General features: G+C 33.8%; 3 protein-coding genes across 5 annotated transcripts; 1 reads left to right on the forward strand and 2 right to left on the reverse strand.

The window, feature by feature from the left end:
- Nucleotides 1-3,988: 3,988 nt before the first annotated feature.
- Nucleotides 3,989-39,405, forward strand: LOC134854147 (uncharacterized). 3 transcript variants are annotated; one of them, XM_063870270.1, is made up of 2 exons: nt 3,989-4,080; nt 36,111-39,405. In XM_063870270.1, exon 2 carries the CDS (start codon nt 36,131-36,133, stop codon nt 38,336-38,338), a length of 2,208 nt encoding a protein of 735 aa, XP_063726340.1. In that variant the 5' UTR covers nt 3,989-4,080; nt 36,111-36,130; the 3' UTR covers nt 38,339-39,405. The 3 variants fall into 3 exon arrangements, with proteins under 3 accessions (XP_063726340.1, XP_063726341.1, XP_063726342.1); XM_063870271.1 differs by lacking the exon at nt 3,989-4,080 and adding an exon at nt 7,885-8,261; XM_063870272.1 differs by lacking the exon at nt 3,989-4,080 and adding an exon at nt 36,023-36,046.
- Nucleotides 39,406-56,022: 16,617 nt separating this feature from the next.
- Nucleotides 56,023-62,356, reverse strand: LOC134854016 (uncharacterized). Its single transcript, XM_063870079.1, has 4 exons — nt 62,139-62,356; nt 58,439-58,552; nt 57,960-58,068; nt 56,023-57,259 (listed from the first exon to the last, which is right to left on the reverse strand). The coding sequence occupies exons 1-4, from the start codon at nt 62,145-62,147 to the stop codon at nt 56,487-56,489; spliced, it is 1,005 nt and encodes a 334-aa protein (XP_063726149.1). The 5' UTR covers nt 62,148-62,356; the 3' UTR covers nt 56,023-56,486.
- Nucleotides 62,357-88,601: 26,245 nt separating this feature from the next.
- LOC134854881 (uncharacterized) lies at nt 88,602-92,602 on the reverse strand. The gene is made up of 2 exons (XM_063871239.1): nt 92,421-92,602; nt 88,602-88,945 (listed from the first exon to the last, which is right to left on the reverse strand). The coding sequence occupies exons 1-2, from the start codon at nt 92,600-92,602 to the stop codon at nt 88,732-88,734; spliced, it is 396 nt and encodes a 131-aa protein (XP_063727309.1). The 3' UTR covers nt 88,602-88,731.
- Between the last annotated feature and the right edge of the window lie 13,680 nt (nt 92,603-106,282).

Consider the following 106,282-nt stretch of genomic DNA (forward strand, 5'->3'; position numbering starts at 1 on the left):
GGACGATTTTTCGAATGGTTCAAAATTTCTAAAAACTTGGAAAAAAATGCAATATTAATAATTGTTTCAAAGTATTGTAACCGTAATTGCATATTAGCGGGAGTGTATTTTAGATTTGCCAACTTGGTCTTCCAGATGCTCTTATTTTAGGGGATACGGAAGATTTGAGGGTTTTTTCAAAAATTTTGAAAAACTTAAAAGGAAATTTAAAAAAATTTATAACTTAATTCATGCAGAGACTGAACGCGCGTTTTTGCTCAAAATGCAGTAGACTTTCGCTTCACGTTTTCATTTTTTAAAACCGCAACATTTGGAATTTTACTTGCTTATATGCGTATATTTTTTTTTAAATTCACATGATTGTTCAAAACTTTAAAATTTCCACGATATGCCGTTTGTATAGGATAATGTGAGTTCGAATTCCGATCCCGAGTCGGAGTCTTTGCCCCAGTTATATTTATATATATCAGCGAGATATATATCGGGATATCAGCCCTGCATTTGTTTGTTAAATCATTCATTTGTGAAAAAAGTTTTCTTTTTCATTTTTAATCTTTTAGAGGGTGGGGTGTTATTACCAAAAAGAGCCTATTTATAAGCAGAAAACGGGGAAAATGAAAAAAAAAAATGAGAAAAATATCAGTTTGAGGCTTAACTAAGTTAAAATGCTTCGTTTTTATCGGTCACATAAATCTATATTGCATTTTTCAGTTACTGTGCACCAATTTAAGATAAATTTTTTCCTTGGCACTTTTCATCATTCAGGGGGGGGTTGTAACCGAAAAAAAAAACATAATTTTCATTTAAAAGATTCCAAATCCGCTTCAACTGTTGTTTAATTTGCACTTTTTTTCAATTTTCTAGCTTGATTTACTGTTCGGGATATCAGACGTGCATTTGTAAGAATTTGTCTGCTTTCGGACGGTTATGAATACGCATTTGTCTAGATACTGCTAAGTAACCTTTTCACCCATTTCCACTTTAAGTGTTCGTTTACATTCACTTTCGTCTATTTGCTAAACTCCCTCGTGTCCATCAAATTTTATTCAATACGTGATATCACGAGCAGCACAAGTTGTAAATCTTTTCGACAGACAGTGTATGAAGCCGAGATTAAATTTAATTGTTGTTTACTGATAACTATTTTCTCATAGTTATCAGTAAATAGAACTCACTGAAATGATTGCACAATTGAAACCATTTTAGTTTACAGGAAATTGCGATTTGGTTCAATGGTGTCTGCCTGTTTTGTCTTCTGCTTAATGGTGGCAGTTGTCGAATTTGTTCACACAATGTAGGTAAAATGGACAACAGGCCGATCGGACTTCAAGCCGAAATAAAGACTACAAGCATACCTTCAGAACGCTAAATTTTCAGTAGTAAAATGTTTGTTTTCAAAAACTTAAGGCAAGGCAAGGTTAGTTCATAAAAAGCGTTCTTCATAATAATGCACCCATAAAGAGTGGTATCAGATAGTTACATCAACCAGATTAAACATATGTTACACAAATATTACACATGTAAAACAACTTCAGCAACGTTTTAGTTTTTAATATTCCTAAACATCAATTTGAGGCTCAGAAACTTTGAAAAAGCCTATAACTTGTTAAAAAACCTCATGAAATTGAGAAATTTCAAATAAGCCAACATTCATGACTTTTTGACAAAACATTCGGCTTGAAGCCCCACATTTTTCAATTCGGCTGCTTGAAGTCCTGTCGGCTTGCTGTTCGGTTCGCGGAGTAAACCAATTCTTTTACACGTACATTTGTTCAACGCACAGTATAACTTAATTCATGTAGAGAATGAACGCGCGTTTTTGCTCAACATGCAGTCAGTAGACTTTCGCTTCACGTTTTCATTTTTTAAAACCGCAGCATTTGGAATTTTACTTGCTTATATGCGCGTATTTTTTAACCTCATAAATTCTTACAGTTGTTGATTTGAATTCTTTTTAATCAAAAGAAAGACTACGTATAAAATTTAAGCATTGATTGATGTTGTTGCTCAATTGATAAACAAATTCCATCAATTGTTCTGTTAAATATTTATCTCGAAAATTATTCCCACTTTTATTAACCCAGATTCCCAATTTTGCCCGTAAACAAACATTTTATTTTTTCATTTATTTGGAAACTTGCGTTTTTTAAATCCTCAAACGGTGAAAATTCAGGCAATCAGGTAAGGTGACGTCCCATTTGTACCAACGGTCATTTGTACCAAAATGAAAAATCGATCCCATTTGTACCAAAACTATTCCACTAATTGGTCGAATTGTGAGCCAATGAATTGTTAAATTAATTTTCTTCTGTTCAAACAGAAGAAAACTAAGCAGCAGAATAGTGACCGTCGCAGTCGCGCCAACGTGTTGCGACCTTGCCAACAGAGGGTAGGACTCTATACGAAAATTAGAGCCGGTTATTGCCGCAAAGCGGCGACGCACGCATAGCGCGCCCACCGGCGACCTTAAACCAAGAGCTTGAAGTAGTCGGCTTAATAGTCTTAGGCCAATTGAATATTTTTTGGTACTAGCGCGATTGATTTTTTATTTTGGTACAATTGGGACTGATTTAACATTTTGGTACTTGTGAATACCCACCATCAGGTAAACATGACACTCAGTTAATTTTTGTTATTTGAGTTACAGCTATGAAGTTGAAGCTGAACTTTTCTGTATGCATCCACGTGTCAAGTCAGGCGAGCGGATTTTCAAAAAAATTGAACATTTTGAACGTTTTTAGCTTGATCAAATTGATTCTCAGACTTCTCCTAAAAAATAGACCTCTTGCAGAAATTTCTGGGGAACAACCACTCAACCGAAAGTCCACTAAACCGAAAAATCATTAGATACAAAAAAATGCCTTTAGCCGAAAACTCGCGTAGTATGCTAATGCGATCGTAGGTTAAGGTTGTGATTTTAATGTCCAATCTGAATTTTCCAGAAGCTCGTAATTATAGAGATTTGGACGATTTTTCGAATGGTTCAAAAATTCTAAAAACTTGGAAAAAAATGCAATATTAATATTTGTTTAAAATATTGTAACCGTACTTGCATGTTACCGAGAGTGTATTTTAGATTTGCCAATCTTGGTCTTCCAGATGCTCTTATTTTAGGGGATACGGAAGATTTGAGGGTTTTTTCAAAAATTTTGAAAAACTTAAAAGGAAATTTAAAAAAATTGTATGTTTTTAATACAAAAATTTAAACCAGTGGTTGCATGCTAACCAAAATATGTTCAAAGGTTGCAATTCTAGTGCCAAAACTTAAATTTCAGAAGCTGGTAGTTTCGAAGATATGGACATTTTTAGGAATCTTTCGAAAATTGTAAAAACTTGGATTTTAAACTCGAAACAAAACTTCAAATTCAAAGTATTGTACCCTTGGTTGTATGCTAATGCAAGCGTAGGTTAAGGTTGTGATTTCAATTTCGAAACAGACTTTTCCAGAAGCTCGTAGTTATAGAAATCTGGACGATTTCTCGAATGGTTCAAAATTTCTAAAAACTTGGAAAAAAATGCAATATTAATAATTGTTTCAAAGTATTGTAACCGTAATTGCATGTTAGCGGGAGTGTATTTTAGATTTGCCAACTTGGTCTTCCAGATGCTCTTATTTTAGGGGATACGGAAGATTTGAGGGTTTTTTCAAAAATTTTGAAAAACTTAAAAGGAAATTTAAAAAAATTTATAACTTAATTCATGCAGAGACTGAACGCGCGTTTTTGCTCAAAATGCAGTAGACTTTCGCTTCACGTTTTCATTTTTTAAAACCGCAGCATTTGGAATTTTACTTGCTTATATGCGCGTATTTTTTAGCCTCATAAATGTTTACAGTTGTTGATTTGAACTCTTTTTAATCAAAAGAAAGACTACGTGTAAAATTTAAGCATTGATTGATATTGTTGCTCAATTGACAAACAAATTCCATCAATTGTTCTGTTAAATATTTACCTCGAAAATTATTCCCACTTTTATTAACCCAGATTCCCAATTTTGCCCGTAAACAAACATTTTATTTTTTCAGTTATTTGGAAACTTGCGTTTTTTAAATCCTCAAACGGTGAAAATTCAGGCAATCAGGTAAGGTGACGTCCCATTTGTACCAACGGTCATTTGTACCAAAATGAAAAATCGATCCCATTTGTACCAAAACTATTCCACTAATTGGTCGAATTGTGAGCCAATGAATTGTTAAATTAATTTTCTTCTGTTCAAACAGAAGAAAACTAAGCAGCAGAATAGTGACCGTCGCAGTCGCGCCAACATGTTGCGACCTTGCCAACAGAGGGTAGGACTCTATACGAAAATTAGAGCCGGTTATTGCCGCAAAGCGGCGACGCACGCATAGCGCGCCCACCGAAGACCTTAAACCAAGAGCTTGAAGTAGTCGGCTTAATAGTCTTAGGCCAATTGAATATTTTTTGGTACTAGCGCGATTGATTTTTTATTTTGGTACAATTGGGACTGATTTAACATTTTGGTACTTGTGAATACCCACCATCAGGTAAACATGACACTCAGTTAATTTTTGTTATTTGAGTTACAGCTATGAAGTTGAAGCTGAACTTTTCTGTATGCATCCACGTGTCAAGTCAGGCGAGCGGATTTTCAAAAAAATTGAACATTTTGAACGTTTTTAGCTTGATCAAATTGATTCTCAGACTTCTCCTAAAAAATAGACCTCTTGCAGAAATTTCTAAGGGAACAACCACTCAACCGAAAGTCCACTAAACCGAAAAATCATTGAATACAAAAAAATGCCTTTAGCCGAAAACTCGCGTAGTATGCTAATGCGATCGTAGGTTAAGGTTGTGATTTTAATGTCCAATCTGAATTTTCCAGAAGCTCGTAATTATAGAGATTTGAACGATTTTTCGAATGGTTCAAAAATTCTAAAAACTTGGAAAAAAATGCAATATTAATATTTGTTTAAAATATTGTAACCGTACTTGCATGTTACCGAGAGTGTATTTTAGATTTGCCAATCTTGGTCTTCCAGATGCTCTTATTTTAGGGGATACGGAAGATTTGAGGGTTTTTTCAAAAATTTTGAAAAACTTAAAAGAAAATTTAAAAAAATTTATTTTAAAATCAAACTTTTGTACGCGGACTTGCGTGCATTGCGGAAGTAGCTTGGGGTTGTGCTTGTAATCATGAAGTTTTATTTCCCAGAAAATCGTAACTTAGGAGATATGGAAAGTTATACAATTGGATCAAAAATTGTGAAAAGTTAAGTTTTTCAAAAATTCTGAAAGATTATTTTTGTTTCAAACGTTTTTAACCGTACTTGCATGCTAGCGGGAGTGTAAAGTGGGGTTGCATATCTTATGCAAAACTTGTTCTTGCAAAAGTTCCTAGTTTGGGAGATAAGACGATATTACGCATCTGTCAAAAAGATTTAAATTTGAAATTTTGAAATTTAAATTGAAATTTTTTTTTTCAAATTTAAAATTTTGTTTCAGTATTTGCATGTTTTTGGGGGAGCAGTGTAGGTTGTGATTCTAATGCCAAAACTTCACCTTCCCATAGCTTTTCGTTTGAGAGATTTTTTTAAGATTTTTTTGTTTTTTTTTGCCGCACTTTCATGTTAACGGGGATGTAATTTGTATGCCTGTATTTGGCTTTTCTGAAGTGCAATCCAAAATCTGAAAAAATTTCAACTAAGGTGTCAGGGTTATCGTACAAGTTTCAATTCTTGCCTCTAAATATCACTGCTCAAATCCTTTTAGCTTCCGAGCAAGCCTTTTTGCTGATTTTTTAAAACAGTTTTCACAAAAATTGTTTAGAAAAATCACAAAATATGAAGTTCCCAATCTTATAGTGGGGCCCTGTCTGGGTACTCTTAGGGAGGTCAAGTCTTGCCTCCAAACATGATTGTTCAAAACTTTAAAATTTCCACGATATGCCGTTTGTATATGATAATGTGGGTTCGAATTCCGATCCCGAGTCGGAGTCTTTGCCCCAGTTATATTTATATATATCAGCGAGATGTATATCGGGATATCAGCCCTGCATTTGTTAGTTAAATCATTCATTTGTGAAAAAGTTTTTTTTTTCATTTTTAATCATTCAGAGGGTGGGGGGTTATTACCAAAAAGAGCCTATTTATGTGCAGAAAACGGGGAAAATGAAAAAAAATTGAGAAAAAAATCAATTTGAGGCTTAATTTATATTGCATTTTTCAGTAACTGTGCACCAATTTGTGATAAATTTTTTCCTTGGCACTTTTCATCATTCAGGGGGGGGGGGTTGTAACCAAAAAAAAACATAATTTTCATTTAAAAGACGCCAAATCCGCTTCAACTGTTGTTTAATTTGCACTTTTTTCAATTTTCTAGCTTGATTTACTGTTCGGGATATCAGACGTGCATTTGTAAGAATTTGTCTGCTTTCTGACGATTATGATAAAAAAATCGTCAGTTTTTTTTTAAATTCACATGATTGTTCAAAACTTTAAAATTTCCACGATATGCCGTTTGTATAGGATAATGTGAGTTCGAATTCCGATCCCGAGTCGGAGTCTTTGCCCCAGTTATATTTATATATATCAGCGAGATATATATCGGGATATCAGCCCTGCATTTGTTTGTTAAATCATTCATTTGTGAAAAAAGTTTTCTTTTTCATTTTTAATCTTTTAGAGGGTGGGGTGTTATTACCAAAAAGAGCCTATTTATAAGCAGAAAACGGGGAAAATGAAAAAAAAAAATGAGAAAAATATCAGTTTGAGGCTTAACTAAGTTAAAATGCTTCGTTTTTATCGGTCACATAAATCTATATTGCATTTTTCAGTTACTGTGCACCAATTTAAGATAAATTTTTTCCTTGGCACTTTTCATCATTCAGGGGGGGGGTTGTAACCGAAAAAAAAAACATAATTTTCATTTAAAAGATTCCAAATCCGCTTCAACTTGTTTAATTTGCACTTTTTTTCAATTTTCTAGCTTGATTTACTGTTCGGGATATCAGACGTGCATTTGTAAGAATTTGTCTGCTTTCGGACGGTTATGAATACGCATTTGTCTAGATACTGCTAAGTAACCTTTTCACCCATTTCCACTTTAAGTGTTCGTTTACATTCACTTTCGTCTATTTGCTAAACTCCCTCGTGTCCATCAAATTTTATTCAATACGTGATATCACGAGCAGCACAAGTTGTAAATCTTTTCGACAGACAGTGTATGAAGCCGAGATTAAATTTAATTGTTGTTTACTGATAACTATTTTCTCATAGTTATCAGTAAATAGAACTCACTGAAATGATTGCACAATTGAAACCATTTTAGTTTACAGGAAATTGCGATTTGGTTCAATGGTGTCTGCCTGTTTTGTCTTCTGCTTAATGGTGGCAGTTGTCGAATTTGTTCACACAATGTAGGTAAAATGGACAACAGGCCGATCGGACTTCAAGCCGAAATAAAGACTACAAGCATACCTTCAGAACGCTAAATTTTCAGTAGTAAAATGTTTGTTTTCAAAAACTTAAGGCAAGGCAAGGTTAGTTCATAAAAAGCGTTCTTCATAATAATGCACCCATAAAGAGTGGTATCAGATAGTTACATCAACCAGATTAAACATATGTTACACAAATATTACACATGTAAAACAACTTCAGCAACGTTTTAGTTTTTAATATTCCTAAACATCAATTTGAGGCTCAGAAACTTTGAAAAAGCCTATAACTTGTTAAAAAACCTCATGAAATTGAGAAATTTCAAATAAGCCAACATTCATGACTTTTTGACAAAACATTCGGCTTGAAGCCCCACATTTTTCAATTCGGCTGCTTGAAGTCCTGTCGGCTTGCTGTTCGGTTCGCGGAGTAAACCAATTCTTTTACACGTACATTTGTTCAACGCACAGTATAACTTAATTCATGTAGAGAATGAACGCGCGTTTTTGCTCAACATGCAGTCAGTAGACTTTCGCTTCACGTTTTCATTTTTTAAAACCGCAGCATTTGGAATTTTACTTGCTTATATGCGCGTATTTTTTAACCTCATAAATTCTTACAGTTGTTGATTTGAATTCTTTTTAATCAAAAGAAAGACTACGTATAAAATTTAAGCATTGATTGATGTTGTTGCTCAATTGATAAACAAATTCCATCAATTGTTCTGTTAAATATTTATCTCGAAAATTATTCCCACTGTTATTAACCCAGATTCCGAATTTTGCCCGTAATCAAACATTTTATATCTTCAGTTATTTGGAAATTTGCGTTTTTTAAATCCTCAAACGGTTAAAGTTCAGACAATCAGGTAAACATGAGACTCATTTACATTGTAGGATTCTTGTCATTAGATTTACAGCTATGAAATTGAAGCTGAAGTTTCCTGAATGAATCCACGTGTCAAGTCAGGCGAGCGGATTTTCAAAAAAGTTGAACATTTTGAACGTTTTTAGCTTCATTAAATTGATTCTCAGACTTCTCCTAAAGAATAGACCTCTTGCAGAAATTTCTGGGGAACAACCTCTCAACCGAAAGTCCACTAAACCGAAAAATCATTCGATACAAAAAAATGCCTTTAGCCGAAAACTCAGCCGAACCCATAATAAGAAGTCCTTTCACTCACTCTATAATTGTTCACCCGAAAATTATCGATATCTCGGTTCAAGGATGCCGGTTGGCGTGCGTCGCCGCTTTGCGGTGAAAACTGGCTCTTCTTTTCGTATACGCACTATTAAATCGGTGGCATGTCACGTAATCGAATACCCTGATAGCAGAAAAAATATTCGTTCCCGGATAGTCGAAAAATAAATTCGTTCCCGGATAGCCGATTTTTTTGTTCCCGGATAGCCGAATGTTTTTTGTTCCCGATAGCCAAAAAATTTGATTCGATCCACATGGGGGCTTTCAACAGTGCCGAAGTACAACAGTGCTGAAAAGGGGCAGTACAACAGTGCCGAAGTACAACAGTGCCGAAAATGAAAAAGTGTTCAACAGTGCCGAAAATTGATGATTTTCGGCACTGTTGAACTAAAATTTTGTTTTAGGCACTCTTGTACTTCGGCACTGTTGAACGCCCCTCTAAGGGCAGCACAACAGTGCCGAAGTACAACAGTGCCGAAAATAATTTTATTGTTCAACAGTGCCGAAAATCATCAATTTTCGGCACTGTTGAACACTTTTTCATTTTCAGCACTGTTGTACTTCGACACTGTTGATCGCCCACTGCTGAAAATGAAAGTGTTCAACAGTGCCGAAAATTGATGATTTTTGGCACTGTTGAACAATAAGTTTATTTTCGGCACTCATGTACTTCGGCATTGTTGAACACCCCTCTAAGGGCATCACAACAATGCCGAAATACAACAGTGCCAAAAATAAATTAATTGTTCAACAGTGCCGAAAATCATCAAATTTTGGCACACTTGAACACCTTTTCATTTTCAGCACTGTTGTACTTCGTCCTGTCGTCCTGTCGACTATGAACCAATCAGAACCGAGATGAGAAAGAGAACTTTCAAAATATATAATAATGATTTATTTTTTTTCTTCATTGTCTTGAATCTGATTGGTTAATACAGTGTTTTTCTGGTTATTGACAAGTGGAAATACGCGGTTTTCTAAAGGCTGCTACGTATCGCTTTTTCAAATCTGAAGTCTGCATGAATTTCATTTTAGGGTCTTTTTTTAGGTCAATGTCAAATGTCTGCACAGATTATCTTGAAGATTTAAACATCGTTTACATTTTTAAATGAACAGTTTAATATAAACATTTGAACCAGTGGTTGCATGCTAACGAAAATATGTTTAAAGGTTGCGATTCTAGTGTCAAAACCTAAATTTCAGAAGCTGGTAGTTTAGGACGCTTTTACGAATCTTTCGATAATTGTAAAAACTTGAATTTTAAACTCGAAACAAAACTTCAAATTCGAAATGTTGTACCATTGGTTGCATGCTAATGCGAGCGTAGGTTAAGGTTGTGATTTCAATGTCCAAATTGCCTTTTCCAGAAGCTCGTAGTTTTAGAGATGTGGACAATTTTTCAAATGGTTCAAAAATAGGAAAAAAATGCAATATTATTTTTTGTTTCAAAATGTTTTAACCGTACTTGCAAGCTAGTGGGAGCGTATTTTAGGTTTGCCGATACTTGGTCTTCCAGATGCTCTTATTTTAGGAGATATGGACGATTTGAGGGATTTTTTAAAAAGTTTTAAAAACTTAAAAGAAAATTTTGAAAAATTTGTTTCAAAATCAAAATTTTGTACGTGGACTTGCATGCATTTGCTGAAGAAGCTTGGGGTTGTTCATGTAATGACGAAAGTTTACCTTCCAGAAAATTGTACTTAAGGAGATATGGGAAGTTTGACAATTGGATCAAAAGTTCTGAAAAATTAAGTTTTTCATTAATTTGAATAATTATTTTATTTCAAAATTTATAACCGTACTTGCATGCTAGCGGGAGGGTAATTTGGGTTCGAGTTTCTTATGCAAAACCTGGTCTTGCCAAAGCTCCTAGTTTGGGAGATAAGACGATTTTACGCATCTGTCAAAAAGATCTAGAAACTTACAAGAAAAAATTGAAAAAAATTATTTCAAATTTAAAAATTTGTTTCCTTACTTGCATGTTTTTGGGGGTGAATTGTAGGTTGTGATTCTAATACCAAAACATTACCTTCCAATAGTTTTTTGTTCTAGAGAATTTTTAGATTTTTCAAAAAAAAAAACGAAAAGCATTCAAAAATTCTAAGTTTTTTTTTTAGCCGCACTTGCATGCTAACGGTGATGTAATTTCTGGTTGCATTTTTATGCCTGAATGTGGCTTTTCTGAAGCTCAATCCGAAATGTGGGAATATTTGAACTAAGGTGTCAGGGTTATCTTACAAGTTACAAATCTTGCCTCTAAATATCACTGCTCTAATCCTTTAAGCTTCCGAGACAAGCCTTTTTTTTCTGATTTGTTTTCAACAGATTTCATAAAAATTGTTTAAAAAAATCACAAAATATGAAGTTCCCAACCTTATAGTGGGGCCCTGTCAGGGCACTCTTAGGGGTGTTAAGTCTTGCCTCGAAACATGATTGCTCAAAACTTTAAAATTTCCACGATATGCCGTTTGTATTTTTTTTTTCAAAAACTTGAAGTTCCCAACCCTGTAGTTCGTTGCTGTCGGAGTACTCTAAGGAGTTACAAATCTTGCCTCCAAATATGATTGTTCAAATCTTTGTAGTTTTCGAGATATGAAGCTTTTTGTGATTTTTTCAAAAAATTTTCAGAAAACGTATATTAATTTTTTTCGCAAAATCTGAAATTTCCAACCCTGTATTTGGGTACTGTCAGAGTAATCTCAAAGGTTGCGAAGCTTGCATCCAAATATGACTGCTCAAGTGTAGTTTTCGAGATATGACGTTTTTTGTGATTTTTTTCAAAATTTTTCTGAAAACTTAAATTATTATTAGTTTTTAAAAATCTGATATTCCCAACCCTGTAGTTAGGTCCTGTCGGAGTATTCTAAGGAGTTACAAATCTTGCCTCCAAATATGACTGTTCAAATCCTTGTAGTTTTCGAGATATGACGTTTTTTGCAATTTTCAAAATTTTTCAGAAAACTTGAATTATTTTTTTTCTTCTAAAATCTGAAATTCCCAACCCTGTAGTTAGGTCCTGTCAGAGTACTCTCAAGGATTGCAAATCTTGCCTCCAAATATGACTGCTCAATTCTTTGTAGTTTTCGAGATATGACGTTTTTTGTGATTTTTTCAAAATTTTCAGAAAACTTAATTTATTATTAGTTTTTAAAAATCTGAAATTCCCAACCTGTAGTTAGGTCCTGTCGGAAAACTCTAAAATATTGCGAACCTTGCCTCCAAGTATGACTGCTCATTTTTTTGTATCTTTTGAGATATGACGTTTTTTGCGATTTTTTCAAAATTTTTCAGAAAACTTGAATTATTTCTATTCTTTAAAAATCTGAAATTCCCAACCCTGTAGTTAGGTCCTGTCAAAGTACGCTCAAGAACTGCGAATCTTGCCTCCAATTATCACTGCTCAAGTCTTTGTAGTTTTCGAGATATGACGTTTTTTGCGATTTTTTCAAAATTTTTCAGAAAACTTGAATTATTTCTATTCTTTAAAAATCTGAACTTCCCAACCCTGTAGTTAGGTCTTGTCAAAGTACTATCAAGGATTGCGAATCTTGCCTCCAAATTTCACTGCTCAATTCTTTGTAGTTTTCGAGATGTGACGTTTTTTGTGATTTTTTCAAAATTTTCAGAAAGTTTAAATTAATTAATTTTCAAAATTTGAAATTCCCAACTCTATAGTTCGGCGTTGTCAGGGTACTCTAAAGAGTTGCAAATCTTGCCACATGCGACTGCTAAACGCGACTGCTCAAATGCTTTTAGTTTCCGAGATGTGACGTTTTTCGATTTTTTTAAAATTTCTCAAAGAACTTATCTACAAAGAAATTCAAAAAATTTGAAACTACTAACTTGATGAAGATACAACCTTATTGTCAGCGCGTACACCCAGGCGTATCAAATCTTGCCTCTTAATATGAATGCTCAAATTCTTTTAGTTTCGGAGAAAAGACGTTTTTTTTTTCAATTTTTTTTTCGGGAATCTTAGGTTTAAAAAATTCACAAAATTTTGGATTCCTAGCCCTATAGTAGGGTGCTCTCAGGGAGTCTCAGTGGTTGCAAATCTGGCTTCCAAATTTCTCCAGAGGCCCATTAAGTTTTCAAGATGACGCTTTTAAAATGGGAATTTAAAAAAAATTTAAAAGTTCGAAATTACCAAACCTGGGTGCAGTCAGAGTACACTAAAAGTTTGCAGATGTTGTTTCCAATATATGCGGTTTTTTTCATGAGTTGTCGAAAAATTTCGAAGCACCGAAGGTGCGTTAATTGCTAGTTTAGGTTGAAAACACCTCATAAAATTTGAACCCTATAGTGGGGCGATGTCAAGAATTTAACAAGAAATAAGGGATAAAACTGCTTGTTCATGATTAAAATCATCTTCTCCATAAAAAAGTTGATTAAAGTCAACTTTAATTTGGAGAAAAAAGTTGAGGTTAATCATGAACAAGCAGTTTTATCCCTTATTTCTTGTTAAAGTGTTATCCTGCTCAAAAATCTTCAGCTGTCAAGTATGTTTCAAGTCTTGCCGGATTGGCTCCCAAATGTGGTTGCTCAATTCTTTTTAGTTTCCGAGATATCACGTTTTTATTGTTTTCCAGACCCCAAAAACATGCAAGTACGTTTTTAACAATTTGGGGGTTAATGCAAAGTTCCATAGATTGAAAAGCTTGCCTAGAAAAATTTAAAGTTTTCACGAACCGATTCGGTCTATGAAATAAGTAGAAATTTCATTGCTTCATAGCTTGAATAGCTTCAACGCTTGAAAACGTCAACGCTAGAATGGCTTCAATAGTAAACTTGAGCTTTTAGCCATCCGATACGCCGGATAAAATAACTTGAATTATTTTAACGCTTCATAGCTCGAATAGTAGGCTTAGAAAAACTTATACTTTTGGCGAAGTGATTCGGTCGTTGAAGTTTCTCAAACCGATTCACGACCTGGCTTAACTTGAAATTGTCGGAAATTTTGTTGCATCAGCAGCTTGATCAAATTAACACTTCAACTTTTGCGAGCCGTTGGATTAAGGGTAACGGTCCTACTAGTCTATTTTGAATCGATTTAAGCAAAAATATTTATAACAAATCAAAAAAATAAACAATATAAATCAGATTGCAACTTAAATCATTCCAATTTGGAATGAAGTAGATTTTTTTTATTATGCTACCAGACGCTATGGATAAAAAATTTAAAATGATTGTCATTGAGTAAATGCAACACAAACTTAAAACTAATGAATTAAAGATTTCGAAGTTTTTCAAACCGATTCACGACCTGGCTTAACTTGAAATTGTCGGAAATTTTGTTGCATCAGCAGCTTAATCAGATTAACAATTTAGCTTTTGCGAGCCGTTGGATTATGGGAAATGGTCCTACTAGTCTATTTCAAATCGATTTAAGCAAAATAATCTATAACAAATCTAGAAAGTAATTAATATAAATCAGATTGCAACTCAAATCATTCCAAACTGGAATTAATTTGAGTTTTTCTTAATATGCTACCAGACGCTTAGTTATTTGTCATCAAAACTCAGTTTTGGCGGTTTATTTAAGTTTTTCATATTAAAGTTGTGAGGAGAAGTTTTACAAGGTAACAAAACATTAAATTTGTTTGTAAATATACTGGGACTTTTTTCTGAATGACGAAATTGTCTTCTATCATCTTCTATTATTCAAATGCAATGCCAAAAACTATGGATCCAATGCTTAAGCAATTTTTATTGGGGATAATGGTTAACACAAGGCGTCACTGACAATTTTTAAGCAGCGCTTTTCTGGAGTGCGGTCTGTATTTAGGCAACCGCGTATTCCTACTCGTCAGTTAGCAAACAAGTACTGTATGAACCAATCAGAACCGAGATGAGAAAGCGAACTTTCAAAATATATAATAATTATTTTTTTTTCATTGTCTTGAATCTGATTGGTTAATACAGTATTTTTCTGGTTATTGACGAGTGGAAATACGCGGTATTCTAAAGGCTGCTACGTATCGCTTTTTCAAATCTAAAGTCTGCATGAATTTCATTTTAGGGTCTTTTTTTAGGTCAATGTCAAATGTCTGGACAGATTATCTTGAAGATTTAAACATCGTTTACATTTTTAAATGAACAGTTTAATACAAACATTTGAACCAGTGGTTGCATGCTAACGAAAATATGTTTAAAGGTTGCGATTCTAGTGTCAAAACCTAAATTTCAGAAGCTGGTAGTTTAGGACGCTTTTACGAATCTTTCGATAGTTGTAAAAACTTGAATTTTAAACTCGAAACAAAACTTCAAATTCGAAAAGTTATACCATTGGTTGCATGCTAATGCGAGCGTAGGTCAAGGTTGTGATTTCAATGTCCAAATTGCTTTTTCCAGAAGCTTGTAGTTATGGAGATGTGGACGATTTTTCAAATGGTTCAAAAATGGGAAAAAAATGCAATATTATTTTTTGTTTCAAAATGTTTTAACCGTACTTGCAAGCTAGTGGGAGCGTATTTTAGGTTTGTCGATACTTGGTCTTCCAGATGCTCTTATTTTAGGAGATATGGACGATTTGAGGGATTTTTTAAAAAGTTTTAAAAACTTAAAAGAAAATTTTGAAAAATTTGTTTCAAAATCAAAATTTTGTACGTGGACTTGCATGCATTTGCTGAAGAAGCTTGGGGTTGTTCATGTAATGACGAAAGTTTACCTTCCAGAAAATTGTACTTAAGGAGATATGGGAAGTTTGACAATTGGATCAAAAGTTCTGAAAAATTAAGTTTTTCATTAATTTGAATAATTATTTTATTTCAAAATTTATAACCGTACTTGCATGCTAGCGGGAGGGTAATTTGGGTTCGAGTTTCTTATGCAAAACCTGGTCTTGCCAAAGCTCCTAGTTTGGGAGATAAGACGATTTTACGCATCTGTCAAAAAGATCTAGAAACTTACAAGAAAAAATTGAAAAAAATTATTTCAAATTTAAAAATTTGTTTCCTTACTTGCATGTTTTTGGGGGTGAATTGTAGGTTGTGATTCTAATACCAAAACATTACCTTCCAATAGTTTTTTGTTCTAGAGAATTTTTAGATTTTTAAAAAAAAAAACGAAAAGCTTTCAAAAATTCTAAGTTTTTTTTTTTAGCCGCACTTGCATGCTAACGGGGATGTAATTTCTGGTTGCATTTTTATGCCTGAATGTGGCTTTTCTGAAGCTCAATCCGAAATGTGGGAATATTTGAACTAAGGTGTCAGGGTTATCTTACAAGTTACAAATCTTGCCTCTAAATATCACTGCTCTAATCCTTTAAGCTTCCGAGACAAGCCTTTTTTTTCTGATTTTTTTTCAACAGCTTTCATAAAAATTGTTTAAAAAAATCACAAAATATGAAGTTCCCAACCTTATAGTGGGGCCCTGTCAGGGCACTCTTAGGGGTGTTAAGTCTTGCCTCGAAACATGATTGCTCAAAACTTTAAAATTTCCACGATATGCCGTTTGTATTTTTTTTTTCAAAAAACTTGGATTGAAAAAATTCCAACCGAACTTGAAATTCTCAACTCTATGGTGGTGTGGTGTCAGGGTTCGTAATCAGATTGTACCCCCTGCGTTTCAAATATGACTGCTCAATTCTTTTTGGTCTTCGATATATGGGGTTTTTTATGATTGTTTCGCAAAATCTATTAAATATTTAAATGCGGGCTTCACTATCTCGCCATGTTTAAGCTTTTTCAACGTATTATTTTTGCATGTTTAAGCTATATCGTATAATGCAATGGTTAAGAATTTTTTTCGATTTTCCAATTTGATTTTAGTGGTTATTTTACCGAGTTTAAATTAAGCAGCCCAATATCGAATTAGGGGTTGCGAATTTGGCATCCAATTTTGAATGCCCGAATCATTTTAGTTAACGAGATCAGACGATTTTTGAGATTTTTCAAAAATTTTCAGAAATTTCAAATAACAAAATTATTTACAAAACTTGAAGTTCCCAACCCTGTAGTTCTTTGCTGTCGGAGTGCTCTAAGGAGTTACAAATCTTGCCTCCAAATATCACTGCTCAATTCTTTGTAGTTTTCGAGATATGACGCTTTTTGTGATTTTTTCAAAAAATTTTCAGAAAACTTATATTAATTTTTTTTCGCAAAATCTGAAATTTCCAACCCTGTAGTTGGGTACTGTCAGAGTAATCTCAAAGGTTGCGAATCTTGCATCCAAATATGACTGCTCAAGTGTAGTTTTCGAGATATGACGTTTTTTGTGATTTTTTTCAAAATTTTTCTGAAAACTTAAATTATTTTTAGTTTTTAAAAATCTGATATTCCCAACCCTGTAGTTAGGTCCTGTCGGAGTACTCTAGGGAGTTACAAATCTTGCCTCCAAATATGACTGTTCAAATCCTTGTAGTTTTCGAGATATGACGTTTTTTGCAATTTTCAAAATTTTTCAGAAAACTTGAATTATTTTTTTTCTTTTAAAATCTGAATTTCCCAACCCTGTAGTTAGGTCCTGTCAGAGTACTCTCAAGGATTGCAAATCTTGCCTCCAAATATGACTGCTCAATTCTTTGTAGTTTTCGAGATATGACGTTTTTTGTGATTTTTTCAAAAATTTTCAGAAAACTTAAATTATTATTAGTTTTTAAAAATCAGAAATTCCCAACCTGTAGTTAGGTCCTGTCGGAAAACTCTAAAATATTGCGAATCTTGCCTCCAACTTTGACTGCTCAATTTTTTGTAGTTTTTGAGATATGACGTTTTTTGCGATTTTTTCAAAATTTTTCAGAAAACTTGAATTATTTCTATTCTTTAAAAATCTGAAATTCCCAACCCTGTAGTTAGGTCCTGTCAAAGTACGCTCAAGAACTGCGAATCTTGCCTCCAAATATCACTGCTCAATTCTTTGTAGTTTTCGAGATATGACGCTTTTTGTGATTTTTTCAAAAAATTTTCAGAAAACTTATATTAATTTTTTTTCGCAAAATCTGAAATTTCCAACCCTGTAGTTGGGTACTGTCAGAGTAATCTCAAAGGTTGCGAATCTTGCATCCAAATATGACTGCTCAAGTGTAGTTTTCGAGATATGACGTTTTTTGTGATTTTTTTCAAAATTTTTCTGAAAACTTAAATTATTATTAAGTTTTAAAAATCTGATATTCCCAACCCTGTAGTTAGGTCCTGTCGGAGTACTCTAAGGAGTTACAAATCTTGCCTCCAAATATGACTGTTCAAATCCTTGTAGTTTTCGAGATATGACGTTTTTTGCAATTTTCAAAATTTTTCAGAAAACTTGAATTATTTTTTTTCTTTTAAAATCTGAATTTCCCAACCCTGTAGTTAGGTCCTGTCAGAGTACTCTCAAGGATTGCAAATCTTGCCTCCAAATATGACTGCTCAATTCTTTGTAGTTTTCGAGATATGACGTTTTTTGTGATTTTTTCAAAAATTTTCAGAAAACTTAAATTATTATTAGTTTTTAAAAATCTGAAATTCCCAACCTGTAGTTAGGTCCTGTCGGAAAACTCTAAAATATTGCGAATCTTGCCTCCAAGTATGACTGCTCAATTTTTTGTAGTTTTTGAGAAATGACGTTTTTTGCGATTTTTTCAAAATTTTTCAGAAAACTTGAATTATTTCTATTTAAAAATCTGAAATTCCCAACCCTGTAGTTAGGTCCTGTCAAAGTACGCTCAAGAACTGCGAATCTTGCCTCCAAATATCACTGCTCAAGTCTTTGTAGTTTTCGAGATATGACGTTTTTTGCGATTTTTTCAAAATTTTTCAGAAAACTTGAATTAATTCTATTCTTTAAAAATCTGAAATTCCCAACCCTGTAGTTAGGTCTTGTCAAAGTACTCTCAAGGATTGCGAATCTTGCCTCCAAATATCACTGCTCAATTCTTTGTAGTTTTCGAGATATGACGTTTTTTGTGATTTTTTCAAAAAATTTTCAGAAAACTTCTATTAATTTTTTTTCGCAAAATCTGAAATTTCCAACCCTGTATTTGGGTACTGTCAGAGTAATCTCAAAGGTTGCGAAGCTTGCATCCAAATATGACTGCTCAAGTGTAGTTTTCGAGATATGACGTTTTTTGTGATTTTTTTCAAAATTTTTCTGAAAACTTAAATTATTATTAGTTTTTAAAAATCTGAAATTCCCAACCCTGTAGTTAGGTCCTGTCGGAATACTGTAAGGAGTTACAAATCTTGCCTCCAAATATGACTGTTCAAATCCTTGTAGTTTTCGAGATATGACGTTTTTTGCGATTTTTTCAAAATTTTTCAGAAAACTTGAATTATTTCTATTCTTTAAAAATCTGAAATTCCCAACCCTGTAGTTAGGTCCTGTCAAAGTACGCTCAAGGACTGCGAATCTTGCCTCCAAATATCACTGCTCAAGTCTTTGTAGTTTTCGAGATATGACGTTTTTTGCGATTTTTTCAAAATTTTTCAGAAAACTTGAATTATTTCTATTCTTTAAAAATCTGAAATTTCCAACCCTGTAGTTAGGTCTTGTCAAAGTACTCTCAAGGATTGCGAATATTGCCTCCAAATACCACTGCTCAATTCTTTGTAGTTTTCGAGATGTGACGTTTTTTGTGATTTTTTCAAAATTTTCAGAAAGTTTAAATTAATTAATTTTCAAAATTTGAAATTCCCAACTCTATAGTTCGGTGTTGTCAGGGTACTCTAAAGAGTTGCAAATCTTGCCACATGCGACTGCTAAACGCGACTGCTCAAATGCTTTTAGTTTCCGAGATGTGACGTTTTTCGATTTTTTAAAAATTTCTCAAAGAACTTATCTACAAAGAAATTCAAAAAATTTGAAACTACTAACTTGATGAAGATGCAACCTTATTGTCAGCGTACACCCAGGCGTCTCAAATCTTACCTCTTAATATGAATGCTCAAATCCTTTTAGTTTCGGAGAAAAGACGTTTTTTTTTCAATTTTTTTTTTCGGGAATCTTAGGTTTAAAACACTCACAAAATTTTGGATTCCTAGCCCTATAGTAGGGTGCTCTCAGGGAGTCTCTGTGGTTGCAAATCTGGCTTCCAAATTTCTCCAGAGGCCCATTAAGTTTTCGAGATGACGCTTTTAAAATGGGAATTTAAAAAAAATTTAAAAGTTCGAAATTACCAAACCTGGGTGCAGTCAGAGTACACTAAAAGTTTGCAGATGTTGTTTCCAATATATGCGGTTTTTTTCATGAGTTGTCGAAAAATTTCGAAGCACCGAAGGTGCGTTAATTGCTAGTTTAGGTTGAAAACACCTCATAAAATTTGAACCCTATAGTGGGGCGATGTCAAGAATTTAACAAGAAATAAGGGATAAAACTGCTTGTTCATGATTAAAATCATCTTCTCCATAAAAAAGTTGATTAAAGTACTGTATAGTTAGCAAACAAGTACTGTATGAACCAATCAGAACCGAGATGAGAAAGCGAACTTTCAAAATATATAATAATTATTTTTTTTTCATTGTCTTGAATCTGATTGGTTAATACAGTATTTTTCTGGTTATTGACGAGTGGAAATACGCGGTATTCTAAAGGCTGCTACGTATCGCTTTTTCAAATCTAAAGTCTGCATGAATTTCATTTTAGGGTCTTTTTTTAGGTCAATGTCAAATGTCTGGACAGATTATCTTGAAGATTTAAACATCGTTTACATTTTTAAATGAACAGTTTAATACAAACATTTGAACCAGTGGTTGCATGCTAACGAAAATATGTTTAAAGGTTGCGATTCTAGTGTCAAAACCTAAATTTCAGAAGCTGGTAGTTTAGGACGCTTTTACGAATCTTTCGATAGTTGTAAAAACTTGAATTTTAAACTCGAAACAAAACTTCAAATTCGAAAAGTTATACCATTGGTTGCATGCTAATGCGAGCGTAGGTCAAGGTTGTGATTTCAATGTCCAAATTGCTTTTTCCAGAAGCTTGTAGTTATGGAGATGTGGACGATTTTTCAAATGGTTCAAAAATGGGAAAAAAATGCAATATTATTTTTTGTTTCAAAATGTTTTAACCGTACTTGCAAGCTAGTGGGAGCGTATTTTAGGTTTGTCGATACTTGGTCTTCCAGATGCTCTTATTTTAGGAGATATGGACGATTTGAGGGATTTTTTAAAAAGTTTTAAAAACTTAAAAGAAAATTTTGAAAAATTTGTTTCAAAATCAAAATTTTGTACGTGGACTTGCATGCATTTGCTGAAGAAGCTTGGGGTTGTTCATGTAATGACGAAAGTTTACCTTCCAGAAAATTGTACTTAAGGAGATATGGGAAGTTTGACAATTGGATCAAAAGTTCTGAAAAATTAAGTTTTTCATTAATTTGAATAATTATTTTATTTCAAAATTTATAACCGTACTTGCATGCTAGCGGGAGGGTAATTTGGGTTCGAGTTTCTTATGCAAAACCTGGTCTTGCCAAAGCTCCTAGTTTGGGAGATAAGACGATTTTACGCATCTGTCAAAAAGATCTAGAAACTTACAAGAAAAAATTGAAAAAAATTATTTCAAATTTAAAAATTTGTTTCCTTACTTGCATGTTTTTGGGGGTGAATTGTAGGTTGTGATTCTAATACCAAAACATTACCTTCCAATAGTTTTTTGTTCTAGAGAATTTTTAGATTTTTTAAAAAAAAAAACGAAAAGCTTTCAAAAATTCTAAGTTTTTTTTTTTAGCCGCACTTGCATGCTAACGGGGATGTAATTTCTGGTTGCATTTTTATGCCTGAATGTGGCTTTTCTGAAGCTCAATCCGAAATGTGGGAATATTTGAACTAAGGTGTCAGGGTTATCTTACAAGTTACAAATCTTGCCTCTAAATATCACTGCTCTAATCCTTTAAGCTTCCGAGACAAGCCTTTTTTTTCTGATTTTTTTTCAACAGCTTTCATAAAAATTGTTTAAAAAAATCACAAAATATGAAGTTCCCAACCTTATAGTGGGGCCCTGTCAGGGCACTCTTAGGGGTGTTAAGTCTTGCCTCGAAACATGATTGCTCAAAACTTTAAAATTTCCACGATATGCCGTTTGTATTTTTTTTTTCAAAAAACTTGGATTGAAAAAATTCCAACCGAACTTGAAATTCTCAACTCTATGGTGGTGTGGTGTCAGGGTTCGTAATCAGATTGTACCCCCTGCGTTTCAAATATGACTGCTCAATTCTTTTTGGTCTTCGATATATGGGGTTTTTTATGATTGTTTCGCAAAATCTATTAAATATTTAAATGCGGGCTTCACTATCTCGCCATGTTTAAGCTTTTTCAACGTATTATTTTTGCATGTTTAAGCTATATCGTATAATGCAATGGTTAAGAATTTTTTTCGATTTTCCAATTTGATTTTAGTGGTTATTTTACCGAGTTTAAATTAAGCAGCCCAATATCGAATTAGGGGTTGCGAATTTGGCATCCAATTTTGAATGCCCGAATCATTTTAGTTAACGAGATCAGACGATTTTTGAGATTTTTCAAAAATTTTCAGAAATTTCAAATAACAAAATTATTTACAAAACTTGAAGTTCCCAACCCTGTAGTTCTTTGCTGTCGGAGTGCTCTAAGGAGTTACAAATCTTGCCTCCAAATATCACTGCTCAATTCTTTGTAGTTTTCGAGATATGACGCTTTTTGTGATTTTTTCAAAAAATTTTCAGAAAACTTATATTAATTTTTTTTCGCAAAATCTGAAATTTCCAACCCTGTAGTTGGGTACTGTCAGAGTAATCTCAAAGGTTGCGAATCTTGCATCCAAATATGACTGCTCAAGTGTAGTTTTCGAGATATGACGTTTTTTGTGATTTTTTTCAAAATTTTTCTGAAAACTTAAATTATTATTAGTTTTTAAAAATCTGATATTCCCAACCCTGTAGTTAGGTCCTGTCGGAGTACTCTAGGGAGTTACAAATCTTGCCTCCAAATATGACTGTTCAAATCCTTGTAGTTTTCGAGATATGACGTTTTTTGCAATTTTCAAAATTTTTCAGAAAACTTGAATTATTTTTTTTCTTTTAAAATCTGAATTTCCCAACCCTGTAGTTAGGTCCTGTCAGAGTACTCTCAAGGATTGCAAATCTTGCCTCCAAATATGACTGCTCAATTCTTTGTAGTTTTCGAGATATGACGTTTTTTGTGATTTTTTCAAAAATTTTCAGAAAACTTAAATTATTATTAGTTTTTAAAAATCTGAAATTCCCAACCTGTAGTTAGGTCCTGTCGGAAAACTCTAAAATATTGCGAATCTTGCCTCCAACTTTGACTGCTCAATTTTTTGTAGTTTTTGAGATATGACGTTTTTTGCGATTTTTTCAAAATTTTTCAGAAAACTTGAATTATTTCTATTCTTTAAAAATCTGAAATTCCCAACCCTGTAGTTAGGTCCTGTCAAAGTACGCTCAAGAACTGCGAATCTTGTCTCCAAATATCACTGCTCAATTCTTTGTAGTTTTCGAGATATGACGCTTTTTGTGATTTTTTCAAAAAATTTTCAGAAAACTTATATTAATTTTTTTTCGCAAAATCTGAAATTTCCAACCCTGTAGTTGGGTACTGTCAGAGTAATCTCAAAGGTTGCGAATCTTGCATCCAAATATGACTGCTCAAGTGTAGTTTTCGAGATATGACGTTTTTTGTGATTTTTTTCAAAATTTTTCTGAAAACTTAAATTATTATTAAGTTTTAAAAATCTGATATTCCCAACCCTGTAGTTAGGTCCTGTCGGAGTACTCTAAGGAGTTACAAATCTTGCCTCCAAATATGACTGTTCAAATCCTTGTAGTTTTCGAGATATGACGTTTTTTGCAATTTTCAAAATTTTTCAGAAAACTTGAATTATTTTTTTTCTTTTAAAATCTGAATTTCCCAACCCTGTAGTTAGGTCCTGTCAGAGTACTCTCAAGGATTGCAAATCTTGCCTCCAAATATGACTGCTCAATTCTTTGTAGTTTTCGAGATATGACGTTTTTTGTGATTTTTTCAAAAATTTTCAGAAAACTTAAATTATTATTAGTTTTTAAAAATCTGAAATTCCCAACCTGTAGTTAGGTCCTGTCGGAAAACTCTAAAATATTGCGAATCTTGCCTCCAAGTATGACTGCTCAATTTTTTGTAGTTTTTGAGAAATGACGTTTTTTGCGATTTTTTCAAAATTTTTCAGAAAACTTGAATTATTTCTATTTAAAAATCTGAAATTCCCAACCCTGTAGTTAGGTCCTGTCAAAGTACGCTCAAGAACTGCGAATCTTGCCTCCAAATATCACTGCTCAAGTCTTTGTAGTTTTCGAGATATGACGTTTTTTGCGATTTTTTCAAAATTTTTCAGAAAACTTGAATTAATTCTATTCTTTAAAAATCTGAAATTCCCAACCCTGTAGTTAGGTCTTGTCAAAGTACTCTCAAGGATTGCGAATCTTGCCTCCAAATATCACTGCTCAATTCTTTGTAGTTTTCGAGATATGACGTTTTTTGTGATTTTTTCAAAAAATTTTCAGAAAACTTCTATTAATTTTTTTTCGCAAAATCTGAAATTTCCAACCCTGTATTTGGGTACTGTCAGAGTAATCTCAAAGGTTGCGAAGCTTGCATCCAAATTTGACTGCTCAAGTGTAGTTTTCGAGATATGACGTTTTTTGTGATTTTTTTCAAAATTTTTCTGAAAACTTAAATTATTATTAGTTTTTAAAAATCTGAAATTCCCAACCCTGTAGTTAGGTCCTGTCGGAATACTGTAAGGAGTTACAAATCTTGCCTCCAAATATGACTGTTCAAATCCTTGTAGTTTTCGAGATATGACGTTTTTTGCAATTTTCAAAATTTTTTCAGAAAACTTCTATTATTTTTTTTCTTTTAAAATCTGAAATTCCCAACCCTGTAGTTAGGTGCTGTCAGAGTACTCTCAAGGATGGCAAATCTTGCCTCCAAATATGACTGCTCAATTCTTTGTAGTTTCCGAGATATGACGTTTTTTGTGATTTTTTCAAAATTTTTCAGAAAACTTAAATTATTATTAGTTTTTAAAAATCTGAAATTCCCAACCTGTAGTTAGGTCCTGTCGGAAAACTCTAAAATATTGCGAACCTTGCCTCCAAGTATGACTGCTCAATTTTTTGTAGTTTTTGAGATATGACGTTTTTTGCGATTTTTTCAAAATTTTTCAGAAAACTTGAATTATTTCTATTCTTTAAAAATCTGAAATTCCCAACCCTGTAGTTAGGTCCTGTCAAAGTACGCTCAAGGACTGCGAATCTTGCCTCCAAATATCACTGCTCAAGTCTTTGTAGTTTTCGAGATATGACGTTTTTTGCGATTTTTTCAAAATTTTTCAGAAAACTTGAATTATTTCTATTCTTTAAAAATCTGAAATTTCCAACCCTGTAGTTAGGTCTTGTCAAAGTACTCTCAAGGATTGCGAATATTGCCTCCAAATACCACTGCTCAATTCTTTGTAGTTTTCGAGATGTGACGTTTTTTGTGATTTTTTCAAAATTTTCAGAAAGTTTAAATTAATTAATTTTCAAAATTTGAAATTCCCAACTCTATAGTTCGGTGTTATCAGGGTACTCTAAAGAGTTGCAAATCTTGCCACATGCGACTGCTAAACGCGACTGCTCAAATGCTTTTAGTTTCCGAGATGTGACGTTTTTCGATTTTTTAAAAATTTCTCAAAGAACTTATCTACAAAGAAATTCAAAAAATTTGAAACTACTAACTTGATGAAGATGCAACCTTATTGTCAGCGTACACCCAGGCGTCTCAAATCTTACCTCTTAATATGAATGCTCAAATCCTTTTAGTTTCGGAGAAAAGACGTTTTTTTTTCAATTTTTTTTTTCGGGAATCTTAGGTTTAAAACACTCACAAAATTTTGGATTCCTAGCCCTATAGTAGGGTGCTCTCAGGGAGTCTCTGTGGTTGCAAATCTGGCTTCCAAATTTCTCCAGAGGCCCATTAAGTTTTCGAGATGACGCTTTTAAAATGGGAATTTAAAAAAAATTTAAAAGTTCGAAATTACCAAACCTGGGTGCAGTCAGAGTACACTAAAAGTTTGCAGATGTTGTTTCCAATATATGCGGTTTTTTTCATGAGTTGTCGAAAAATTTCGAAGCACCGAAGGTGCGTTAATTGCTAGTTTAGGTTGAAAACACCTCAAAATTTGAACCCTATAGTGGGGCGATGTCAAGAATTTAACAAGAAATAAGGGATAAAACTGCTTGTTCATGATTAAAATCATCTTCTCCATAAAAAAGTTGATTAAAATCAACTTTAATTTGGAGAAAAAAGTTGAGGTTAATCATGAACAAGCAGTTTTATCCCTTATTTCTTGTTAAAGTGTTATCCGGCTCAAAAATATTCAGCTGTCAAGTATGTTTCAAGTCTTGCCGGATTGGCTCCCAAATGTGGTTGCTCAATTCTTTTTAGTTTCCGAGATATCACGTTTTTTTTGTTTTCCAGACCCCAAAAATATGCAAGTACGTTTTTAACAATTTGGGGGTTAATGCAAAGTTCTATAGATTGAATAGCTTGCCTAGAAAAATTTAAAGTTTTCACGAACCGATTCGGTCTATGAAATAAGTAGAAATTTCATTGCTTCATAGCTTGAATAGCTTCAACGCTTGAAAACGTCAACGCTAGAATGGCTTCAATAGTAAACTTGAGCTTTTAGCCATCCGATTCGCCGGATAAAATAACTTGAATTATTTTAACGCTTCATAGCTCGAATAGTTGGCTTAGAAAAACTTATACTTTTCGCGAAGTGATTCGGTCTTTGAAGTTTGAAGTTTCTCAAACCGATTCACGACCTGGCTCAACTTGAAATTGTCGGAAATTTTGTTGCATCAGCAGCTTGATCAGATTAACACTTCAACTTTTGCGAGCCGTTGGATTATGGGAACCGGTCCTACTAGTCAATTTCAAATCGATTTAAGCAAAATAATCTATAACAAATCAAGAAAGTAATTAATATAAATCAGATTGCAACTCAAATCATTCCAAACTGGAATTAATTTGATTTTTTCTTAATATGCTACCAGACGCTATGAATAAAAAATTAAAAATGATTGTCATTGAGTAAATGCAACACAAACTTAAAACTAATGAATTAAAAATTTCGAAAAAAAAATGTTTTAAATTGATTTAAATCCGCTTTTATCCCCCTATAAACAAAAACAACTAAAAACTCGATTTGAGTTGATTTGGACTGATTTTTTTAAGCTGGGACTTCAGATCAATTTAAATCGATTTTAAATTGATCCAAATCAATCTTAATCTTTTTAATTTTTAGTCTTACATTCTTCAAATAAAATCTATCTTAACCCATTTTGTCAGTGCGAGTAAGCTCGAGCGCTATTTAGCAGCTTAAATAGACAATAAAAAGTCCTATTGTGTTGGAATTGGTTATTGGACATGTATCAAAACTTCCATTCAGGAGTTGTTTCAGAGCATTTGGTATAATAATTTGTAAAATCATTTTCGGTTTTTTACGCGATACTTTTGAAATTCCTTAAAAATAAATTGGCAAGAAATTTTATGTTATTATTTTATTCTTTATTAATTCATTTCTTAGGTTTTGTAATGAAATAACATCATTTTTTTCTACTCGAAAGTTGGTTCTATCCCTCTTCCAATATTTGGTATTTAGAATTACTTTAAAGCTTCTTTCTTTTAATTCCTGACTAAATTTTTCATATTAGTACTGATATTTTGGCAAGCGCAGATAATTTTTAAAAATTTTATTCACTCATTGGAACCTGTAAGAAGGTACTAATTGATTAAACGGCTCGGTTTCGTTCCTATTAAAGCGCTAATTTAACGGTTAATGATGTGCAAATTTTGTGCCTAAAAACAAGTTTGTCCTTCTCTGCGCCTCTAAGCACTGTTATACATATTCAATGGTACCATTTTGAAGCTTTTAAAGACAACTAGATTTAAGAGGTGATTTATAAGAATGACATAAAACTTTCGATAATCAATGTTTTTGGACGTATCCCAGAGAATCCCAAACGCATAATGTCTTACCAGTTTTAATATCAGAAAAATGATATATTTCACCATGGAGATACCAAAAAATCAAAAGAAGCCTTTCTGTCACCTTGAGGCCTTAGATTATATATTATTTTTTATATGAACATCGGGTAAAACTCTACACGAAATTAAAAGACGGTTTTTACCGCGGAGCGGCAACTGGCGTTTATCGTCGACCTCAAGCCGGCAATAAAATCCAGTTTCGATTTTTTCTTTCAAATCTAGAGTTTTGAAAAACTAGCTGAATTCTCTGTATACTTATAACTGAATTGTCTGAATTTCAAAATGGCAGAATTGAGTTTGACCGAATTGTCTGAAAACTTTTGGCTGAATTGTCTGAATTTCAACTTGGCTGAATTGTATTTGAAAGAAATGCCTGTGCGCCGTTAAAACATCCTCAAAAACAGCACAAGATGATTGAAATTCATCACTAAAAAGTCTTTAGGAAGTTCATGACCCAATATGCCGCCCTCAAAAGCACCAAAATCACAGACAAATGAGTTTCGTGAAACCACTACGAATCGTCAAAACTACAACTGTCAAACGTCAATACTATGAATGAAATGAGTAGATTATTCGTAAATTGACCAATTTCATCAAGTTTTTATTGAGTTAAAAAAACTTGATAAAATTACTCAATTTATATTCTAATAATTGTTTTACCGATCAACCATTCAATGTCAATATTTTTCTATTTTTCTGCTCCTAGACGTTTTCTGCTCTTGACAATTCTTCTTCGCCTCTCTATTTGTCGACGGTGAGAACACAAAGAAAAAATCAGATAGCAGGAAACGAACCGTAACTGTAATAACTTGGCTTCCTTCTGACTTTGTAATGGAAGCAGGGTGACCAACTCCGTGACTCTAAAAAAGAGACCTAGTGCAGTCATCCCAAAAAGGGAACAAAAAGTAAACGTCACTAGTGTTCTAGTAAAACCTCAAGATAAAAAGCAGGATTTGTTTAAATTCCAGTTTAACCAAAAATAAGGTCATACAAAAAAATTATCATCTATAGCAGAAGACTCGACGTCATTAAGGAGAGCCTGAGCGTCTTTTTCTTCTTGTAATTTGATTTTTTTCTGCTTGACCTCATCGAGCTGCGCCTCCATGAAAGCGATATCGTTCTCGGCCTCGAAAACCCGCGACCGAATTTAAAAAGAGACCAGTACTCCAAAAATTGAAAAAAGAGACCGGTCCCTTAAAAGGACCAGTTGGTCACCCTGAATGGAACGAATTTCTGGTTTCCCTGAGATGTAAAGCAAAAAAAGCGTGCGAGTTTTGTTCATACTTCTAATAATTGTTTACTTGAAAAACCTAGGACATAAACTTAAGGGACTAGTTTGGCTTGTTTTGATTGAAGATAAACAGTCAAACAAATTTTTTCGCTTTTCCTTGCTATTTCTTTCTTCATCTAGTACCTTGTTATGAAAACAACTTTCGTTACTCTTGAACACTTTTTTGGCACTCTTGTAATTCTGAACTTTTGTACGGAACCTCGCAGACGCCGAAATTCAAAAACGGAAATGAACCAGGATGTATCATCTCGACATGGATGTATCATCTCGACATGCCACCAGCTGAATACCCAAAAAATGGTTTGTTCCTGGAGAGTCGAAAAAAATGTTGGGGACTTTTTACTTATTCCGCCCAAAATCAATATTTCATGACTTGAATTGAAACTCGAATAGTTGGTCTGCTGCTCGAATCTGATTAGTCTATTTCGACCAATCAAATTGGAGCAGCAGTCAAAACTAGATCATTACTACAAAAATAAGCCGAAATAACCGAAAATATACGTTAGTCAAATATTCAAATTAATTTCAAATCACTTACTTTTCCGGATAAAAAAGTTCCGTTGAATGGCTTCCAGTTGAAAAAATGTTGGGTGACTCCTCGGATTTGTTCGATGGGATACGAAATGAAACTACCGCTTTCAGAGAAAATTTCTTGATGACGCTGTCGAAAAACGGTTGCAATGAGGCCCATGTCTTGCAAAACACGTTTCTGGAAAATACTTAGATACCGTTTGATGATATCATTTTTTAAAATCTATGCGTGGGCTTATGAACTCTCAGGTGTGAAAAACTAGCAATAAGGGGAAAATCATACGTCGATTGGAATTCATGTATAAATATGTACGATGGCTCTTTTAGAGCAACTTATCATTATTGGGGCAAGGGAAAAATTGTCGAAACTGATGAAAATTTATTTTCGCGGCGAAAAAGTAGAATTGGCCGGATTTACCCCCAAACAAGGAACGTTTTTTATGCTATTTCTGATCTCATCGCTGCGACTCTTATCCCCTTTATTCGTCAATAAATTTAATCGGACGAATGAAAAACTTATAATAGTATCATTAATGAAGGGTACCACCATGCAAAAATAAATTATAGCCAAAATTTGTTCGAACCATTTTTTATGGAACTCTATCGATCGATTCTTATTGGAGAACTCAAAATTGAGAAATCGGCAAGATCACAAATAATGGCCAGTCAATAAGCAGAATGGTATAAGAGCAAAATTGGTCCAAGAGCAGAAAAACAGAATAAGATAATTTTTTATAAGCTTATCACTAAATTAAAATTATTATTTGTCAATATTATCAAAAGGAACATATATGTTATGCATAATGTTTATATATATATATATATATATATATATATATATATATATATATATATATATATATGACAGAAAAAATCGAGTTTATTGTCGGTTTAAGGGCGCCAGTGGGCGCGCTACGTGCGCGTCGCCGGTTCGCGACGATAACCGGCTCTAATTTTTGTAAAAAGTTCCACCCTCTGTTGGCAAGCTCGCAACACATTGGCGCGACTGCGGCGGTAATCATATTTGGCTGAATTATCTCTTACTGTTTCTCTATAATCTTTTGTGCTGTTTTTCTCAATTGTCGAAATTGATGAAAATTTATTTTCGCGGCGAAAAAGTAGAATTGGCCGGATTTACCCCCGAACAAGGAACGTTTTTTATGCTATTTCTGATCTCATCGCTGCGACTCTTATCCCCTTTATTCGTCAATAAATTTAATCAGACGAATGAAAATTTTATAATAGTATCATTAATGAAGGGTACCGCCATGCAAAAATAAATCATAGCCAAAATTTGTTCGAACCATTTTTTATGGAACTCTATCGATCGATTCTTATTGGAGAACTCAAAATTGAGAAATCAGCAAGATCACAACTGATGGCCAGTCAATAAGCAGAATGGTATAAGAGCAAAATTGGTCCAAGAGCAGAAAAACAGAATAAGATCAATTTTTATAAGCTTATCACTAAATTAAAATTATTATTTGTCAATATTATCAAAAGGAACATATATGTTATGCATAATGTTTTTATATATATATATATATATGTACATATATATATATATATATATATATATATATATATATGACAGAAAAAATCGAGTTTATTGTCGGTTTAAGTGCGCCAGTGGGCGCGCTACGTGCGCGTCGCCGGTTCGCGACGATCACCGGCTCTAATTTTTGTAAAAAGCTCTACCCTCTGTTGGCAAGCTCGCAACACATTGGCGCGACTGCGGCGGTAATCATATTTGGCTGAATTATCTCTTACTGTTTCTCTATAATCTTTTGTGCTGTTTTTCTCAATTGTCGAAATTGATGAAAATTTATTTTCGCGGCGAAAAAGTAGAATTGGCCGGATTTACCCCCGAACAAGGAACGTTTTTTATGCTATTTCTGATCTCATCGCTGCGACTCTTATCCCCTTTATTCGTCAATAAATTTAATCAGACGAATGAAAAACTTATAATAGTATCATTAATGAAGGGTACCACCATGCAAAAATAAATCATAGCCAAAATTTGTTCGAACCATTTTTTATGGAACTCTATCGATCGATTTTTATTGGAGAACTCAAAATTGAGAATTCAGCGTGAATGCGAGACCGCAAGATCACAAATGATGGCCAGTCAATAAGCAGAATGGTGTAAGAGCAAAATTGGTCCAAGAGCAGAAAAACAGAATAAGATCATTTTTTATAAGCTTATCACTAAATTAAAATTATTATTTGTCAATATTATCAAAAGGAACATATATGTTATGCATAATGTTTTTATATATAATATATATGACAGAAAAAATCGAGTTTATTGTCGGTTTAAGGGCGCGCTACGTGCGCGTCGCCGGTTCGCGACGATAACCGGCTCTAATTTTTGTAAAAAGTTCCACCCTCTGTTGGCAAGCTCGCAACACATTGGCGCGACTGCGGCGGTAATCATATTTGGCTGAATTATCTCTTACTGTTTCTCTATAATCTTTTGTGCTGTTTTTCTCAATTGTCGAAATTGATGAAAATTTATTTTCGCGGCGAAGTAGAATTGGCCGGATTTACCCCCGAACAAGGAACGTTTTTTATGCTATTTCTGATCTCATCGCTGCGACTCTTATCCCCTTTATTCGTCAATAAATTTAATCAGACGAATGAAAAACTTATAATAGTATCATTAATGAAGGGTACCACCATGCAAAAATAAATCATAGCCAAAATTTGTTCGAACCATTTTTTATGGAACTCTATCGATCGATTTTTATTGGAGAACTCAAAATTGAGAATTCAGCGTGAATGCGAGACCGCAAGATCACAAATGATGGCCAGTCAATAAGCAGAATGGTGTAAGAGCAAAATTGGTCCAAGAGCAGAAAAACAGAATAAGATCATTTTTTATAAGCTTATCACTAAATTAAAATTATTATTTGTCAATATTATCAAAAGGAACATATATGTTATGCATAATGTTTTTATATATATATATATATATATATATATATATATATATGACAGAAAAAATCGAGTTTATTGTCGGTTTAAGGGCGCGCTACGTGCGCGTCGCCGGTTCGCGACGATAACCGGCTCTAATTTTTGTAAAAAGTTCCACCCTCTGTTGGCAAGCTCGCAACACATTGGCGCGACTGCGGCGGTAATCATATTTGGCTGAATTATCTCTTACTGTTTCTCTATAATCTTTTGTGCTGTTTTTCTCAATTGTCGAAATTGATGAAAATTTATTTTCGCGGCGAAAAAGTAGAATTGGCCGGATTTACCCCCGAACAAGGAACGTTTTTTATGCTATTTCTGATCTCATCGCTGCGACTCTTATCCCCTTTATTCGTCAATAAATTTAATCAGACGAATGAAAAACTTATAATAGTATCATTAATGAAGGGTACCACCATGCAAAAATAAATCATAGCCAAAATTTGTTCGAACCATTTTTTATGGAACTCTATCGATCGATTTTTATTGGAGAACTCAAAATTGAGAATTCAGCGTGAATGCGAGACCGCAAGATCACAAATGATGGCCAGTCAATAAGCAGAATGGTATAAGAGCAAAATTGGTCCAAGAGCAGAAAAACAGAATAAGATCATTTTTTATAAGCTTATCACTAAATTAAAAGTATTATTTGTCAATATTATCAAAAGGAACATATATGTTATGCATAATGTTTTTATATATATATATATATATATATATATATATATATATATATATATATATGACAGAAAAAATCGAGTTTATTGTCGGTTTAAGGGCGCCAGTGGGCGCGCTACGTGTGCGTCGCCGGTTCGCGACGATAACCGGCTCTAATTTTTTTTAAAAGTTCCACCCTCTGTTGGCAAGCTCGCAACACATTGGCGCGACTGCGGCGGTAATCATATTTGGCTGAATTATCTCTTACTGTTTCTCTATAATCTTTTGTGCTGTTTTTCTCAATTGCTTCATACTCGTGCCCATACACTCACCCAAAGGTCCATTCACACGAAAATTTGGAAGAAGGTCCGTTCACCCACAAACTACCATCTTCTCGGCTTAAGGTCGGCGATTTACGCCAGTTGCCGCTCCGCGGTGAAAACCGGCTTTTATTTTCGTGTAGAGTCTTACCCGATGTTCATATAAAAAAGAATATATAATTCAAGGCCTCAAGGTGACAAAAATGCTTCTTTCGTTTTTTTTTTGGTATCTCCATGGTGAAATATATCATTTTTTCTGTTATTAAAACTGGTAAGACACTATGCGTTTGAGTTTCTCTGGGATACGTCCAAAAACATTGATTTATCCAAAGTTTTTTGTCACTCTTAGAAATCACCTTTTAAGTCTAGTTGTCTTTAAAAGCTTCAAAATGGTGCTATTGAATGAGGTAGTAAAAGTTTAGAGTCAAACTTTTTACTTGACTTATAGACAATTTGAAATTTTGGCGAAGAGATTAAGAAGTGCTTACGACTCAAACGCGCTGTCTGAAAGCACTAAGCAGAAACTTTTGAAAAACTGATCCGTTAATTTTTACTCATAGTTAGCCCTCGCCACTCGTCAGAACTGTACGCTCGAAGTCTCTCGCACACCAATAAAAAAATTTGTCAAAAATGGCTGGTTAAAAAGTCGAATTTTGCCTGGAGAAAAAGAACCACCCGACCACAATTATTCCGTCACTTTCTTCTAAAGTCGAAACAAAAAACTAAATTACCAAAACATTATTATATTTGAGCAACAATAATTTCTTCATTGAAAATCTATCACGTGAGCTTAGCCCAAATTTATAATCAAGGCAGCACTACTGATACAGTCATGTTATGTAAAATATGTGCAAAGTAGACACTCACAGACAACTCAAAGGAATATGCATGGAAGAGAAAAACGAAAACAAAAAACATTACTTTTTCAAACTTTTTATAGCAGCGTTTTCTCGAAAAAACCAGAAGGTTTGAGAAAGTAATGTTTTCAGCGTGACTTGACAACGTTATTTTGCAAGCTTGGCAGCAGTCAACCAAGTTTTAGACACCGAAAACTTATATAACTTCGAAACAAATAGAGCGAGTTCAAACTTACCCAGAATCATATGTTCCAAAAAGTGCGTTTTACTCGTAAAAGCACGCTGAGATTTAAAACAAGAATAGCCGGCAACTGTGCAAGTAGCACATATTGCTTCAACCATAGTCTAAAAATATATATTTTTTTCAAATCTGTCGTTTTTTTTCTGCGTGGTGTGATAAAAGGGGTGGACGAAAAACTGAAACTTAGGAATTTTCGACAGTCATTGTAAAATAGGCAAATTGGACAACACTTTTGTAGTAGAAAATTGACTTAGAATACAAAATAATATTTTTAAAAAATGCAATAAAATTTTGATATTTTTTCAGATTTTTTTTTTGAGTTTTTTGATGTTTTTAATTCTCAAATGGCGCTAAAAACAGTCGCAAAACAGCTTTATTTGGGTAAAACTAAGTTTTCACGGCCAAAATTAAGCAAAAATCAGCAATTGTAAGCTTGCTCGCTCGCATCATTTGCTAAAAATTTGACTATAAAAATCAAAAATTTCAAAACCTGTTTTTCCCAATACTGGATCATTTTTCATAAAATTTTAAATGTCGTTCGAATAACGAATGAAAGGGCTTCAATATGATATATATCTCGACTCATTCACATAATTTTTTAGTTCATAATTTTGCGCAGAAAACAGACAGGAAAAGAAAACAAGGCTAGCTGGTTGCTGTGCAAGTAGCACAGAATGTTCCGACCATATTCATTAAAAAAAAACTAGAAAAAAAAGGTTTCTTCTTTTGTTTTCTTCAAATTAGTGTCGTTTTATTGAGTATTGTGATTCGAGATATATACTAACTCGTTATAGCTTAGCGAGTTAGGCAAGATTGACAACATTTTTCCTCAAAAAATGAATAACAAACCAAAAATGAAAAAAACTTGGAAAATTTTTCTAATTTTTTTCTTTTTTGAACAATATTTTTGAAATCTTTATTGATAAATAAACGCTGAATGAAACATCCAAAAATATTGTTAGCCTAAAGCTATAATAAAATTGGTAAATTTCCTTGTAACGAAGGTTACTCGATAGCGTTGCTCGCTCGAAGATGAACTAAAAATCAAAATTTTCAAACCAGTTTTTTTCTCGTCACGGGGACTTTTTGATTTTGTTGGCAATGTTTTGGACAATACTGGACAATTTTTTGTTATCTTCTTGATGTCGTTTGAATCAAGACTGATAGGGATTGAATTTGGTATATCACTCGAAATTTTCCGGTGATTGTTTGTGGTACATGATTTTGCGTGGAAAACAAAAAAAAAGAAAAAAATTAAACCACCCCCGAATACAAAGTTCTTCCCCTTTTTCAATGGTCGGAACAAAAAAAAAAGCATAAATAAAATTTAAAACACCCGAATACAAAGTTCCTCCCAATTTTTCAAATGGTCGGAACAAAAAGTGCTTGAGTTTAATTAATTAAGCTTCTCCACCGAAGCGAGATAAATTACTTTGCTGGTCGTGAATACGTTTATTTTTGGCATCATAGCGTTGATATTTCTGTGATAGTCATTGTTAGTTCATTGATACTTCAGAAACGTTCGTGCTCACTATAATTACCATAAATTTATGAAGCAAGAATAGATCTGTGACTTATTGGCTTTCTTTCTAATTTAATGCATGTAAGTTTGCACAAAACAGAATTTGTATTGACCATTAAAGCATAACGTCTGACATTTTATTCAGAGCGAAAGGGCAATCAAAAGATGATACGACTTCTGCTGTTAATTGCGGTAATCAGCAGCTGTTGTGTATGTGATATCTCGGAGATACTCCCGGTTTGCGACGCCGTTGGAAGTGAGCCCGCCGATTTAACTACTCTGATTCAGTCTCTTGACGAGGGCATTGGACTGCACATTGAAAGCTCGTGTGTTTTTGTCAAAGAGACTGATCGGTCGAATTTTTCAGTCGAAGAGTTTCTGTACAAAGAAAAACTTCATTACGACGCTGGATTCTCTTCAAGTTCTGAAGCTAAAAAGTACGTTATAGTTCTGGATGGATCGAAAGGTTTTGTTGCCAGTTTGAAGAAAAGAGGATCGAATTGTGAAAAGAAAACGAGTGTCAGCCAATGGGACAACAAATCAGCCAGTTTGCTCAATGATACGATCTCCGAAGAATACGTCTCTCTGGCTTGGATCTTTCAAAATGCAGATCAACGAACTTGGACCCGAACAGTCTCAGAAAAGGAAAGAATGGTCAAGTTCGTCTCGTGTTCCTCGGGTGGCTATCCGAGTATTCAGTTCAACTTCCTGAGAATGAACGAGGACAATTCGGTTACTTTGGGATCCCTGTTAGAAGTGATGGTCGCATTTAGCTCCAATGAGTACTCTTTGTTCAGTGTGTACGAAATGGACTATATCTTCAAAAATGAATCTTCATTGGAACAACTTGAGCAAAACTTTGGACTTTTCCAACCCCCAACAGGAGAAACTTGCGACAATTATTTAAAGGAAGGTGTCAACGAAGAGACTTTACCGACAGTTAAGAAGTTTCCCGACGCTGTGTCGTTGTCGTCAGAAATTGTCGATTTCGGCGCCAAGAAAATCTCATACACTCGCGAAGTGTATAGTTTCGCCCAGAATTTATCCCGAATCGAGCTTCATTCTGGGGGTCGGGCCGCGAATTTTGTCTCTCCTCGGTTCAACGAGCCAACTGCAAAGAATCATCCAGTCACTATGATACATGACTTCAAATCAGGCTTGGTTTTTGTGATTGACATGCAAAGTGATTTCTGTGAAATTCTGTCAATGGAAGATTACTACCGAAATAACGATGATATTCCTCCAGATATGAATCCGGGCTGCACAAGCGAATCGAGCAATGAGGACCATTGCATGGACATGTACCATCCGTACGAAATACACTCCTTCAAAGACTACAAATACGCGGGGAAATGTGTTTCTCAAGGTCAAATTCCAGGATTTAAGTTCATTATGGATAAGAGACCACTTGTCCATGAAGCCTGTTTTGCAGACGGGACTTGGTCCATTGGATATGTACAAAAGAGTTCGAATTTTTTCGACCAGTATTCGCTGCCGTTTTACATTAAGACTTATAACATGTCTGCCAACCGAACCAGTCCTGATTTTGAGCCACATCTTTTGAAAGTTGTTCATTTTTATGATGTAGATTTTACGCCTCCCGACGCTTCTTATTTCGACATATCCAAATGCTTCGGGGCTCCAGACGAATCAAAGCATTATCTTGTGCAAACAACAGGGCGGACTCAGCGTTGTGAGGATGAAGATTGCGATATCGAAGCCGATAGTTCCGAGTCACCGCTTTTCTATAAGATTTCACTATTTACGTCTAAGTTGCGATCTTCTCTTGCGGAGAAATTAAATGTTGCTCCGATTCGTATTTTTGACCTGTTCGTGGAAGAACCTGAGAGTTCGCTAGAATGGGCGGACCACGATTTGATAGTCGGATTTGGACTTCTTGATATAGATTATCAATACTTGACTTCGGAAGCAAATCAACTTTCGTTCAAACAGGCCAGGGATCAGTACCGACCCTTGAAAAAAGTAGAAGAAGACATAGCGAATCTTCTAGCATCCGACGATGGGTTCAAAATAGTCTTTCATTGGAATGATTCATACTTTTTCAAAGACGAATCAGTGGAGGGCAAACCAACAATAACAAAGGAAGCTGTTTTCCAGGAAACAATAACGGTCACAACCATGAAAAAGATTGACCAACAGAGCTTCAATGAAATGAGTAAGGCCGCGGACGAGGTCTTGGAAACTGAGAATGCGGCGAACGCGGCTGCAGCCGAGGGAGGAATCGGGGCGGGTGCTGTTGTCGCAGTGGCGTTTCTGATGGCGATTCTCGGCGTCGCCATTGGCATCGCTGTCGGCTATAAGCTGTGGAAAAGTGGAACTTCCTTCGGCTACACAATTCATACTAACATCTAGTTCTAGCTATGGCTTCACACGGATCCAGTTGAATATCAAAATTACTTAGCGATTTTTTTTGCATAAATACAAACTGGAAAAATGGCGTTTTTAGATGCAAAAATGACTGAGTTTTCCATTGAACTTGAGTTTACTTAAATTTAGATAGGAGCTAATATTTGCCATAATTGCGATTCAAAATTTAATGGCGATTTTTATTTATATTGAGCAGAAGTTAGTCTTATTTCAACCATACTAACTATAAATCGATAGTTTTTTTTGTATTCTTATTGAATTGATACGCGGCAAAAGATGTAAGGTTGGGAAAAAAATTCAATTTCCAAAAAGAAAACTTCTCGATCTTTCTTTTTCCAGTTTCTTTATTACATTTTATGGATCTACTTAACAATCTCCCCCCCCCCCCCCTATTGTACCTACTAAAGAATCTCCCCCCTTTCAAGAAAAGGGGGGATTGTTAAGTAGATCCCATTTTTGTTGTTTGCTACCCACTCCATCCCTGAAAACATAAAGTGAAAGATTCCAGAATAGCTCATTGAAATTTAACGTAAGACAACTATCCCATTAGTGCTTTTGAATATATCATTTTAATAGATGTGCTTGATATATTTGTTAATCAAATGTACATGAGAGCTTTATTTGAATTTCTCATGCAAATAATAGCTATTTTACCTCCCTCTATCTGCGACTTGTAAAATTGTGACTTAAAATGTCCGATTATAATAAAAATGCTCAATCATTTGCTGTTTGAAAAGTAAAATCCCGATAATAGTAAAAAATGAGATGTCTTGCTTGTTGCATATCAAATCACTCTGCGAAATTTAAAGCATGCGCATTTTCCTTTTGTCTCTGTTTCCCTGCTTACTTTCCGCGATGGTGCTGGCATATGTTTCAACCACACAAATCATCTACCAACTGATTTTTTTTCCAGAAACATCAATGATTGAAAATAGTTTCACGAGAATTGGTCCAAATTAGTTTGGAAAATTGTTCTTCGCAGATCTGCGCTATAACCTTGTGTTAATTTCTACTTGCTGTATAAATTGCTTAAATATTTTTTTATTCGACTGTTTTAGCTAAATTTTTTGAGTTGTGGCTCCGAAGCCAAGAGTAGGTTATTGGGCGTGTTTTTCTTTGAAAATTTTCATCGTTCTTCTTAAGACAGTTTGAATTAACACTAAAACTTCAAAAGATAAAGCGAGATTGGACAGGTCAAGGTCAAATGTCTTGACAAAGTAGACCAGCCGTACAATCCCCCCACCCAATCGATTTATGGGGGAGAAAATATGGATTTTTCATGAGCTAACTTGGAGTATTGCCTAGATTCTTTCAAAATTAACCGTATTACTGAAAAAATTGAACTAAAATTTTAATCTGGGCCAAGGCTGTCATATTGTTAACTAAAACGTTTTTAACACGTTAACATGTTATCTAAATAAAAAGAACACATTAAAAATCGAGCTGTTTAAAGAGAAAAGCCAGCTCTCCAGCCTTCTCGACGGCCAAAGAACTTCGGAGTTTTTCATAGGTGAGTCCGAGAGTTGAGAAACACCGTTCCAATCCTGCATTGGATGAGATAGCATTGGCCTAGTCGAGTAATTTTTTCAATGAAATATGAAAAAGGACTGCATTCGAAATGGAAGCTCAAAATGTTAAAAACACTGTGTTAATAGCATGTTAAGTATAGGTCTTTTAATAACACCTTGTTAATAACATGACAACCCTAATCTAGGTAACTAACACCAACCAAATGCAATCCCGCATAAAAAATGTAAAAACAATTTTCTTTGCGCGTTTGTATAAAATGATTATATTATACATAGTTTTTTTTCAAAATTAATACATGCGTGGGGAGTGCATTCTATGGTAGGTCACTTGGGTGTGTGGGTGGTGGGTAGAGGTTGCTCGGTTGATCCGACTAAATTTTCAAAATTTATAGTGCTGGTTTAAATCCGGACAAAACGCACAAAGTTTCGAAATTTCAAAGGCTTTGTTTTCATATTGGGTTAAGATTCGACAAAACGTGAAGTGAACAAAATTAGCTCAGAATTTAAAGATAATAATATGGTGAAATTAATTTTCCAAAATTCACTGCTGAATTTTTCCCCAAAAACTGGTTATTTTGTTTTTCTTTAGTTAATCAAGAATTACGCTGAAACTACTGTTAATTGATGAGAAATTGATATCGAAAGAAACCTCTTCCACTGCACGGATTCCAAAAAATGTAATAAAAGAATAAATTTTTGGTTGATAGCCAATAGAGGTCATTTTTTATGGAAAAATTAAAATCTTTGCCTAAAAACTAATTTAAAACGTTTTGCCGCCATTTTTCGGGAAATTTTACTTGCCAAAACCTTTGTCGGACTGTGTAACAAGCTTTTTTGTTATAATTTTCTCGTGTAACTCGGTGGTTTCAGTGTAATTCTTGATTATCTAAAAAAAAGTAAATAGACCCAATTTTTGGGGGAAAATTTGGCTGCCTAATTCGAAAAAAAAACTGGCGAAACTCCAAGCAACTTTTGTTCTCTTTTTTTGTACGATCTTGACTCAATTTGAGCAATTTTTGTTCGTTGTGTCCGGTAAAATTAAATCAATACTTCACTTTATTTGACGCTTCCTTTTTTGTGTCAGTAAAGAGTGTTTTGCTGTCATAAGTTGCTTGAAAATTTTTTTTTAACCCACAACCGATTCAAGTTACTGAAACAACTTGAAATATAATAAGTGGCTAGACAATCTACCTAGCATTAATAATTGAAAGAATCATTTGACCTACTTTAGACGGATTTGCGTTTGAAGATGTTTCCAAAATTACATGCAAACCTTGCTCACTTAGATTATTCTGCATATCCGAATGATTTGGTTTTCGCTATATCTCAAACTTTTTGCGATGCAATCAAGCTTTGAAAAGAAACATGAAATTATTCAAGTCTGATCGCTTGATGCTTGCTCGAAAGAACATTTTGTTTATGACACTGAAAATATTGCAAGAGAAAATTCAATTTGTAGCACAGCATTTCAAGCTATCAAAACAATTTCTAATGATTTAGTTTAGATTACTTGATACTTTGCTTTAAAAAATTTTGTTTGCAGACCAGTTTGTGCTCAAACGGCTTAAAATTTTTCAAAACTTCTTCAGTTTAGAGGCATTTAGCCAAATGGTAGGGCGTTTACTTCGAATTCATCAGATCGTGTAATCGCGCCCCTGACCAATTATGACTGCAATAGTGGCACCATGTGAAAATTCTGTACGCAAAAACGGCCTTGAGTCGCAAAAAAAGAGATTCGCTCAACAAAATAACTCAGTATGGAATGTGAGGAAATAATAAAACGGACAATGCGTAGATAAGCTGGATAGCTTTTCATAGATCCTCTGCGCCTAGCAGAAACCACAATTATTATTAGTTTGCTTTAGAGATCTAGTTTTTAGAGAACCAATTCCAACTATCAAAACGGAGATGAAATTATGGTGAAGAAAAACCTAAGGAAAGACAAATACTGCATTTCTCTCTAAAAAAAGTTTGTTTACCTTGAAGCGGATAGCATGCACCAAAAATTTTTTTTCACAGTCTTAGCAAACTGATTGGCTGACGTTTCATCTTTCAGCCTACTCACAAATTTTAGTTCCTCTGAAGATGCCTGTCAGTGTAAAACTTGGTCAATGCGTTAAGTCATTCCAATTGTCTTTCCTGAGTCTGTTAATTTGCAAAAACTAAGAACAACATTTTTCTACTTGGTTCTGATTGTCGATCCTGAAAACGTTTTTTAAGTATCTGTACAGTTCAGCGAATTCAAAATTAAACAAAATAGTTCAAAAGCAAATAACTCCAAACAATTGGTTTTTCAGTTTTACCTTAAAATTAATAGACGAAGTTTGTATTTTTTGATTTTCTAACCTGAAGGATGGTTTTTTATAACAAAACCACTCAATATTTTTTTTACCGGTAAGTAAAAATTAAATAAATTTTACTTTAAGTATTGATTGCTTTTAACTAATTTGAAAACACTTACGCTCAACGGTTAAAATGTAAATAGAAAATATATGTTTTCTTTTTTTGTGTGTTAAGATTTTGAAAAACGGTAGAAATCCATATACCTTCATAATGTTCTGTATTCCACATTCGGAAATACACAAACGAAAAACATTAAGGAAAACACTCAAAGTTAACATCAAACTTTGTACCTACACTAGTTTAAATTAAGGCGCAAATTCCAGATTTTACTCTCTAAAAGGCTGGTTTTCCAGTTTTGGACAACAGTTCTTTCGAAGTGCAGTAAAATTTTTACATTGACTTGGAGGTTACATTTTTTTTTCAACATGATCAGAGCTACCCCTCATGACATTACGAGGACAAACTGTGCACTGGATAGGAACAAAATTTGGTGTCTGTAGATTTCTGCAATCCGAGAAACAAGTTTTGTCGGAGTTTTTGTCGGAACAATCAAAGAAAACGAAAGAACAAAGGAAGAACAAAAAGAGCGTCCACTGAATCGTTGATAATGTAAAAACTTATCGAAATTTGCTTATAGTTCACAAAAAAAACACAATGTTTGGGCTCGTTTTGGAAACTATCAATATTTGATTTCAGTTACCTAGCATTGTAATCCAGGCCTGAAACTGGCAGTTTTCCTCATCTGCATTAAGTTGTGCATCGTAATGAGTTTTTCTTGACTAAGCGGAAAAAAGTGCTTCATGTAAAATAATTAATGTAAAAATCAATGTAAAATAATTACCAAATTTGACTGTTTCTTTTTTTTAGTCGAAGTGAAAATTTTAGCGCAATTAAAAAAAAACTGGTTTTATCAGTCCCGGATTACATTGTTAAGTCATTGAAACTAAGTTTTGATAGTTTCACAGAGGGTAGCTTAGATATTTCGTTTTTGGTTTTTGTAAAAATTTCACTGAATTTCGTATAAAATCTTGTCCACAATGGACAACGAGAACAAGCATTTTAGAGACTATAATCCTAAAGTGCGCTCATTTTTGTCCACTAGTGGAGCAACAACAGATTCAGATCTCTCAATTGATTTGTTCAATTTGCTTTGATGCCAAATTTGAAAAACTTGTGCGTTATTTGAAGCACTAAAGCAACATTTTCATTAGGCAATCAAGCAAAACAATTTAGGAAGGAAAAGTTGCATTTTACAGTTAAAAATGCTTAATGTTTTTTCAATTGTTTCACATCTGTTTCATACAAAACAAGCAAACACTTATTTTGCATCGCGAAAATTGTTCCAATCTCGACACTGCGTATCTCAATTTCAGACTCCACCTCTGAAATTTTTAATTGTATACCCCGTTATTGCAACCGAAAAGGGGTAGGAGTTTTGTCCTCCTGTGTTCACAACGGGTAGGGACAATGTTCCTATACGTTGTGAACACAGGGGGATGAAATTGATCCTACCCGTTGCCAACACGGGGACAAAATTATCATTGTCGCTACCGTCTTCGAAAAAAAAAAATTGGAAAGACGTAGAATTAGTTCAATTGATTTGGAAATCGTTCATGAAGTTTATTTGACTGTAAAAAAAACCTATCTGGAAAACTCTGACCGTCGAAATTATTTTCTAGTAGCCTGTTCTCTATTTTTCACTTCTTTAGTGAAAAAGATATTAATTATGACGTAGCCATCAAATTTAGACCATATGGAGGTCTTATTGGCATAGAAGATTCTTCACTGGACAAATGCTTGAAAAAAATCAAAATATTACGACTGCATGCAATTTTACATAATGCCGCAGAATTTGTTTAACGAATTTTCCAACACTGGTCCCAATTACTGCTATATGCTACCCTGAATGTGTAATAAACAGTCTGATTAGTGATTTGAGTGGTATTATTTTCTGCCTACTCATCAAACTAACCAGACCAGAACTCTATCAATTATTAGAATGTTGAGTGAACGATCAGTCGTGCTTGATTGGGAAGGATTTCGTAATAGAAAAATTTCTTTTATAGGTAAAGAAGTAGCCATCGCACTTTCTGATTATAGGGACTGTCTAAATTTTCAATCTCTAGTCCTTTTCAACTCACTTCCAAGACCTGAACAAAAAGCGTACATTTGCTTAACAAAAAATTTGCACGGAATCCACTGGGTAAGCGGTGATTATTTATATTCGAACCTCAATCAGATTATTCAAAGTTTTTTTTTGAGAAAGCTTAACGCCTCATTTTACGCCAAAAAGAAAAATAGGAGTGAACTTCTTTCAAAGTACCTGGGTCGAAAATTGAGAATCTTGATGAATTGGGTTGCCCGAAAATTGAAAACTTACATTTCAAGGTTTATTCAATTTGCAATTGACCTTTACATCATCACAACTCCAGGAATCGATGCGCCACGAAAAAAGTAAGGCTCTATGATTGGTTGGAAAATGATTAACAACGAGAGACTGGCAAAAGTTGAGACGTAACTATCGCCAAATTTGGTATTATGGGCTTGGATGACTTCAAAGAGTGACATCAAATTATCTTTGACCAGAACAGAAAGAATGGATAGCCGAGGTCAAATGGTGCAGCGGAAAGATTATATTATACTTTCAGGAGAAGAATTGTCTACTTGAAAAAGGCTTTTTCCCGGTGATTGACCAAATCATCCACTTTCAACGATACAAATTTATTCAAGAAGTTAGCCAGCAAACGAAGAGCTTATCTTCCCAGGCTAGTCTAGAAACCCAAACGTCAACCGAGAGTTCAAGTGAATCTCAGCAGCAGTGACCTACGTAATGATGTTCAGAAACTAGTGAGAAAAACTAGTGAGATACTATAAAATTGTATCTCATGCCAAAATTGATAATGTCCCAGCCAATTTTGTAGTTGAAATAAATAATAATGTCAATCAAATAACTAACGATTGTACATGTTATACTCGCTTCGAGATTTTTTGTTGTTCATAAGTATAAATAAGTCATTTTTATGACATCAAAATATTTTTATATATCTTCTTAAGAAACAGTTGATATAGATAAAGAGACGGAGATGGAAAGAGAGAAAGCTAATGAGGGAAATCAAATCGCGAAAATTGTTCGAATCTCGACACTGCGTATCTCAATTTCAGACTCCTCCTCGGAAATTTTTAATTGTATACCCCGTTATTGCAACGAAAAGGGGGTAGCAGTTTTGTCCTCCTGTGTTCACAACAGGTAGGGACAATGTTCCTACACGTTGTGAACACAGGGGGATGAAATTGATCCTACCCGTTGCCAACACGGGAAAAAATTATCATTGTCCCTACCCATTGCGAAAACAGGGGACAAAATTGTCCCTATCCGTTGCAAACACAGGGAGACAAATCCCCCCCCCCCCCTTATTGTCATGGCGGGGTATATTTCCTTTTATTCAACTTGGTAAATTAGCGCATAATATACACTGAGGCTTCAACTGAATATTTTGAACGAAGCTGAAAAGTATAAGATTCAGATAGCACTAACCAAAAATGGAATGTTGTCGTTCGTTGTCTTCTGTGTATTGACAAAAAAGAAATAACGATGGTAAAATGGTCCACTATTGAATTAAGCAAAACGACTCTAATGGTAAATTGGCACACTGAAGATATGCATAGTGAGAAGTTATAGTTCATCGTTTTTTCGATAGATGTCAGATCAAAAAACAAAAATAGCTCAGTGTCGTCAAATAGTTTTTATCTCCCAGGTGAGAAAAAATTGCAAATGAAGAATAAGGTCAAAATTGTGTAGAAAATTTTAATTTGAATGATTTCCCAAATAACATGGCGTATTTAAGCAAAACAGAAACATGGAAACGAGACTGATCTGACCATTGCTACTCAGAAAATACATCTGATTTCTTGTTCGATGTCAACACTATGCTGATGAAAAAAAGGGTGGAGCGTAAAATTAGGCATTGCAAAAACTGACGGTTGTTTATTTGAATATATATCAACGAGATATAGAAATCAGCAAGTGCTATCTACATGGTTATTTTTACATCCACTGGCTTGAAATTCAGTAGATTCAAATCGTCTTCAAAAAAAAGAAATTGGAAAGACGTAGAATTAGTTCAATTGACTTGGAAATCGTTCATGAAGTTTATTTGACTGTAAAAAAAACCTATCTGGAAAATTCTGACCGTCGAAATTATTTTCTAGCAGCCTGTTCTCTATTTATCTTCTGTAGTAAAAACGATATTTATTATGACGTAGCCATCAAATTTAGACCATATGGAGGTCTTATTGGATTAGAAGATTCTTCACTGGACAAATGCTTGAAAAAACCAAATTTTACGACTGCATGCAATTTTACATAATGCCGCAGATTTTGTTTAACGAATTTTATAACACTGGTCCTAATTATTGCTATATGCTACCCTGCATGTGTAATAAACAGTCTGATTAGTAATTTGAGTGGTATTACTTTCTGCCTACTCATCAAACTAACCAGATCAGAACTCTATCAATTATTAGAATGTTGAGTGAACGATCAGTCGTGCTTGATTGGGAAAGATTTCGCAATAGTAAACTACTTTTATAGGTAAAGAAGTAGCCATCGCACTTTCTGATTATAGTGATTGTCTAAATTTTCAATCTCTTGTCTTTTTCAACTCACTTCCAAGACCTGAATAAAAAGCGTACACTTGGTTAACAAAAAATTTGCACGGAATCCACTGGGTAAGCGGTGATTATTTATATTCGAACCTCAATCAGATTATTCAAAGTTTTTTTTGAGAAAGCTTAACGCCTCAATTTACGCCAAAAGAAAAATAAGACTGAACTTCTTTCAAAGTACCTGGGTCGAAAATTGAGAATCTTGATGAATTGGGTTGCCCGAAATTTGAAAACTTACATTTCAAGGTTTATTCAATTTGCAATTGACCTTTACATCATCACAACTGCAGGAATCGGTGCGCCCTGAAAAAAGTAAGGCAATTTTGATTGGTTGGAAAATGATTAACAACCAGAGACTGGCAAAAGTTGAGACGTAACTATCGCCAAAATTAGTATTATGGGCTTGGATGACTTCAAAGAGTGACATCAAATTATCTTTGACCGGAACAAAAAAATGGATAGCCGAGGTCAAATAGTGCAGCGGAAAGATTATATTATACTTTCAGGAGAAGAACTTTCTACTTCAAAAAGGCTTTTCCCGGTGATTGACCAAATCATCCACTTTCAACGATACAAATTTATTCAAGAAGTTGGCCAGCAAACGAAGAGCTTATCTTCCCAGGCTAGTCTAGAAACCCAAACGTCAACCGAGAATTCAAGTGAATCTCAGCAGCAGTGACCTACGTGATGATGTTCAGAAACTAGTGAGAAAAACTCTGTATATAATTGTATCTCATGCAAAAACTGATAATGTCCCAGCCAATTATGTAGTTGAAATAAATAATAATGTCAATCAAATAACTAACGAATGCACATGATATACTCGCTTCGAGATTTTTTGTTGTTCATTAGTATAAATATGTCATTTTTATGACATCAAATTATTTTTATGTATCTTCTTAAGAAACAGTTGATATAGATAAAGAAACGGAGTTGGAAAGAGAGAAATCAAATCGATAATCTGAAAACGTTTAAAAAAGCAATTGATGAGCCTGATGCGACTCTCGGTAGAGACTTCGTTTATGTACAAATTAGCAAGAACCAAAATCTTGGAATTTGTAATAATGTTTCTGTCCCCAGATCATGTCCTAAATGAGTTTAATTTTAGTTTTACTTAGTTTTTGTATCTACAAACTATCTTGGACGCAACTAAGCTGTGGAGAAACACCAATTTGCTTATCAATTTTTTCGGGTTTAGTTGGGTACGTGGTACCAAACCCAAGGCTATGGATAAATTTATTGATAAATCGACAAGAGGACGTAGGACCTTCGAGATCTGGAAAAACGAAGTTCATTTTGAAAAAATTGACAGGAAGAACTTTTACCCCAAACTTTTTTTGAGTTTTTACAAAGATATTCTACCTATAATTTACGAAAAATTAAACGCTTCCAGAATTCAAAAAGAACTTGCAAAATTTGATGGGTTTGATCGTTTTAAAAAAATTGAAAATATTCTCTCAATGTTTGATGACTCATGCGAAAAAATATACAAAATAAAAAAAATCGTTACACTAGCAACGGCTGGAAGATACAAAGGGTTAGATTTTGTTCATGTTAAACATAATTTCTACCTACAGAGCCGAGGGTCACGATTTATTGACTTGAACACATCTCACGATGTCACATAGTATTAGAATTAGATCCCCAAACAACAGACTGTCTCAGATACTGTTCAAAAATAATACCACCTCGACGGTCAATTTTTTAAACCAAAAAATAGCAGAAGTGAAAGTTATCACTAATGAACATGAAAAAGTTATCTATTCTGCAGCACATGATAAAGTTGAACCAAAGTCAATTCCGTGGCTTTATTAGAAAAAAAACATCAAATAGTCAAATAATCTCAGTTGTTTGTGGATGCTTGCTCAGTGTAGTCAACGGTAATGTGTCTGTCAGTGTTCCAAATCTCAATAATTTCGAAAAAGCATACAAATTTTCAACTAATTCGAAAATGATTCTTGAAAAGAAACAATCTATTACACTGAGCAAATAAAGAATTTATCTAAACAGACACATACTTTTTTTGACTTCAAGTATTTGAAAGCATAGAAATTTTAACAGAAGAATTTGTTCTAATTCCGAAGCATATGTACATCAGAGAACAACCACATGCAGCATATCTTTTTCTTGACAACTCCAACAAACATAAAAACCGCAACTATCAATCTTGCATCGCTTGAGACTCCTAAATACAACAACAACAACAAAAACAACAACAACAACTTATGATACTTCAGTCATACCAATCCCTGAAATACCTATCGTTTGCAAAGCAGAAAACAACTCCTAAAAACAAGCTCTTCTTCTCACTAAAGATAAAGTATTTGAGCTGCAAACAAGAGCTGAGCTTAATAGGGCATTAATTACTGAATGTATTATGGTACTATTATAACTCATGGACAAAACCAAACTTGAGCTAGCAGAAAAAATTTCTGGAAATTATTAAAAAATCAGAGCTAGTCATAATTATTAATCACAAAAAGTGAACAGCTCAACTTTGATAGAGTTCCAACCGGTCTTTAAGCATCAGTTTTTTTTGTATGATATACAACAACTAACTAAACAAATTGTACAACCCTGCTTTCATCCTAATTTTAAGGTCTCTCAAAATCGACAAAGAGTTGGTTATGAAAAAGTACGCCAAAGTCGCAGTTCAGTCAACGACAGCAAACTCAACAGAAGCAAAGAAGCAGAGGTTTTACAAAGTCCCCTTCAACATCTATAGTCATCCTTTCTCCCAAAAATTGTCAAAAAGTTTCGGCTCAAAAAGCATTAAAAAACGCAGAGCAAAAAGCCAAACGAGAAGAAGGACGAGAGGAAGAAGAAGACTCTGAAGCGTGCGGAACACCCGATAACATTTCAGAATCTGCAATGGCAGTAAAGACGAAGACGAAAACAAAAAATGTCAAGATTACAGCAGCAGAAAACATAGTTTACGAGTAAAAGTCTAGCATTGTTTGGTAGTGTACAGAATTCACACGAGGAATAAAAAAACTTACGAATTAAAGTGAAACAATTGTTATATACAGAGCCTGCATATACAAGTTATCGAACAGTTCGTCGGAAAACACCGCGTCTCAAAGTAATAGCTTTTGACATAAACAAAATATAATGCTCTTCTAATATAATTTTTTATTTTTGATTTTGCGCAGAAAAATTTTTGAATATATTTTTTTCACAACTGTGATTGGTAGAATGATTTCTATTTCAGGTGAGTACATTTTTCTTGAAGTAGATATGGTTGTACAAAATAGATATCTTTGTTTTTTTTTGGTTCAGATAGAATGTTTTAAAAGACGTAAATCAGCGAAAAATAAAACAGTAATTAAAGCATATATAAAGCAGATGTGCTTCACGTGTTTTGATTTTCAGCAAATTAAACTGGTTTGAAAGACTTGCCTGCAATTCTGCTCGCATGCAACTTCAACGTATGGGCAATGAAAATTGGGTTATGCAGTTATGTTACGAGAATCTATTTCTCAAATATTGATTGGGACAGAGAATAAAAAGCGCACAAATAAAGTATTCCACTAATTTCGTTAAAAATAGAACACAAATTGATTCACAAACTACAATTGGCACCAATCGCCATTCGATCATCACAATATTCAGGTACACCAAGCAAGAAAATTTATCATAAAAACCATAGACTAAACAAAAATTACATTTTGGCTTGTAGATTTTGTACTTTTAATTTTCTCCACTCTCAAGGGTAAACTTAGGGCTCTTTAGTTGATCATGTTATCTACCTTTTCACAGGGTTTCTTTCAAAACTTTCGTTTTGCGCAGTCTATATCTAATCAAAAAAACTTCGTCGATTACTTGTTTGAAAAAAATTGCTAAAATTGTAGAAAACGCTCGCTACTGGCCGGTTAGTTTTTCTGTGAGGGTGCACATGTAGTAGACTTTTTCAGAACACTCCCATTTTATGTTTTTCCAGTTATTTATAATATAAGTGGTTACTTTTAGACCTTTGCGTATTAAGTGTTTTTAGCTCGACCTCAACCGCATCGAAACTTCAACAAAACTGCTTGCATCAAAATAAAGCCTTGAACTTTTCGACTGCCTTTTAAAATCTAAATGTGTATTGTTTTGCTTCAAAAGAACTGAAAATTTTTTCAAAAATGAAAAAGTTTGAAACTTTGAGTTTTTTTATCCCCTCCACGCTTTGTTAAGTGAAAAGTGATGTTTTCCGTAAAATAAATTTGAAATGGATCAACTATTCAGCCTCAATTCAAGTTGAAACTATTTCTAAGACGGATGGAATATCTGCTTATTTATTATTAGCATGAATTTTATCGCATTATTCCCTAACGGCCAAATTATCAATCTTTTAACCCCATTTTCTTAGAAAAATTGATCGCTGGTGAAATATATTTTTTTAATTTGTGCTCAAGACAACAATATTTTTTTCGAAATATAAAAAAAGTGTAACAAAAGTTTCTGCGAAATGTAGAAATTTGTCGTGGGAAAAAACCACGTATAAGCGCAAACGATCAAATTCAACAATAGTTTCATCTGAAAAAACCACATTTAAAAAATGTGTTTTTTTTTAAACGTTTGGCACCATATTTTGCGGGTTTTCTGTTTATGTCTGTTTTTTTTGGCGCTGAGTCGGGCTGTAAGAGTTTTTTGACCAAAATTGATTGAATCTTTGCTGACTGATACCCATAAAGTTTGTTCATTTTGTTTGATGCTCTCGAAAAGTTGCAATCAAATAAGTTTAATTTTCGAATCTCCAGGTAATTGTTTTGAACGACCAACTTTTCTGGCCCCAACATTTTTCTGTTTTCTAACTCACGGCATTTGTCCGAAAAGTCACAAGCTGTAGTTCTAGGAACTTAAATTTTGTTGATATTCATGTCAGTAAAAATTTTTAAGAACAATTCCGAAACAGAATTTTTTACGCAGCAAAAAAACTTATGAAGATAAAGCATTTTTTTTTCTAATTTTTTGAAATTTTTGTATTGTTTTTTGAGACAAAAATCTGTAACGTTTGACTAATGATAGTGTTGTTTCAAAATTTTGACGCCTATTTCAATTTACTTTCCACACCACTAGTCCGCAAATACTAAATAGTTAGTTTTCTTTTGAGAAATTTAATTTTACTGCATTTTGATTGGGGAAATTTTACTAGTTAATCTACTGAACAATCTCTCCTCCCCTTTTTTGAAAGCGTTGTTAAATTGATCCTCTAAAGGTGTCAGCTAGTAACATTTATTGGTCAGAATACATTGAATTTGAACAACTCAAACAAACTTATAACTACAAACTAAGCACAAAGTCTAATCGCAGTTAGAAATAGATAGATAAACTAACTAACTAATCGACGAAAAATGGGGTTAAAAATATTTACACAATTTTTTTCAAAAACCTTGAACAAACTATCAAGTTTGGTCTAGTTATCGTAACTAGTCCAATTATGAAGGATTTGTACATCTGCTTCAAACTAGGGTTGAAATGTTCTCAGATTGTAACCAATTGAAAATTTTGGCCTTCTTGGCTCCATTATGACATCAAAAACAATAAAAGATAAAAGTTTTTTGCTTGTTTTTTTTTTTAATTTTTAGGGCCTGAAAATTCATTTTTGTTTTTTTTTGAACAAATAGTGCCTAAAAAATCGTTCAAACTTTTTAACATTTTTGGTTTGATTACAAAGTGAACAATTGTCCGATCATTCAGCGAACTGATTCGCCTCCGATTCGTTCGATTGTGTTCACTGGAATTGGTATTACATCATCAACATGTTCTTGAATCAACGACTGCTGCCAATCAAACAAGTTATCCCGCGCATTCTGCGACATCGTAAGGAAATTTTGAATTTTTTTATCCCCCTTCACGCTTTGTTAAGTGAAAAATGATGTTTTCCGTAAAATAAATTTGAAATGGATCAACTATTGAGCCTCAATTTAAGGTGAAACTATTTCTAAGACGGATGGAATATCTGCTTATTTGTTAATAGCATGAATTATATCGCATTATTCCCTAAGGGCTAAATTAGCAATATTTTAACCCCATTTTCTTAGAAAAATTGATCGCTGTTAAATATATTTTTTTAATTTGAGCTCAAAACAACAATATATTTTTTCGAAAGATATAAAAAGCTTAACAGAAGTTTAAGTTTTTTTGAAACGTAGGAAATTGTCGTGGGAAAAAACCACCCCTAGCGAAAATTTTCACGCACTTTTTCCCGCACAAAAAGTATACAAATTGGTGAACTGATCAAATTAAGCGTAAGGATATGTATAAGCGCAACTGATCAAATTAAACGTAATGCTAAGGTGTTAATATTTTTTCCAGGTTTTTCGTATGATTCAAAAATCCCTAATACTGATTTGCCTGTTCTTTAGTTTTCCTTTCTCATAATTGTTTGATTTTTACCTGTTCTTTAGTTTTCTGTTATATGCCATATTTATTTGCCTGACAGAGCTACTGTGAAACTATACAAAACAAGACTAATCGTATCAGGGCATAGTTCAATCAATTATTGATGCGCTGTTTACTTTTTTGCGAGAAAAAAGTAAGAATATCCTTTAAATCGGATCTACTTTAATCTTTCCTGTGTTACAGTGCTGATTTAAATTTTTCAACAAGTAATTATTTTAGATGCTAACTAAAAACTAATATTTTTCAAATTCAACTTGACCAATAAGGAATTTGCTGGTGTTATCGATGAATATTGTCCTTCGGCATTGACAAAAAAATGTCAAAGAACTTGACAAAGAAGTTTTTTATTGCTGTTGGCTGCCTTTCACGAATATTTTGTTTCATGTAATTCCTTAACTTTTAGATATATTCGAATCTAGAGACTGCTGGGTCAATTATCCAAATTTCAAAATGTTTTTTTTTGGAAAAGTTTGATGGAAATTTCGAAGGATGGCAACCAGCATTGTTTTGCTGGAAAATTTCGCTGAGATAAAAATTTTCCATCAAATGGTTTTGAGTGAATTGCAATGTTTGGCCGAAATAACGTACGCATCGATAACTACAATATCCCTTGCCTAATTAATTTTACGTGGCCTGAACACCCTTTTACACCAAATTTGCTGTTGGAGTGATGTACTTGGGATAATAAGGCATACTTGGTGGTCGTCTATTATATACATTGGCGCTGAAATCTAATTCAACAATAGTTTCATCTGAAAAAACCACATTTAAAAAATGTGTTGTTTTTTTAAAGCTTGACACCATGTTTTGCGTGTTTTCTGTTTACGTCTGTTTTTTTTTGCGCTGAGTCGGGCTGCAAGAGCTTTTTGGCCAAAATTGATTGAATCTTTGCTGACTGATACCCATAAAGTTAGTTCATTTTGTTTGATGCTCTCGAAAAGTTGCAAACGGAATTTTTGCAATCAAATAAATTTAATTTTCGAATCTTCAGGTAATTGTTTTGAATGACCAATTTTTTTGGCCCCAACACTTTTCCGTTTTCCAACTCACGGCTTTTGTCCGAAAATTCCAAAGCTGTAGTTCTAGGAACTTAAGTTTTGTTGATATTCATGTCAGTAAAAATTTTTAAGAACAAATTCCGAAACAGAATATATATATAAAATTTAAGAGAAGTTTAAGGTTTTTGAAACTTAGAAAATTGTTGGTGGAAAAAACCGACCCTAGCGCAACTTTTCACGCACTTTTTCTGGCAAAAAAATGAATTCAAAGTGGTGAACTGATCAAATTAAGCGTAAGGATACGTATAAGCGCAAATGATCAAATTAAACGTAATGCTAGGGCGCTATTACTTTTTCCAGGTTTTTCATATGATTCAAAAATTCATAATACTGATTTGCCTGTTCTTTAGTTTTCCTTTCCCATATTTGTTTGATTTTTTGCTTGTTGATTAATTTTCTGTTGTTTGCCATATTTGTTTGCCTGACTGAACTACTATGAAACTATACAAATCAAGCCTACTCGTATCAGGGCATAGTTCAATCAATTATTGATGCGCCGTTTACTTTTTTGCGAGAAAAAAGTAAGAATATCCTTTAAATCGGATCTACTTTAATCTTTCCTGTGTTACAGTGCTGATTTAAATTTTTCAAAAAGTAATAATTTCAGATGCTTACTAATATTTTTCAAACTCAACTTGACCAATAAGGAATTTGCTGGTGTTATCGATGAATATTGTCCTTCGGCATTGACAAAAAAATGTCAAAGAACTTGACAAAGAAGTTCTTTATTGCTGTTGGCTGCCTTTCACGAATATTTTGTTTCATGTAATTCCTTAACTTTTAGATATATTCGAATCTAGAGACTGCTGGGTCAATCATCCAAATTTCAAAATATTTTTTTTTGGAAAAGTTTGGTGGAAATTTCGAAGGATGGCAGCTAGCGTTGTTTTGCTGGAAAATTTCGCTGAGATAAAAATTCTCCATCAAATGGTTTTGAGTGAATTGCAATGTTTGGCCGAATAACGTACGCATCGATAACTACAATATCCCTTGCCTAATTATTTTACGTGGCCTGAACACCCTTTTACACCAAATTTGCTGTTGGAGTGATGTAATTGGGATAATAAGGCATACTTGGTGGTCTTCGATTATATACATTGGAGTTGAAATCTAATTCAACAATAGTTTCATCTGAAAAAACCACATTTAAAAAATGTGTTTTTTTTTGAAAAGTTTGGCACCATATTTTGCGGGTTTTCTGTTTATGTCTGTTTTTTTTAGCGCTGAGTCGGTCTGTAAGAGCTTTTTTGACCGAAATTGATTGAATTTTTGCTGACTGGTACTCATAAAGTTAGTTCATTTTGTTTGAAGCTCTCGAAAAATTGCAATCGGAAATTTTGCAATCAGATAAGTATAATTTTCGAATCTCTAGGTAGTTTTTTTGAACGTTTGACTAATGACAGTTTTGTTTAAAAATAGAAAACAGAATTTTTTACGCAGCAAAAAAACTTATAAAGATAAAGCATTTTTTTCAGTTTTTGAAAATTTATGTATTGTTTTTTGAGACAAATCTGTAACGTTTGACTAATGATAGTTTTGTTTAATAAAATTAACGCCTATTTCAGTTTTATTTCCACACCGTTGATTGGGGAAAGTTTTGATTGGGGAAAGTTTGATTAGTTAATCTACTGAACAATCTTTCCTCCCCTTTTTTGAAAGGGGTTGTTAAGTTGATCCCTTAAAACAGTCAGCTAGTAACATCTATTGGTGAAAAACTATTGAATTTGAACAACTCAAACAAACTTATAACTACAAACTAAGCGCAAAGTCTAATCGCAGTTAGAAATAGATAGATAAACTAACTAACTAATCGGCGAAAAATGGGGTTAAGAGTTCAGGATAAAAGATATTTACACAGTTTTGGTCAAAAAGCTTGAACAAACTATCAAGTTTGGCACTAGTTATCGTAACTAGTCCAATTATGAAGGGTTGGTACATCTGCTTCAAACTAGGGTTGAAATGTTCTCAGACTGTAATCAATTGAAACTTTTGGTCTTCGTGGCTCCTTTATGACATCAAAAAAATATATAAAAAATGTTTTGCTGGTTTCCTTTTTAAATTTTTAGGGGCTGAAAATTCATTTTTGTTTTTTATTGAACAAATAGTGCTCATCTAAAAAACCGTTCAAGATTTTTAACATTTATGAGTTGATTACGAAGTGAACAATTGTCCGATCATGCAGCGAACTGATCCGCCTCCGATTCGTTCGATTGTGTTCACTGGAATCGGTATTACATCATCAACATGTTCTTGAATCAACGATTGCTGCCAATCAAACAAGTTATCCCACGCATTCTGCGACATCGTAATGAAAAACATAGGCTCCCCATTTTTCTCGCCTCGCAACTCGAGCGCATTGCCGCAGAAGAAGCGGACTTGCAACAATGATATCGGAACCACAGTTCTTCCGGATGTCGCCAAACTATGTTGAACCATTTCGAGCTCGTCGCCACAAGCAAAACATTCGTCGCAGAGCATTGCAAATGTGTTACCGATGTTAAGCATCACGTTAGTATGGAAGATAGGCATGTCTGTTTCATCATGGGTCTTAAAAGTGATCAATTTGTACCCTATATGGTCACAGAGTTCTTGTGCGACTTCAGCATCAGCGCGCTTGGACAAGCCTACGTAGCATACTTTGTTGATTCGGTCGAAAACACAGGCTCCTGTTCCTTCGAGGAATTTGCCCTCTTCCTCATAGTGGCTGAGATCCAAAACTTGTGAGTCATCTACGACCCCGCAGTAGGCTTTGATTAAGTGAATTCGCTCGGCACTTCGTTCGGCTCTTCTGGACTCACATGTCATGGGGTAGAGGATGAGTCGGTATGGGTGACCCTCGTATGCCGAATGGGTCGAGAACCAGTTGTTGGGAAAAACAGCGTCGGGCGTGTTTTGCTCGCCTCGACTGACCACAACAGTTACTCCTAAAACATAATAAAATTCCTAAGAACATAATAAAATATAGTTCGTCCAATACTTATATTTACTTTTGTTGCCAAGATGCAATTCACAAAACATTGAAAAGAGGAAGAGAGAGCTGACCATTGTCAAATCTGATTAGTTGGAATCACAATGAAATGATTTGCCTCATTAGAAATTTGTGTTTATTATGTCAATTGAAGAAAATTTTATTTCATTTTAAGCCAAGTAGGTAAAAAACCCGATTTACTCTTGTAAAAACTAGTGGCCATCAACTAGAGACCATCGACTCTTGTAAAAACTAGAGTCAAAAGTGGCCATCAAAATAAAAAAGAGTGATAATAATATGCGACCTTAGCCGCGCGTTTATGTCTAGAAAAACACAGTCAAAATAAAATGTTCACAACCAAAATTTGATCTTTTTAAATTATTGCCACTCTGAAGAAATTTGGCCTAACTTTTGTAGCTGAAAATAATTGTACTGTGTGTTTGTGTTATAGAGAGTTGCAAAAAAATAGCAAATGCCCTATTTCCGACAACTTTTGCATGTAACAGTTTAATTTTCTATGTCTCAGTAAAAAACAATGTCTCATGGTCAACTGAAACTTCAACTTTGCATGCATAGATTCGGCAGAAATCGGCAGACTGCAACCATTTTTAATTAAAACTGTATGCTCCAATTTTTGCTACTTATTATATTCTGACCTGCATTTGAGAGTGTCTGGACAAAGGCGTCGCTTTCGTGGAGGGCATTGGCCTCTATGAACTGTGCATTGAGACACTCGGCCTCCTCTTCGCTCATGTAAGAGTTATCCTACAGCACACAGACACAAAGATGAACAGAAACCTTCTCGTATCTCTCACACATATACACATGCATACATACATACGCAACACACAGACATAAACTCACACACAGAAAGTTCAAGTAATTCAAAAAATGTAAATGTATAATAATTCAGTTTAAGATGGCAGTGGCAACACGAGGCGTGACGGGGATGGCGGGATAGGGTGTTCATAGCAAAACTGGGTTCACGATGTTTTAGAAGATCCAAAAATCAAGATCGTTTAATAAACGAGCAAGTTAGAGTAAAGTTTTACCAATTTTTCTCACACGTAAGAATTCCAAGACATGAAGTTAATTCAAATAATTTATCCGCATCTGGAGTGCATCCGACTCTCACCTGGGCGGTCTCGAAGTTGAATCCGAATCCCACTGGCTGCACGTGGAAGATGGTATCTGTAGTTTGGCACCCATCTTGCGACTCCAGATGGTCAAAAGTAACCAGGTCTGTGATCTGATAATAAATGAAACACTCAGTAATGAATAATTTTAGAGTGTCCAAAAACACAGAGGAACCTTAAATTTTTTTAATGTAACGTCGACAACGTCTGAAAACTAAAATATTAAAACCATCAGAAAATCTTGCTTCATATGTTTTGTAGTTTTTCATGCAAACACTTTCCTGACTTTTACACGTCTTCTAAAATTGTTGTCAATCAAACTGAAAATAAGACGGATATTTGCTTAAAAGGGGTTTTGATACTATGCAACTATGCATACACATTCAGTAATTTTGAAACTTAAACTTAATGGCTTGTATAAACAGACAACTAGAAAAACAATTTTACAAAAATACTTATTTGTAGCGTTATCCTTCACTTCGTCACTTCGTAATTTTAGAAGCATTTGTTTATAGGGGGGACCGACCTTTTACCAGACCGACCTTTTACCAGAAAACTTTTAACATGGACCTTTTACCAGACTCGATAAACAAATTTGATTGACAGATGTATTGGTGCCGTTTAGTCTGGTTAAAGACAATGATTTCACGGTTTCTCAACAAAGTTTTGTTTGTTCTAACCGCCTCCTTTTCAAACTTTCCACTAATTTTAATTTACAATAAATGAGTTATTGCATTGTGGTCTGGTAAAAGGTCGGTCTGATAAAAGACCTAGCCCCGTTTATAGGGGCTCAAACAAATAAAATGTTCGAACTGCTCGTAACAGATTGAAGCCCCGAATGCTCCGTTTGTCATTTAGATCATCTGAAGTAACTTATAAAATGTACATTACGAGGCCAAACTGTGCACTTTTGTAGGTGCACATTTTGGTGTTTGTCAGTCTCTTGTCGGATTGATCAAAGAAAAGTAAAAAGCAAAACACAAACAAAAAGAGCGTCCTTTTTGCGGAACCATGTTGCGGAATTATGAAAACTTTGCCTCATCAAAACTTTGTAGAGTACAAAATGATTTATTGTTCCGACTTTCAAGAAAACCGAATATTGATGCTTAGGGTGGTTTTTATTCAGTCAATTTTCGGCAATCGAAGTAATAATTTTTTAACAAATGATTTTTCACCCCAGTAAACATATCGACTTCAAAAATCAAATATAAAAAGATATTTTTCCCTCCGATCTTTTTTTGCAAAGTTCTCGGAGTTTGAAAATTACCAATTTGGTCATGCTCTGGAATATTTATGCGCGCTTTGATGTTTTATTCATAATGCTGGAGCGTAACACGAAGTGTTTATGCGTGATGAATTATCGCGCACAAACATTTTTTCCAAATTGAAATGAGGTTAGCTAAGCTTATCGGTCGTACTAATTTCGTATATTGAACTTTCACACTTGATCTTTGATATGGTCCGGAATTGATAGTTTTTCATTTTTTTTTCTCAAAAGCTTATCGGTATAAATTAAGGGGCAGTCGAAACATTCATGGCTTTGCCCTGATATACGAGCTGTCTTTTTTTTGCATCTACTAATACATTATTTGGATGAAGTGAAGTGGACAAATTACAATGTGAACCAACCATCGCCGCATATGGTAGCTTTTAATTCACTAAAATTCCGCGGAAGTTACAATTGATTTGACAAATTGGATCTCAGGATTGTGACATATGGTATGAAAACTTATATTAATTACGTTTAATTGAAGTTAGTCTAAGCACAAAAAATCAATCATAACTTCTCAGTCATTTTGTTTTAAAGTCAGATTAATAACTTCAGAACGAAACTGCAACGGAATTTTTCAAACAAAAAACTTGCAACGGAAGAAGATCATGGCAATTGTAAGCACAGTGATAAAATAGTTTTTTAGATACTTATTCAGGAATTGGATCATTTAACAATTTTTGCTCTGACCTATGAAAAATTTACCGAATATTGTTTTTTTTGTCTCCGTGTAAGTTCAAAAAGTCAAATTTTTACCTTCGTTTGGCAATTTACTCTTTAATAGCTCAAAGAAATTTTCATTCAGAGCTCCAAATAAAAATACACTTGATTTACACAGTGATTTTTTCACTGTGTTGCTCTAGCGTATTTTTGGATATATTGTGTTTTTCCAGCGTTTTATTTTTCAATATTGTGCTTTATGCCGTTTATCAAATTTTCAGGAAACGAAACTGCATTTAATGCTAAGCAAACGCAATACATGCATTGAAACTTTTCGGAATTTCTCTCAAGCAAAACAAAAAACTTCATATTCCTCTTGAATGAAGATAGTAATTCCGTAGAGCTTCATAGCTTGTATTGCTTTAAAAACTGTTTTCTAACGCACAATTTTGATAAAATGCAAACAATTAAATAATCAGAAAGCATTCCAACCTATTCAAAAATATCATCAAAACATACAATTTTGCTGCTTTTTTTTATAACGAACGGTATTCATATCTTGTTTAACAGTGAAATGTTTATGGGGGCTCAAACAAAACGTGAAATATTCAAACTGCTCGTAACAAAATGCTCCGTTTGTCTTTTAGATCATCAGAAGTAACTTATAAAAATCTTCACAAATAATCAAACTTTGCATGTACATTACGAGGCCAAACTGTGCACTGGATAGGCGCACAATTGGGGTTTGTCAGTCTCTTGTCGGATCGATAAAATTCAATTAATTTAGTGAGCAAAAAGCATTCCAACCACTTATTAAAAATATCATCTGAAAATATTTATTTTTGCTGCCTACTTTATAGAAAACGGTATTCATATCTTGATTTACAATGATATGGGGGAGGATTGGAATTTTTTCATAAGCAATCTATATAACGTTCAACGAGTAAGCGCGAAGTTTTTGAGTGTGGAGCTTAAGTGCACTCCGAAAGTATTCAAAAATGAATAAAGGTAGGCCTAGATTAAGAAAAAAATTACGTTTCTTTTTTGGAACTGGATTATGTTCGTGACAAGGGGGGAGGATTTAAAAAAAGGAAATGTTCACCATCGAAAAAGTCTTGAGCCAGAGTCAGGGACAGTCGTTCGGAACGTCCAGGGGTTTTGTAACCAGCTCTGTAACTATTTCTTATTGCTGGATTAGTGTGATGGCTGTTTTTTCAGCATCATTCGTTTAAAACACCCATCAAATATTAATAGGGATGGCGGGTGGTAATGTAGCACTTAATATTCCGACTACGAGAGGTCTAGAAAAGAATTTAAAGATAATATTTTCATCATTTTTCTAAAATTACTGCCCTTTTTTCTTGTGAAAAAAAACTAAAGAATTTCGAAGATATAATAGCTAAATTAATGGTGAAATTGTAGCCGAATTGAACTGGAATATCAGTCAATTTGGTCTAAATTCATCAAAGTTGGTCAAAATATTCAGTTTTCCTTGGGGAGCCAAAATTGTGATCGGACCAATAAGATCAAAGGCTCTATCACGAGGAAAGTTACCTATATAAGATTTTTTCATAGAGTTAAATAGATTTGTAAGATTTTCTTAAAATTGCCTCAATTTCAATCACATAAATTTGGCATTTTAACTTTTTGACCAAACTAAAGTTTAACTTCGGAGATCAAATTTTCACTTTTTTGACCCGCCTTGGTTAAAGAAGTAAGATTACAGAGCATCAAAATGTGCTTAGAACAGAGAAAAACTATTTACTTACCTTAGGCATATCGATCAGAAAATTATCGAAGAATTGCAGAAAATTTGAAAATAGTTAGAAAATTATGGGATTGAAAGTTTCACAGAGGTTATTGGGTGCTGATTTATATTTCGGTGTTGTCAATTTGAGTGCAACTAAGTTTGAGTGAGTTCAAAATTCAAATGAGTAACTTCGGACGATCAATCTACTCTTTGGACAAACAATCTACCAATCGTTATCTTGAATAAGGCGCGCCCTCAATTTACAAACATTTATAAACAGGTGTACGTTGTGCGCTTAAAGGCTATCTATATGCTATGCCTGCTTCATCAAAGTCGAATTGATAGCTTAGAAATCAGCAGATTAGTTTTATCTTGGTAAATCTTTATCAAGTGACCTTGACTTTTGCTTTGAAGACGAAAGCTATTTAAGAATAAAATGCCAACATTCCCCCTAGAAGCTCTTGAAGAATTTCAAAAATGTCCGGAAAGTTTGTGTAAGCAGGTCAAATATAATGAAAGAGATTTACATTTTTGGAAAAACTGAAAACAAAGTGTCTATAGCTTAGAGCCCTGCAGAAGATCAAAACGCCCTTTTGCAATTATACAACCGTCTTCCGAGTTCTGTCAGACATGGGGGACTGAAAATGCTCGAACTAGAAAAAGAATACAGGTTGCTGAAACAGAATCTGGGAGAAAAACTTGGACGAAGCTAACATCCCCCCAAAGCAATTGAAATTTTATGTCTGCTATGTCATTAGGCTGGGCTGACCATGCACTGCATGTAGTTTGCATTTGAGATTTCATTTTATATCCTTTATAAAGTTAGATAGAGAAAGAATAACTTTGACATAATGCGATATCCTGGGTTTCGGCTTGTTAACTATTTCGGGGTGCTGAACATTAATCGGAACAACCCCACGTGGTGTTTTACAACAACCAAACAATTACATAGTAGTAGTTAACCTAATACTTTGTTGTGGCATCCTTACGTAATCAGTATTGAAATCATACGATGATAGGGTCTCACACCATTTTTTCTGCCAATAAAATTCTACCCGTTATCTTTGTTTGAGTTATGCAGTCAATTAAAGACAGACAACGAAAGAAAGTCCGCAATTCAATTTTGACAGATGACCTTGATGCCAATGCACGACATGTCTTTTGTTAAAAGGTGCACGGACAACAGTATGTAAAGATAACATGTCTGGAAGCTGTTTTCTGTTACAGTCCAAAATTATGGTACTGGAACCTGATTTAAACTACATTTTATTATTGGATAAATTAGATATTTTACCACTGTAAAATATTTAATATTAACCAATCATAACCCATCCAACTAACAACCCTTTTATTTGTAAGTGCTGAAATTACTTGTAATTTCAGCACCAGAGAGATTTGAATTTAACTTAGAAATTAGTTGCCTCTCCAAGAGAACTTCAGCCGCCGCAATAAACCAGTATACTCTAGATCTATTGAGCCTAGCAGAGACTAGTTAAACACCCTGAGACTAGAAAGTATAAGAGTAAGATTAGGATCGGTATTAGACTAAGAAGTTGCACGAATCTATCCGGCCGAAAATAAGATAGCGTGACGAGCAGACGGTGTACCCTATCCGAAATTACTCTATCCATCTTAACTCAGTACCTTACTGGTATTTTGACAATGTGTCAATCTAGATAAGACTTGTGTAACCGATCTTCTTCTCTATGATATATCCAAAACTGATCGACGCACATGTATAACAAATCGCAATTGTGAATGTTTTTTATCTATAATAAAATTTCTTTTTTTGTCATTGAGGATGAACCGACCTTGAAACCAGGAAGTTTTTAGTAACCAAAACGCTTTTTGATTTTAGAGAAGAGTTTGAAGTGCACCCAGGCCCAACGAAATCTCGACACCTTTAAACTGTGGAAACATTGAGGGATCAAGTGAAAGCCAAAAAACGGCTGGAAATTTTCTTACAGAACGCCAGAAGCGTTAAAAACAAGTTTGATAAAATACAGTGACTTCTTGATATTTTGGGGAAAATATTTTTATAGTCACTGAAACTTGCGTAGATTTTTTTTCCAAACCAAATCAGACCAAGTTGAAGAATTTTGGAAAAATCTTGGACTCAAGTTTATCCATTTCGTATTCCACCAAAATGGGTATATCAATATTTAATTTTAGTCAAAATTCAATTTCGAAACAACAGATACCTGACTTTCAGCTGCTGCGAGTCTCCAGTAAAAAGTGACTGTTTTTGCTGTTACGAATCCAACCCAACTATCAAAAATGGCATTGAACGAAGTGTATTGTCTTTCGGAGGTCAGAACAACATTTCTAGGTCAAATTTCAGCAAATAATTGGCACGGCCCTAGTAGTTACAGATTATCAGCAAAAAATGCTCAAGAATGTTTTGCATTTTATCCATGTTTTGAAAAAATCTTCGACAAATAAAACCTTTATTAAGCAATAAAGGTGGTTTGGAAAAATTTGAAACAAAGAACAAAAAAATGTTACTTAAAATATAAACTTTTAACAAACGCTTTTTGTTCTTTGTTTCAGTAATTTTTTAACCGCGTTTTTTTGCATAATAAAGTGTTTTATCTAAAAATTTTTTTAGAAACATGGATAAAATGGAAAGCGTTTCTGTGTATAATTTATACTTTTGTTGATACGCTGTTTATTAACAAAAAATCGGTGTTTGAATGATTAGAATAGAGATCGACCATCTGCAAGAAAGCGTTGACAAAAAAATTAGGCACTCAAATTTGACAAATTTTGAAAAAAAAATCTGAAAAAAGAATTTCAGAAAATAAGAAAGAACAATGGAATTTTAATAATTAGAATTACTAAACACCCTCAAAAACTAGGCGCGTTTGTTTCATCTACAAGCAAACAATTTTTGAATCAAATATACACATACATACATATTATGTTAGACAGAGTTTTTGCTGAGCGAGTTAAAATCATAAAAGAATCAAAGCAAAGCTTGTGGAATGTTGAGTTCGCTGTTTTGCATATAAGTGCAAAATAAGTGCAAAAAAATTTCAGCCGACTTCTAAGGCGACATGCTTTACTGAGCTTTATAAACTAATCTTAATTTCATTATTAACTGAGTATGAAAACAAAGAAAACTTCAAACAAGGAGAACCGGTTGCTGTGCAAGTAGCACAAAATGTTCCGCCCATATTCATAAAAACTACAATTAAAAATTCTTCAAATTATAATTAAGCTCTACAAATTAGTGTCGCTTTTGGTACGAGGTGAGATGATATAACTATACACGCGCTAAAAAAGTTTGTAAGTTAGGCATAATTGGCCATAGTTGTCTTAAAAAAAGAGAATAACAAAATAGAAAAAAAATGAAAAAAAAAATATATTTTGTTCTATTTTTAAAAAGTATCTTATCAGGTAAAAACCAAATTTAGTTTTAAAATTATTTTCGCTTAGAAAAATTCATGGTTTTTAGCCTAAATTACCAATTTAACAAATTATCTTCAATTTAGTTGGTCGAAACTAGTTGAAAAACCAAAAATTTCAAACCGGTTTTTCTCGAAACATGGATTTTTTTGAAAATGATTTAACGTCGTTCGAATCATGACTGAAAGGGTTTAATATGATATATCACTGAACCCATTCCGATGATTATTTGAGGAACCTGATTTTGCGTGGAAAACAAAAAAAGGAAAAAACTAAAGCACACCCGAATACAAAGATTTTCTCCATTTTCAATTATTGGAACCACCAGCAGATATGGCATGGGGGGAGGGGTATTAGACCCCCTGCCGACCAAAGGGTCCTCCCTTTGTACTATTTTTAGGTATCCATTTCTGGTGACGGAACCTAAAATTTTTCTATTTTTCTATGCTTAAAAACGCTTCTGGCCTGTTTTTTCAAAATTTTGACTGCGGCGCAGAAAATTTTGTGAAAATGGTTTTTTTTAGTGATTTAGGAGAACTGGGAAAATCAATTTGGTCGAACTAAAGAAAAAAAAGTCGACAAAATTTTCCAAAATTTTTTTGAAATTCTGCCTACCTCGAGGAAATCCTAGATCCACCCCTAATTGGAACCAAAAATACGCTGCTTAGTTTTCATAAAGAGAGTGCTCCTTGGCCGCCGCAATGTCTATCTGAAACTAAGTTTCAATGGTCGTTACGGAGAAAGATTGGTTTTTTTTCTGGACAATAAACACATTTTTTAAAAACCGTTTCCATCAACTCTTTACCCAAATGTAGTCTCTTAGTCACTCATAGTGTACTTACAAAAATATATGAAAAATTCCACAAGGTAGTAAAACTGACACGTACAACATCAAATGGGAATTCTTGGCAACCACATTTCTCACACCACTTGTTTTCATCTTCTATAAAAGTTTTTTTTTTCATTCAGCTCTAAATAAATAAAACAATACAATTCAGATAAAATTTTCTGGATGATGCTGCAGCCAAAAATTTTGAAAATAACTAAAACAGAGCAATTTAAATTGCATATGTCACCAATTAGATAGCAAATCATATGTTTCTTTCTTGTTTACAAAAAGACACTAAAACTCGCTGGATATCGTCAAATTTTATTTAAAAAAAGCATCGTCTCATTTTGCATTTTGAACTTTTTTAAATTCGACGGAGAAATTTCTGATGATCCATTATTTCGAAAAAAAATTGAGAAAATCACGCAGATAATTTTTTTAGCAAGATTCAAAGATTTCAAACAAGTTATTAAAATTGTAGGCAAAACATTTCACGGAATCTTTTTATAAATTCTTGAGAGGAAAATAATACCCTTGAAGCACCAAATTCTTATTTCAAAGTTTTAGTTTTAGTTTTCTCTCACATTGAGTTTGTCGAAGTTTTAAATTTAATTTCACTTATTCATTTTCCAAATTAATGTCAAATCTGATCATTTTTTTTTGGATTCAATGATTGGGTTAGATCATAATAAAAGACAACTTTAAATATAAATACATCGCAAATTTATTCATACAACAAAAACAAACAATGAATGCATATGAGTGGTGTATGCATGTGTGTATGAGTGAGGGTGAGACCGCAATTTTTTTTTGGATAATGATTGTGCAGCTACCAATATGTGAAAAAGCCCATTGAGAACTATATGCTGTAGATAGTCACGATCTCCCAATTGGTATGCAAAAAAGGCAAGAATTTGTTGAAAAGCAAAGTTCTGCTGTGAGATCTCAATTTGCCTAGCATATTAATTCGTTTAGAAATTAAGAAGTAAGCAAAGTGAGTTAGGACCGAGTTGGTTAACTCATAGAGTAATTTCGGATAGGGTACACCGTCTGCTCGTCACGCTATCTTATTTTCGGCCGGATAGATTCGTGCAACTTCTTAGTCTAATACCGATCCTAATCTTACTCTTATACTATCTAGTCTCAGGTTGTTTAACTAGTCTCTGCTAGGCTCAATAGATCTAGGGTATACTGGTTTATTGCGGCTGCTGAAGTGCTCGGGAGAGTCCAACTAATTTCTAAGTTAAATTCAAATCTCTCTGGTGCTGAAATTACAAGTAACTTCAGCACTTACAAATAAGTGGGTTGTTAGTTAGATGGATCATGATTGGTTAATATTAAATACTTTACATTGGTAAAATATCTAAATTATCCAATCATAAAATGTAGTTTAGATCAGGTTCCACCCATCCGGGTTTTACAGAGTTTTTTAGAATAGTTCTTCTGCAATTCGAAGGATGGATGATGGACGTTGGTGTTTGGCGAACATCTTATTTCTTCTGTTTCCTCTTTGTTAAAGAAGTTCCAGGAAGCTGGAGTTAGAGACATAAGACGTTGTGTCTTCTAGTGACGACGACTAAGTCTTTGCAACAAACTCAAATCTGATTTCAGAATGGTTTGCTATGTCAGGTTTTTCTGTTCTGCGTGGAGAACTTCTTTTGTGTCTGATCTAGTTTGGGAATGGCGTGGAGATTGTGCGTGGAGGGGATGCCTGGTTACTCGGATCTGTACGTATACTTGAACATCGAGGTGGTCATTGGTCTAGTTCAAAGAAGTCCTTTTCTGCGAAGTCAAGTCGTACTCTAAATCCTTTGAGTTGTGATTGTGAGTGGCATATCGATTGTGGTTGGTCATTCTCTCTCGAGTGTAGTGGGGTCGTTTTGTCTTTAGATGTTCGTCCTTGGTGTTGTATTCTGATCTATGTATTGCACAATGTAATTTATATTTTATAAAACATTTATTAGTTTAATATTTTTTAATTATGATTTTTGTTAGTTGTTTTCACAAAAGCTTTTTGTTTTAGTTCGGTTATTTTGAAGAGTTACTCACACTTGAGTAGCTCTTATTAAAAATAGAGGTGTGGTCACAAAGCGTGGATGTAGCGCGGTGGGTTAGGCCGGCTATAGAGCATGCTCAGGACGTCCTTCCTGGTGGGTTAGGCCAGGAGTGGGAGTATGATTTCATGCGGTTTTTGTGAGGGGTCCTGTTATGTGACAACGTTTTATGTTGGGTTTGTTGTGGTTTTTCTTATGTTTTGTTGGTTGTGTCCTTTTTTCAAAAAGCAAATTGTTCGTGGTATGGGTTTGTCTTTCGACTTTTTTGTGTTTTATTATTTCTTTCTTAAACTTTATAATAGTCTTCAAAAGAATAAATTATCCAGTTTTAAACTGGGTTAATCCGGTTTGGGTACCGTTGGTTTCCTTTTCTTAGTCATGCTGTTATACTTTGTGTTGTGGTGTTTAGTAAGCTGCATTGGTTAGTTTTGTTTAGTATATAATTCCTTTCCAACCGGGTTAAAGGAAAGATTGAAACTTGTTATCGTGTGTTAGAGTTGTTGAGTGTGAAAACTTGAAACTGAAATTCATTATTTTAAACAATTCTTCGTGAGCGAGCTGTGCGAGTGTGGATAGAATTTCTGTGCGAATGAATGAGAATATCAAAAGGTTAGTACTGCATTTGCATTTTATTAAATTACTGCATAGAATTTGGAAATTTACTGCTAGGTATGGGGGAATTTTAAGTTACAAATTTTCATCATAATTAAATTTACTGCTTGTGGGGGAAATTTTAGAAATGAATTTACTGCATTGGTATTAAATTTATAAATTTATAAGTGTAACTGATTAATAGAATTTTTAAAATTGTTTGATGAAATTTGCGATTTTTTTTTTCTTTTGTGGTTTTTGTAGGTGATTGTCGGATGAAGGCTAAAAATCTAAAGAAAACATGGATAAAGTATGGTGAGTTTTTTAATATTTTAATTAGTTAGTAATATTCATTTAATTCATACTTACCTGTTAGTCGTCGGGGAAAAAACCGTGGGGGAAAATGTCGTGAATTAGTTCTGAAGTTGTTAGTAGTTTAGCTAAGATGCGGATGATATTTTTAGTCTGAAGCAGTGGCCAAAGCAATTGAAGTGCCTTAATAGTGGTTAGTTCTTCAGTGCCAACTGCAAACTCATAAGGTGTGTTTTGGATTAGATTATATAATTTGTGATTGAATTTAGTGTTGTGGATGAATTCTAAAATTGGGATTTCTATAGGTTGTACAAACTCGTGCGGGATAAGGAAGGGTCGGGATTCTTCGGCGTTGAAGGTCTTGGTGATGGGACAGAAGATGTACATTTGGGTTATGGGATCATAATTGCGAAGAATACCATGAAGGTTAGTATCTTTAATGCAATATGTGAAATTTAGGAAAAATGGTGAAGTGTATTTGGAATTAATGAATTGAAAACGATGGTGTGGTTGTCTAGAGGGTGTGTGTAGGTCAAAGTGATTTTGGATGAAGCGATAATAACTATATGTGTGGGTTTGTTTAGTGCGCAACATAATATCGTGTGAGCAGTGAAGATCTCTTTCGTGTGGTGCAAGAAAATGAAAGGTTAGTGAAAATATTTGGAAGCGTTCTTTAAAGCTTTCGTATGCTTGTGTGTCTGTTAGTGCTTCTGAAATAATGTGATCAAACTTTCGGTCGAAGATGTTTAGTGTAAATATATATGGTGTCTTGATGAAAAATTTCTCGGTAATTTGTGGATTAGCGAAGCGATCGTCGTCTAAGAATTGATCTTGGTTAGCTCTGATGATGTTGTGATCATAGTATTCGAGTGTATATTCGTTAGCTCTAGGTGCAGTGTGTGTTTTTAGTGATTTTTTAAATCCAACGTAAGAAAATTGTCTAGCGGTTAGTGGTGTAGTGAGTCGATATAGCATGTCCGTATTTCGCTCTATATCGATGTGAGTGTTAGATAAAGGTAAGCAAAGAGGGTTAGTAAAATGATAATATGATTTCCAAGAGAGAGTGGGCATTAAAACGTATTCATCTACAAAGTTGCGTGTTTCGTTAGTGTCGTGGGGGGTGTTTAAGGTGTATTGTGGGAATGAGGGTAAGGTGATGGCTAAAAATTCTTTTGTGTTAGTGTGCTTGGGGTGGTTGATGTATTCACGGGCTGTTCCTGGTTTTGCTGGGAAAGGATGGTTGGGGAACTTTCTTTTAAAAGTGCGGTAAGCTCTATTAGTGTTAAGTGAAGATTCAGTTGATGTGGATGATGGTGCTAATGATTCAGTATAATTTGAAGAGGGTGTAGGGGTAGGGGGGTTGGATGAATTTATAGTGGAGGAGATTTGGTTTATGGTTGGGGTATGGAGGTGGTAGGGTTGTTGTTGAAGGGTAATAAAATTATCTAGCTCTGGGGAGATTCGGGGGGTGTCTGGAGAATGAGATGATTGGTCAGAATGGTATGAGGAGTAGGTTGGGGTAACTTGGGAAGCATAAGAGGGTGTGGGAGTAATGGGGTCAGGGTTATTGGATAATATGGGTTGAAAAGGGGGTTGAGAAAAATTAGAAGAGTTATGAAAATTATTGGATGGGGATGGTTCTGAGTCGGCAAATTCATCGGGGGTTTCAATATTCGGGTTATTGAGTTGTGAGATGGAATATAAAACTGAGATGTGTGAATTAGTGTCGGAATTCATGCCTGATGTTACATTACTAGATGGAAAATCGGGTGGCGGAAAAGCAAAAAGTGGTATTATTGGGAATGTAGAGGTAAGATTGGTTGGGTGGGAATTTGATCGGTGTAGTGATCCAAGTTGGCGGCTCATCGTGGGCTAAAAAAATGATTATTTTGAGACTGAAAAGCGGTGGTATGGGGTTGTTCAATAATTTGTTCATAAGTATTATCATCTTGTGACTGGTGTGTCATTATATGTTGGATGGGACTTTGTGATGTGGTGAGTCGAAAATTTGGATTATGTGTGATGGCTAAATTTCGAAAATTCCGTGGGACTAGGGATAGTGGATGGTTATTTGGTAGGGGTGGTAATTGTGGTGCCGTTGGCGTTATGTCTACATTGTTATGTTCTTCGTCGTATGTATTTTGTCGTGTTGCTATTTTTGTGTTATATTCTTTTATTTGTGCGTCTAAAAGAATTTTGTTTATAGATGTAGAAAAGATTCCAAAAAATCCTGCAAAGAGTATGCGTGCTACGCTTGCTTGTCTGTTTACTTGTGTGTGTATAGCACATGTGTTGTAGATTCCTTTTAAAAGTGAGAAAAGAAATCCAATAAAGTTAAACATTGCGTATAAAATAGTCAATTTTTCTAAGATGTAGTAGGGCCATCCTAGAAAATCGAGGATCTCATTTTTGAGTGTAACAAAGCTAAAAATGTTAATTGGTGATATATCTTGGGGACGGTATTTTTCACCGTTTAGATATATATAATCTTTAATGTCTTTAAAATATCCGCTATAGTCTTGCGTGTAGATATCGGCAAATCCTGCGGTTTCTGCAAGTTTGCGTAAATTTTGGTCTATTGATTGTCTTTGTATAGTGTCCATTTGTGTTAATAATTCCTGGAATTGTTGTGTTCTAATGTGATGTTGAATATCTGATTTTGAATAGATTCCTATTGATTGTAAGTCTATATTTGGGTTTCGAGCAATAGCGCGAATGCTTTCTGGTGAAAATTTTTTGAGTGATTGCATTAATGTGGGATATGGAGTGAGAAGATAGTATTTTTCATCAGGGTTTAGTTGTACTACATTGTGGCTGTTTTCTGATCCACATGGGACTGCGGTATCCCAGAAATAGGTTCTTCGTGAAAGTGTATCCACGAAATGTACTTTATTCTTATAAAAGATAGGGATTCTTTTATAACATCGTTTATCTTCAAAAACGTATAGTGGTGATACTTTTTTAGTACAAGTATAAAACCATAAGATGTTTCCTTCATAGTCTAAAAAATTTGATCTATTTCCAGATAATAAGTATCCTGCATAGGGTATTTTTAATACTGCTAGTGCAAGTGATTGTAATATTTGTGTTCGTTCTAATTCGCATAGTTGGTGTAGTGTTTCTAATTCGGAGAGTGACATTTCTTGAAAAATTCGGCTGATTGTATAATCTAGTTTCATATCTAAATGAATATCATAGTAGATATTACCGAAATATGTAGTATTCATTAGTGATAATTCTTGTAAGCGTGTGCTTCTGGTGTCATGGGGTTTTAGATGTCCACCAGGTTGTCCGTTGCTTTTTTCAAAATTAACTGGTATATAGGATGTTCCTTCGTTTGGAGGATGACCTGTGGCATATGGGTCGATTTTTACTTTTCCAGTGGTCATGTCGAATCCTTTTTCGTATTCAACTAATATCTCGGAGTATTGTGTTTTGTGAAGTGGGTTTCTGTATTTACATGCAAGTTCTGTTTCTTGATATATTTGAAAACGTGTCAATTTATTTTCTATATTGTCTATGTTTCTAAAATTAGAACTTAGTTTTCGTGATGGATGGACTTGTTCATATGGAATTGATTGTATAAAATATTTTTCGTGAAATTTTATCATACGAGCGTGTATTTTTGCTACTTGAAATGTTGTACATGTGTCTTCGGGGAACCAAACAATTGTTGCTTGTGTTCTCGTTGTAGGGTCGCAATAACCTTGATCATTTTTACAAGGTAATCGGATTCCTTGATAGATCATTGTATTATCTGATAAATCTCGTGTTAGTTGTATTTTTTCGAGTTGTATTTTCCAATCGAAAAACATTATTTCTTGGTATCCTTTATTTTTTGTGTCTGCTTTGCAGTTTGATGGGTCATTTATACCAATGTGTGGTATCCAATGTTTATCGTGTAGGTCATAGGTTAATCGTCCGTGTGCGCCGTTATATGGGTATTTGTCGTCTAGTTTTATATGTCCTTGGTGTCTTTCAAGTTGTGATTGATGTACAGAGTCTGAAAAAACTTGAAAGTTAACTAACTTTCTTTCGGAGTTTTTATTTTGTGTGATGTTTAGTCTAAGTAATTCATTTTTACAATCGTCGGGATTGAGATGTAAAAGACGTTCTATATTACTCTGATAGAATGATTCATGGTCAAGTCGGTTTTTGTTTCCGTTCGAGACTTGTGAACAATGTACTTTCTTTTCGGAAAATGTTGCTGTGAATTTATAACCTGTAACTGTTGTTGCTCGGGCTTTTGAATAGAGTGTTGCTATTACATCTGTGGTTTCTATAGCTTGTGGTTCTGTTTCACATTGTGATACTTGATTTATTGCATATTTATGTAGTGTTTTTTGTTCATTTTCTTCACAATCGTAATGTGTTACTAATAAATCTTGTGGTCCTGTACGAGGGGAAGGGTTTATGTTTTGATTTGAGATTACTAGAAAAAGGAGTTGGAGAAAAATTAATAATTTTAAAATATACATGTGTATGATAATCCTGAGTATGGGTTATAAAATGTAATGTAGCCAATTGTGTTTTTTGTATATCTGTCGTATTTGTATATTACTTCAGTAGTTATAAACGGTGGTGGTAGTGATTGAGCTGTTATGTTAGGTGGGTTTAATGGGTAGGGATGTTGGGTAATATTATTTAACTTAACTGTGATTTCAAACTTTAATTGTAAACTGTTTTGTTGGAGTATTTGAATATTGTGATCACGGATATCGTTGTGAATATCTTGGCGATATTGTAATCTATTAAGTGCCCAGTTATGAAGGCGGTTACTTTCTTGATGTTGTCCAAATAATGGTGGAGGTGCTGTAAATGTATTCCAATCTAATCTTAAAGGAATATTTATTGATGATTGTTCTCGATATCTGGCGTCGAGATTATTTGGAAAATTTAAGTTAAAAGGTGGTGGTGAAATCTGGCTTATTGATGGTGTTGATGGTAGTGATAATGTTTCTGGTAGTGATGAGGATGTTGTTGTATCCGTAGAAATATCTATTGGGTCATTGACTAAATTTAATTCACCTTGTGTAAATGAATGTGTTGTCCAATATGGTAGTCGTGATGCTTGGTTTGGGGGGTTAAAGGGATTTTCACGTATTTGTTCAGATGTTGGTGTTGAACCTAAGTAATCTGATGGTAGGCTTGAGGTGCTACGTTGTGAAAGAAGCGTAGGGGTTTCTGGGAATATACCAATGGGGTTTTCTGGAGTGTTTTGTGATGGGGATTGAGGTATATCAAAATGAACTCGGGGAGTTTGAAAATTTCTGTTTCGTCGAGGATGTATAATTTGTCTATTTATTTCGACTGTATTTTGGTTTTGACTAGGATTTCTTATTCTACTTAGTTCTTGTGGTAGTGTTGGGTATAGGTTATATGTTGGTTCGCTTAGAGGTGCTTGTCGTTGAACTGGTTCTAGTGGTTCTGATAAACGAGCGTGTCGTTCTTCAAAAGTGTATGGATTGTCTTGAAAAGAAATTCGTGTAGATGTTTGAGGATTTTGAGTAATTGAAGATGGTGTTGGGTTATCTTGGGATGATGTCGGTGAAGACTGACTTTGTGACTGTTGGGTAGCAATTTTTGATGGTTTTTTGAATTATTACTTTAGTGAGAAATTTTGTGTTTATTATAATATTCTTCCAAAAAAAGAATTAGAAGGATTGTTGCTAGGGCAAATGTGAGGATTGCTTTCTTTATACATTTACAGATGGTCAAAATGAGGGATGATAAGAATGCTATGAAAATTACAAACAATAAAAAAATATCAGTTCTACTGAAAATTGTTCGTATCATTTAGACAAGTTATATGAATCGTACCTGTGGATATAATCAAGGGTTTTGGAAAGTTGGAGGAATAGTTCGAGTAGAGTGTAGAAAATTAAAAAAATGTTACAAAAAATGATTAGGATTATTAGAAAAGATTCAAGTATATCAAAAAGAAATATTATAAAGGTTTCAAGTATTGTAAAAAAATGTTTAAGATTTATGAGTATTTGAGTAACTGATTGAGAGAAGAGCATTTAAGAAATGATCTTTTGGTCGAATATTTTTTGCTGTTTGAGGCGATTTTCAAGTGTGGTCGGATTATTTATTAGTTTTTTGACAAGTGGGTTGAGTTTTGTAAAAAATTGTTGGGGGCAATTTTCATGGTGATCGGGAGGTCGTCTTTTTCTTTATTTTTGTTTGTCAAATGATCTGGGGTATGGTGAGATTTTTATACTTTAGGCTAAATAAAATGTTCATTTTGTTACTTTAGGCTAAGTTAACAAATTTGTTTTGGGGGTATTCGTGGTCTGAGTTGGGGAAATATTGTTGATCTTTGGGTTATTAGATAAGGGAGGGGTACGGTATTATGGTGATATTTATTTTAGTTGTCAAGTTGGAGTGGTTTGCTTATTTTTGACCTGGAGGTCGTAAAGTTATAGTTATAGATGTGCCTGGAGTTCTATATTATTCGTCTAATTGGTCTTAGTTTGAGTTAGAGAAAGTGACGGATTGGATGAATCCTATTGGTCTATTTTGAACTAGAATTATTGCGTACTTGTCAGCATGTTATTTTTGAAAAATGTAAATGAAAAATGTTTCGAAGGTTTCAAGATAGTGAAGTATAATGTTAAAATTACTTTTGAAATTCCACTTTCTTTAAAATTTTAGATTGGGGGATGAATATTTTATAGTTTTTACGTGGTTGATTTCGGAGTCTTGTTGTTTTTATATTTTCTGATTTGTCGATTTGTTCTTGGGGTATTATTTGTTCGGTCATTTTTCTATTTTTTCTTTGTTTTGGGGATTCTTTATGGTTTTGTGTATTGTTTTTGGTGGCGATTGGTTTTGTGTTTTGATTTTCGGTGGGGTTATCATTTTGTTCTGTGTTTTTCAGATGTGGTTCATTTTGAATGATTTTTAATCCTGTGAAAGAATATAATTGAGTTAATTCGCGGAGTGCGTATTCTTTTGGGTAATAAGGTAATAGGTTGTTTCGGTGTTGAACGATTTCTTTTTTGTTTGAGTCGATAATTTTATATGTGACATCAGTGGGTCTTGCAATTATTTGGTATGGTCCTTTTCGAAGGGGTTGTAATTTTTTAGAAATTCCTTTTTGAGTATTAAAATTAGGTATTAAAACAAATGTTCCAATTTTTAATACGGAGGCTGGTGTAAAACGTGAATTGATTTGTTCATTAATGTTTTGTCTTTGTAATAACTTTTTTGTTATTTTTTGATAAATTTCATTGTGTTTTTTATCTCTATTTAGAATCCATTCGGTGTGTGTACCGGAGGCTAGTTTAAGAATTTGTGGGTGATGAAAATGATCTTCATCGTGTGTATGTAAAGGTAGGTTATAACAAATTGAGTCTTTATTTGGTTGACAATAACCTTGTGCGTTTTTATGAGAATTTGCTGTAAACATTATTGGTTTGCGTGGTTTTTGGTTAAAAACCATTTCGTATGGTGACATTCCTAAAGTTGTCGTAATTTGTGAATTATACGCTAAGGGAAATAATTTTACATCTGCTGACCATTCGGTATATTTTGTATCATTTCCGTTGATGATACATCTAAGATATTCTTGTAATGAACGGTTCATACCTTCGACTAAGCCGTTTGTCCAAGGTGCATGAGATGTACGTGGTTTGTGTTGAATGTTGTATAAATGACATAGTGTGATAATTTCATTATTTATGAATTCTGTACCGTTGTCTGTGACTAAAATTTCTGGTAGTCCGAATTTTGCTATCCAGTGTTCATAGAGTGTTGTGTAAGCGTAATAAGCGTTACAATGTGGTACTGGGTTAAGTGCTACATAATGTGTAAATGCGTCAACAATTACCATAATGTAGGAGTTTCCTTCTGATGAGGGTGAAATTGGTCCTTTGGTATCAAATGAGATACGATGGTTGAAGTACAAGCTTTGTCCTTTAAAATCTTGTTTTTGTGCTATTTGTTTTTGATTTGGGTAAGGTTTATTTAGTTGACATACTATACAATCATTGCATAGTAATTTTATCCAAATTGGTGCATTTGGGAAGTAAAAATTTTGTATAAAGTTTGAATATGTTTTTTCTGATCCAGAGTGTCCTTTAATATTTTGTGTATGTGAAATATTAAAAGCTATAAGAATCATACTTAAAGGGAGACATGGAACTGTAGATTCATTCAGGTTATACTCTAAAAGGTCTGTATTTTCGTTAATTGTTGTGTTGTTAAATTTGCGAAAGTATCGGAGGAGTGTTTTGTTTCCTAGAATGGTTGAATCTGCTTTGATAGGTTTAGTTTTATATTTGTGCCATGATTTCAGTTGTCGAATTACTGGGTCAAGGTTTTGATATTGTTTCAGTGTTGAAATTGTAATTATTTCTGTTGGGGGGAGAAAAATGTTTTCGATTTCTAATTTAGATAAGGGTATTGTGTCAAGTGGGTCATGGAGGTCAAAAATTTGATTTATTGTGTATTTTGAATCATTTGTTTGTGGTCCTGATAAATTTATTTTATCAGTTAAATCTTCTTTTTCAATTAGTGGAAATTGGTCTTTCTTAGGCGGGTGTTGTTTTGTTCGTTTTTGTTGGGTGTTATTTTTTATCCATTGAGAATATGGGATTGGTTTGAAAGTTGATGTTCCAAGTAGATCAACTTCATAGTGATTATTTTGACAATCTAAATAAAGTGGGAAATGTTGTAAATTATTTATTTGTGATTGTTCAACGTCAGTTTTTACTGCATATTTGCATTCCAATCGGGGTGATGTTTCGTTTTCTGCAAGGTAGAATTTTATGTTTTTGGGTATTTCAACTGTTGTTTTTCGTGTAAGTAATTCAGGTGGTGTATTTCGACTTAAGGTGTCTGGTAATGCAAGATTTTTTCCTGCGGTCCAAACTATATGTAAGTTTGGAAATTTCATTAGAATTAGTTGAAATCTGTAAACTCGGTGGTTTGGGTTAGATTTTTGTGTAAAGAGAAAGATGATTGGTTTATGGTCTGTGAATAGAACTGTGGGATGTTTTGATCCAAGTATCAGAAATTCATATTCTGTTAGTGTATATATTATGGCTGTACATTCTCTCATTAGAGTTGAGAGTCGTAGCTCTGCTTGAGTGAATAATCGAGAATTTTCTGATATGAGGTTCATTTTATTTGTACCATTATGTGATTGCAATAGTGCTGCACCGATGCCAAAGTTCGAAGCATCGCACATTGCATAAAATGGTTGATTTGAATCTGGAATTGTGTTTGAAATTTGTTCAGTTAAAAGTTTCTTTATTTCTTTAAATCGTGTTTGATGTTCTGTGTTCCATTCAAAATTATTTTGTTGTCTAAGGATGTTATAAAATGGTCGTAGATATAATTGCATTTTATAAACATATTTACTTAAAAAGTTTAACATTCCAAGAAATTCTTGGATTTTCTTTTTATTTGTTGGTGGTTGAAGTTTTTGAATAGCGTCAATGCGTGATTTCAATGGAGTGATTGTTTTTCTTTCTATATTATGTCCTACGAATTTAACTCTTGTCAAAAAGAAGTGTGATTTATCGGGGGCGGCCTTCAGATTTTCGTTCTGAAGTATTTGGTGATATTTTTCTAAAACATTGAACATCTCGTCTTTTGTTTGTGATTGCATAAAAACATCGTCTAAATAGGTGATTGCGTTTTTCTTGAGTATTAGTGGTCTAAAAATTTTGCTCATAAAAGCTGAAAATGCTGCTGGTCCTATGGATATTCCATAGAATAAGCGGTTGAATTCATATTGTTGGTTTCCGATAACAAATTGTGTTAAACGTCGTGATTGTTCATCTAGTGGCATTTGATTGTATGCACTATTCATATCGGCGGTTGTAAAGTATTTGCCGTTTATTTTTGTTAAAATAACTTGTATTGGTTCAATGGGCCAATTACATTTTGATTCATCTATAAGTGAATTGAGGTATCTAGCATCGAGAACGATTTTTAATGATTCTCCTTTAGCTAGAATGATAACGGGGTTGATAAATGTGTTCCCTTTTGGTTGTTCTTCTTTATTAACTGGTGATATAATGTTGTATTGTTCTAAAATATCGAGTAATCTGTTCACTTTATCATGTAAGTGAATTGGTACTTTACTTGCTCTCTGTTTTTTGAAAACTGCGTCTGGTTTTAACGGGAGATGTAGTGATGAACTGATTTTTCCAACATCGAATTTTGATGTTGCATAGACTGATGAATATTTAATTAGCTGTTTGGCTAACTTTTCGAATTCGTCTTGTGTTATTTGTGAATGTTGGAAATTAAACATTGTTAAAAATTTCTGTTGGTCCTCTGTGTAGTTACTTATGTTGAATGTAGGTTTGAAATATGGAGTTTTTGTGAAATAATCTGTATTTCTGTTTTCGTTACTTATTATATTATTTATAGATAATTCTTCATTAAGAATTGTAGATTGGCAAATATCTAGTAATTGGAGTATATTATTTACGCGATAGGCTTTTTCGTGTATTGGTGATATTGTAGCGTTGGTTTCACAATATCCTAAAAGTCCTAAAGGTAATGTTACTTGGTAAGGTGTGTTGTTATAGACATGTAAGGAAATGATATCTGAATTCGAATTTTTCAAATATTTTATGGATGAGATTGTGATTTTGAAAAATTTGTGAATAGGTTTGAATTCAAATTCTGACATATAAAATTTTTGTTTGTTTTGTTCTTTATCATATTGGTGAACTTGTTTGATTGAAAAATTATAGATATTTCCTGATAGTGGTTTTAGGTGTTTTCTTTGTTGGTTAAATATCGGGTAGAATTTTGAAAAGAATGGTGGTTGTTTATTTAATCTTTGAAAAAATGTTAAGGATGTTTCTTTTGTTTTTGTATATTTATCTTTGATTAATATTTTACTATTTAGTATGTTAATTGTTGGTATATACTTCGAAATAAATGGTATTCCAATGATATTATATTTAATGTCAGTGATATGGAATATTTGTTTAAATGGCTTATTTAAAGTTTTGCTTTGCTCCATTGTTCTGGTGGGAAGGAGAAGTAATTGGATTTTTCCGTAGTTTATCAATGTTGATCCTTGTGCTGTTGCTAACTTACTGGAGGTTTCAAGAGGTGTTAGTTTTGGGTGTAAAGTTTTTATTTCATTCCATGTGGGGATGTTTATTATGTTTGATTCTGCTCCTGAATCAATTAAAAAATCTATTTCAAGGTCTGGTGGTTGAAATTCTTTATTTCTTGGGCTTTCTAAGAGAAATGGTATTGTCCAAATTTTTTCTTTGGGTTGTTCTTTTTGTATATTTTGATAAATGTGGTTTGTATTCAAGCATGTTGTTTTGGTATTTTTATTGGTTTGATTTGTAGTGTTAATCTCATTTGTTTCTTGCGTCGTTGGTGTGGAATTTATAGGTGTAGTGTAATAATTTTGAAGAAATTCTGATTGATTTTCATATATGTGTGATGAAAAGGGTTGTTCATATATGACAGATTCATAGTCATTTTCGACTTTTATCATATTGATAGAAAGAGTGTTTTCTGTATCACTTTCTGAATCTGATGATGTACAGTTTATTTGATTGAGTTGTAACGTATCAGTTACTGTGTCATCAATACCTGGAGGGTCTGATGTTGTTTCTGGATTAGATTGTACTTGATTGATTTGTCTTTGGTGTTTAGGTGTACTACTTCTGTGGCGATTATTAGAATTATTATAGTTATTATTATTCCGGTGTGGTGATTGGGAATAATTTCTATAACGATTATTATAACTTGAGTGTCGATTTTGTGAATTATTTCGCGATCTGTTTTGGTAATTATTGTTTGGTCTGTTATAGTTCGATCTATTATATGAGTTATTCCTTGATCGATTGTTCGGGTAATTCTGGTTTCGGTTGTTTGAATAACTTCTATTTCGATTATAGGAGTAGTTTCTATTCCTATTGTATGATGAATTTCGTGATTGGTTGTTTGGATAGTAGTTATTTCTTGATTGAGAATTAGATCTAGAAACAAATCGTTGTGTATTTTAATTTGATCTGGAGTAGTTATTTTGACTATTTGGTCTATTGTAGTGATTTTGTGATGAATTATACGTGTTTCTTCGTTCTGGTGATCTTCCTCTATAACTTGAGTTATATGGTGATTGATTTCTTGTATAGTTTGTATTGTTCGGGAGTGGTTTTCCTGAACTGTTGTTGCTGTGGACTGTTTTGTTCGGTAGATTTTGATCTTTTTTCATGTATTGATAGAATGATTTATTTGGTTCTTTATATTTTTGAGGTTTATTTTGATTGTCTTGCTGTTTTTGTCTACATTCAGAAATACTGTGTCCGTATCGTCGGCAATAATTACACCATTTTTTGAAAGATGGTTTGCCTTTGAAGTTTGGGTTCTTTTCGTAAATATTGAGTATTTCAGTGATTTTTTCAACGAGGTCTGTTTCTGATTCCTGTATATTATTAATATTAGTGGGAGTCGTTTCAATTCTGTTAACGTATTGTAATTTCAGATTTTCCGTTTCTTCTAGTTTCATCGTGATTTCTGCTTGTTCTAATTTGTCTACTAGTTTTCGAAAATCTAAATCGGGTTCTCGAATTGAAGAAGGATGGGATGCTCTCTTTTTTATTGCTATTTTCCTTAATTGTGGTGTTAAGGTCATCATTAAGATTTCTGTCATCTTTGTGTTTTTATAGTCGTGCGTATTTAGTGAATATGCTTTTCGAACTAGTGTTTCGATTCGTACTGCTATTTGCTTGATGGTTTCGTTTGGTAATCTGCGAATTTCATTACATAAAACTCTTTGTTGTTGTTTGTTTCTTTCGGAGTCAAACATTTTTGAAAATTCTTGTGTAAACCTTTTCCAGTTTGATTTTATTTCTAGAGGTAGTACTGAAAACCATTTTTGGGCTGCGCCATCTAAGGTTGTTTGTATTAACGCTGTGCGTCGATGTATCCAGTTTTGATGTAGTGGCGTATTAATTGGTTCAGGTCCAATGTTTAAAATCAGGTTTGCTGTTACTGCATTTAAATAATCTTCTACAGAGTATTCAGGATCTGTTCCTGTGAAAACCATTAAAGGTTTGTTTGATGTTATTGATGATCCACCCATAAGGTATGGATTCATTGTCATTTGTAATGATTCTGCTGCATTTGGCATTTGAGAAAAATTTGAAAGTTGGTTTCTTGTTATTTCATGTTGTTGGAGATAATATGGGAGTGGTATTTCATTTTGCATTTGTGATGGTTGATACGAGTGTGCAGTCATTGGATTTTGTTGTTGAATTGGTTGAAAAGTTTGTGTATTAATTATATTTTGTTGTTGAATTGGTTGTTGATGTTGTGCATCTATTGGTTGTGGAGAAAAATTCCTATGATTTGTACGTGTTTTCTGTATTCCTTGTCTACGATATTCTTGAGTATTTGGTGCAAATATATCTGGTTGTAAGAAATCATCATCTGAGGATAAATAATCCATTTGATAAGATGTCTGTTTTTTATTTTTATTTTGTTGAAAAAATGGGTAATTTTCACTGTGATCCTGTGGAGGATTTGTTTGGAAATTTATTGAATTAGGTTGGGTCATTGGGTTATCCCAATTTCGAGATCTTGTATATTGGTTAAAATTTCTTTGTGGTTGAATATATGTTTTTGATGGATGTGTATAATTATAATTATGGTCTGCAAAGTTGTTTCTAGTGAATGTTTTGCGTGTTTTTGATGGTATTGTCATGGGTCTGTATGTTTGGTAATCCATATGTGAATATTTAGGAGCAACCGAAGGTTTAACGGTTGATTGTAAGGTTACCTGTGTTTGTGAAGGATTTGTATTTCTTGGTGTTGTTAAATTTGGGCGTATTGGTGAAATACTTTGTTGTGTAGTTGTTGTGTGTACAATTTCTTCATTTATGAAATGTGATGGTGTCTGGATATCTTGTTGAGTAAGATTCCTAGTTCCATTGAGGTTTTCATTGTGTATAACGGTAGAGTTTAATTTATTATTTTGTGTATCGGGCAAAAATGTATTATAGTTTAATGGTGTTGCATCAATGGTGAATGGTATTACTTTTACATAATCTCTTATGTAAGATATCGTACTTATTGCTTGACTTGAGATTGATTGTGGGAAGCTTATAAATGCGGGATGAGACCATTCGGGGTCCCAAACATAATCTGATTGTTCTGTGATAGCGGTATCATCGTTCGAGTTTTGGGGTCTAAAATTTTTTCTTGCTTGTGCAATTAAATCAATATTGTGTGTGAAATAATCTATTATGAACCATGCCAAAATTTTTTGTAGATCGTGTTTTGTATGTTGTGAAACGTCGTCTTTCGTGAAATATTCTTTAATGATGTTTAAATAACTAGAGAGTAGTGTGATTTCATGTCGTACTCTTAAATGTTTAGATGTTTCTGTCGGTGAGACATTTGTTATTGGAATTTCGTTTTCTAATATCGAAATATAACTATATATTATTGCGAAAACTTCATTAGTGAATATGGAGTTTGCTCTTTGTGAGTTATGATATTGGATGCTTTTTATATATTCTGAAAAAACTTTTGAAAATTCTAAATCAAGATCGTCTGTTTGGATTGTATATTTTCTATTATTATGGTTTGGTGAGGTGAATTCTATGGAGTAGATTCCATACTGTTGTGTTATGTTGCATATATCTTTTAAGTAGTGGTCTATGATTTGTCTTTTGATTTTTACATCTGGGAACTCTGTTTTACATGGACTGATTCCGGGTTCAAATAAATTTAATAGTAAATTTTTGCAAAATATATACTGTCCTCTATCAGTGGTTGCATCTACTATAAAGGGAAAGATTTCATCATCATCTGGACTTTCGTCACCTGGGGTGTGCGTTGAGCTCATTTTTTCGTTCGATGACTGTTAATATGTAATTATTAATGTGTCGAATTGGTTGATTCCAATTGTATAAATGTACTGGTTTGTGTTTATACTGCTTTTTTATTCTTCTTTTTCCTCTTTTTGATGAATTTGAAGTTGTTTCTGAGTCAGAAAAATATAATTGATCGTGAATTGGGCAATTTTTATCTATTGATTCTTTTAGTTTGTAAAGTTCGTCTAAACTGTTGGTTTCTGATTCTGAAAATGCGTTTCGATTTTTTGAAAATCTTTTTCGTGTTATTTGTCTTTGTTTCGTTATTATTTTTCTTTTTAGTGTTTGTCGTTTTGTTCGAATGTATCCAACTGTTTGTGTATGAGGTGTGATTACAAGGTCGTATTTTTTGTTATCTATTTCACAATTGTGTAAAACGATTGTTTGTTTATTTCCTAGGTTTTTAAATGACATAAGGTTTAGGATGACGGATGCAAAAGGTTGTTAAATGACTTCTATTTTCCTAAACTGTTAGTTCTTACGATTTTTTGGTTAGCTTAACCTGGGTCTATTTGTTCAGGGTTGGAGAGAAAAGTATATCGATTCCGAAGAATGATTTTTTACTTTCTCGTGGCTAGTATAAGCTAAGGTGTTAACTTACTTAATCTTACTTAGGGGTAGTGATTGTGTTCAAGGGTTGGAGAATAGTAAATCGATCCACAAGGTTCAGGTATAATTAGAACGCGAGTAGTTCGTTAGATACTATTTTAAACTTACTAAGTCTAAGATTTATCCTGGGTCTGGTAAGAGGGGGGTCAAGTGAAGGATGAATAACCGAGGTTCTTCACTGTTTATCCTAATTTGAATGATTAGTTTTGTTTAAAAATTTCTATTAGTCTTAGGTCTTTTAGAAAGGGTTGGGTAGTGAATCGACGTTTGAGGTCGTTAGACACTAATTAAGTGGGTGGGGGAGAACAAAGTTGTTCTGTTTGATCCAAGGATAAGCCTTGATGATCAAATTTGAAATTTAATTAAGTAGAAAATGATTTAAGATCCAAGGATAAGCCTTGATGATCTGGTTTTAAAATTAAGTGAATTTAGGTTTTAATAAAATTTTAAATGTGTGTAAAGGAAAGATTTAGTGTTTTGATGATATTAGTGGGTTTATGATTGCTGTTATGTTTTAGGTGATGGAGCTGGAACAACAGGATGATTTATGATTACTAACCATTTATTGTCATGCTACTAATTTTTTTATTTTTTATTTTTCAATAAATATTTTTCAAACATGTTTTGTATATTACTGCAGAGTTTTTTAGGAAAACGATCTTAGATCTTTTTATCAATCGTTATTGTATATTAATAATTTTGTTTAGCGCCTGAAATGATTTTGAAGATTAGCTTCAAGGTTTTATGTTTGCAAATGAAAATCTAAATTCATTGCCAGTAGTATTCTAAATATAAAAGTTTGTTCTGGTTTTTGCCTAACTATCATATAGCTATATGGCAAGTTTCTACTTTGTCGTATGTCGTCTCTGGTTCGAGGTCTTCTTCCAATTCCGGGTAGTTCTGTTATGGTTCGGAATATTGGCTCTGATCTATTGAGTCGTAGAGACATTTCGATTAAATTACTGTCGTATAACATTTTGTAAATGTTTTTGTCTAATTTCTAATCTATTTTGGTTAATTCTAAGCTATTAAGGTCTTGTTCGAGACTTATGGTCGCATCAGATGAGTTAGGACCGAGTTGGTTAACTCATAGAGTAATTTCGGATAGGGTACACCGTCTGCTCGTCACGCTATCTTATTTTCGGCCGGATAGATTCGTGCAACTTCTTAGTCTAATACCGATCCTAATCTTACTCTTATACTATCTAGTCTCAGGTTGTTTAACTAGTCTCTGCTAGGCTCAATAGATCTAGGGTATACTGGTTTATTGCGGCTGCTGAAGTGCTCGGGAGAGTCCAACTAATTTCTAAGTTAAATTCAAATCTCTCTGGTGCTGAAATTACAAGTAACTTCAGCACTTACAAATAAGTGGGTTGTTAGTTAGATGGATCATGATTGGTTAATATTAAATACTTTACATTGGTAAAATATCTAAATTATCCAATCATAAAATGTAGTTTAGATCAGGTTCCAAAAGCAATCTGATTGAATAATTAGTTTCGAAATTTATTTAAAGCCCCTTGAACTCAACAATACTAAAGGGGGAGAGTTCTCATGCTGGAGGGATTGAATGCTTGAAAAACTTCAACCAATCAATATCGCTACGCTAAATGCTTTTCTCGCAAAATCGAAGTCAATATTAACAGAAAATGATAATATATATAATAAATGCAGATATAGTAGGTGCAAATAAAACATTAAAAAATTAAATGTAATAAAATTAAAAATTTTTTTTTTAATTTGAAATTTTTTAGTAAAATCATCCCCCCACACGCCATTTAAAGTACAAAAGGATAGATTTAGCTCCTTTTAACCAATCAATTATGGCAAATAAACTTATTTTAACCAATTTGGAACGATTTTAAGACGGATTAACTCTCCGCTTACGCGTTAATAGCGCGAAATATATCGCGCGTTAATTGTCCCAAATTGGCCAAAATGGCAATCTTTAAACCCCCATAACTTTACAAAAAATGATCACAGGTGAAATATCTTTTCAAATTTGAGCTCAGGACAACAATACCTTTTGAATGATATAAAAAAAATCTGTCAAAAATGGCTAGTTAAAAAGTCGAAATTTGTCTGAAGAAAAAAAAAACCCCACCCGAGCACAAATATTCCGTTACTTTCGTATCGAAAGTCGGAACAATAAAGTTAATTTTTTTGTTTTTCCATTTTTCGTAAATTGGTATCTTTGAAATTCTGGATTTGTTCCAATCCACCTTCGATTCGGCATTATTTTCATTCAGCTGCTTATTATCTAACCCGTCACTATTAACACTAATTGCCTGGATTTATTTGCTTACTTTGAGATTTTTGCTTTTCCCAAATATTTGTAAATTTGAAATCAGCAGCAAGAATGAAATAAGCGTTGAATTTCAAGCAATTATCTTTTGTTTCTAAGCAAAAACTCAATTTTGGCTGTGCATCATTTTTGTCCAACTACCCTTTAAGACCATATTTTACTTTCAAGGGTTGGGTGATGTCCTATGATCGACTGATTAGGTTGCTTACTGTATTGTCGAATTCACATAATTACTTCTTTAGTTTTCAACGAGTATGCATGATAAGTCTAGAATCTAAATTCATATCACAGCACACTGAATCTAAGATACCGCATTTAGTCATTAATTGTTGTTGAACTTGACTGACATTATTTAAAATAAAAATGACAACTAGATTTTTCTGGCTACTCTCGTAGCAGTACCAGAGGCTGAATGTTTTTTGCAAGCAATCAAAACGTATATTCATGATTACTGTATGTATATACATGATTACTTTTTTCGCAAAGGCACAGCCACAGCACTTGATGCAAAAATTTTAGGTAAGATGAACTACGAGACAAGGTAACTGGCCTTAAATGGTTTAGCTGTTAGTTAAAAATAATAGGCAAACTTGCAAATTCAAAATTGTAATAAAGATGTGGATTTGTGATTATGCAGTCATTTTTTTGCAGTTCCTTATTATTGACACGTGGGGCATAATAAGTATAGATGATTAGCCGTCTTCTCAATCAATTTTCTTACAGAAGTGTAGGTAGGGGTTTAATTTGCGCGTATTTTTATAAGTTTTGTTTTCACACAAAAACAGGTAGCACAAAAAATTGCGCAGAACCTGATACATTAAAGTGAATTAGTTCAATATTGACTCAAATCGATATTCAAAAGTTATAAAAAAAATCTCTCAGTGACCGGAAAATTGGTTTATAATATTGAGAAAAACGGCATTTTTGATATATTTTTCTAAAAAATTGCCTGCGGTAAGAAATATTCTACTGAAACAAAACAGGAGCTAGCTTGTCCGAAAAAAAACACCTCTATGCGCTAGATTAAAGCCCGTTTTGATATTCCAAGAGAACTAATGTCGCGCCAAACGTCGGCTAAAAAGCAATCGATAAAAATCAATAAATAAAGTGAAGACGAGGTCATATTTTTGATTTTGTAAAAAAACTGAACGTTTTAATTAATAACTTCTATCTGTTGCTACTATTTTTTAGTTTTGTCTCATTATTAATTTATTGAATTCATGGCTGGGCACGAAAAAACAATGATATTTAGTTCAGAAGCAATTTCACCAACAAAATTTTTTTTGCGATGCAAAACTAAAATCTGCTGGAATTGAATTTAAAGTTTTTAAGACAAATTGGTAAACATGTCCAGCAATTGTTAAACAGCGTACAAAAAATCAGCGAAAAAGGATCCGAATCAATTGATTAATCTGATTTGAAAACTCATACAAATAATTTAAAAATTAATTCAATACATTACATTGCATTATTCATTATAGTACAATCACACATAATTGTGGTTTCTGCTATTCGCAGAGGATCCATGAAAGTCTATTCATCATGTCTAAGCGTAGTCCGTTTTTTGTTATGGTCAAAACTTATTCACATACGCTCAAATATTTTGGGAAAGGAAATCGTTTAGCCAGGTGTTATTTAGCAAAAAGGTAGGCATTTTCCTTATACACATCTGTCATTTCTCGTCTCATGTTCTCGATTTCGTTAGAGAGCCCCGAAAAATCTTCCCCTATGAAGTAGTTGATCATTTTGAACCCCAACCTACTCAGAACAGTGCACACATACTCAAGCGGGACTACATGAGGGGGGCCCGTGTCCATAGTGTGCTCGTACAGAGCACACAGGTACCTAAAAAGACAACGAGGTACATTTTTGAGAATCGCACTTTTTTTAACTAGTTTTTGTTTCCCGAGAAAAACCACCTCATAAAATGTTTAATTCAAAAGAGGGAATTATTGTTTACAAGTTGATTGAGATCTATAAATAACTGGTTAAAATGTTACTACTACAAATGTAGTTTTACATTTTTGTTAACGGATGATCCTTCAACAAAAGCTGAGTGAGTCATAAAATGTCAACTAGTTTTTTTTAAGTCTTAATCAATTAGTAAACAACAAGTAATTAAAAAGAGGTAATTTTTTAAGATAAAAATTAGTTACAAATATCAAGGATCTGCATTAGGAAGCCAAACTGTGCACTGGATAGATGAACAGTTGGGTGTCTTTAGGTCACTGCAGCTCAAAGACAAATCTTTCAAAATGCTCCAAAATATGAGTGGTTATATTTTGGTTATATATATTTTGCCGGCACATTACGGAAGAATCTAGCTAGTTGTTCCAGAATCAGCAACTTGGGAGCGGATTCCGCAAAATTGTAATCTATGAAGTAATGATCACATATTTGTTAATGAATTCCATAAATTGTTCAGAATTTTGCAGTTTTTGTTTCAGATTTTGCATTTATGACTGTTTTTGGAGGATTTTTTTAGCGATACAAAGTTTTATGTGTTTTAGCTATTTGTTTGTGGAATCCAAAATTGCGAAGATTATTTAAAAAAATGGCAATGCGGCGTATTCCGCGGCAAAACTGTTTTCAATTGTTGCAGAACTCTTTTACAACATACTCGGTTTGGCCTCGTAATTTTTAGTTTAGTTTGACGCATTTAGTTTGAACTTACTTTGAAGTATTTTTTTCCAAACTAGGTAATCTAGAACAAACAACCATCCAGTAAAATATTCAAACACTACGAGGAACTGATGCTTTTAACTACATTAAAACCTATTAACAATTAGTTTTATTTTCACTTTAGAAAATAAGCAAAGTGGCTGAGCTGCTTTCAAAGATGAACTTTTATAGGGAAACACGACAAACAGCCGCGGGATCTATTCAACTATATCCTTTTGCAAAAAGGGGGGTCGGTAAAAGGTACAATATTTACATATATTTCATCTTCAATTATTTATTTTTGGGTGTGGCGATTCGTTACCTGGTACCATGGGTGTAGTTAAAGAGATTGCAACCCCGTACTAAATACATTCTTTTACGATGATCTGAAATTAATTTGTTTTTATTTAAATTCAGGTCTCAAAAGGTTAAGAAATTTAAAAATTGCACCTTCGAGGCTTTAGGATTGAGTTAAATGAAACTGACAAACATGTAATTCTTATTCTTATGAGATTGCTAATCTTGATAGCTAAAACAAGTACGCGCAATCTAAATCCACAGAACGGCAAAAAAAATTCCTTAACTAAAAATTGATATTTCGTTCAGTTTTGGAGCTTTTTGTCGCGGAGTTTTTTTTCTTTTTTTTGTTGAAATTTTCCAATTATAACAAGACGCAAAATAACCATAGAAATTAGGAAACCTCCTTAATTAACCTATTTTATAAATCATAATTCTACTGAGAGACTTTACCCGAAAAATTTTCACTCAAAACTAGAGAGGTTTAAAAGGATAATTCAAATTAGTTGAATATTACTTAGTTGCAAATAGAATAAATTTAATCAGATACACAGTATCAATTTAACATAGAATGAAACACTTTTCTACAGAAAAGTTGGAAGAAGGTTTAGACAAACTATATCAAAACATAAATAGCGTGTGTCGTACTTAACACAATGATTCAAGTCGGTGTGAAGTGGCCTTGTAGACTACCACTAAGCAAGATGCTGCAAAAGATATCCTTAATGGTAAATAAGTACGAGATACCGAAGGTCACCTCACGACACTGAGAGCGATGAAAATTAATATAACTAAATCCAGTCTTTTGGAAGGACGAACAGAACTCCCCATTTATTAAAAACAAAATTATGGGAGATCATTCGCGTGGTTAAAAGAAGTCGCATTCAACCATGTGGGTCTCATTTTTTGTAAATTGTAAAAAATAAAATTAACACTAAGCCCATTTGTCAATTACATCCAAATAGGGTAAAAGTTATTACCTGTATTTTTTAAAATAACAATATATGGATTGCATCTGGAAACATCCATCCGGTCTATGGTACAAAATAACAAGGGTAGCAGGTTACTCTGCAAGTAGCACAGAATGCTCCGATCGTTGTCTTAAAAAATATAACAATTTTTTTTTCAATTTAGTGTCGTTTTTCTTCTGAGTAGTGTGATAAAAGGAACTGAATAATAAAACGCGTAAACATAACCAAATTTATTAGTAAGAAAGCAAATGGGACAAAAATTATCGAAGATAAATGACTCGAAAAAAATTATAAAACAAATTTAAAAAGTTCCAAGAAAGCGCTGAAAGATATTTTTATTCAAGTAAGACTAAATTCCTGTGTTTAAATTAAACTATTGTAAGCTAATATGCTATTAAAATAAGCTATAGTAAGCCTGCTAGCTCGCTTTACTCGTTCGAAATGAGACTAAAATTCAAAAATTTTAAGCCAGTTTTTCTCAATACTGGGACAATTTGTTGAAATTTTGTTAAATGTTGTTCAACTGAAACGGCTTTGAAATGATATATCACTTGACCCATTCCGATGATTTATTGTGGTATCCATTACGAGGCCAAACTGTGCACTGGATAGGAGCACAATTTTGTGTCTGTATGATCCTGGATTCCAGAGACAAGTCTTTAAACATGTTAAAATTTTGTCGGAACAATCAAAGAGAAGAAAAGAACAAAAGAAGAACAAAGGGAGCGTCCTTGTTGCAGAATCCGCTTACAATGCACAAAATGCACAGTTTGGCCTCGTAATGTCTGATTTTGCTTGGAAAACAAAAAAAGAGAAAAATGAAAAACACAAACGAATACTAATGGTCGGAACAATACAAAGTTTCAAACAGTGTCATCTGAAAATCATATGCTTCCACAAGGAGATGACTCCGCGCCTAATTTCAACAGCCAGTTGCGCGGCGCATAAGTTTTTGCTCAGGAACAAAAGTTTTGGGTTAAACCCAATTTTTAAGCTTTGAAATTACCTGATTATTGCGTCAGTACAACAAATTTGAAAACTATCAAAATGTGTCTCCAGCTTTAGACAAAAGTTTGTCATGGCCTAATTATTAAACGTGCCAATTTTCGCAACAATCTGACAACGTGAAGAAAAAATCCTGTAAAGTTTCACAAGTTGAAGAAAAAAAAAACACTGTTGATTTCTAGGCTGGGAACTATAATTCGAAAGACGCTAGTTTGCTATCATACAGAAAGAAACAAAATAAAACCGGGTACCAGCATAAATTTTCTGTCATCGATTTTGAAGGCCGGAGCAAAAAACTTTGATAATACCAGCCTCGAATAAATAAATTTGTCAGATAATAGTGTCATAATCCGATCCGTGTATATTATCCGATCCGGGTTTCCTACCTGCATTTTGGTACTTTGCATATGAACTGTTGAATGACTTGAAAGTAAGCGTCGCGCATGTGGGGCTCCAGGGCTATCAGACACCCCTTGTCAATCACAGCTTCCATTTGGACTGTAGGGTCGATGAGGTGTTTGGGGGAGAACTCGAACACATCTCCACAATATATCTGTTTAGAGACCATTTTCTCAAGTACAAAGTCGAGAAAAAAATAAAAACATGATTTTGGAACATTTACCATATTATAGCCCGGCTCGAGAGCAAATTAAATTGAACTACAAAAAAAAGCTATCATTCTGAGAACAACAAACAGTTGATATTGATTATGTATTGAACAATTTTTCGACAATTTTTTTGTGCAATTTTTCAATTTATATACACTTTGGTCCCTGGATTGTGTTATTTGCGTTTTTGAACACTTTTCCGAAGCCTGCAACTTGCTGTTCTTCCAATTCCAGATTTTGCTCTCGGGAAAGAAGGCAAATTGATTTCTCGTTGGCTTCTACGTCTGAAAACAACAGATGTCAACATAGGATAATCCTTTTGAGCTATAAAGATTTTTGGCGAGTATTTCTTGAAGCAAATCTCACATACCCGTAAAAAAAACCTCGTTTAAACACTTGAAAGACCCTATTTTGACAAATTATGGACCTCCATTTTGAACTTTTTCTTAAGAAATATTTCACTTATAAATTGCGTTTATTTGACGCACGCTCCTCCCTCCCGAAAATGAGTAGAAATTTACTCCAAAAGCGCGTTTGGAAAAAATAGGGTTGTAGGCTGAAAATGGACGTCGGAAAACAGCAACGAAGTGAGGAGGTCGTTTTTGAAGGGTCGAGTTTTTGAGAAAAAAAGGGGGGTTTCTCTTCTGAAAAACTTCACGTGTTGATTCATGTCAAAAAGTTATTCGGTTTCATTCAGTTTCATTGGCCTGATAATTTTGATTTTCGTTCGTTAAATTTTTCAGTTTTGAAAGGACTTTCAATGTGAAATAACAAACAATACGTGCCTATTATTGTAGCTCCGAGCTCGTGAAAGAACTTTATTTCAGCTGCTTTTCCACAAAGTGGGATGAAGATGGTGGCTGTTCGTTTGTCTTCGGGTAGTATTTCCGACTGGAATTGCAAAATGAAGGGTACAACTTTTTCCTTGTGAAAAAAGGGTGTGTTTGAGACCTCCCATACTTCGTGCCACATTTCCAAATTAGACATAACTGAACCTCAAACGCGAAGTCCATATAGTTTTTTTCGTGCCGTTATTAAAATAGTGTGATATAAATTGTTGACAGTATTTATACTTTTTCCGTCAAATTTTGCAAGTCTCTCAAAAAGTAAGAGCAAAAATGAAAATGCTCAAGTCTGATTGGTCAAATTTCCGCTAATTATAGCTCAAACAGTGGAGTGAAGCGCTTCTGACCAAATTTGGGCGGAATAAATATAAAAACTCAAACAAAAACGAAATTGAAAACCCAAAAAATCAATATATTAGCTTTTAAACATTTATAGCTTGAATATCAAAACATTTTGAAAATGTTGACCAAGTTTTCAATTGCGAATGGCTGGAAAAAAAACCTAGCGACAGTCTTAAAATATCAACGCGAAATTCTGGACTTGAAATGGAAACAATTATATAGTGCCGTGACTTTGAAGTTCGGGTCAAAAATCTACCCTGAAAAGAAGTCTATATTTAAACAAACCAACACCATTAAAAAATTCTAGTAATGTGTGATAATTTTCCAGTTGAAACTCAATATTTTAGCTGAATAAAAACCAAAACTTTAGCCTGAAAATAAATGCATAAGTTATACAAACAAGTTAGAATTTTAGTCGGAGAATAATCTGCTGCTTTTTTGTCGGAAGTTCGGGTAGCCACTTGCTAGATTGCGCCAATTGCGCCATGAACGCCCTTGTCGCGAACGTTTTGACGGACTTTTTCAGTCGCGAATGTTTAGAAATTACAAAGTCTGGTCGTGAATGTCTGGATATACAGTTGGGATTAAAATTTGGGAGCAATTTGGACGTCGATCTGGGGGTAGATAAAGAGATATTGAAAGAATAAACGCACCAGAGTCTTCAAAAAATATGGAGCAAAAACGAACGCAGAAGATTTCTCAAAACTGCCCGTCATCAAATATTGACCAGGACTTCCTTCAGCGGAAATTTTCTCAGGTGAAGAATTGATTGTATTTAGAAAGTTTATATTCTATTCGAAATATGTAATTTAAAGCATAAAAACTAAGGCTCAGTTATGCATTTTGGAAATATTATGCAAAAACGTTTCCAATTACGATATAAATTGAGCATTAATAGTTTTCCCAAACGGGTCTTTAAAATTGTGCCTTTATAACCCACTGCTAGTTTTTGATCCTCACGAAATAATCAGTACCGAGAAAATGCTTAGTTATTTCTGCAATAAGCGAGAGCAAATCAGCTTACGAAAGCCAAGCGAATTTTATTTTAACCAACTCACCTGTTACTGGGCTAAGGAAAATTTATCTCTGTTCTGGAAAAAAGAATGGTTTGCGTAATTGTCTTGAAACAAGGTTGAGATGCTATAAGATTTCAAAATTTTCAGTCTTTCAAAGCTCTTTCAGTCTTTATTTGAATGAAATTGAACAATTTGAAATTTTTCCCCAGTTTCGAGAAAAACCGGTTTGAAATTTGTGATTTTGTGTTTTAAGTCGAGCAAATAAATAAGCTTGCAATATTGCAATAGCTTAATGGCTTAAAAGCTTACAATAGCATACTTTAAGCCGTAAAAACTTAGTTTTCCTCGAAGAAAGTTAGTTTTTTTTCTACAATAATTGTTTTCCAATTTACCTATTTCACTATGATTGAGAATTTCGTACTATGAATTTTTCTTTAAGATCCTTTGATTAAAATTGGTTTGTTAGTCTTTCAAATGTTTTTTTTTTGATAAAAACCCTTGAAATACCGTTGAATGTAAGTAAATAAATAGGCTATTGTAATTCAATTTTTTTGTCGTTCAATATATCAATACAATAACTATTTTAACGGTTGCAACCTCAATTTTGTCAGTCCAAGTTAGCAGTTGATTGAATCTTAAAAATTAACTGTTGTCTAAGTAGTTTTAATTTGAAGTATTTAATATTTACGTACAGTTAGCAACCTGCGTAAAGTTTATCAAAACCAAACAAAATTGTTTTCCTTGAAATGGTTATTCAAGTTATTTAATTATTTAATCTGCAAGATCAACTTTAAATGTCACCTGGAATATTTACTCTATGCGTACAAAGGTTAAGGTTTTATGGAAAGATTAATATTTACGAATTGTTGTCTATCTTCTTTAATTTTATCAAAACCATATATGTTAAGATTATTTTTTTCATGAAATGGTTATTCAAAATATTTAATTATTTAAACTGCAACAACAAATCTAAAAGTCACTTGATATTTGACTAGCAATGTAAAAGTTACAACTATTTGTCAATCTACCTCAAATTTATCAAAATCAATTATCTCAAAAGGTCATTTTCAAAGTTTTCAAAATTAAAATTTTTAATTGCTTAAAAAATGTGAACAATTTTAAAACTCAGATGAAATATGTGGGAGCGGACGCCTCAGGGATTCGATTCCCTCGCCAACCAAAGGGTCCCCTTTGGTGTTACTTTGTGACATTCATTTTATTTTTTTGGTCAAAAAGTACTCAAAAACGGGTCTTATTAGTGTTCTGGGGGTGACAAAAGGGATGTGAAAAAAATAGAATTTAGGTATATTCAACAGTCATAGAAAAATAGAAAAATTGGAAAAGCTTTTTTTTGTGAAAATTTCAAAACATTTCTGAATTTTTTTCTATTTTCAAGATGACGTTAAGCATAAGTATAACAAAATCAAAATAATTAAACGAACTTTTTAAAATTCGCTCGCGTTACGACAGAAAAGGTTTTAAAAAGATATATTGGATCAATTGAGCAATCTCACCCCGTAATGACCAATTGAGCTATCCCCCCCTCACGCAAAAACGGTAAAACGCTACAAAAAGACGTCAGCAAACGCAAGAAGATGGTTGATATGTTCGTAGCACGCAATCAATTGACCGATTGAAGTTTATTTTATATGAGTATCGAGAAAAATTTTGAAAAAAAAATCAAATTTTTTAAAACAAAAATTCGATTCTTTAAATTGTTTTGCAAATTTTTGTTTCGGCGATCATTGCCTCATCAGGAAAGCGACTTACCAGGGTTGATGCTCTAGTCTTGTATCTGGATATCAAACATTGCTCTCCGCAGCACCTTAATATTGCCTAAAATTTAGTAGCTTTATTTGCCTAAAATTTATTGATTCTTTTTCACTCTGATTGTAATTCATGAGCTTTGATATTGTAAATTTTGGCCTTCCACATTCAATCGAGAATCTGTTTATGATTTCTTATCATCCAAACGATTTTCAAATGTTTATAAACATGTCTCAAGAACCTATTGAGCTTTATACCCCCCCCCCCCCAAGCGAGATTGGGGGGAGATTGCTCAATTGATCCGATATATGCCGCGACTCATTCCGATGATTATTTGTGGTACCTGATTTGCCTGGAAAACAAAAAAAAACAGAAAAATAGAAAAGAAATAGAAAAAAAAACACACGCCAATACAACGTTTTTCCCCATTTCAATAATACGGTTAACAGGAGAATACTACTGGAGGCCACATTTGAGAAAAGCAGAGCCTTGCTAAAAATAGTTTTTGTTATTTTTCTTGTTCTGCAAGTTTTTTATTTACATGCGGCCTTCTTAAGTATGCTCCTGTTTCGTATCGCACAAAAAACAATTCCAATGAGCCACTGTTAGCAAAATATTGAGTTAGAGAATTTTGTCAAATCAATTTAAAAAATAGGTTTCCGTAGATTTTAAACTGTGTTTATTAGAACTTCAACATCCCTTACTTGTTTGATTTGTTAGATTCTTAAAGTATACGTCATTACAAGTAACATCAAAAATACAGACAAATCTGCCGGTCAAAATTATAGACTCGTACAGACTTTTTATATGTTTAGGCTATCACCCATATCCGGTAAGCTGCACAAAGTTTGCCAAGAAAGCTCAAGCTAATATTATGCCCATAATGAATGAATTGAACATAGTTCGTTGACGAGCTGTTACGCTTGCTCGGATCATGATCATGATTGGACCAAATGGTCGAACGATGTCCAAGGTTTATCAATACGAACAAGGTCGAGCAATGCCTATAGTCGAACAAAGTCTATTCATTGGTCAAATCATGTGTCGAACGGGGTCAAATCATGAGTTGAACCGGGTTGAAAAGGGCAGAATTATGGATCGAACTGCGTATAAAGGGGTCGAATCTTGGGTTGAACAAAGGCAAATCATTCAATCAATGCGATCAATTATAAATTAAATAAGTTAGAGTCGCCTCATGAGTGGATCTATAGGCAAACTGAATTTGTCAGATTTTCTTTTGCTAAGAGACTGTAAAAAGATGCAAAATAAGGAAAAATCAGTATATACATTTTACTGTACAGTTAACCAATCCAACAAATTGCTGATCATCCGTAGAACACCAAGAGAAGGCCTACACATGGTACTAGAAATACAAACAACTTTTTTCGGGCAAGGACAAAAATGTTACCGATAAAACAAAAAGCTGAAACGATCAAGTTAAGCAAACTTTTGAGAGCAACAACATGACTTTCACCACAAAAACCGAACACTGATAGGCTGCTTTGATCCTAATGTTTTCGCCATTTGCATTATCTGCTCGCTGAGAGGATTAAGGGCTCCTGACTAATGCCCAAAAAATCGGTGGTTTATTTTATTCATTCTGATAACCTAAATTTGTGGTACGTGATTTTGCCTGAGAAAAAATTTTGCCTGAGAAAAAAATCCAACTTGGAGTACAAATTTTCCTTGTTAGAAACATAAGGAGCACACTTCTGAAGGCCACACGTGAACAAAAGTTCAGAGCGTTGATATTTTTTGTTGACAATTTTTTTGTTTCATAATTTTTTTTTACATGTGGCTCCTGTTTAGTTTCGCAGAAGAAAATTAATTCCAATTAGCCACTGGTACCAAAATATTGAGTTAAAAATGTTGTCAAATTAATTGGCAAAAGTAGGTTTCGATGGATTGTAACCTCTGTTTATTAGAGTTTCAACTTACTTTACTTGTTTGTTTTGTTAAATTCTCAAAGTATACGTCAATTCAAGTAAAATCGAAAACATATATGAATCTACCGATCAAAGTTAAAGACTCGTACAAAATTTTTAGGCAATTCATATGTTTGAGCAAAGTGGAACAAGTGCAATCAACCATATTTGGTATGCTGCACCAAAAATATGCGAATCAAGAAAGTTCCAGATGATTTTATTCTTAAAATAAATGAATTGAACTTAGTCAGCTGACAAGCAAATACCCTTTTTGAAGTTTTTGGCTCATGATCAAAATCGTCAAACAATGTCCAGTGTCGAAGAAAGTCGAATCATGGTCGAATGGTGTCGAATCACGAATCGAACCTTATCTAACCATGATTCGACCAGGGTCGATAGAGTCAAACGGGGTCAATAGACTCAAACGAGGTCAAATTGTGGGTCAAATAGAATAAATTAATGTTTCGAATCATGAGTATTACGGGGTCAAATCATGTGTCGAACAGGGTCAAACCATGAGTCGCACCGGGTCGAAAAGGGTCAAATCATGAATCTAACTGGGTCAAAAGGGGTCAAATCATGGGTTGAACAAGAGCAAATCATTAAACGAATGGAATCAATTATAAATCACATAGGTTGGAGTCGCCGCATGGGCGGATCTATAGAAAAATTGAAATTTTGTCGGATTTTTTTTGCTTACGTTTGCAAGACTGTAAACAGATGCAAATTGGGGAAAAAATATATTTATATATAATTTATTGTGCAGTTAACTAGTTCAGCATATTTGCTGATTATATATAGAACGCCACGAGGAGGCTCTCGGGGTCCTAGAAATATAATCAAGTTTTTGGGGGCAACGGCAAAAATGTCACCAATAAAACAGAAAGCTGAAATTACCAAATAAAACACATTTTTTGCGGCAACGACATGAGTTTCACCACAAAAACTGAATGGCCGTTTTGATCAAACTGTTTTTGCCGTTGCAACTATGTGCTCGCTGAGAGGCTTAAGGGGCCCGTTGCAACGGCAAAAATGTCACCAATAAAACAGAAAGCTGAAATTACCAAATAAAACACATTTTTTGCGGCAACGACATGAGTTTCACCACAAAAACTGAATGGCCGTTTTGATCAAACTGTTTTTGCCGTTGCAACTATGTGCTCGCTGAGAGGCTTAAGGGGCCGTTGCAACGGCAAAAATGTCACCAATAAAACAGAAAGCTGAAATTACCAAATAAAACACATTTTTTGCGGCAACGACATGAGTTTCACCACAAAAACTGAATGGCCGTTTTGATCAAACTGTTTTTGCCGTTGCAACTATGTGCTCGCTGAGAGGCTTAAGGGGCCCAATTTAAACGCCAGAGAAATCTGTTGTGAGTTTTCATATTTATGATAACCTCAATTTGAATGATCAACATTTATCAAAAACAGTCTGTCGCTAAAGGAGTGTGTCTTGGAAAATCTGTTTTTCAGTCTGCAGTTTTACTTTCAGTTGTCTGTAACTCGTACAGCCGGACTTAAGCATAAAACTGTTCTAGAGTTGCAAAAAAGTTTTGTTCAGCTGCAAATTTCATTTTCTTCGATCAATCGGCTTTCGCTCAATTTGCTGAAATAAAGTTGAGGTTTTAGATGAAACATTTTTCGCGTAATTATCTACGCACCCATTTTTTGCCTGCAATGATTTCCGAAGGCTATAGTTTTTTTTTTAGAATATCTCGCTTGTACTGATCTCGCTTGTACTAAACGTGTAATATTTTTTCCTGTTCGTAGTCTTATTAGCCTCTCTCGGCCCAGAACTGCTTTTGTCTCGTTTTTCCTAGCTGCAAAGTGTCTTATATTTCATCGAATTTTATACCTCAGTAGGATTTATGGAGTTGAAAAAAAAATTTAGGGCAGTTTAATTTTTATGTCGAGACTTTCGGAGCAAGCTTGTGTCATAAGAATAGTGTTATTTTACCAAATTGCTCTTCGAAAGGTGATTTTCTAGATTTCATCTTTCAATAGTAGCAGTAGTCCTAAATATCATATTTTTAAAAACAGCGATTTTTTTTATTGCATATTGTGCTGATATGAAAAAAGCTTCTGTTTGTTTCCAAATCGCACACATTATAACTCGGGAATAATTAAAAGCTGCTTCAAATCAGCAAAATATATGCCATTGTCAAGAACAACTCTTGTTAAACTTACAATGTCTTAAGGACTAATATAAATTAAATTCTGGGATGCCCCTTTTTAAGCGCAATGTGGTAAAATATCAGCGTTGGAATGGCAAAATTTCGTTTCCAAACTCTGACCATAAAAATTAAGCTGCCATAATAGTTTTATTTTTCTACTCCAGTATTCATAATGAGGTATCAATATACAACGTTATTTGATACCGTTTGCAACTGGGACATGATACGAGACAGGTATGAAGCGACAGAAGAAAATATGATTACGAGCAATAAAACGATATCACACGTTTAAAGTCTGGTCAAAATCAGTACAAGCGCACAAAACTAACAATAAACCTAGACTTCGGAAAAAGAACGCGAATAATTAGATGAGAGCTCAACAATTAGGCGCAATTTCTGCTATTTCAATTTACAGTCTTATTCAGTAAAACTAACGAAAAGCTAGTCTAATATATGGAAATTAGGGTTAATTGCATATATCAGATAAACTTTTGGAAAAACATAGCGTCGAAACAAAGGTTCTCAAGTTTGATAGCACAACATAATCAAACACAAAGTAGAAACAACCTAAGTCGAATTCAAGGAAACGGCTACACCTGATTTTAAACAAAAAAACGAGAAGCCTCCTTTTTCTTAACAAATTAATGAAGTCAAAAAACCCTGATGCTTTCAGGGTCGAATCTAGGATTTCTTCGAAGAAGGGGGAGGACTTTTTATTGAATTTTCAAAAAAAAAATTTAAAAAATTTAGTCGACATTTTTTAGGTGTACCAAAATGATTTTTCGATCTCTCCCAAACCTCTACAAAGACCCTGTTTTGGCCGAAAATTCTGCGCCGCAGGCAAAGTTTTGAAAAAACAGGCCGAAAAAGGCGTTTTTAGGCACTTTTTGGAAGTTTTCGACCAAACACAACAGAAACGTAGGTTTTTTCATTAGGTGGAGTTGATCGAAACAGCAAAAAATAGTTTCCTTGAGTCGTGCTCAATTATCGTGCTGACGCACCTACAATTTCAACAGACAATTGTCTAACGTTTTAGTTCGACCAAAAATTTCCAATTTGCTTGAATTATTTCAAAATAAAAGATTAAAACGAAATCTGGAAAAAGACAAACAAAAGATAAGGTAACCGAATAGTTTGCGAAGAGCACAGACTATTCTGAATACGATCATTGACAGTATACTCGGTTCCGCTAGTTTTATCATTCGTGTAATTTTTCGCATATGGAATTTCGTTTTTTAGACGTTCTCAATAAAAAGTTGTATCTTGTATTGAACAGATCTGAATTCGTTTCCGTTGCCATTTTTTGATCGAATTATTTTTTTGATCGAATTAAGTAAGCAAAATATTTCTTTCAGTTGAATTTTTGGCGGTCGGAACAGTTTTCGGTCGAATACACACAGGGTAAATTTCATAAACTCGAACAGGTTCAAGGTCGGCTGCAGGAGTGAAGGGCAACAGGAAATGAAACTGCAGGATAAAAAACAGGTAACCACATGACATAATATCTCAGCGACAAGCAGCCTTGAATATGTTTCTTGGACTTTCCAAATGAGACTATCAGAACACAATCAACAACAGACAGTTTTGGCATCAAAATTAAAGTCCTTAAATTTCACAGCCATTGCACAGTGCAAAAAGCAAAAAATGCAATATAAATGGTAGAAGCAGAATATGAAAAAGTTGTGCGAACAATAAGGGAAGCCGGATGGTGTGCAAATAGCGTAGAACTTTCTGAATACGTTCGTAGTCGGAGTGTTGTTTGCCACTTGCCCACTATATGATTACCTTCATCATTTTTCAAACTATTTCCATCTTTTTATTCAGTTATTTACCTTAAGCTGAATTAGTCGAAATGAGATTATTTGGTCAAACTTCAATGTCTAGACATTGTCGCCTGAAATGTGTTATCTGAATTTGTTTTCTGTGTTTTTGCTGCCTTTTTGTTTGAAAACATTCTTTTTTCGATCTCGATCAAAATTTAGTCAAAAAATTTTCTCAGTCAAGTTTGAAGTGCTTTTAATACTTTTGAACAGGTTCAGTGTCAGCTGGATCAAAACAGATTTCCCACGACATGGTTTCTTAGCTACAGGCAGCCTTGAATTTTAATCCTGGACATATCAAGTAGAGTTATCTAAGTAAAAACAACAAAGGATTTCTATGACGTCAAGATTTAGGTTCTTGAACTTCACAGCCAGTGCACAGTGCAAAAAACAGAAGCAGAAAACAAAAATAACAACACATATGATAAGGGTAACGGATGATGTGCAAAAAACGCAGGATAGTCTGAATAAAATCATTTTCATACTTTTTCCGTTTGCACAAAGCTGGCTAGCTTTTTCTGTCGATTAATTTCTCCTAGACTACTCTCGATCTTAAAATAATTCAGTAGAAATATGACTTTTTGGTCGAAATCTAATTTTTAGATGTTCATGCTCGAAATTAGTTTTTTAAGTTGAACACACTCAACTTTTTTTTCTTGGCTATTTTTTTTGCTCTCGATCAAAAGTTTTTGTTCGAACTGAGTCGAAGTTATTGTTTTAACTTTTGAAATCAAAAACTTTAACTCCTACAGGCGGGTAAGTTTCATTTCTTTGATCATTCGTCTTTCAACCCTTGTTTGAGGTTTAGATGGACCAATTTAAGCCCAGTTATCCATGCTCCCATTTTTTTTGCCCGTAATGATTTCCGAAAGCTAATGGTCTTTGGTAGTATCTCTCGCTTTTACTGATTTTGACCTACCACATACCGTGTGATAGTGATATTGATCATAAAAAATTTTGATGCATTAAAATTTTTCGAAATTTTTTTTTGTCATCAATCAAACCAATAACTCCTAAATTATTTTAACAGCCGTTTTTTTTATAATGGCATATATTGCTGATACGAAGAAGTTTTTTTTCGTTGTAAGTTTCATTTCTTTGATCATTCGTCTTTCAACCCTTTTTTGCGGTTTAGATGGACCAATTTACGCCCAGTTATCCATGCTCCCATTTTTTTGCCCGTAATGATTTCCGAAAGCTAATGGTCTTTGATAGTATCTCTCGCTTGTACTGATTTTGACCTACCACATACCGTGTGATAGTGATATTGATCATAAAAAATTTTGATGCATTAAAATTTTTCGACATTTTTTTTGTCATCAATCAAACCAATAACTCCTAAATTATTTTAACAGCCGTTTTTTTTATAATGGCATATATTGCTGATACGAAGAAGTTTTTTTTCGTTGTAAGTTTCATTTCTTTGATCATTCGTCTTTCAACCCTTTTTTGAGGTTTAGATGGACCAATTTACGCCCAGTTATCCATGCTCCCATTTTTTTTGCCCGTAATGATTTCCGAAAGCTAATGGTCTTTGGTAGTATCTCTCGCTTTTACTGATTTTGACCTACCACATACCGTGTGATAGTGATATTGATCATAAAAAATTTTGATGCATTAAAATTTTTCGACATTTTTTTTTGTCATCAATCAAACCAATAACTCCTAAATTATTTTAACAGCCGTTTTTTTTATAATGGCATATATTGCTGATACGAAGAATTTTTTTTTCGTTTCCAAATCGCTCACATAATAATTCCGAAACAAATAAAAGCTGCCTTAATTCAGTAAAATATATACCATTGTCAAAAATGGCTGTTATTAACTTTCAATGTTCTAAAAGCTAATACATTTTAAATCCTGGAATGCCGACTTTTGAAGCGGAATTTGGTAAAATAGCAGTGTTCAAATGGCAAAATTTCGTTCCCAAATTCTGATCATAAAAAATAAGCTGCCATAATTGTTTTTTTTCTTCAGAATTCTTGATGAGGTATGAATATACAATGATATATGAGAGCGTTTGCAACTGGAACCTACGAGACGAAAAACAGTTATGGATCGACAGAACAAAGTAGGATTACGAGTAGTAAAACGATATCACACGTTTAAAGTCGGGCCGAAATCAGTGCAAGTGCACGATATTAACAATAAACCTAGTCTTCGGAAAAAGGATGCCAATCTATTGCATGATTTGTCAAGTTCTGATTCAAATTTTTCATCAAAACGTTTTCTTGAGTTCAACACTAACAAACTTATTTTGTTTTTGCCGACATAGTAAAAAAAAATCGTTTTTAATCAAACAACAGAAATATCGGTTTTTTCATTAGATGGAGTTGGTCGAAACAGATTTTTTGTTTTGGGAGGATTTTTTCAAAATATAGCTTCGTTGAGTCGAGCTCAACCATGGTGCTCACGCACCTACAACTTCATCTGAAGTTTTTCAAAAGCTATTGCTCGACCAAAACTTTCCAACTTGCCTGAATAAGTTTAGGACTGAGGACTGAAACGAAATCTGGAAAAAAACACACGAAAGATAAGGTAACCGAATAGTTTGCGAACAGCACAGACTATTCTGAATACGATCATTGACAGTATACCCAGTCTCGCTAGTTTTATCATTCGTGTATTTTTTCGCATTAGAATTTCATGTTTCAGATATTCTAAATCAAAAGTTGTATGCTAGATTGAACACATCTGAATTGGTTTCCATTGCCGATTTTTGTTTTTATGAACTTGATGGAAAGTAAACAAAGTAATTCTTTCAAATGATTTTTTTGGCGGTCGGAAAGGTCTTCGTTCAAATATAAGCGGATGAATATATTACACTCGAACAAGTTCAAAGTCGGCTGCAGGAGTGAAAGACAACAGGAAACGAAACTGCCGGAAAGAGAAACAGGTAACCACATGACATAATATCTCAGCGACAAGCAGCCTTGAATATGTTTCTTGGACTTTCCAAATGAGACTATCAGAACACAATCAACAACAGACAGTTTTGGCATCAAAATTAAAGTCCTTAAATTTCACAGCCATTGCACAGTGCAAAAAGCAAAAAATGCAATATAAATGGTAGAAGCAGAATATGAAAAAGTTGTGCGAAAAATAAGGGAAGCCTGATGATGTGCAAATAGCTCAAAAATTTCTGAATAAGATCGCAGTCGGAATTTTGTGTGCACGCCATACGATTACCTTCATCAACTATTTCCATATTTTAATTCAGTTATTTACCCTAAGTTGATTTAGTCGAAATGAGAACATTTGATGAAAGTTCAATGTGCAGACATTGTCGCCTGAAATTGGTTTACTAATTTGCTTACTGTTTTTGCGCTGCTTTTTGTTTTAAAACAAATTTTTTTCAATCGCGATCAAATTTTAAACAAAAAAAAATTCTCAGTCAAATTTGGAGTGCCTTCAATACATTTGAACACGTTTAAGGTTAGCTGTTCAAAAAGGTTGATTTTTTATTCGGGACATCCCATGTAGAGTTATCAAAATTTATATCCTGAATTAATATCCTGGTCATTCTATGTAGAGTTGTCATAACAAAAACAACAACGAGTTTCTATGATGTCGAGCATAGGTTCCTAAACTTCACATCCAGTGCACAGAGAAAACAACAGAAGCAATAATTACACAAATGATAAAGCTAACCGGATGATGTGCAAAAAGCACAGGTTTTTCTGAATACGATCTTTGTATACTTTTTGTTCCGTCTTTCGTAACGAAATTAACGTATTAATGTGCTCCGG

Source organism: Symsagittifera roscoffensis, chromosome 9 (assembly GCF_963678635.1).
Source record: "Symsagittifera roscoffensis chromosome 9, txSymRosc1.1, whole genome shotgun sequence".
Classification (NCBI taxonomy): Eukaryota; Metazoa; Xenacoelomorpha; order Acoela; family Convolutidae; genus Symsagittifera; species Symsagittifera roscoffensis.

Coding starts and splice junctions, on each gene's coding strand:
- LOC134854147 (XM_063870270.1), top strand. CDS start 36,131: ATGATACGACTTCTGCTGTTAATTGCGGTAATCAGCAGCTGTTGTGTA.
- LOC134854016 (XM_063870079.1), bottom strand. Junction 58,069..58,438: donor TCAACTTCGAGACCGCCCAG/GTGAGAGTCGGA, acceptor TGTGTGCTGTAG/GATAACTCTTACATGAGCGA. Junction 57,260..57,959: donor CCAGACACTCTCAAATGCAG/GTCAGAATATAA, acceptor ATTATGTTTTAG/GAGTAACTGTTGTGGTCAGT.
- LOC134854881 (XM_063871239.1), bottom strand. CDS start 92,602: ATGGTCTCTAAACAGATATATTGTGGAGATGTGTTCGAGTTCTCCCCC. Junction 88,946..92,420: donor TGCAAAGTACCAAAATGCAG/GTAGGAAACCCG, acceptor TTGTCTTTTTAG/GTACCTGTGTGCTCTGTACG.